Source organism: Copadichromis virginalis, linkage group LG10 (genome assembly GCF_057382275.1).
Source record: "Copadichromis virginalis isolate Kocher_CV1m ecotype Utaka linkage group LG10, C_Virginalis_male_GT1.1, whole genome shotgun sequence".
Lineage (NCBI taxonomy): Eukaryota > Metazoa > Chordata > Actinopteri > Cichliformes > Cichlidae > Copadichromis > Copadichromis virginalis.
Window position 1 is genome coordinate 15260804 of NC_140627.1, and position 139054 is coordinate 15399857.

At 40.4% G+C, this 139054-nt stretch overlaps 12 protein-coding genes across 24 annotated transcripts in view; 9 read left to right on the forward strand and 3 right to left on the reverse strand.

Annotated features, from left to right (window-relative positions):
- The first annotated feature begins 2031 nt into the window (after positions 1-2031).
- Positions 2032-14374, forward strand: map7d2a (MAP7 domain containing 2a). Of its 4 annotated transcripts, none has more exons than XM_085470127.1 (17): positions 2032-2520; positions 4829-4921; positions 5356-5451; positions 5538-5615; positions 6039-6202; positions 6294-6390; positions 7364-7453; positions 8625-8731; positions 8814-8932; positions 9049-9410; positions 9504-9645; positions 9734-9905; positions 10055-10159; positions 10278-10328; positions 10540-10579; positions 11658-12312; positions 12413-14374. In XM_085470127.1, the coding sequence occupies exons 1-17, from the start codon at positions 2484-2486 to the stop codon at positions 12669-12671; spliced, it is 2667 nt and encodes an 888-aa protein (XP_085326253.1). In that variant the 5' UTR covers positions 2032-2483; the 3' UTR covers positions 12672-14374. The 4 variants fall into 4 exon arrangements, with proteins under 4 accessions (XP_085326253.1, XP_085326254.1, XP_085326255.1 ...); XM_085470128.1 differs by having other exon boundaries at positions 5356-5442; positions 9501-9645; XM_085470126.1 differs by having other exon boundaries at positions 2033-2520; positions 9501-9645.
- A 303-nt stretch (positions 14375-14677) lies between these two features.
- On the forward strand, positions 14678-23285 carry LOC146700083 (uncharacterized). 2 transcript variants are annotated; one of them, XM_085470130.1, is made up of 10 exons: positions 14678-14776; positions 15986-16047; positions 16212-16928; positions 17219-17857; positions 20908-21020; positions 21143-21254; positions 21441-21516; positions 22399-22470; positions 22562-22711; positions 22811-23285. In XM_085470130.1, exons 2-9 carry the CDS (start codon positions 16007-16009, stop codon positions 22700-22702), a joined length of 1911 nt encoding a protein of 636 aa, XP_085326256.1. In that variant the 5' UTR covers positions 14678-14776; positions 15986-16006; the 3' UTR covers positions 22703-22711; positions 22811-23285. The 2 variants fall into 2 exon arrangements, with proteins under 2 accessions (XP_085326256.1, XP_085326257.1); XM_085470131.1 differs by having other exon boundaries at positions 16212-16898.
- A 1220-nt stretch (positions 23286-24505) lies between these two features.
- LOC146700084 (uncharacterized) lies at positions 24506-28717 on the forward strand. 3 transcript variants are annotated; one of them, XM_085470134.1, is made up of 6 exons: positions 24506-25032; positions 25366-25456; positions 26126-26230; positions 27426-27634; positions 27819-27882; positions 28004-28717. In XM_085470134.1, exons 1-6 carry the CDS (start codon positions 24890-24892, stop codon positions 28040-28042), a joined length of 651 nt encoding a protein of 216 aa, XP_085326260.1. In that variant the 5' UTR covers positions 24506-24889; the 3' UTR covers positions 28043-28717. The 3 variants fall into 3 exon arrangements, with proteins under 3 accessions (XP_085326260.1, XP_085326261.1, XP_085326262.1); XM_085470135.1 differs by having other exon boundaries at positions 27480-27634; XM_085470136.1 differs by lacking the exon at positions 24506-25032 and adding an exon at positions 25651-25703 and having other exon boundaries at positions 25212-25456.
- lipia (lipase, member Ia) lies at positions 28594-35094 on the reverse strand. Its single transcript, XM_085470132.1, has 11 exons — positions 34995-35094; positions 34611-34689; positions 33040-33410; positions 32857-32965; positions 32037-32138; positions 31843-31932; positions 31597-31761; positions 31354-31443; positions 30117-30225; positions 29841-30026; positions 28594-29721 (listed from the first exon to the last, which is right to left on the reverse strand). The coding sequence occupies exons 2-11, from the start codon at positions 34666-34668 to the stop codon at positions 29637-29639; spliced, it is 1365 nt and encodes a 454-aa protein (XP_085326258.1). The 5' UTR covers positions 34669-34689; positions 34995-35094; the 3' UTR covers positions 28594-29636.
- A 1777-nt stretch (positions 35095-36871) lies between these two features.
- LOC146700086 (choline-phosphate cytidylyltransferase B-like) lies at positions 36872-43149 on the forward strand. Its single transcript, XM_085470137.1, has 8 exons — positions 36872-37183; positions 38262-38361; positions 38712-38828; positions 41655-41806; positions 41913-41991; positions 42084-42226; positions 42318-42506; positions 42713-43149. Exons 1-8 carry the CDS (start codon positions 37097-37099, stop codon positions 42947-42949), a joined length of 1104 nt encoding a protein of 367 aa, XP_085326263.1. The 5' UTR covers positions 36872-37096; the 3' UTR covers positions 42950-43149.
- A 1215-nt stretch (positions 43150-44364) lies between these two features.
- On the forward strand, positions 44365-51393 carry LOC146700087 (palmitoyltransferase ZDHHC20-A-like). Its single transcript, XM_085470138.1, has 12 exons — positions 44365-44495; positions 45569-45595; positions 45726-45820; positions 45906-46026; positions 46432-46501; positions 46823-46855; positions 48485-48605; positions 48901-49033; positions 49142-49268; positions 49604-49690; positions 49779-49858; positions 49975-51393. Exons 1-12 carry the CDS (start codon positions 44378-44380, stop codon positions 50016-50018), a joined length of 1056 nt encoding a protein of 351 aa, XP_085326264.1. The 5' UTR covers positions 44365-44377; the 3' UTR covers positions 50019-51393.
- Positions 51394-58553: 7160 nt separating this feature from the next.
- Positions 58554-63127, forward strand: LOC146700088 (organic solute transporter subunit alpha-like). The gene is made up of 8 exons (XM_085471379.1): positions 58554-58632; positions 58731-58882; positions 59071-59144; positions 60411-60569; positions 60723-60834; positions 60950-61096; positions 62123-62228; positions 62335-63127. Exons 1-8 carry the CDS (start codon positions 58560-58562, stop codon positions 62487-62489), a joined length of 978 nt encoding a protein of 325 aa, XP_085327505.1. The 5' UTR covers positions 58554-58559; the 3' UTR covers positions 62490-63127.
- Positions 63128-64446: 1319 nt separating this feature from the next.
- Positions 64447-68841, forward strand: LOC146700089 (uncharacterized). 2 transcript variants are annotated; one of them, XM_085470140.1, is made up of 2 exons: positions 64447-67817; positions 68096-68841. In XM_085470140.1, exons 1-2 carry the CDS (start codon positions 64721-64723, stop codon positions 68149-68151), a joined length of 3153 nt encoding a protein of 1050 aa, XP_085326266.1. In that variant the 5' UTR covers positions 64447-64720; the 3' UTR covers positions 68152-68841. The 2 variants fall into 2 exon arrangements, with proteins under 2 accessions (XP_085326266.1, XP_085326265.1); XM_085470139.1 differs by having other exon boundaries at positions 64448-68841.
- Positions 68842-70791: 1950 nt separating this feature from the next.
- Positions 70792-86516, reverse strand: phldb2a (pleckstrin homology-like domain, family B, member 2a). Of its 2 annotated transcripts, none has more exons than XM_085470142.1 (17): positions 86403-86516; positions 83860-83934; positions 82067-83016; positions 81601-81933; positions 77836-77970; positions 77073-77210; positions 76705-76851; positions 75807-75917; positions 75638-75727; positions 75411-75548; positions 74626-74725; positions 73490-73685; positions 73297-73387; positions 73064-73210; positions 72724-72943; positions 72500-72585; positions 70792-72338 (listed from the first exon to the last, which is right to left on the reverse strand). In XM_085470142.1, exons 2-17 carry the CDS (start codon positions 83912-83914, stop codon positions 72198-72200), a joined length of 3078 nt encoding a protein of 1025 aa, XP_085326268.1. In that variant the 5' UTR covers positions 83915-83934; positions 86403-86516; the 3' UTR covers positions 70792-72197. The 2 variants fall into 2 exon arrangements, with proteins under 2 accessions (XP_085326268.1, XP_085326267.1); XM_085470141.1 differs by having other exon boundaries at positions 73490-73688.
- Positions 86517-96881: 10365 nt separating this feature from the next.
- LOC146700091 (gamma-aminobutyric acid receptor subunit rho-3-like) lies at positions 96882-113160 on the forward strand. Of its 3 annotated transcripts, XM_085470143.1 has the most exons (11): positions 96882-97624; positions 99911-99977; positions 100070-100396; positions 100972-101084; positions 107566-107633; positions 107732-107955; positions 109175-109257; positions 109899-110036; positions 110835-110987; positions 112159-112352; positions 112464-113160. In XM_085470143.1, exons 3-11 carry the CDS (start codon positions 100254-100256, stop codon positions 112758-112760), a joined length of 1413 nt encoding a protein of 470 aa, XP_085326269.1. In that variant the 5' UTR covers positions 96882-97624; positions 99911-99977; positions 100070-100253; the 3' UTR covers positions 112761-113160. The 3 variants fall into 3 exon arrangements, with proteins under 3 accessions (XP_085326269.1, XP_085326271.1, XP_085326270.1); XM_085470145.1 differs by lacking the exon at positions 109899-110036; XM_085470144.1 differs by lacking the exon at positions 99911-99977.
- A 2356-nt stretch (positions 113161-115516) lies between these two features.
- On the forward strand, positions 115517-129653 carry LOC146700092 (uncharacterized). 3 transcript variants are annotated; one of them, XM_085470147.1, is made up of 30 exons: positions 115517-115714; positions 116557-116636; positions 117209-117283; positions 119529-119599; positions 119687-120663; positions 121450-121489; positions 121572-121609; positions 121690-121820; positions 121907-121985; positions 122121-122179; positions 122812-122862; positions 122968-123035; positions 123140-123183; positions 123289-123328; positions 123814-123848; positions 123970-124097; positions 124224-124338; positions 124448-124869; positions 124957-125161; positions 125453-125609; positions 126294-126458; positions 126601-126723; positions 127043-127088; positions 127175-127278; positions 127376-127500; positions 127640-128011; positions 128115-128398; positions 128653-128754; positions 129119-129265; positions 129365-129653. In XM_085470147.1, exons 1-30 carry the CDS (start codon positions 115623-115625, stop codon positions 129466-129468), a joined length of 4479 nt encoding a protein of 1492 aa, XP_085326273.1. In that variant the 5' UTR covers positions 115517-115622; the 3' UTR covers positions 129469-129653. The 3 variants fall into 3 exon arrangements, with proteins under 3 accessions (XP_085326273.1, XP_085326274.1, XP_085326275.1); XM_085470148.1 differs by having other exon boundaries at positions 124960-125161; XM_085470149.1 differs by having other exon boundaries at positions 123979-124097.
- A 1732-nt stretch (positions 129654-131385) lies between these two features.
- Positions 131386-139054, reverse strand: part of sms (spermine synthase) — an 8179-nt gene continuing 510 nt past the window's right edge. The window contains exons 2-11 of the mRNA XM_085470150.1: positions 138174-138294; positions 134952-135039; positions 134554-134618; positions 134298-134473; positions 134012-134168; positions 133770-133857; positions 133441-133555; positions 133267-133346; positions 132960-133075; positions 131386-132430 (exon numbers count right to left, since the gene is read on the reverse strand). Coding sequence (XP_085326276.1) covers positions 132400-132430; positions 132960-133075; positions 133267-133346; positions 133441-133555; positions 133770-133857; positions 134012-134168; positions 134298-134473; positions 134554-134618; positions 134952-135039; positions 138174-138294 — 1037 coding nt within the window. The 3' untranslated portion in view covers positions 131386-132399. The remainder of the gene's footprint in view (positions 132431-132959; positions 133076-133266; positions 133347-133440; positions 133556-133769; positions 133858-134011; positions 134169-134297; positions 134474-134553; positions 134619-134951; positions 135040-138173; positions 138295-139054) is intronic.

The following is a 139054-nucleotide window of genomic DNA, read 5'->3' on the forward strand; positions in this document are numbered from 1 at the left end:
TACAGAATCCTACAGGAGGCAGTAATGCACCCACCCAGCTGCCATCAAGAACCAAAGAAGAAGACGAAGAAGGAGAAACTCAGGTTCCATCGAAGTAAATCTGATACCCTGATATCCTCAGTTGATCTGTGTGCCCTGATAGCTGGGGTGTGTTTTATTGAGTACAGTGTGTTAAATTATTACGAAAATTGCTACATGGGCTTAAATATATCTATCTACACAATGACACCATGTTTATTGCTCTCGTTGCAGTGATGGGGTCCTTGAGTAAAAAAATCTCAGTTTAAGTATCTTTTACAGATACTTAAGAATAAGAAAGAAAGAAAAAATATATTAGAACTTTTCTGATGAGGCATTGATGGACATGTGGGAATTTAAAGTGTTATAAATGAGTTTTTGGCCTATAATGTGTGAAAAATATCCCAAACATATGTCTCATGAAGTTACTTTGAACGAAAAAGGAATATCACTGTCACATGTTAGAAGCTCCAATCAGTTTTTGGTAAAGTGACTGTTACATTTCCTTTGTTTATTTGGGTGGAAAGTGTTAGTGAGAATAAAAAAATATGTTTTTCAAGATAAATCTGGCCAAGAGAGCAGCAGAAATATGTCACAAATATGACATCACAGTTCCATAAACATACTTTCATGGACCAAATGGATCTATCTATCATCTATCTATCTATCGATCGATCGATATAGATAGATAGATAGATAGATAGATAGATAGATAGATAGATAGATAGATAGATAGATAGATAGATAGATAGATAGATAGATAGATAGATAGATAGATAGATAGATAGAAAACCTCTTCATAAATCCTGTTCACTCCAGTGTATTTACCAATTGGGGCCTGATCTATGAGCTGGATCAGCTTCGCACAGGACAGGAAAGGCTTGTGAAGTCAACCCTTGTTGTCTTCCTCTTGATTCCTATGCATAGGAACCAATAACTGAAAGTAAATAGCAGACTGAATAGAAAAGAAAGGAATAGCCCTTTATTGAACAAAAGAACTCATCTGATGCTCCACTTTCCAGAGATAAGCCATTCAACACTTAATGTGAAAAAGCTATCTCTTGATTCAGAGGAAGTTAACAGTTTAATCACTAGGACAACATCTATAAAAGAACTGGTGAATGCATGGCGATTGTATTGATTTTTTTCACATTTTTTGACTGGTTGCAACTTGTGGTGACTAAATGGTTTCCCAAAACTTGGAGATGTTATGCCCTCATGGCCACTTTTGACACGACAACAATCTTCCTGATATGGGGGACCTCTCTGCACTCACTCCAGAGAATTGTCAAAGGTTTGCAAATACTATCTATCAGATTTATAAATACAGACAGGTTGCCAACATGTTGCCATCAGTCTGAATGAACCTGTCAGTGAGCACCAAGTGAGGAGATCCGACTCAACTGGCTGTTCTATTCCAATAGAGCAGGAAGGGTGCTGAGAAGAACTGTAATAGATAAATGTGAATTTCTGTATCCAGACAGAGACAGATGTGTGATTTTTAACAGTTTGACACAGTTTATTGCTGTATTATCAGAAACAGATTGCATGGAATTGCCAACTTCACCACATTCAGTCTCAGACTGGTAGCAGACTGGCTCTGTCTTATGACAACATTTATGGCAGGTTTTAGCGATGGTGCACTTGACAATGTAATTTTGCAACAAAAACAATACAAGTGAGATAGTTTTGTTATGGGATTAAACAGATGTTGATAGAATTTAACTAAAAAAGAAAGTTGATAAATTGCAATGCTCATCATATTGCATAATGCTGAAAAATAATATAAATTAAAGTTGTAGCATGAGTGACGTATTGTGTGTCTGGTCATTCCCACCTCTACTGCATACCCACCTGTTTTCGGCCACTGTATTTATCAGATTGATGATATTGTGTCCTGCATGTCTTTCGTACAAAACAAACTTCTGTATAAACATCACTGTCACAATAACGAGCCTTTTCTTGAGTTGTGTGACACGCAGTTTTAGCTTAATATAAATGATCTTTGCTGAAACGAGGCTATTACAATTAACAACAACAACAACACATTGCTTACACATAGTCTCCCCGCAATCTGTCGCTGCGTCAAAGTGTGCTCACTCTGGGCCCGCCTGCTGTTTGCACTGAGTGGAAATCTCCATCTGCCGGTAATGTGTGACGGCCCGTGTATGAGTGCGCGCTCACGCCGTGCAGACGCACTCTGTGGTTTGGCGAGCACACGGGGTTGTATATACGCTTTATCATTGCCGCTTCATGCCCAGCAGCATTTCTCTCTCCTCCATCCACGTTTCACCACAGCCGCATAGCGACCTTCAGGGCACCTCGCTGAATGCTGTGTGTTCGTGTTGATCCGCCGTGGCTGCGATTATCACTGCTGCTGGAGGGAAACGGATCGCCGTGCTGCATCACTGTAGCCCGCTTTGGATGACATTTGGGTGTAGGCTGTTCTGACTGTAATAGCTACCATGGCGAAAACAGTCGCCTTATCCGGCGCAGTCACAGGTAAGCCTGGTGTATGTGGGGTTTGTTTACACTCCTCGTCGTGGATTTAAAGCAGACTCATCCATGACGCAACTCATATTAGCGCTGCTGCTTTATCTGCCTGACGCTGTGCGGTGATGATCCAGCTCCAGCGTCTTTTTTCTCTCTCTCACTTAATAGCCACTGTGGGGATGGCGGTAATGTCTGTAAAGTGCATGCCCGACCTCACTTTCATTGAAAAAAAAAAAGCTAAATCACTAATCCAGAGTAAACGCGAGCAAGAGAAATGCGTTGTTTCTTTGTGTGTTTCTGTCGTTGTGTGAGCTGTGTGGGGGTAGATATCAATGCTAGGGCTTTGATAGGGGCTCCCATGCTGAGCCCATGTTGCTCTTTATTATTATTACCATTATTTTTGTTTTATTTGCTGTGACGACGCTCAAAAAAGGTCCAAATGGGTGGAGGTACAAGAGAGGCCCGTGGGTGATTTTACAAGAAGTCATTTCTGTTCAGACTTTGTGCAATAAAAATAGCAATAAGCTGAATAATAAGCTTTCACTTTGTTTAGCTTCCACCCTGTACACCGTGAAAGAGGAGAAATATCCCTGATGCACAATAATCAAATTAACTATCATGACGAAAGATTTGCCCGTGTCACTGCTTCATACAGGAGAAAGAGAAAAGGACTGAATATTTACACCTCTAAATGCTTTTAAAGCAACTTCATCTCCATGAGCTCTTCAGCTTCCACACACACACACACACACACACACACACACACACACACACACACACACACACACACACACACATACATATAGATAGATAGATAGATACACACAAATTTATTTTTAATGTTTAAGAGTAATCTGACAGGCTCCTCTATAAAACAGAGACAACCTGGTCTTTATTACCCTCAAAGCCATAAAAGCTACAGTCAATAATTGCAACCACCTTACTCAGAGGTAGACTTACCTGTGACCTATAAAAGAGCTCATGTCATCATGGAAATGTTACAAATCGATGAGTGAGCACAGGAATATGTTTAATGAAGTCAGCTGAGCATTAACGTTTAGCTCTCGTGTCTGATGTCAGTTGTCTGCCAGATTTCAGCAGGCAATAAAAGCCCTGACTGGAAAGGAAGTAATTCACTTGATGAAGTGAAGCGACTGGCTGTGTGAGGACAGTTCAGCCAGCGACGCACAGATCGATTGAGTGAATCTGTGGAATTAAAAATTTTCATGGCTGGGCTTTACACTGATGATGTGCTACTGACTTATTTCAGGATTCATTTCAGGACAATAGTCATCTCACAGTATAATATTTGATCATTAATCAAGGGGCAGGGATAGCTAGGTAGAGTGGTGGCCCCATGATCGGAAGGTCGGGGGTTCGATTCCCCTGAACAGCTACCCTGAGGTACCCCTGAGCAAGGTACCATCCCCACACACTGCTCCCCGGGCGCCCAATGGCTGCCCACTGCTTCACTGAGTGAATGGTTTAAATGCAGAGAGGAATTTCCCCACGGGGATCAATAAAGTACTCTTTCTTAATGTGTTTGTTTTGACTCTTGAGCATTTAGAAAATGTGTTTGTTCTAAATCTTAAAATCCAAAAGGGTTTATATTCTGACTTATTACTGTAATTTATGGGTGTCAATCTATTTATTAAGGGAAAAGACTTAAAATGAGAACACATCATGTGACTGTGGTTTATTTTGCTGTGCACAAGTGTTGTGCAAAAATAGAATGTGGGAATTTAAAGTGTTATAAATGAGTTTTTGGCCTATAATGTGTGAAAAATATCCCAAACATATGTCTCATGAAGTTACTTTGAACGAAAAAGGAATATCACTGTCACATGTTAGAAGCTCCAATCAGTTTTTGGTAAAGTGACTGTTACATTTCCTTTGTTTATTTGGGTGGAAAGTGTTAGTGAGAATAAAAAAATATGTTTTTCAAGATAAATCTGGCCAAGAGAGCAGCAGAAATATGTCACAAATATGACATCACAGTTCCATAAACATACTTTCATGGACCAAATGGCTCTATCTATCTATCTATCTATCTATCTATCTATCTATCTATCTATCGATCGATCGATCGATCGATCGATCGATCGATATAGATAGATAGATAGATAGATAGATAGATAGATAGATAGATAGATAGATAGAAAACCTCTTCATAAATCCTGTTCACTCCAGTGTATTTACCAATATAAGTACACAGGCAAGCTTTTCCGTTCACACAGTGATTTTGTGACATTGATGTAGTAAAATGACCGTATCGTTTAGATGAACACACCAAGTGTTGCTTTGTTTTGTGCTTTAGGTGAAAAGATGGCACCGCCATCCATCACTCTACTTCCTGACAAGAAATCTCCAACAAACAGTCACAGCTCTCCAGCCCGGACTGGAAAAAACAGTGAGTAATCCTTTCTGGCTTCTGTCACATAAATCACACTTTTCCTTCCATTAATCTGTTTAATCTGGATTAAATTCACTTACTCTCCAATCATTTGGACTTTTGCACAATTGCTTATAGACTGCAAGCCTGCGAATATTAGGGCAGCGTGCTTGAGGGCCTTGCTGTTATCGGTGAATGGAGGAGCGGCTTGTGAACGCTCAACAACAATAACAAAAAGCGACAGTCAGCATATGTGGACTGACTCCCACATGGAGGATAGTTTCCTCCCGTCTTGCTTGTATTGGCACTTCTTGACTGAGCATTTTGCCACACAGAAGCCCCTAATCAAGCTGAATGAATGTTTCCCTCTGCTGATGAGAAAGTAGCAGTGCACTGATGTCACCCCACTTTATGCAAAGCTGAGTGTCCTTTCCCTCCATCCCTCCAACCAGCCCCATCTAACACAGAGAAGAAGCTACACATGAATGGGCACGCTTCCCCTTCCCACCTACCTGCTAATGTCAGCAGCAACCATGGAGGTAAACCAAGTAAGTTTCAACTTTTGTTTTTGTTTTATTTTTCTCTTTTATTGCCACTGCCCTGTTTTTGCTCTCTAATATCTTTCCTCTTTCAGTTCTGGAGGGTTACTTGAGGACAGACGACAGGATGCGTTTAGCCAAGGAGCGGCGAGAGGAGAGGGAGAGAAGCCTGGGTAGGTGATGTCCTGGTTTTTGTTTTGTTTTCTATTGGCCTCTGGCTTTTTGTTCCTTTCCAGTTTCAGTCACTCGTTTTTTCCCCCCTTCTTCTGCAGTCTAATTGGTTATAGAAGGGCTAGAGGATGCACTTTGAGTTCACTGGGTTTTTGATACGATGTGCTGTGTCACTTTAGAGAGTTTAAGGTAGAAAAGTCCGCAAAAGTAGGTCTCCTACTCGCAGATAATCCCGCAGCGCCAGCGGTGACCTCATGATGACCGGGTTTTCTCACTTCATGATTTCATCTTAGGCGTGGATAGAGACACAAACTCAACTTAACCAAATTAAATTGAACCAAACCAATTTACTAAAGAGAAGAAAAGTCATGGTATGTGTGATGCATGAACAAGCAAAGAGCAAAAAGACACTCTGTCTCTCTCAGCGGCCCGGGAACAGCTAATCAGGGAGAAGGAGCGCAGAGCTCGGCTGCAGTATGAACGCACAGTGGAGGAACGCTGGAGGCGGCTGGAGGAGCAGAGGCAGAAAGAGGATCTCCGCAGAGCTGCAGTGGAGGAAAAGAGGAGGCAGCAGCTCGAGGAGGAGCGGGTCAGCATTTTGTTGTTGTGTGTTTGTGATCGGTGAGTATGGTGAAGTTGTAATGTTTGTGTAAAAGTCACCTCTGCTGTGCTGCATTCAGGAGCGTCTCGAGGCCCTGATGAAACGCTCTCTGGAGCGCAGCCTCCAGCTGGAGCAGAGGACAAAACGCTGCAGCAGAGGCTACCATCAAGGAGCAGGTAAGAATAGTCTGGGGTTTTTTTTCCTGAGAACAAAGAAGCATGGAAGCATATTGTGGGATGGTCTGAAATAGCAGAATACTGAAAAGACACTGCAGCTACATTTTGCTGTATTTCTGTTAGATAACATAACACAGACAAACACTATGTGTGTGTTAAAGAGGGTTGATCATGGCTGACAGCCTAGCTTCTGAAATGCGCGTGAACAGAGATGTTTTCCTGTTTTTCTGCAAAGACATGGTGGAATTACACAGCACGGGTGTATCGCTAATCAGCATCTTTTTGAAGGACAGTTCCTCTGCTCGGTAGTGACAAATGTCCCCCCATCCTCATTCGTATGCAACTTTGTCTCTTTCCAGGAAAAAATCCAAACCTTGTTTCATGTAGGAACTATTTTCTTTCTACTAAACTACACCTGCCAACCAAAAGAAGCATGCATACAGTATAGCTGATATTAGAGCTCAGCTGAGGGGGCTAATGTTTGCATCCTGTCACACTGACGCAAGTCTGTCGTCATAGGTAGATACACACACCCTTCTATACAGTAGGCAGGTGTGGGTTGATAGACAGAAAATAAATTGCTTGCAACAAAGTTTGTGGATTTCTACTGAGTATCAGGAACATGATTTCTGGAAAGACACACCTCACTTTTATGTGTGTGTCTTTTGGCACTACACAAGGGAAGACAATGGATAATATGGGCCAGAATAAAAACATGTCAGTTTGATTTTGGAGAGAACTGTCTGTTCAAACGTCTGCAAATGAATGAAGCAAAGTAGTTGATACACTAACTCCATGTTTATACACTCAAAAATATGCAAAAACTACAAATTGAAGCTTTAAATTAAAGAAAAAAATGTTTCTGTTACATGGCTTCACAGCATCCCTGCTGGTCTCTACAACTGGATGAGGAATTGCTCAGATAAACTGTTCACAAATGCTCTGTTTGCTCTGCTCCGCCCGCTGCCTATAGGTGACTGTGAGAATGCCCCACTCCCTCTCTCTGCTGCCTCCGCCTTTTCCCATGGCATTGCCTCCCCCATTCCTGCTGTCAGCGAATCTGGTAAAGTTTAGCCCCCCTTGCCTCCCAAATCCATTACCCCACCTATTCATCCAAGAGTTACCGTGTGCTTTGTGTCCGGCAACTTTTTCTTTCTGTAACGCACGCCTGTTAAGTTACTCTTTTGCTCAGTTTTATAGCTTCTTTGCTTTTGTATGTTTTGCAGGCCTCGTTGTGTATGTTTTTGCAGTGGCTTTTACATTTGAGTTATTTGCAAAGACAGCATAGAGGCACAGCACTGTGAACACAGTACTATGCCTTCAGGGATTGAAATCAAGACAAAGATGTTATCAGAAAAAGAGGTTTTGCTGTCATGTTTCTAAACTTTTATCCTAAAATACTTGTCTTAATCTGATGTAACGTAATTTTCACATAAAAGCACGCAGAAGTATTTCAGTTTGCTTTTCTTTGCCAACTCTGCAGCACATCTGCGAGTAGACCACCATGCAGGAGAAAGAGGAAAATAAAAGTGCACAGTGTCAGCTTTTTCACAGACTGAATCTTGTTAGTTTAAACTTGTTTCCTCCATAAATTCATCATCATCAAGCCTTTGTATATGATTTTTTTTTGCTGTGTTTCACTGTGGCAGGGACATTCCTGTAATCCAGAAAACAACTTCTGGATTAGTATTTAAATTCTGTAGTTAAACTCTGGATTCTGGGTCTGAAATGCTGGAGGGTGTTTCAGAGTTTGTAGATGGGTCGGGGTGTTTTATTGTGATAACCTGAAATTAGGTTTTCAGAGTAAGAGCAGCTAAGTGGTGCTGCCTTTGGGTCCCTGGAGCAGGCGGTTTCAGAGATTAATCGTAAGTGACCTAGAATAAAAATATGTGCACAAAAATAGACACAGATACAGCCACACTGAGATGACTGCACTCCTTAGAGACTGTTCAGCTTGATGACAAGGTGCAAAGATGGCAAAAAAAAAATATGACGTGGGTGTTGCAAGGTGGTCAGTGTTTAGGGCCTTTGCTTTTGTAATTTGAGTTTGCACAAAATCTGTCTGTTTTCATTTGCAGTCACAAACCAAATGTTGGGAGTGGGTTTCTGCACTGTTTTTCACAGCCACTGTATTGCCACATGTGTGGTTGCATCATGCTGCACTGTAGTGCACTGTAGTGCATGGGTTAATTGCTAAAATGAAAGTGTTAATACCTTATTCTGTCATCATGCAGCACCCTGCAGCCCTCACAGATCACCTTTCCACACCTCGGTGAACCGTGTAGATCACAACAGAGCTGGACTTCAGGGAGGCTCTCAGTCCACTCCCAACACCCCAAAGGTTAGACCTTGGACAACATCTTTAAGAACGAGACATTAGTGGATACAGGCTATGATTTAAATGAAGCTAACACTTCTTACAGAAAGAGCGGCTGCGCAGAGAGAGAAGAACTGCATCCCCAGGTTGTGGGTCCCCTGTGAGAAGATCTGAATCTCCTGCCAGTTTCACCAAACATTTGGCTTCCCCTCCCACCCCTTCCAAGTAAGCTAAACTGTTGGTAAAAGGTGGGCAAATGTATCTCTGAGCATGAGCAGTACTTTGTTCAGTTTGTTATAAAACTATATTCTTAAGCTGGACATCTCCTTCTGTGTGCCTAGGATTCGCGCCCAGTCTCCTAGCAATGCACATCAGTACCATTACTCACCGACAAGACAGCGCCCCAACCCGAGTAATAATAGAAAAGCAGAAAATGACAAGGTGGGAAAAAAGGGCGAGCGCACCAAAGCTGACACTGCAGTGAAAAAGAGCGCTGACATCAACAGCTTAATTTCATCTCCACCAGCTCAGAAGAATATGGCCAGTAGTGAAATCGCTAAAACCAAATCCTCCGATAAGTACCTCAAAGGAGACACTATTGAAAAATGTCAGTCGCCTGAAAGAGGAAACCAGCTGACTTCCAAAGGAGATCCCTTAGAGATGATGACACAGAGCAATTTTCTGGATGGAGACAAGAAAAAAGGTGGATTCTATAAGTTCCTTTTTTTCCCCCCTTTACATTCAGTTTTACTACATATGGAAGAGTCTTACTCCATGTTTGTTTATGTGATAGAAGCAGCACCATGCACAGGCAAGGTGGCTGCTGGCACATCAAATGCAGAGGAGGCTAGCAGGTTGCTGGCTGAGCGTAGGCGCCAGGCTCGGGCTCAGAAAGAACTGGAGGAGAAAAAACGGGAGCAGCAAGAAGAAGAAGGAAGGTGAGTTGATTGATCTGGAATGACCTTAAATAAGGTCTGGAATACACGTAAAACATGTTGATGACAAATTCATATGCATGTGGATCAGGTTACCAGAGGAACGGAAGCAACTTGCACAGGAGCAGCAACGGCAGGAGCCAGTGAATCAGCAAGTGAAAGAGAGAGGAAGGCGTGAGGCAGACGCTCATTTGAAACAAGAAGAAGAAAAACGGAAGAAGGAACAGCAGGAGAAGGAGCTACAGGCCCAGATGGACAGAGAGGTCAGTGGTCTTTATAAAGTGCTGGTCTGTTATTATTGCTAATTATTCTGCATTTAGATTTTTGTAGCTTTCTTGTCTTTAAAAATTTTGGATTACTGTATAAATCATTGCAGTCTTTGGCTATGTATGGATCTTCTTGCTCTCAACAGAGAGAAAAAGCCAAAGTCCTGGCTCAAGAGGATGTGGAGCGTCAACGGCAAGACAGAGAACTGCAGACACAGCAAGAGGAAGAGGAGCGGCAACAAAGAAAAAAGGTTACTGTAGACACAGACAAGTCAACTGCTGTATTCAGATTGCATTTCTTCTCTTGAAATATCTGTTTGAATATCTGGAAAGTTCCCAGAGTGATTGAATATTGATATTCTTTTCCAGAGAATTGAGGAGATTATGAAGAGAACTAGGAAGGGTGAAGCTGAGTCGAAGGTACTGTAAGAGACAGCTTCTGTCCTCATACAGTAGACCTGCTGCCTTTAAGCACCCGCTGACTGTTTGATATTTTTTTCTTTTGACTTTAATTTATTACAACTTTCTCATGTTGTTATCTTTATTAAATTCTATCATTGGTGATACTTTGGTTGAGTGTCCTGATTGCCTTAAATGTTTACTTGATCGTCTCTGTTCTGCGCTGAATCAGATGGAGGAACAGGTGGAGACAAAGCGCGTCTCGCCACCAGGTTAGTGTGTTATTCAGTCCCCCCCTGCTGATCTGCTAAGTTTTGCTTGCTGGTCCTGCTTACTGTGCTCTGCTGTAAAGAAGCAATCAGGGCATGCAAGGTTTATGATTTAATTCAAGGGTTCTCAAACTTTTGGGTGCCAGGGCAGCTGCTCCTTACAAGGGAGCACATTTTCTAAGGGTCCCCTCGTAGTCCCAGCACCAATAAGCCACAAGCTTCTAACAGTCCCATTCAGAGTGTCATTGCAACTGTGTGTTTCCACGCCTGTGTCCTGGTATTAAACACCAACGCATTTCAGTTGGTTTAGGTGCAAAACAGTTGTATATTTTCAGCATACCCTTAATGTGACTAGGATCCAAATACAAAATTGTCTTCCTGTCTGACTTCATTTACATCTGACGAGACGTAGTGCATACTGGCCATCCCGTTTCAGCTCTCAAGAAAACCAAACTCAGCATGTCAGCCAACTCAACCAAGCTATGCAGCAGTGAGAAGGGTTTGTTGCACCCTGAATGTCACCCCGATGGCTATGGATATTCCCCCGGACCCCACTTTGAGAACCACTGATTTAGCTTGAATGAATTTGCAGTAGCTAATTTTGAGCATGTGCCACAGCATCTACATTTTTATGATTTGGCTTGTTCTGGTGCTTTGGCTTTGATTATTCAGAAGAATGAGTGTGACCCTCAGCTGATGAAGCCACATTTCTAAGCATTTAAAATCTTTCATGGTGTTTCTGCAACGTTTGGTGGCGTATGAGGAGACACGGACTTCCTTCCTGGTGCTGAAAGGGCACCTTTCAGTGAAGTGCCAAGGGAGCTGACTGTAAAATTAGCCGCTCTTGAAAATGCCCTTGGAAGATTTATTCAGCTCTGTCTCTAGCGGGCTGCTCTGCACAATCTGAGCTTATGCTTTATTTGAGCTGTCCTTTTGTTTTTTTTACCTGCTAAGCCGATGCTGTGGGTAATGACATCTGTGATATCTTCTGTTAAAACTTAAATTAAATGTTAATGTTGAACTGGACAGTCGACACAAAGGAAAGCCCACTGTAAAAGATAAATCTTTTAATTCTTCACAGGTAATATAAAGACTATTCAAAGCAATGCTCACGTTAAAGAGCCAGCAACCAAAAAGGTTGACTTTCAGGTTAAAGAGCAGGTCATAGTTCAGGTCAAAATAAAGGACACTGCTCTCAGTAAGACAGACACAGTCACAGCAGCAGCACAGATGGACAATCATAAGCAAGTAAAAAACAACACTCATCTCGTGACGCACAGTGTTCCTGACAAGAAATCTGAGACAAGACAAACCAGGGAAGAGATTAGCAGCCACCTTAAAGTAGCCAAAGCCTGTGTACTCCAGCAAGAGAAGGGAGAGATGGAAATGAATGTAAACCAGCAGCACAGAGCAAGTGTTAATGTCACAGACCAAATCATGAAAGACCCCACAAAGCTGAGGGGAGAGGGTGTTATGATGAATAGTGGAGGAAAGGTTGGAGGAAGTGCCTTGAAGAGGAGTGCTCCAACAGCTGAAGCAAGCAAAGAGCAGAGCGTGGATGTGCCATCAGCTGACAAAGCTGGGGGAAAGGATAAAGGAGGGTCCCAGCTTGGGGTTGGTAAACCTCCCGTAAAACCCCTTCCAATGGGAAACCTATCACCACCAGTCATCAAGCTGGAGCCACTCGATGTGAAGCACACAGGGTCTTGCAATGAGGTGCAGTCAATGGAGGTCAGGTGAGTCATTAGGTAACACTTTATTACTAAAATGTGAGCGTGGGGGGGGGGGCTGTGTAAATATGTAATATATATGATTTCTCACATTGTCATATTTCAGCCCGGCCTCAAAGGAAGAACTCATTTCGATCCCAGAGTTCTCACCTGTCAATGAAATCCAGAGCAGCGGCATGAGTAACACCCGGGCCCTCGAAGAGCTGATGGACCTGACAGGGAGCATCACCTATGCTAAACTGTCCTCTGAAAGCAGCATCGGTGACTGCAACAAGAACCTCATTGAGGGTGTCGTCAGTCCCGTCTCAGACTCAAAGCTCATTGGGATGGCACCTCCGTCCTCGAATAAACTAAGCATCAAGTAGCCGATTAATTCCTTTCTCTTCCTCTCTTGCTTGCCTTGTCTCTGTCCTCTCCATCTCTGTCTCTCACACACAAGCACACATACGCTCACAAGGATGTCACATTTTGGATATGTGCTCTTGTGTCATTAAAATAATGGGAATAGAGCCATAGAGATTGACCTAAAAATGTACAATATGACCTTCAATATAAACAAAACATCTCCTATTTAGTAATAACATAGCAAATGACTGTATTACAGCTGTTGTGAATCTGCAGTACTTGTTCTGAGGACAAGTATCCACATATGACAGACAGTCAGTAGATGTGTGACCCGATGGAGGAAAAAAATATCAGGGATTTGAATACTAGAAAAATTTCAAAAACATACTATTACTTAAATACATTAGCTAGAGAAGAGCTTGCCCTGCACAGATTCCTTACTGGCTCCCAGTTCATTTTCATGTTGTATTAAAGCCTGCTCAGAGCACTGATGACTGTAGCCTTTCCAAACACCCTCCTAAGCCTTTAAACGATATTCAAAGTGTTGCTGGGAAGGCAAGACTATTTAATGTTCATGACAGGTTTATTTTTAATGCTAGCAATGTTACTGGTGTGTGTATTGATATTGGATTTATGTAACAAACTAAAATCCAGGCAGACTACTCCAACTATGTATTATTTACTTTCTGTCCCAGCAAACTATAATCTTGATATTTTCCCTTTATTCCCTTTTCAAATCTTTCTAACTGCATGCAAATGAGGAGGGAAATGACCTTAAAAAATTCCAAGTAAACTTGAATGTTGCAGCAAACTAAAAACAAGTCATGTCACCAATGCAAAGAAAGTACCAGTATGTTGCAGAGCAGAACCAGTCTTCTACAAATATACAGAAATCAAGAAAGCAAGGCAGCCTTAAACTTCTTGTTATTTAAAAAGATATCGGTAGGAGTGCCTTGCTGTGTTGGACCCAGTGCTAACTTATCTGTGAAACAGAAATTTCCCTCTATGTCTGGATACTGAACTGGACTGAAGGACTGAAGGGCGCAGGGACAGGAATCTTTGCTGAGCGACTTGCAAATGATCTGGCCTGTAGCTTCAAAGATACTGTTTACTGCTGACCCCCCCCCCCCCCCCCCCCCTTACATCTGAGATCATGAACACTTCTTCAACAATTCAGTGACATTCACTTTCTGTATTGCGTTAAAATGTATTTTCAGTAGAGATGCCTTATCTGGGACTGAGCAGCTGCTTTACTTCAGTGCTTATTTTGTGTTTATCTTAACTTGATCACTGGGATAGTTGTGTGTCTGTGACCTGTAATACTTGAAACTTGGTTTGAAATGCATCATGTCTGCCATGGTGTAGACAGTAATGTCGACATTCAGTGCAGTTAAGAAGTGACATTTAGTTTTTGTTGTCAAACAACCCAAATCAATGGCCATATAACATTCTTATGCAAAGTAGCCACATTGAAATATAAATCATATATCTGAGTTATGGTTTGATATACACATCTATATATATTTTGCATATTCAAACAGCTGGAGGACTGGAAATGGTTATGAATTAATAATACACAATGCCACATCAAAGAAGTATTCACGCTTGCTCATTGCCATACATGAAACCAGTGTCAGTCACCTAGCGTATGTAATTACTGTAGACATTGTGCATGATTAGCATGGATATCTGAAACAATAAAGCGCAAAACTGAGAATTTCGACTTTTTTGGCTCTGTGGTCATGTGTGCCTATTATATGAAGCACGGGTGCTGAGGATCATAAGCACTCAGCAGTCTGCAAAACCCTGAAATGAACAATGACTGTGATTATTTACTTGCACCATGTTGATAACAGTTTTTTTTTTTTTGCCTGTTTCGCGTTATTTATTTACTGACTTCTTGCGGTGGGTAGGATATCCTTCAGTTTATGCTATATTATTTAAACTAAAATGATTGCTACGATAGAGTCATGACACAGAAGGTGGCGCTAATGCGCCTTTACGCTTTTCGCTAACTGCCGAGTAAAATACAAGGAGAAGCAGTAGAAGAAGAAGAAGAAGGCCGTGAGACGACGAGTGCTGTGTCGTGCTCAACGTTCGTCTTTCACTCTTCCGTTGCGTTTAGGTAAGTACCTCTCGAAATGGCCGAATTGCACGCATTGGTGAACCTTTTGTTTTATTTTGTGTAACGTGTTGTTACTCCTATGAAAGGATTCGGGTGAATGTCATTTTGGAAGGTTAGCGTAGGGACGTTACCAACTAACGAAATATCCCAAGTAGCTAGCTATGCTCAGCTAACTTTGCAATTAGATGCGCTTTTAGTTTATTCTTTTTTTCAAAAAACAAACAAAAAAACCAAATGTTGACCTAGTCAAAACATTGAGGCGATGTACTCGGGCCTGGCGTGGGGTGGTTTTCACTCGTGCTTGTCTGGTGTTATTTTCACCAACAGCTGAAGCGAGCTGATGCCAAAAATGGAAGCACGGTCAGCTTTAGACGAAACTAAAACGGCGCCCACCATGGTAAACCCACCCACCCAGCCTATCTACGCGTACTGTTTTTAAGTTAGAATTTACGGTGATACAATCAAGCCTGTATCAATGGAGGTCACCTGGTTTTTGTCTTTTCGTAGCAAACTGTTTAGCCGTCGAGTTTAATTAGGGTCGCCACAATGAGCCAAGAGGCTCTGGTAAAAGGAGGTGTGGGAAATGTGGTCCTTTCATAGCGGTGTTATCGCAATTTCTTGCTCATTCTCACGACTGGGATGCTCTAAACATGAGGAATTGAGGCGAATATAAACATGTTCGTTAGAAACGACAAGCAGTCGGCGCTAAAAGAAAACCCTCTCCGTTTCCTGTCTCGCTCTTTTTTATTTTGCAGGGTTTTTATTTATTTTATATATCTTCGTAACATCCTATTTAGTGTTTATTCCTTTAGAAAGTGTGATTCTAAGTTTTTGTGAAAACCTCTTTAGAAGCAAGTATGGACACTGCGCAGCCATCTTGGGTAGTTGTTTTGAAGGAATATGTAAATTGCAATTGATTTCAATGAAAACCGGACTTCAAGCCTAAAAAGGCAACTTGTCCCATTATAATTAAACTACATTTTTAACTGGAAGTAAATGGAACTATATATCTGTCAATCTTAGATGTTGCACATGTCTGCTTGTCTTTGTATTGGGGGGGGGTAGTAGTAGTAGTAGTAAAGTTACCTATTAAATCCCATCAAGTGCATAACCAAGATGTGGATGGCTGAGAAGTCAGGATAGGCCTCTTTGAGAGTCTAGCATTACATCTCATTAGGATCAATGATTTCAATTTCTTTTTGTCCATAGATTATTCACTGTCTGCCAAAGATGGTCCGAACGCATTTTGGACCACCACGCTTAAAGCCCAGGTAATGTCTTTCAGTTGTATCTAGTTGCATTAGCATCACCTGGTGTTATGTTCATCATAAAGTTTATAAGTTAATGACTTAACGTGAACTCTGGACTTCATTTTTAAAAATGATTTAAAGTGTTTGGTGGAACTTACCAGTTTTTGTTTCTTGTGTCCTGTTAGACCTTATGGAGATAGTCATGCTACTGGACACAATGAAGGCAATTACAACCCCAGTTCTAGAAGTCGAAGAGATGCCCAGGCCTACCCAGCAAAGCCTCCACTTAACTGGAGGGAATCCAGAGGTAGAGGACGACCACCACCTGTCAGACGAGTTCCTCTGATGGGAGAGCAAAGGGAGCCACGTTTTAATAACTGGAGGTCCCAAAATCAGGATTCCTTTCAACCGTACCATCCTAAAATGGAACCACACCATAGCCAGAGACGGCTGCCTCCATCTAGGCCAACCCGCTCCCCTCAAGTCCAGCATCAGTCATCATCTCATGGTCCTGCGCAAGGACATCATAGTCAGAGAGGTCCATCTTTTCATGGTCACCCCTCTGGTCACAGATCATCTTCCCCAAGGCATTTTCGTGGCCACCCAGCTGATAGGAGGCCAGGCTCTGCACCAGGCTACCAGGGATCTTTCAAAGGCCCCAAAAGGCAGTCAGGCTTTCCTCATCAGGAGCAGCGGAGTCGAGACCCTCGAGGGAATTACAGTCCAAGAGAAAGGCCCACTCAGGAACACTCGGGTCACAACGTGAAGCGCTGGCACGAGGCTGGATCATTCTCACATAATGGGCAACATGGGCCCTCGGGGTCACAGAGGAACCCCAGAGAGATGCATGCGAGAGGCTCGTGTACAGAGAGGTACAGCCGTGAAGCAGCAAGCCCAGCTGGGTAAAATTATTAAAGCAGAGGCCTGAAGGTGGCCAGTCCTCCCAGTCAAAGGGGCTGTAATGATTACTTCTACTATGTCCCAGCTCATAGTTATTAGAGGGGGTTAATGGGGGGACCTGTGTAAATGTGGTTATACCTGCCATTGAGGAGTATCACACCTGTAAATACTCTTTGAAAACGTACTCCTACCTGTTTACTTCTGTCATTTAAGAGTTAAGTTCCGTCTCCAACTTAAAATGGCAATGGATCTGTCATTATAATGATTTCTCTATTGTTTGATGGATATGCAGGTGGTCATCTGAGCAAGACTCCAGGCGCCAGCGTGGTCCCATGGAGAGGCAGGGTAGCCGATCCCACAGTAGAGAGAGGGCACAAGATGTGCCTCACCCACCTCCTTACAGATCCCCTTCATGGAAAGGAGGCCCATCACCTTCATCCTCCTACCACAGGGGCCCTCAGGAGAGGCAAATGGCAGGACCCCGCAAGAGGAGGATATCAGACATCAGCATGTCCTCCTCGGACGCAGCACTGGAGCATGGCAATGCAAAACAGATCCGGAGAGTGAGACCCCAACTGCTCAGCATTCCCAGGCCATTTGGTGGAAAACCCTTGTCTCTTAGGGATAGAAGTTTCCTGGTTAAGAGCCGACAAGTCAAAGCAGAGTCACTCATGAGGCTCAGAATACCCCCATATGTGCGACCGAGGTTTCGCCTGGGTGATTCTGCTTTACAAGGAAATGCCAGCTCTGTTCTTGCTCTCAGGAAGAAACGTTTCCAATTAAATGCAGTACCCCTGAGAAAAGTGGAGACAAGAAGGGGAAAACCCCCACAGTCACTCCCCAGAGAAGAAAGCAGTGCCAACAAGTCTTCCAGAGACTCTGATACAGGAAAAGAGCAGGTGGAGTCTCGTCGGTCCATGAACGCGCACAGGTACGGTATTTTCCTTGTTGCACTGTTCGCAGGGGCTTGATGATGATTAGGAGGTCAAGAATGTCTCTATGTGAAAGGGGGTCCCAACTGTGGAAAAAGGAGATGTCATGATGAGCTAAATGTGCAGCAGTGGTTCGGTTGATGAAAATCCACAAATGTTTTCACATACCACCACATATGTATCAGAGTATCTACCTGTCAAGTGGGATGGAGAGAAGTTTTATGCGTCTGTTACACAGGATCTAATTTAAATCTTCACCAAAAGATTTAATAACCCCCTTGATGAAGAGTTTGAGCTTTGCTGTCAAAGGATTCTTCTGTCAGCACTTGCTGACTTGATCTCAAAAGAAGTGCTCGTCAGCATATTCTGAAGCCCTTTTCATCCGCAAATTGATGTTAACAGCTCTCATGTAAAACAATATGTCGCTGTATGCAAAACAAGATAAATGATGGGCGTGAAGAGGACCGCATTTGGCATCGCCTAAACTGTAATTACATGCTTCACCTTAGTGGAAACATGGTGTTCAGAAGTGTGTTCACGAGAGATCCCGGTGAACAATATATAATACTAATATATATATGAAGGAGAACAGGCGAATATACATACCACAGCAGTCGTGGTCATCGCGTTGTCAAGTTCTGATCTTGCACAGAGCTTCCTATCCAACCTCCCTGCTCCTAACTCGGCTCTCCAGATAAGGAAACACATTATGTCTATGCTCTATCAAGAAGCAGTTAAGCAGCCCACCATAACCTCAAAACAAATGGCGCAAATCAGAAGACGAGGTCACTGTGCTGCTGAAGGCTCCATTGGGCTGAAATTTTATCACAGCCTCCCGAAAATGGTGCGATTGTCACTAAGTACGGCGATTGTTGCCTTAAAATGCGTATTTCCTTGCAGAAAAAGAAATCTGAAAGCTTTACATTGTTTTATGACTAATTGCTGTTCAGGGTGTTAGGATATGAGACAGAAAAATCGTAAGACGAGGCAAGAAGAAAGCTGCACATACAGTCATAATTTCAAGACGGAGGATGATTGCAGAGACCAAAAAGCCAGTAAATCTCAAATAAACTGGGACACTGGTTAACATGGCTGCTGTTCATAGTAGCATTTATTTGCAGTGATTAATTAGCTAAGCCATAACCCTTAATTTGTTCCCTTCAAATAATCCAGTAAACAAACTAATGCTTGAATCTGGAAAACATAAAATATTTAAAACCAGAGACAAGGAATTGAGCAAAAATTTTAAAAACAACCAAAAAAGCCTCCGAAAATCTAGCACTTACCACAGTCGGGACTTTTTCTCCTTGAGCTTTCATCAGATGTGTACGTCCAGTATGCAGACACTGTGGAACTTCCAGGCATTTTAGCCACTCTGTGTCAGACAGAAGTGAAGCAAATTCATTTTCAGCAGAAGGACTGGATCAGCTTATCAGAATCAAATGGTTTGGACAAACGTAACCATGAAGCTCAGTGGTGCTACATCATTGCCAATCAGCACAATGAAGAGGAGCCAAACTGCTACTTGCACTTCATGCAGTGGATCTAAGCGCTGGAACTGTTGCTCTGCAGTCACCACAACTTCATAAGAAACGGTCTCATAGCACCCCATCTTTTCTGACATACCCCACATAACTATCATGTCAGTTCTGGAGAATTATTTGAAAATTTTCTAATGAAATGCATGAGGGATAATCACATCAACAAGTTAAATCGGCAACTGTAGAGCTACGCCATGGACAAATCACATCAGATCACCCTTCCTTATATGAAATGTCTTGATATGACACCTTAAATTTTTTTGGAAAAAGCACTGAGATCACAAAGGTACGCAATATCAGTGAGGCCCATAGATGTGACACCAATGGATGCAAAAGAATGGAAAGATATTACAAGACTCCTCAATCCTAATGGGATACTAAAAGAGAACAGATACAAGATCAGCTTTCTCTTTGCATCTGCGTCACATCTTGTTATTTATTTTTATTTAAATCAGCGTGAACGTGAGCTGGACTATCAGGTTACCTGTCCCGTCTGATGTCTGACCCAAATCAAATAATAAATGTGTGGATCACAAGCCTCATGGACAGTAAAACATTTGAGCCATTTTACGAGGCAACTGCAACGAAAGTCTCTAACCCAAACTTGTGAATGCCAACCTGTAAAGACACTACCTTGTCAGTTTCAGGAACCAACCCCCCCCCCCCCCCCCCCCCCCCCCCCCAAACCAACATTCTCCGTCGAATATCCCTGATCTACCCAAATGTAAGTTTAAACTACAATGGAAGAGGAAAACTGAGTGCCATTGTAGCCCATCGATGGCAGAACTGGCAAACTGATCCCAGCCTTTTCTTCCAATATACCTAACATCCCTACATTTAAGAAGAGTATGATTGGATTGAAGCCTCCTTTGTTGGCACTAAAAAGCCTCAAGTCCTCTCTAAACCTGGACTTGTTTGTGAACAGACAACCTTTAGATCATCTCTTGAAACTAAGAAAAAAACAAGCTGTGCCTCTACCTTCAGAACTATAGATCACTTGGTGACTCCAATCTCACCTTTAAAGCATGGGGAAGCCCTTTGGATGATGAAAACTGAAGATGACTAAAGGAACAACATGGTGTGGTCTGATTATAAAGCCTTCAGAAATTCATTCTGACATTGGGGGGGGGAAAAATGCATTGCCTTCCTGCACTTGTGAAAGAGGGATGATAGAAGACTTGATCTGATCTCTTAACGTCGTCCAACATTTGGCTCCTCTGTCAATCACTGAGTAAATGAAGAGAGCACTGATTGATTCAGGGTACAAAAATAGGAGTAAAGGAGCATGGACATTCCATGGGTTTTTTGTAAGTACCCAAGCGATGCGTGGCTTTTTGAATTGTCAGCATACAAAACAGTTTTGTTCATTACTGGTTTAAATTGCATTACTTAAGAGCCGCCAGGCTTTCTTTTAGTTTGTACTAGAGGTCTGTTTTTATTCAGAGATTTCAAGTTATTTATGTTCAGAACTGGTGTTCTCAACACCACCTCTGTGACTTTCTCCTCAGATCTTCTCCCATAGAGAAACGTGATCTTGTCGTTTTGTCGCACTGGCCACCAGGACCGAGCTCCTCCAAGGACTGCTCGCCTCCAAAGGGCCGTAGCCCAAAGTCAAAGAGTGGTAAGTCAGGTTTTTGTGTACTTGTCTTATTTCTAATTTTTTATTTTAATTTTCATCTGATAATCTGTTGAAGGTGTCAACTGTTTTAAGTAGTGTCTTCAAATGTTTTTTGTTTGTTTTAGATCACAGTTCAGATGCCGATACCACACCAAACAGACGCCTCTCTAAGTCAAGTGATACCAGATCTTCTCCTGAAGACAGAAAACAGGAATATTTGGACAAGAGGGTCTTTAGGTACATTGGAAAGAACTATGCCAGTGTTCGAGGCGGTGTTCTTGCTTTACTGGGAGGTTCAGTCTTTTTCAAAGACTGCTGTAACAGCCTCATGCTCTTTTAGTTGTATGGGAAAAATGTATGATTTCACAGAAGCATAAAAATAAGGTATTCTTCAGGTTTCTGATGGCTATTTGTTTTTTGTAGGCCTGTTAATATGATGCATGACAGCTACAGACCTGGGAGACCCTTAAGGAAAGGACCCGGACCCGGACCCATGCAAGTGAGTGAAAGAAACAGTGCTGAAGAAAAGATCATCCATAAAGACAGACTGCTCTAAATGTACAGTAATAATCAGAAACTTGTGTAAAACAATGTCAGTCTGCATTAATAACTTAAAGTAATTATAATTAAATATATTTACAAGATCAAATATGAAAGAAACTATATAGTCTGCATGTTAATGTAGATGTTTTCAGTGAAATCATAAAATTTAATGCTGGGCTATAAAACAGAGTACTTTATTAAAGGGAAAGAATGTCAGTGTTGAAAATTGTAGGCTTTTAAATTCAGACATGTCAGACATTACTTAAGGGTGTCGTTACGCCACCACAACAGCCAATCATAATGGACATGTTTCTGTTATCTGCAAAAGGACATGTGCTAAACCTGAAGCTAAGTATTCTTATCCAAATACTTGTATTGTAGAAAAAGTAAATGTGTGCGGTGACTTATAGAAAGCCTAAATGATGTTAGCTGCTGTTCTCAGATTTTCAAGACATGATTAATAATGCTAGATATTTAATTTGTTCTCAAATTTAAAACAAAAATCAGAAGTTTCCCAATTTTCAAGGACATTTTATTTTAACATTTATTTTTGATAAGTTTAAGAGTTGGTGAATAGACTGGTTATTGCAGCTAGTAATGCAGACCGATTTCTCTTTTGTGATAAAAGTTTTGTCCATATCAACCAACTCTGACTATATTGAGCTTGCAGAGGTATGAAGATAAACTATTATTAACACTTTATAGCATCCTGACATTGAAACTAGTTTAAAAAAACAGCAGTAATGTTTTGGAAAATGTAAAACTAATTTGTATTGTGATTACAGTACAATCACACAAATGTTGTATATACTCAGCTTTTACCATTGTGCTTTTACAGAGAACAAAGTTCACTGGTGGTCCACGGAGGATGGGCCCTGAACTGTCTGGGAATTTTAGAAGACCACTCATGGTAAGTAGAGAGATCATCTCTCTTGTTGGAAAAGAAGCATTCGTTCTTTAAAACGAATTCTTCATTACATGTTTGTTTGTTTTTGAAAAAGGAGAGCTTGGTGCCGCGTCCTTTCCCGAATCAGAGACCAGTGTTCAGAAAGAGTTACAGTATCGTGTCCAAATACCGTAACATGAGAGTGATGCGTCAGCGCGCACCGTACAACCGAGGACCCAACCAGCAACGGTGGTGATGACCACTAGTGAGTTGGGAAGCATCAGCGGCTTCAAGTTTGATACGTGCTTCAGATGCAACACGTAAGAAGATTCTAAAGATTTTTTTTTTTCTTTTTCTTGTATAGGTCCTACGTTCAGCTAACATGGATGGAGAAAAATTCTCATCAAGCTCTTTGCTGTCAGGGGGACTGCAGAAAGCTTCACTACAATCCCATCCTGCATCGTGAAAGCTTTTTATTCAATTTATTTTGGTGTTTTACTTTATTCTTTGTAAAAGTACTGCAGTATTTTGGTTGACATTGTCTGTAACATAGGCCATTGTATTATACAGCCCTGCTTTTTCCTCTCTTCAGATGATTTGGTAATTGCTGCTTGTGATTATGGGAGTCCTTGTTTGGGGTTTTTTGTTTGTTTTTTAATACCAACAGCGTCACATTTCAGATTTAAGTACAAAAACAAAATCTCTTTAGTATCTGACTTTTACTGTCCATAAAGACCCACGATAAGATGTCTTTGATTAGAAAACAGTCTCAGTGGACACTTGGGTACTACTTGTAAAATGTGTTTAAACACTTTCAATAAAATGAGATTAAGCACTCAGTCTCAGCCTTTTTCCCAAACAACATTAACAGTGTACAACATTTAAAAATAATACAATGATTTTCATACTGTGTAACCCTTTAATGAGTGCAAAGACCTCGGTGGATACAGGTTTTGGGAATCGATGCCACAAATGTTTAAATCAGATGCTGTAGATTTCCTGTTTTTGTTTGTTTTGTTTTTTTTCCTCCAGTTTCCTACAAAAATACAGACTATCCTGTAATTATACATTTAGAAAATAAGTGGGGTTTTTTCTTGTATTAGTCCTTTATTTATCTAGGTAAAAAATCTGATATTAAAAAACTGATTTCCAAGAGAGACCTGGCAACAAAAGTCAAAATACACGTACCACATAAGTATATAACATTTAAAACATACAATATCCCGTACAAACGTAAAGAATACACAATAACAGAACAAATTAAGAGCAACATTAAAAACAATCACACTGAGTAAAAGTTATTTTCTCTGAGGTTTATTTTAGTAATTCACAGAAAGTGTTCTTGTACCTTGGTGAAGTTTGAGTGGCAATGGGGGTTGGGGGTCTTTATTGATAGGAAAAGCTAATGAAAATACAGTAAAAAGTTCAAAATCTTCACATTTCCTAAAGCTGTACATTTGATAGGCTTTATTTTCACTTAAAATGTTAATGTAAATGGTTAAATATTACTGATATTAGCTGCTAAATATTGTACATCTTTTAAAGTTGGGGCACTGTGAAATTACAGTCATTAGGCATTATGACAAATGCCATGTCCTGAAGCAGTTTTTTCCACCTCAGAACAATTTTCATACTAATTTTTCCAGAGGTCCATCAGATCTAGAGAAAGCCATGTGTGCCTTTGTTAACCTTAGACTACAGCATTGTAAACAACTAGTGAATCATCTCTTACAACTATTCTAAAAATGCTGCAGCCAGACTACTAACTGCAACAAAAAAACCCGAGATCACATTACTCCAGTGTTAGCAGTCCTGGACCGGCTCCGTCCCTTACAAAGTAAAGTGATAGTACTTGTGTTTCAAGCTTTAAATGGTCTTGGTAGAAATGCATATGTACATATACTCCCTCAAGATTCTAACCTAATCATTCCTGACCCATCCTACAGCTGAAAGGTATACAAAAAGGGGGTCCTGGCTTTCACCTTGTGGCACTGACACTTTGGAATGACCTCCAAAGTGACCCCAGACAGCTCGATGCTTGCCTGAGGTCACTTTTTAAACCTAAGCTGAAGAAATATCTTTTTCTTCAAGCATTCGACAACAGCTGATCTCTGGAGCTGTGACAGGAGGACAGTCTGTTGTTGTGTTATGCGAGTTGTGTGAATGTGTGTAGAGGGAGTTTGGAAACTCTTCTGTTTCCTCTTTCTTTTTTTTTACTCACCGTTTTACTAACTCATTCACAAGAATGTCCTTTTATGAAGACATTATTGCAAACCTTACGTGGATATGCCTCTCTAGCGTTTTGAAACGACTGTTTTGAAACAGCTTGTGAGAATTAAACTGAAGTCGTCAACCTTCTAGATTTTTTGTTTTTTTGCATCGTTTGTGCGTTTAAACAACTGTCAGCCGTCAGTCTGTGACGCCGCTGATATTTGGGAGCAGAATGGGGGGGCTCTGCTCTAAACTTAGACCGGACAGCACCACTCTTCATCGCAGCATACTCTGCAGACCACTGTGGATTACAATGGGTGGTGTCGAGTTACCGCAGATGCTGCTTTATCTCAGCGGCGAAGCTGGAAAAACAAGGTGAGCGTGCGCTCCGGATCGTGGCTTTAACTGACAATAATCTGGTAATTGGTTTAGTACGTTTACTAATCTGTCACTGTGCTCCCTACTCTGCACTGGCTCCAGCATGTGTTGCCCATTAGTTCACTGCTGTGGCATGAGAGAAACAGCTGCCTCTGCTCTTACACATTTATTCTCTCACACTCACTGATAAAGAAATACTTCTGCTGCTGGGCTGATTCATGACAAAGAGCACAGATCTTTTAAAGAAGCAGCACGGTGTGAGACTGCACTGAGCTGACAGGTTTCTGTTGATTTGTGTCCCACTGACTTGCTCCCATTTGTCATTTGTAGATGTAGACTTAAGGGCACTGCAGGGTTTTTCTGTCTTTCACTGTATTCTTCTCTGTCACGATGGGCAGCTATAGTTCAGCCCTCATTCCCGGTAAGCCTTGCAACTATTGTTTGTTACATATATTGAAATGCTACTGTGCTCGGATGCTGCATGTCTGAGGCAGAATGTTAATCTAGACTTTGAAAATGTGCAAAAGAAGGAGCGAGATGTCTAAGAATGACCATTCAGTGACTTCCAAGCTCTGTGAGGTGTGTTTTAACATGTAATCTCCATTTCTCTCAAAGACACTGAGGAGTTTGTGTCAGTTGTGTCTATCACGGAGAAGCTGAATGCGCACGCAGCTCATGCTGTAGATGAGAGGTTACAGTCAGAGCTTCGGACTCTGGGAAGTATACATTTTTAATGAAAGCCATCTACAAGCCAAGCCATTCCATTTCTTAATCGTCCAGTTTGTTTATAGCTTGGTGCTGTGTTTGAAAAGAGTGTGTGGTGTGGTCTGCTTGTGTCACTCTGTCCTTGGGATAAATTTAACTTTTCTGAGCTGCCCCATACACACACAGAGAGACAAGTAGAGACGCAGAAGATATCTACTTTGACTCCTTACTTAAAACAAAGTTAAAAGGTACTTGCCCTGTAGTGAATCGGTCCCCTTTTTGAAAATCATCTTCTGGGACTAAGAAACACCAAAAGCTAGAACGACATGTCACCATTTAATGTATTTTACTCATCAGACGTCTCAAACTAGACTTTATTTTACAGGTAACACTCATGATGGAGGAGGAACGAAAGAAAACCCAGAGTGAAGTAAAGAATTCGCTGCCAGAAGGAACTCAACAAACAACTCAGAATGGATCCATCCCGCCTGTAAGTGCACTGCTCAAAAACTGAATGAAATTAACACTTTTTAATCAGAGCATAGCATCAAGATAATTAAACTTCTAGAATATTGACCAGAGGGAGGTTGTTAATCAGTTTCAGCTGTTTTGCTGTTAATAAAATTAACAACAGGTGCACTGAGGGCCAACAATGAGACACCAGGAATGGTTTTACATGGTGGAGGACACTGACATTTTTCCTGAGTGTTTTTTCACTAGTTTTGCATTTGCCTAGGGTCACTGTCACTACCAGTAGCATGAGACGACACCTGGACACTACATAGGTTGCACAGGTAGTCTAACTGCTCCAGGAAAGCACATCAAACAGGCAGTTACTCCTGGAAAGGAGCATAGAAGGTCCTTAACCTTCTGATCATCTGTGCAAAGAGGAACAGGATGAGCACTGCCAGCGCTACAACATGACCTCCAGCAGGCCACTGGTGTGAATGTCTCTGAGCAAACAATTAAACTGATTCATGAGGCTGGCCTGAGGGCCCAACGTCCTCCATGGAGCCAACTGGTATTTGCCTTAGAATACCACAATTGGCAGGTCCATCGCTGACCCCTTGTGCTTTTCACAGATGAGAGCAGGCTCACCCTGAGTGTGAGAAAGACGTGAAAGGGCCTGGAGAAGCTGTGGAGAATGCTATTCTGCCTGTAGTTCAACATGACTGGTTTGGTGGTGGGTCAAGGAGGCCTGGGGAGGCATATCCATGGAGGGGCACACAGACCTCTTCAGGCTAAAAGGCAGTACCCTGACAGCCGTTAGTTATCAAGTCCTTGGATTGTCAGACCCTATGTTGGTGCAGTGTTCCTGTGGGTTCCTCGTGGTGTTTCACAATGTGTTGAGAAAATGCAGACAGTTCCTCCTCCAGGGAAGATCCCACAGCACACCACACTTTGATGGGTGATGAGTGTCTTTGAATTCGGCCCTTTGTAGGTTGATCATTTTTATTTCTATTTCACAATGTGGCATCATCATTCATCATGCAGTCTTTATCAGTAGAAATATCAGCACAGTTTTTTCCCTCCCATTGAGATCTGATGTGTTTTCAAAGTGTTCCTTTCATTTTTATTTATTTTTTCGAGCAGTGTATAAAATAAAATGCTAAAGGTTGTACAATCCACAGCTGTTAAACTGCAGTAAATGACAACTTCTTATATTTCTTTTGTGTTTTCCACAGGCATTAGAAACCAAAACTATGCCCACAGAGTCTTTCTCCTCTCTCCTGCCAAAGGCTATCTCTGCTGTGCTGCACCCAGCTCCGCCTGCAGGCATCAACTCACAGCCCAGCAGAAATCCAGAAGGGCACGCCTCGCCAAACCTGGAACAACTGCAGACAGAGCTGAGAGACCTGAAGGGCCAGTTTGAACAGATGAAGACTCAGCACAAGTATGGCTGTCTTTCCCTAATTGCACATTAGCTATAAGTTGTAGACATCTGCACAGTTTTCTGTTTACCTGCTCATCCTCACTCTGGAGGGCATTTGACACTCCCAGCCCAGCATCAGTACCAACCAACTGTAGTTTCAGTCAGGTTTTTGCTGTGCTAATTTAACAACATTGTGTTATTCCAGCAAAGAAATCAAACTGCTGATGAATGAGCTGGATGAGGAGAAAAGGATTCGCTTAACGTTACAGGTAAAGTGGCCGAGGATAATAAAATTTAGTAACATCGTATTTCAATGGGCGTAAACACTTCAAGGTGGGAAGATTTATCATGATTTGATTTTTTTCAAAATCCAATTTTTTTCCGTTTTAGATGGAAATTCAGCGAATGAAGAAGCACATGTCTAAATGAGCAAAGACGACTATTCTTTCATCAGATTTCTGATTTACCGTTTCTTTTTGGACTGCTGAGTGGGCTGACCCAGAGGGCTTAATATTTTTACTGAGTCACTGGTGAAAGTGCAAAGATGGAAGCAGACATAAAGACGGAGGCTGCAGCAAACTGTCCTTTCCTTCTGGAGATGACCGGCGCAGTTACACATCAAACATCTTGTTTTTTTCTCGTCACGTCACCAAAGGCATTCATAAACATTCTTACCGGGGAACTGTAATCTCACATTTTGAGTTTTCCAGGAGATTTCACTCATCACCGTCCATTAAGACAATGATTGGTGGCAATATGTACTACGGCATAATTGAACTGCATTTTTATCCATTGTGACAGTGACTCAGAGAGAGAGAAGGATGAGAAATGACAAGCAGCAGTTCATTTACAGAGACTCAAGAGTTTGTTTATAATAATGTAATATGGATGAGCACACAGATTTTAGGCTTGTAAAAAGAAAAAAAAAATAGCACTTGTTTTCTTTCTGATTGCACAAAGAATGTAAATTTACTGGGTGCTGATGTGCATTGTGTGTTTATTAAAAATAAATATAGTTACTACTGATATATGTATGTTGAAAATTTATATTGGCATAAAAAAGTAAACAGAAATAAAAGCAAAGACAAGCAACAAAAAACAAAAGGCCTAAAGGGAATAAAATCTATCAGTCGTACATTATGTGTTCGACAGGGGCTGTCAACGTTAACGGGTTAACACAATTAACACAATTAAAAAAATTTGGTAAATGGCCTGCATTTGTATAGCGCTTTACGCAGTCCCTAAGGACCCCAAAGCACTTTACACTACATTCAGTCATTCACCCATTCACACACACATTCACACACTGGCAATGGCAAGCTACATTGTAGCCACAGCTGCCCTGGGGCGCACTGACAGAGGCGAGGCTGCCGGACACTGGCGCCACCGGGCCCTCTGACCACCACCAGTAGGCAAACATGGGGTTAGTATCTTGCCCAGCCAGGAGGCAGCCTGGGATCGAACCACCGGCCTCCTGATTAGTGGCTGACCTGCTCTGCCACCTGAGCTACACCCATTTTAACGCAATTCACCCATCTGGAGCGTTAATCGCGTTAATCGTGACGCCACGTTAACGTTGACAGCCCTACTTTTCTATCAAAAAAGGTAAATATGTTAGTATTTTTTCACTCATTTGTGACAGATAATCTGTCTAATTCACATTACTGGTCTAGTCATCCATCTTCCACTTATCCAGTTCAGAGGTGCAGGGGGCCAACCAGTCTATCGCATTAACAACAGGGACGGACAACAGTCCACACTCAAAGTTACACCGACAGCCAACTTAGACTCAATCACCAGTTAACCCAACCCCCAAATAACTGTGGGACAGTGCAAACTGCACATAAAAGTCCCAGCGAGCCAGTTGGCTCAAACATAGACCTTCTTACTGTGAGGCAACATTGTGTTATTTTGTTTTGTTTTAGCAGTGCTGGTCTTTTCATGAACAATTCTGGAAGAACTGTAGAATCAGCCGAATCTCTCTCCATACATGCAGTGAAATGTTATGCAATTTTTCTCCCCTTTAGAAGTTGGATTCTTCACAGGGAATTGGCCTGAAGGTGACCTCTTTGTTCTCCTCGAGAAGGACGTCATATCGACACAGAGGCCTGTGAGGGGAAAAACCAGACACGTCGGTAAATCTACAGCTGGGAGATATAAGAAGTGCTTCAACAAAGAAACCAGCTGATGCTGCGTGTCATTTCTTAAAGGTAAAATTTTAGCATACCCCTGTGCTTTATTCCCTTTAGGTTCCAGGTTTTTGAGACGGATTCGGAGAATTCTGAGCTTACGTTTGGGCTGCAATACATTCCCAGTGGAGAATTTAACAGACACCTTTTCCACCCACTGAATGTCTTTGTCAAACGCAGCCAACAGCTCGGTGTCTGTGAACTTCTTGAAATTTAAGGATTTACTAATATGAGGGGGAAAAATACATTAGTTAGAGAAGGTAGTAACATGGAGATAAAGACAAATCTTGGCTATATATGCAGAGGAGACTTACTGGTCAATGGTTGCCTGTGCTTGTTTACCATTACCATGAAGTTTAACAGTCAAGTATCCCCACTGCACATCCTTGTTCCATATCACCACATCTATCCTGTAGTTTGTCACTGAGCAAAGACATGACATTTTTTAATTCAAGTCTTTTGTTTTGAACTATAAAACACACTTAACCTGTCTTGCTTCTCTGGCTCATTCCCCATTTCAAGGGTTATAAACATAACTGTTCATTTAGATTTTTTATAAAAAAATAAATAAACAAATAAATTCCTCATGGAATAGAATCAACAAGGTGCTGGAAACATTCCTCTGAGATTTTGGTCCGCATTAACATCACAGCAAAACACAGTTACAGCAGATTTGTCAACTGCACATTAAGGATATAAAACTTTCGTTCCACCACATCCCAAAGGTGCTTTGTTGGATTGAGATCTGGTGACTGTGGAGGCCCTTTGAGAAGAGTGGACTAAATGTCATGCTCAAGAAACCAGTTTGTGATGATTTGAGCTTTTTGACACAGCGTGTTATCTTGCTGGAAGCAGTGGTCATAAAGGGATGGACATGGTCAGCAACAATAATCAGGTAGACTGTGACACTCAAACGATGCTTAGTTCATAATATGGGCTCCAAAGTGTGCCAAGAAGATATCCCACACACCATTACACCAGCACAATCTGGGATATCTCAAAAATAAGGCAGGAAAGATCAATATTATCATGTTGTTTATGCCAAATCTCACAGCAGACAACGACACTCCTGAGACCTGGTAATGTGTTTCCAATCTTCATTTGTCTAATTTTGGTGGACCTGTGCACACTTTAAACACAGTTCCCTTTTCTTAGCTGATAGGAGCAAGACTTCCTGATTCTGTTGCTGTGGCCCATTTGGTCTGACATGTTGCGAATTCAGAGATGCTTTTCTGCATACCTTTATTCGTAAAGAGTGGTTACTGTTGCTTTCCTAACAGCTCAAATCAGCCTGGTCATTCTACTCTGACCTCTGGCAAATGTAATAAATGCACCGAGATGCTGTCATGTGATTGACTAATTAAATATTTGCTTTAATAACAAGTTGAACAGGTGTACCTAATAAAGTGGCACATTAAAATGTGTTAAACCATTGAGAAAAGTATAGTTCTACCACTAGGTGGCAGTGCAGGCTGACAATCAGATTGTATGCTGTATTGAAATTAAGGATTTTTTTTATAGCTTACTGATCATTAGTAAACTGTTACTCACTGCAGTATGGAGATTTTTCGTTTGTTCTGAAGTAGGCCTTTGTTTGGTTCTGTTCCAGCAGGATGTCTTTCCATTTTATGACGTCATAACCTGGGTTAGGTTAAAACACCTGTGTCAGTGCTGAATAATACACTGTAAAATCTAAAGAAATAAAATACAAACTGGCAAAATGTGCATATTTGGATTTTCGTAACTGCCTGTTAGTTGACAGAAAATTTAATCTGTGTGTTTTTCATCACCAACCTAAAATAGGACATCCAGCATTACCAAACTGACTGCAGGTTAAGCATTTGCCATCCAGAAAGTCTTTATAGGACGAGCAGGGGTAGGTCCTGCTGGTACATGTGGCATTTATAGAGTCAATGAAGAGGAACACCGATCTCCGGTGGTCACATTTAAGATACTGTCCTTTTCAGGGATGAGAAAGTAAATTGTTAACATAAAGTTCAGTTCTTTATACCAAAAGTTTCTTAAACTTACTGATCTTACCTGAGAAAATAGTCTTTGGGCAGCCGGGTTGGTCTGCTCCTCCATTGGCGTAGAAATCAATGTGACCTAAAGGTTCCCTGAAACCCAGCACTGTAATATAACAATAACAAATTGACACATATACACAACGTGTATGCCTGTTTTGTGTAAAGAAAAGAAATTCTTCATAATAATAAATAAGGTGATTGACTGACAATCCATGTCTGTGTGCAAGGCATCCACAAACTGTGCATCTGAAGAGTCCAGTCGGTCCTCTGGGTTTTTGCCTTTGAACCCTGGCCCAGCAGGATCCAGTGCTGCAAACATCACAGTAGAAAACATCAGTCGAAAACAGAATGTTGACCTCACTTAAATATTCCGACAACACCTAGGACGAGCGCTTATCCCAGCTGACCTTCATAGCTGTCTCCTTTTCTCATTTTTTTCTACGTATCTTTTTTTTCATGTGACAGTTTTTCCCTGCTGTTTTAAACCAGATATTCTCAGTGAGCCTCCAGAGAATTAGCGTGATCTTTGAACGTCATCTCTCCTCAGGGAATTTTACCAAAACTGTGCCGCTTTTTTCATGGCGACTCCAACCCAGGCAAAACCCGAAGCACGGTATGTTCCTTTGAGTCCACAACTCAACCATGACAAATAACACATTGTTCATACACTCTGCAACTTTTATTAAACCCTTCAGCACCAGTGGCTTTATCTCCTTTTGCTATTAGTGACTTCTAAAGTTGGAAATCTAGGAATTAAAAGCTCAGTCAAGAGCCACTACAAAATGTCACCCTTAAGCACGTCAGCTTCCAAACGTCATGCAAACTTCTCAATGGGACAAGTTCTTAAGAAGTTTTCTTCTCCTTTAGATTGAGTCAAATAAGATTGTTCTTAAGACCTGAAACATAAATTAGGCTCGCTTTACTATTGGCCTGTTTTAGAGGGATTTAAAACAAGTAAAAATACCACTTCAGGTTTTAATTCTATATCAGGAAGTGGAAGTGACGTCAATGTAAGTGCCACTCTTACCTGTTATTCTTCCAATTTCTCCCTTCAAGTTAGCGCCCGTAAAGCCTGATATGTGAGCTCCTAGACTGACACCAATCATGTGGATGGAGCTCAGATCGGCTCCGTGCTCCTGAAAAAAATATCAGTTTTAGAATCGCTAGACACTACACACTCTGACATTTGAAATCAGACAACTTGCCATACCTGCAACATATTAATCAAAGCTGTGATGTTGGATGCTACTTTGCGTGTGTTCTTCACTGCTTCCCAATATTTCAGAGTCGCAGCACCGTAGTTCCAGTCTACCACTATAACGTTTATGTCTTTCCTGACCAGCAGACGCTCAGTGAGCTTATCGAGCCATTCCGGTGGAGATCCAGTGGGCCGATACCCATGAATGATGAAGGTGGTCGGTTTTGACGCATTAAATTGGGGGTAGGCAGACAGGTCGGTGTGGGACATAAGGGTACCACATGTCCCATTTAATCTAGTGTATAGCAACAACCGAACTTTGAGGCTGGTACCAATGATTGAGTGACCAAGATTCAGATCGGTAAATTCATCGCATTTCTCAGCTGGTGAGAGATAAAAAACAAAACAAGACAGATGCATTCAGGTAAATAAGATATTATGTAATTGATCTCTGCAGACATTGCATGGGAAAGATTGCACAACATCTAAATACTATACGTCTAAACTTTGCGCCATCTTGAGAGGCATGTGTCATATATATATATATATATATATATATATATATATATATATATATATATATATATATATATATACTGAGTCAATGAATTGGACATCTCCAATTCATTGACTCAGTGTTGGAGCCTTTTGGAGGAGTTACTTGTTAAATACTGCTGCTTGCTTCATTGTGAATTCTACAAATGATTTAAAACAGGGCAGAACCCCAAAATCAAGGCCTCAAACCTGACATCACAGTGACTACTTCCATTCCTCATATCCAGTGTGTGTCTCATGTAATTTGTGGGACCTTTATGGATCTGACCAGCATAGATATTGTTGCTGTTGTAGATCTTGTCTTTTAATACTGCATTTTTAACGGGTTTTGAATTTGTATCGCTGCTACCTTGGCCACATGTTTCTCATAAGAGATTTAACATCAGTGTGACTAAAGCATGCAAACCATTTTTTTGTGATCACTTAGTGCCGAAAGCGTGTTTGTATAATATCTCAAACCAACATTGTGCTGATGTCATCTTGTGACATCAGTACTACTGGTTTCAGTGTGTAGTTCATTGTTCCTCATTACAAGTTTTCATGTCGCACTGACTCACTGAAACTTACTGCACCCAAGCTCAGGACACACCTCTGTACATATAACTATCTACTGCTAAGCAAATGCATATTTTAGACACGGACTTTGTAAGAACTTGAAATGATATCTAGATTATTCGATTGTTTAAAGATTTTATCACTGACAAGATGGTTATTTACTAAGATGAAAAGAAAAGTACAGAAATGTGTTTTTCAGTAACAGTTGCACATCAGCAGTGACTCCACTTACAGTCAAATTAGAAGAGGACCCTTAACTAATTCCAAGAAACAGCATTTCCTCAAATGCTGCTTGACTGAAAACTTGTGATACATTTTTGTCATATGTTTTGTGACCACAGCTGTACGTGTGTGCAAACACTGTACACACACACACACACACACACACACACACACACACACACACACACACACACACACACACCGCTGATATGTAAAGAAAGCCATTTACATTTTCATGATTTGTTTCCTACCTTTGCATATTTGAACAGTAACCAGCAGAAAGGTTATCAGATACTGCCACAGGAGCATGCTTTACACGGGCACTTTAAACTGAAATAGATTAATCAGTCTAGATCAGACTATTACATAAAAAGACATTTCAAACATTATCCTGTTCATAATATAACCACACAAACAAAACAGACGGTTCTCTTTCTCGAATACTTTACACTGTATCCTTAATTGGTTACTCATCTACCAAACAGGAGTCAGAAAAGAGCAGAAAAATATGTGTTTGCTCCTTGAACACCCTGAGACTGGTGATTTATAGAGCACGCCTTTTGTATAGTACAGGTTCTGCCTTTCTCCAAAGAATGTAAGAATATGAAATGTTTTTATTGTAATCAGAGTCTTACCTTCAATGCAGGGTAACGTGGTGTGTCAAAGCTCCTGAATGTTAGGTTATCCTGCGTTTGTACCTCCACATATTTGGAGGCCTTCAGTTCAGGAAGTGAGAGGAACAGCACAGCAATGCTCCCGCCCAGCATGCTTTCGCATAGATAACCACACCCCCTTACCCCAGGTCATTGTGTTCACAGGTGAGAAATTCCCATGAAATCGCTCCCCCTTCCTGTGTGATCACACCGGTTATGCTTGTTGCTGACTGAGATTATTCTGATCTGGAACCAAAAATCTAGCATTTGTTTTTCAAAGTGCTGCGATTTATCAGGGAGGAATAACAATGAAAGTGAAACATGTTCAAGGGATTTTCCATAAGTCACTTCTGGAAAACCAAGGCCAGTTGTTCATTATGAGCTCACCTCCATAAAGCAGTTAAAGATTTCCCAACACTTTATTGCGGATTACAGTACAGTAATTCGTAAAAGCAGACATATGTATGAGCTGATCATCCAATCTGTGGTTTGGTGAAACATTTCTTAAATTTCCACTGTGTGACCGACTATCTGACTCAAAGTTTCCTCTTTAGAAAAATAGTTCTACAATAAATAATTTGGACCTTTTGATAAAGTCTTAAATACCTTACAAATATTACAAAGATATAGATCACTGCATATCTTTGGTATCTCCTGAACATGCCACACACCCAAAGAGACTTTCAGCCTTGTTATCTCAGCCTTGTCACCAGTGCTTAGCGCTAGGTGCATTACTTTTAAAATGTGTTTTGTACAAAATCATTGGATTTACTCAAAAACAGCTCAGCTCAAAGTTAAAGTGAAACTAAAGAGAGCAGAGTTAAAGAAAAAAGGCAGATGTCTGATGGGAATATTAGTCATAAAAGTAGCCTGCTAGACAAACTGAAACTTTGACCAGATGTTAGCACTAAATGAAAAGTTATGTAATCACACTAGTCAGTGTTTTTCATATACTTGAACTGAAACAGAGTAGACAGAGTCACTGACTGGCTAAAACATTTTTTAGCAGCTAGCCTCCCTGAAAAGTCTTAGTTTTATTTATTTTTGTGTAGAAAATAATGTTTCGTGTGCAGCTTTAATAATAATAATGGATTGGATTTATATAGCGCTTTTCAAGGCACCCAAAGCGCTTTACAATGCCACTATTCATTCACTCTCGCATTCACACACTGGTGGAGGCAAGCTACGGTTGTAGCCACAGCTGCCCTGGGGCAGACTGACAGAAGCAAGGCTGCCACATCGCGCCATCGGCCCCTCTGGCCAACACCAGTAGGGTAAAGTGTCTTGCCCAAGGACACAACGACCAGGACAGAGAGCCTGGGGATCAAACCGGCAACCTTCCGGTTACAGATACGCTTCCCAACCCCCTGAGCCACGGTCGTGTTTGTGTGTGTTACATAGGGAAACACTTCAGCACCAAAAAGCTGCATGAGTTGATGTCAAAACCAGGATGTGCATTGTGTGCTATAATGCACAAGAAAGACAGGATGTTATTGATTTTAAGATATACACAGATTTCTGCCACTGTGGCTAACTTTTAACAACTCTGAGAAATGCCGGGACTCACTGTCCCCTGTGTTTGGTTCCAAAGGCTGGTAGTGTCTGACCTCCCATTACAGCTTCATAGTTTATCTTGAATGGCTTTCTCAGAAAAAATTACAGTGTTACGTGCGCAGCCTCTATTCTTTATGTTAAAACGTAAGGAATAAAATTTTGAAAAATGGTAAAAAAAAAAAAAAAGCAAGCATATTTTTACAGATGTGTACTAAAATGTTAAAGAGCTGGACTTTCAGTGGATCAACACTCGCTGGATCATGCTGCTGCTGCCACCGCACAAATAAAGGGAAAGTCTTTCCAAGCTCAGCATTGATTGCAAATGCAATCTACATTTCTGAAAGCCTTTACCACTGTGGCCTGAACTTTGCCCGCTATGTTATCCTGTCATCAGGGTCAGGCAGGGTGATAGGATGTATACTTCAACAGACACACAGCTTTAGAGATCCTTCCCTTGCAGTAGTAGGGCTGACAGAGAGGAGCACCAGGCTTGTGCAGTGTTATTGTTGGCTGAAAAAAGAACATCCCAGATGGCTCGCAGGAGACGAGGCCGTGGCGGCAATGGACAGCACCATCAACAGGCTGCCGCGCACAATCAAAGAGGAGGCCCTCGCAGGGTAAGCCTGCTTCTGTCATTAGCAAAGAGAACCAACTGCACACTGTTTTTCAAATAATAAACAACAGGGAGCCCCACGAGATCCCCTCTTATTTTGTTTTTGTGAATATATTTAGAGGACACTATAATGAAGTGAGGTATATCTCTGCCTTATACTGCATTATTATTTAACATGCTTTGAATATTACTGAGGTAATCTTTTCCACTGTGGTTATATGACTGGGATAAGTTAACCGATTAACTCCGTGGAACAGCATGACTCATGTCTGCAGTAGCAATAATTAATGTCAAAAGGAATTAAAGACTTAACACGAAAACAATAATTATTTATTCGAATTTTAATTCTTACATTTATGTCCGATGTGGAAATATGCTGGCTTGTGCGTCAGTATGTGTATAAGCCATGAAGGCTGAGATCAGAATACAAGACAAAAATTAAGAAGCATAGGAGCATGTTGCTAATGTTTACAAGGTCAAATTAATATTTTGCACTGGTATACTAACCAATCATATATTTGAACACAACTCAGGGAGCAAAAGACACTTAAAAAGAGATCAAGAGTTTAAAGTATATCTTTCAGCACACCAAAGGATAAAGGTGGACATGCATGCAACACAAAGTCTATAGCATCTTTGAACATCCATGTGCTAAAATTGGTTAAAAAAAAACTACCTTTAAGTTATTATCATACAGAGAGGAGGCACAACCTGCAAACTTACCACATCTCATATATTTCTATTATAAGTAATTCACTTAAATGCTTTAATTTTCTAAAGTGTTCCTGTATACTGTCTTACAGTTTCTGTTTTTATGAACCCCGGTGTTTATCAAATGCAACATGACTATACCAATAACATCCACTTCTGGGCAGAAGTCTGAACACGTGCAAGAGATTGGATAAACTTGAAACACGAGCAGTTAGGAATGAAGCAAGAGGGAACATGTTTCGTCAGTAATTACACATAGTTTTGTGTCATATAATGTATTCTGGCGACCTGTAAAATTGAAATGATTTTGAGAACAGATGACTTTTTGCACCAACTGTATCTGAATGTCTCCATCTGGTCTTTGTGTTCAGACTCCACGGGAGCCAGCAGATTTTGCCAAGTCTACAGGTTTTGAATCTGATATCCCACATGACAAGCTCACCATTGCTCAAGCACGGAGGGGGACACCAGGTTGCACTTATCACCACCTTTTTAAAAAAAACTCTGAATACACAGGGAAGATAATTCGGAAAAGAAAAGTTAACCCAAGATGTTTTGCTGTGCTGTAATTGTCTGATATCAGTTATAAAAAAGTGATTTCATTATCAGCATTGTTACATAACTGCCAGTTATTTTGATGATTCAGGGTTTGATCACAGCTGTGAATCTGACTGAGTGACAAATCAGCAAAATAATGATTAACTAACAATTAAAAGCATCACTGTGTCATTAGAATTCCATATTTGTAACAGCAAAAATATAAACTGCTCCAGTTTTATGTCATGACATGACTGCATTTAAAGACCACCCTTCATGTTTAGCTAACCGCCCCGTGAGAGTCTACGCTGATGGAATCTTTGATCTTTTCCATTCGGGACATGCTCGAGCTCTGATGCAGGCAAAGAATGTGTTCCCAAACACTCATCTTATAGTAGGAGGTAAAGTATGCCTTTCATTCACTCGCCACAGTAACGCATGCACAAAGTAACACTCTTTAACCTTCAGGGTCATGAAAATAGACAGAGAAGGCCTCCAAAGAGTCACGTGTACACAGCAGTGAAAAAGCATTTGCCTCCTTCCCGATATCTTTTTTTTTTTTTTTTTTTTGCATATTTGTCACACTCACATGTTTCAGGTCATCAAAGTAATTTTAATATTAAACAAAGACAACTCGAATAAATATAAATGCAGTTATTAAATGATGATTTCATTCAGTAAGTGAAGAACATTCTCCAAACCTTCCTGATTGTGTGTGAAAATACTTCCATTGTTAAATCTTAAAGTAAGTGTGACTAACTAGTGAAAAACTGAAGTATCAGTATGGAAAGATTTACAAAGCCATTTCTAAAGCTTTGGGACTTCAGTGAACCACTGTGAGAGCCATTATACACAAATACAGAAAACTCGGAAAAGCAGTTGCCCTTCTTAGGAGTGTCCAGCATACCAAAATTACTCCAGAACAACATCTGGGGAAGTGCAGGGTCAAGGTTTTAATCAAACAAAGTTTCATCTCACATTGTGATGACCCCCCAAAACCTTTGGAGAAATATTCTGTGCACTGACAAAGGAAATCTTGAACTTTTTGGAAGGTTTGAGTCTTGTTACATCGGACATGAAACTAACAATTTCATAAAAAGAACATCAACACATGGTAGTGGTAGTGTGATGGTCTAGGGCTGCTTTGCTGCTTCAAGACCTACCTGGAAGACTTGAAGGAACCCTGAATTCTGCTCTCTGCTATCAGTTTCTTCTTCAGCTATCTGAAGGAGAATGTCCATCTATTACAGGGAGTGCAGAATTATTAGGCAAATGAGTATTTTGTCCACATCATCCTCTTCATGCATGTTGTCTTACTCCAAGCTGTATAGGCTCGAAAGCCTACTACCAATCAAGCATATTAGGTGATGTGCATCTCTGTAATGAGAAGGGGTGTGGTCTAATGACATCAACACCCTATATCAGGTGTGCATAATTATTAGGCAACGTCCTTTCCTTTGGCAAAATGGGTCAAAAGAAGGACTTGACGGGCTCAGAAAAGTCAAAAATAGTGAGATATCTTGCAGAGGGATGCAGCAGTCTCAAAATTGCAAAGCTTCTGAAGCGTGATCATCGAACAATCAAGTGTTTCATTCAAAATAGTCAACAGGGTCGCAAGAAGCGTGTGGAAAAACCAAGGTGCAAAATAACTGCCCATGAACTGAGAAGAGTCAAGCGTGCAGCTGCCAAGATGCCACTTGCCACCAGTTTGGCCATATTTCAGAGCTGCAACATCACTGGAGTGCCCAAAAGCACAAGGTGTGCAATACTCAGAGACATGGCCAAGGTAAGAAAGGCTGAAAGACGACCACCACTGAACAAGACACACAAGCTGAAACGTCAAGACTGGGCCAAGAAATATCTCAAGACTGGTTTTTCTAAGGTTTTATGGACTGATGAAATGAGAGTGAGTCTTGATGGGCCAGATGGATGGGCCCGTGGCTGGATTGGTAAAGGGCAGAGAGCTCCAGTCTGACTCAGACGCCAGCAAGGTGGAGGTGGAGTACTGGTTTGGGCTGGTATCATCAAAGATGAGCTTGTGGGGCCTTTTCGGGTTGAGGATGGAGTCAAGCTCAACTCCCAGTCCTACTGCCAGTTTCTGGAAGACACCTTCTTCAAGCAGTGTTACAGGAAGAAGTCTGCATCCTTCAAGAAAAACATGATTTTCATGCAGGACAATGCTCCATCACACGCGTCCAAGTACTCCACAGCGAGGCTGGCAAGAAAGGGTATAAAAGAAGAGAAACTAATGACATGGCCTCCTTGTTCACCTGATCTGAACCCCATTGAGAACCTGTGGTCCATCATCAAATGTGAGATTTACAAGGAGGGAAAACAGTACACCTCTCTGAACAGTGTCTGGGAGGCTGTGGTTGCTGCTGCACGCAATGTTGATGGTGAACAGATCAAAACACTGACAGAATCCATGGATGGCAGGCTTTTGAGTGTCCTTGCAAAGAAAGGTGGCTATATTGGTCGCTGATTTGTTTTTGTTTTGTTTTTGAATGTCAGAAATGTATATTTGTGAATGTGGAGATGTTATATTGGTGTCACTGGTAAAAATAAATAATTGAAATGGGTATATATTTGTTTTTTGTTAAGTTGCCTAATATTTATGCACAGTAATAGTCACCTGCACACACAGATATCCCCCTAAAATAGCTAAAACTAAAAACAAACTAAAAACTACGTCCAAAAACATTCAGCTTTGATATTAATGAGTTTTTTGGGTTCATTGAGAACATGGTTGTTGTTCAATAATAAAATTATTCCTCAAAAATACAACTTGCCTAATAATTCTGCACTCCCTGTAGTTTGTTTCCCAAAGCTCACTTAGGTTATGCAGTAGGACAGTGATCCGAAACAATCTGCCGTGGCGTAACGTTTAACGGGCCATTCATGGTAGAAAATCCTCCAGTGTGGCCAAATTCAAACAATTCTGCAAAGAAGAGTGGACCCAAATTCCTCCATAGCGAAAGACTGATCTTAATGCTTCATTGTTTATGGAAAAATTACTTCTTCACACAGGGCCAGATAAGTTCGGATAGCTTTTTACCATTAATAAACGAAAACATCATTTAAAAACTGCATTATGTATTTACTCAGGTTAACTTGTCCAGTATTAAAATTAGTTTGATGATCTGAAACATGTCAGTGTGGCAAATATGGAAAAAAAAGAAAAAAGAAATCAGGAAGGAGGCAAGCACTGAAAATCTCTGTGTTCCTAGTGTGCAGCGATGAACTCACTCACAAGTTTAAGGGCTATACGGTGATGACAGAGGACGAACGCTACGAAGCCCTCAGGCACTGCCGTTACGTTGACGAGGTAGTGCGGGATGCACCCTGGAGTCTTACACCAGAATTCCTCAAGAAACATAAGGTCAAAGGTCACACAGTAACTTTAAACACAGCTTCCTATAATGTCATAAAGTGTTAAAGCTATACGGTGTCCAAACTGTCTGTAGACCGTTCTGTTGCATTCATAGATTGACTTTGTGGCCCATGATGATATACCTTACACCTCCGCTGGATCAGAGGACGTCTACAAACACATCAAGGAAGCAGGTGAAGATTCATGCAACGTTAAAATAAATTCTAGTTGTCTTTTTTCTCATAATTAATTACACATATTTAAAGTATTTGTGTGTTCATGTCAGGAATGTTTGTGGCCACTCAGAGGACGGAGGGCATCTCCACATCCGATCTGATCACTCGTATCGTTCGTAATTACGACATGTATGTCAGACGCAACCTGCAAAGAGGCTACACAGCCCGTGAGCTAAATGTTGGCTTCATTAATGTAAGAAAATATTTCATTTTTAATCAAACTTAAAAGGAAAAAAAGGCTGTAAATACAAAATTAGACACAAATGCACCTTACTTTATTTCAGGAGAAAAAGTACCGGCTCCAGAACCAGGTGGACAAGATGAAAGAGACAGTCCGTACGGTGGAGGAAAAGTCGAAACATTTTGTCTACAGGGTGGAAGAGAAGAGCCAGGACCTCATCCACAAATGGGAAGAGAAGTCACGGGAATTCATTGGCAACTTTCTGGAGCTTTTCGGACCAGATGGAGCATGGGTATGTTCACTTTCACCATAAAAACGTCACACACTAACTGTAGCACAAGATTTAATTTCAGTCTTCTTAACTAGAAAAAAGTCTGTGTGTGAGCAAAAACAAGCACGTCTTCATAAACTGAATCACAAGAGGCATTCTTTAAATCACTGCAACAGAACATAGCATTACACACAGTGAAAATCTGATCTGTGTCTGCCCTTGTTTAGCATGCAATTCAGGAGAGAAGTGGCCGTATGCTCCAGGCCCTGTCACCCTACTCTTCGCCCCATGGCTCACCAAGCAGCAGTCCCACCAGAAGACGCTCAGTTTCTTCTGACTCCACCCCCTCTTCTGCAACTGCCTCCCCACCTTCCTCTCCATCTTCCCACTCTTCAACTAAAAAGGGGAGACGTTCACGCTCGTCACCGAAAGTTGCCTCTATAAACAGCAAGCATGCACAATGAGCTCCTCATTTGTCCTCTTGCAGTCTATTTGCCATTCATTTGGAAGAAAATGTTCTGAAAGGAGGCTATTAATTATAACTAGCAACTAAAAATGAAAATATTTAATTTATTAGGGGTGTATTTAAGTCCAACGTCATGTACATAATGTGTGTGTACAGAAAAGAAAAGAAAAACAACATTAAAATTTTGTTTGGATGTCATCTTGTATTATCATTTGTGTTTCTTTCATACAACACTAAATGTAATGGAGCACATGCTCATCTTCAAAACAATAAAAATCTTGAGTGTCGGTGAGGTTCTCCACCTAAAACTGTAATGTACTACACTGAAATTTTTGCTTTGTATTGGCAAACTAAGGCAATTTCATGATGGTGTAAGGAAGACTTAATAAATAAAGGTTTAAGCAGTTTTATAGAAATAAAAGAGGTCAGTCACAGAATGTATTTATTTAACAATTTCCTTCTTATCACTCTCCCAAAGTAAAAAGAAGTAAATAAGAAGTAAAAAACCTTAATAATCAAATAAGCCTCTATGAGCGAGCATTTGGCAACATTACGAAGGAAAAACCCTCTTAACAGGAAGAAACCTCCGGTAGAAAAACGATCAGGGAGGGGCACCCTGGGGGGGGAATAAGACAGGATAATTGCATTCACCAACATTCGCTTCTTCAGTTCTTTTGTGCACTGTCCATTGCTTTAAATGGCTAACCCCAGGTATTTAAACTCCCGCCTCCCTCTTATTCACACACCCGTCTTGCCCAGCTAGCACCAAGCGAAAAAAAGAATCAATAAAAAAGAGAAAGACAATTAAGGCATCTAGCAAATTAGGAGTGGAGACTAAAATGACTTAATTGCAAACAGGTGGACAGACACCGAGCTCCAAAACAATGGTTAACTGTGCTCCACAACTTCACACAGCATTGTGTTTCTCTGCCCCCAGCTGGACAAAATAATAAATGAACAAACAAATGAAACCTTTGACCTATTCTGTTTGACTTTTTTTCTGGTTTACTAAACCTAATGAGTGGCCTAAAATTGCTTGTTTTTTGTTTATTTTCAACATATTCTTACTCATAAATACAAAAGTCTGAGCATATCACGAGGAAACTAACTAGCCAAAGATTGTGAGAGTCATGATTTCAATGTTGTGGGTTAACAGGCTGACATGCTTCAATACGCCCTAAGAAGACCTCAACTTTAGCTGCCACTGTGTTTTATTATGACTGTTTCTCTGCTGAGAGGAATGATTACGAACGGTGCGTTAAAAATATACTTAAATTTCACTTTTTGAACAACTAAAACATCCACGTTCCGTTCCTCGTCGCCTGCACTGCGGTGAAGTATCTTGAGCCTAATGCATCTTTGGCTGGACCATTTAAAAGCCGTGGTTGTGACGTCACCGTCAGCTAATGTCAAACACGGATTAAAGATGGCGCCCTCTCACGCACTCAGGTGCTGTAAACGGGCTCTGAATTGGGTACCTGTCCTGTTTATTAACCTGGTCGTCGGCTGGTCCTATTACGCCTACGTTGTCGAGCTGTGTGTCTGTAAGTGCTCTCACCTTTATAAACCTTTAGCGGCCGCGTGCGTTGACAGTGACAGGGTTTGAAACTTTGATAAGCTAGTTGAAGATTTAAAATCTGGCTTCACACTCCGTAATGCGATGAAACGTTTGGCGAATATTAACACATATTTCTGTCTCTCCTTTTCATGGAAATATTTTACATAAATTGTTATTTTTCTTCATGACAGCTTCGTTTGTCTACTTTTTTCTTCCCCTCCAGTGAGAGGAACTACTTTTCTCCGTTAATAATTAATCACTCCATTAGGGCAGACGTAATGGGTCAAATAACGGATATCATAAAAATAGAAAAGTGGATTGACTGTGAAAGGGTTTGTCGTTTGTGTGTTGCTTAATCATGTTAAAACTTTCTGAGTTTACTAGATATATTTACTAGCTGCTGCTGTTGTTGTTGTTATTGTTATTTTATATAGTTTTGGGGTGTCAATAAATGAGGTGCTTCCGAGCCAGCTTTAAAATCTAGTCCGTGACTTTTTGATGCTATTAGTGTGTATTTATCTGTAATTAAACATATTTTGAGCAGTTTAAAAATGATTTTTCAATATTAAATTTTAACAACTTGTCGTTTCAGGAGAAAAAAAAAAAAGGGAATTTGATTTGTATTTGTTTGTACCCGTTTTACATATTTAACTTCCAGGAGTGGATTCTGTAATTGTAACTTGAATTCTAGTAAACATAATTTATTTGGCGCGTTCCTGAGTAAGTCCTGAGTGTTTATGCTATTTTTTTTCAGCAGTTTTTAATAAGTTGTGTGTCGTGTGATTTGTGCTGCTCCCACACACAGACGCTAAGTTAAATAGTTTGATTCAGGCGGGAGCTGATGAGACCAGTATCAGCATGTCTCTGTGTTGCGGCTGTGGTCAGGACAGGGACATCCCTGCTGATGCTTAAACAAAGCTCTCTGTTGTGGGTGGGTCACTGCTGGCCGTGCCAGGCTGCTGCAACATGGTGTGAGGAAGAGAAAGAGAAGTGGGGGATGTGTAGTCATGTATTACTCCTAACTAATATATACACATATACTTTACCTTCTTCCTATAGATACAATCCCAAATAATGCTGAACGAAGTAAGTATTGCCCTCTCACACACACACACACACACACACACACACACACACACACACACACACTCACTCATATTTGATGCTGTTATTTCTCTCCCGCTAAGGATCCCTCTTTTCTTTTTTTCTACAACAGTCAGCTACTTGGTTATCTTTCACATTTTCCTCGCCATGTTCATATGGGCTTACTGGAAAACTATCTGGTCCAAACCAGCCAATCCCTCAAAAGCAGTAAGTTTGCTTCTGTCACACTCCTCGCTTAGCGGAAGAGAGGAAATAAACAAAACACTGAACACTTTTCTTTTTCTGTTGTCAGTTCAGTCTACCCAGGGCAGAGAAGGAGCTGTATGAGAGAGAAGAGCGAGCTGAGGCCCAACAAGAGATTCTGAAGAAAGTGGCGAGGAATTTACCCGTGTACACACGCACAACTGGAGGAGGTATGGCTTTAGATACAGTGTAGTAAGTGACTGTGCTTTGTTTTGTTTTACACACCATCAGGGAAAACTCTGTTAGCAAAATGTTGCTCTGACAAAAGAGGAAGTGCACAAAAGTTTTCATCATCAGCCATCAACATTGCAAAAGCATTACAAATGACAATCACATGTCTTCTCTGGTTGTTTCTCAGTTTAATACATACTAGGCTTGTCTGTGCTGTGTTTACGGAAAAGCCTGTGTCAGGAGGGTTAATTAGACTCAGGTGCACCTTGCTTTCTCTTCTGGCTCCCCTGCTAATTAAAAGTCAGGATGTGACCCGCTTGGATTCACAGGGGGATTTAACGAATATGCTTTAAGAATATCCAGCACGTATACAGTTAATTTTTTTTTTCTCTCTCTCTCTCTAGCCATCAGATACTGCGACTTCTGTCAGGTAATCAAGCCTGATCGCTGCCATCACTGTTCAACCTGTGAAATGTGAGTCCTCTCTAAGTGTCCACACTTTATCAACACAATCCTGAATAAGATCTTTTTAAAACATCCACCCTAAAGTAGTTTCTTCTGGCAATAGAAATTCAGGAAACGTTACAGAATACTTTTAAATGTGTGTTTTTTTTTTTTTTTTTTTTTTTTTTGTTTTTTTTTTAGGAAAGTGATAATATGGAAAACTAATATCTTAATAAGGGTTTATCAAATGTGTTGTTTTTGTTTACTGGGTCAGTGAAAAGATCAATATGTTGGTATATACTGGATGGTACTGATAGGATGCACATTGTTCTTCTTGCTTTTTTTTTCAAGGTGTGTGCTGAAAATGGACCATCACTGCCCCTGGTATGATATTCTGTTTTTACTTTGCGATTAAACTTCTTTGTTTAAATTCTTGAACATTAATTGAACATTAGTCTTATTACTGTTGTTAATATTACTATCAAACCCCACTTTGCAGTGCATAGTGGGAGATTGGGAATATACACAGTGTTGGGAAGGTTACTTTTAAAATGTATTCCACTACAGAATACATGCCCCAAAATGTATTTTGTAACGTATTCCGTTACTCAGTGAGTGTAACGTATTCTGAACACTTTGGATTACTTAATATATTATCGTGCTTTTTACAACTACATGAATGTGCTATTGCTGTGTGATTTATTACTTTTACTGAAGGTTATTCGCCATACCAATTCCAATACCAACTAGATTTTTAAATCTTAATATAAAAAAATGAGTAACAGTAGGGTGGACATGTAAGGCTGCACTTTTTGCAGCGATCTCGTATAGAAACTATTCCGCGCGTATATAAAACGGGTCCGCGGCTCCGAACCGTAAAGGTGTAAAACCGTAACGGGACCTCTGGCTAATATGTCGGGCTCGTAGCCGAAAACTAGCTTTACTTTGTTGTCTGGGTCACCTTTGCTAGCAAGAGACAGAGAGGCGTTGAAAGGCTGCTCCAACTTATTGTTTGAGAGGAAAACACGAACACAGTGTACAGTCGAGTCTTAATGGCTTACTTACAACTGGGCTTGTCACCCACTCTTTTTGGCTGCAGTGGTTATTATTATATTTACACGCTTCCATCTCTCGTTTCTGGTCGGTGACAGCTCGTACTTTTCAACTCTTTTTCTCTCTCCTCGCGCTCCCAGACACATAACGGGTATGGCAGGCCATTCTTCCTGCAGCACGGACTACACTGTCCATGAGGCTACATTCTTTAGGGCTATGCCTGTAACACTCTGCCTATTGCCTTCATATTAAATAAATTTTGTGAATAATTAAAAAAAAAAAAAAAAATTCTTCACGTCATTATGCGGGCTGCAAGTAGGGGTGACATGGGCCGCGAGATTGAGACACAGACATTAGAGCCTCTTAATGTGTGTTTTATTTTGGGTTTCCACCAGCGTGGAAACCAAAAGTGGAGAGGGCATAGCCTTATGAAACAGGAAAATACCGCCGCGTAATCCATTCATTTCAACAAAGTAACTGTATTCTGAATATCACCTATTAAACGGTAACTGTAATGGAATACAGTTACTCATATTTTGTATTTTAAATGCGTAACAGTGGTACATGTATTCCGTTACTCCCCAACACTGAATATACATACTCTATGATCATTATGGTATGACACTATGATATGTTGTATTGTGATACAAACAGTCTAATTTGAGATTTGGTGCTCAATAAAACAGTCAAATTTGCAAATATATATGATTACTGGGTTTGTATAAAGTATTTGTATAACTCATATAGATGTTGGTACATCACAATGTTTATGCAAAGGTTGGGTCCACTAGGAGAAATTGGGGGAGGGGAAAAAAGATGGACATACATACATACATACATACATACATAATCTCAGCTATATTTTCCATGGCTATTGTCATAATGTTATTCAGCACCCCTTTCTTTTTTTTCTTTCCTTTTTTTTCTCCTTCCTGTTGTTGTGGTGTCATCTTCTTTCAGGGTGAATAACTGTGTTGGATTCTCAAACTACAAGTACTTTGTCCTGTTTTTGTCCTATGCGTCACTCTACTGTGTAGTGATTTGTGCAACAGTCATCCAGTATTTCATCAAATTCTGGACCGTAAGTACATGAACCTCCTCGTGGTGTTTGCATGACATTTAGTGGTGTGAACACCACGTGTATCAGTATCAACCTGTTGCTATTTTTAGGGGATTCTCTGCAGCACACTTTACACAAGACAGTGGGTCCTGTCACATAGTCCAGCAGTGAAACAGTATTTTATTTCCATGCAAGACTTTGTTGTACTGAGGAAACAAAGTAGTATCAATTTGTTTCATTTTCCACATAATTGGACTCAGGACTGTCACGATTAGTCAGCTAAAAGTGTGTTTTGTTTTTTCCCTTCATTCTAAAGAAACAGCTGCCTGACACCCACGCCAAATTCCATATCTTGTTTCTGTTCTTTGTGGCGGCCTTGTTCTTCATCAGCATCGTGTCACTTCTCGGATACCATCTGTGGCTCGTGGGAAAGAACAGGACCACTATAGGTAAATTAATACTATAAATACATACTTTGTTTAATTCCACTTCTACAAAAAACACCACTGGCTAACTCTTGTCGTTTTTTGTTTGTTTGTTTTTCCCTCCATTTTTAGAGGCTTTTAGGGCTCCTTTTTTCACAAATGGGCCGGATAAAAATGGGTTTTCTCTGGGATTTAGCAGAAATGTAGCTGAGGTGTTTGGAGACCAGGCAAAGTACTGGTTTTTCCCTGTTTTCTCAAGGTGAGTCTACTCTCATGTGATATGCTTTGTCACTAAAAATGGATCGTCCGATAAGTTCCATAAATGGTCACTAACAAAATGGATCACAGAGTCAAAGTGAGGGGGCAAAAGCTGATGCACGCCCAAACTTTCACCCACTTCATATCAGTCAGAATAAATGATGTACGCATGCAGATGGTGTTAGTGCATGCCTACTCAGTATGGGAGGTTAATTGGTTTTGTACTAACAGACCTATCCAGCTTTTTTAATTAAAGTTACTTTCATGGAGTGTCAGAAATATATTTAAAAACAAAAAAAACAATGAAGATATATTTTTTTTTCTCTGTATTTTCAGTCAGGGAGATGGGCATTCCTTTGTCACCAGATTGGTACAGATAGATCCTGAGCAAGCAAACAGTGTCCTCCAGCAGAATGGCAAAGGGTAAGTTTTCTATTTCTTTCAAATCTTTAATATCAGAGGCTTCAATTTTATTTACTTTGAATTAATTTCTGTTTGACTTTAATTGTAGTCCTGCTGATGGAGAAGCTAACCCGCATGTCCTTAGCAATAATGTTCAGCACACAGAAGATGGCAGCAAAGAGAAAATGAGTATGTTACTTATGCCCTTTCTCACAATTTCATGCTTTTGTGTCCTAATTGCTTTTGTTTGTGCTCAATAAACAACCCATCCTGAGACATCTTTTGTGTATACTGTTTCCTTTTAGATGGCGGACAGACTGTCTCTGTGACAATAGAGAAGGAGCAGTAGACAACATATCTCAACTACGATGCCTTAAACCAGGAGTATCATCACCTCAACGGGAGTCATCCTAGACCTTCATTTTAAGCTTTGATGCAGCCTCAAACCACATGTTTTGTATTTGTTTTTATTACATGGACCATTCCTCATCCAGCGTGCTTTGAAAGAGCACAGCAACAATATTGCTATCATGTAGAAAGAGCCTCTACAGCGACCTCATAGACTGCACCAGTCTGAAGCAGAAGAGATTCAGGGAAGGAGATGTCTTTAAGATAAACCAAAGACATTCAAATAATCCCCAAAATGCGGGAGCCAATGTTTGTCTTTGTCTGTTTTATGTTTAAGATTTCATCTAGAGAGTCATCCTTTATCAGTATTAATCAACCTCTTAATCACTAATTGCAGAGCAAAAGGTTTGTACGTTGATTTTCATCCGAAATAATGTGTGTGTGTGTGTGTGTGTGTGCGTGTGTCTTATAAGGTGAACTTCAAGCACAATGCAATTAGCAGCAGTCTGTTATCAGATGGTCTCAAATTTAGTTTACATATTTGTAAATATTTGAAGGTCTTTCTGTTTACACTTTAAAATATTTATTTTTCATTTCATAATATATTTGATAGGAAAAACATAAAGATGATAAATGCTAAAACTTAAATGACCAAATCCAGTTTAATGCTTGTTGAAATGGTTTAATCTCAATCCGGATACTTGAAAGCCAACAGGTCTCCCATAATTCCAAGATGATCAGGTAGATTTTTCATTGCACTATAATTATCTGTAATTTGTCCTGTTTTATAAATTAATTGCTTTGTCTTTCTATGTATTTATTTGTAAATCACATTTTATTTATTTTCAAAAAGACATTAATACAAGTGATTTCCTTCTTCATCTACAGAACTAACATCCTTTGTATTTCTATATTAACACGAATCTATTTGAAGTGTCTTCTGTTTGTGTCCACCACTTTCAAAGAAATTTAAGTTTCAAAAGCACAGAACATAAAAAAAACACCACAATAAAAAAAAAAGTCATAAAGAACAGGCAATTATGTCCTTGAGCCTAAAGCTCGATAGAAGTGGAGTTTATACCAGTGATCCAAAGGTGTCACAACCTTTCTTCACTCTTTACTGCCCGCCATTGTTTCCTTATATTACCTTCCTTTTGGAGTATGTGATGTGTAGCACAATAAAACATGATTGACTGATTTTACTTTTAGCCTACATGATTAGTGACTCACAGAAGTTCAATGACCGATGTCAGTTAACTTAACAACAGGCACCTGGAGTTGCTGCCTGTTTGAAAAAAAGATGCTTTTTATTTTATTACGAAATTGTTCATGCTGCTTAATGATTGCTATGTAACAATAAATGTAATACAACTATACATCCCTATTTAACAAATGTGTGATTTGTTTTTGTCAAAAATGTGATTTTAAAATGTTCCCTTGACTGAGGAACAACTCTGCAGATGACTGAACTTGTGGACCTTAAGTGCTTACAAGATGTTAGTCATGACCAGTTAAGCTTTAACTGGATTCCAGTGAAGTCTATGTGATGAAACTTAGAATTTAATAGCTTTGCATTGAAATCTATACCAGAGCAGTGCCTTTATATGGGGGGGCTGTCATATTTGTACCAGAAATATGAACAAAAAAAAAAAAAAAAGACTTAGTGATCATTTTGCTGTTAGCTTATCTGTCGATAAATATATGTATCTTGACAAAATCCTCCAAGTACTCACATGTGACACCGTTGTTATCTCAGTTACACTGGCTTCCTGTTGAATTTACAGTCAATTTTAAGATCCTGGTCTTGACTTACAGAGCTGTGCATGGACTGGCACCAGCCTACATCTTTGATCTGCTACAGCCCTATGTCCCCAGCAGGTCCCTGAGGTCATCTGATCAGGGCTTACTTGCTATAAAACAGACTAAGAGGAGAAATAAGGGTGACAGAGCTTTTGCCACTGTGGCCCTGAGACTGTGGAACTCTCTCGCCCAAACATTAGGAACTGTGGACTCGGTAGCTGTTTTTAAAAAACAACTCAAAACTCACCTTTTTAAAACTGCTTTTGGTTAATTTTTTGCCTGTTTTATTTTGTCTTTTTTAAATCTTCTTATGACTTGTAATCTTATGTGCAGCACTTTCTGATTCTGTCTTGAAAGGTGCTATATAAATAACAATTTTATTTTTTATTTATTTTACTTAAATTCTCGGATGAATTCTAATCTCAGTGACCTTGACCATTAAGGTCAGAGGTCAAGTTTTCTAAAAATCTTGTGAATGCGATAACTTGTGAACAAGGTAACGTAAGATTTCGAAACTCAAGCCATAGGTCAGGGGCGTCCAACTCCAGGCCTCAAGGGCCGGTGTCCAGCAGATTTTAGATGTGTTATTGATCCAACACAGCTGACTTAAATGGCTAAATGACCTCCTCAACATGTCCTGAATTTCTCCAGAGGCCTGGTAATTAACTAATCATTTGATTCAGGTGTGTTGACCCAGGGTGATATTTGCAGGGCACCAGCCCTTGAGGCCTGGAGTTGGACACCCCTGCCATAGGTACATCTACTAGGAGGCTGAGTGGTACTGCCCACTGCCACCAGTTTTTTAAGACTCTGCATTAGCATGTTGGCCAAGGCCGTGTTTTTTAAAGCCAGAAGTGAGCATACTTGGATGAAAGTTATCAATTAATGCTAGCAATCTACAAGCACAGAAACCAGCAATTCAATGCTTGATAGTACCCCTTACTACGAGTATAATGTAAAAAATACCTTTCTACCTGTTTTTTTTTTTCTTTGCTGGAAAACAGCTCGTAGACCACGAAGAGTTGAGAAACCAAATTTGGCAAACAGACACATCTTAGGCCTCTGAAGGTTTCATCAAAATCAGACATCATGACATTCACGATGACCTGAGGTTAACCTTTATGCATTTACAGGACCATATAAGAAAAGACTAAATGAAAAGTGTGACACATAATACGTATCTAAATCTCTACAAAGTCCTATAAATAATTTAATAACAAATGCGCTTTAAATAGTTACGCTCTGACATCAACTTGCCTCTGTGCTTGCCAAAAAGGGTTTCTCCACCATGTACTAAGACAAGTTACGCTTGCACAGCTCAGTGGCAAGCAAACCAATTTAAAACTTTCATGTAATGTGTTTTTTCTGAACATTTTATATTTGATATTCTGTTTCTCACCATAAAAATTACAGACTGTTCGGGTTTTTTTTTATAACTGAACAACCTTACAACTTCAGCAGGGAATGAAGTAATCATTTACCCCACTGTAAGCTGTGAACAGTTCTAAGGTTTTCTACACAGGTAGTGTGGCCAGTTCCCTTCTGCTTTCTCACCTTCCACAAACTATCACTTAATGCCCCTCCGGTGGTCCTCCTTGGGCTCTCGGACTCTGGGGCCTCTGGATGTCTGGAGCCTGGATCTCCTCCATGCCTGCTTCATGCCCTGGGGGACAGGGCTATGGCTCTCTACACCCTCTAGCAGACCATTACATGGGGAAACCTTTTGAATACAAGCGCGCTGATCCACACAGGTGTGCACACGGGTGTTCAGTGTTCATAGACATAAACTACACCTTTATTGGCTGCTATTTCCAAGCACATTGTGCGCTGTAGGTCCTGCTTGCTACACAACAACATTCAATATTTAGTATTTACTGCTGTTTACACTTAGCTAGATTAACGTGATGCTGTTGTGTTTAGTATGTTGCTCTGTTTTTTTTGCTTGTTTTCTCTTCTTTTTCTCTCAACAGGTGATCCAGGAGGTTTTTCTTTCTGGTCTTTCTCTTTTTAAGTGCCCTTTCTCACTGTCCCTCTTCCCTTCTGTTTTTCTTTTCCTTCATCTTTCTTTCTCCCTTTCCTATCCCTCAGTCATGTCTGTCCCGTCTGTAACAACTGAAAATAAAATAAAATAAATAATAACAACAAAGGTTGATCAAATGGACCAATACGGCAAGGTCGTGATGATCCATTTGGCAAAGTAAATCCATTGGGTATCCTTGTTGGTCTTCAGACAACAATTCTGACGGCTAAAGAACCAAATGGGACAGGCAAAAAAAAACAACTATCACTTAATGCTCCAAAATATCAACTAAACTCAATAAAGAGTCCAAAACAAATGTATGTAGATTCACAATTACAATACCAATCACAGACCAACAAACACAGCATAAGCTTGTCAAAAATCCACCAGTCTCAATCAGTATGGCACTTTTAAATGTCCGCTCTCTGTTGAACAAGTCTTTTATTATTAATGATTTAATTTTAAATAATAAACTTGACTGTTTATTTTTAACTGAAACATGGCTGGGTTTGGATGCACCAGTTGTTCCCACCAAATTTTAATTTCTCTTTTTCTATTAGAAGTGGTAAGAGAGGTGGTGGGACTGCATCTTTAGCCAACAACACACTCACCACCAAACAAATTTTATTTGATCATTTTACCACTTTTGAATTCCATGCTATTGTTTTCAGCAACCCTCCAGTTTTATCTGTCACAATTTATAGACCACCTAAAGACAGCGCTGCTTTTATCAAGGAATTCTCAGAATTTTTAACAAACATACATTCAAAATATAATATGATCATTTTAACCGGTGATTTTAACCTGCACATAGATAATCCTTCTGACCCTGCATCAAAAGAATTCTTAAACATTCTTCACTGTTTGGATTTTACCCAGCACGTCACGCAGCCGACTCACAACAGAGGACACACTCTGGACCTGGTCATCACCCATGGGCTGTCCACCAGCGTGTCCTCTGTTGTTGACTTGGCTGTCTCTGACCACTACTGTGTGTTTTTTAACATCACCGGTTTTATTCAGCGGGAGACCTCGGTGCAAACTGTGAGGAGGCGCTATCTAACCACTGAAGTGGCTGCAAATTTTACCAGGGTTTTAGACGAATGCCCCCCTGTGATTTTACCTGCACCCTGCAATTTGATTTTTAATCATTTTAACAGCAAACTGAAGAAAAGCCTTGACTCCGTTGCTCCACTCACCACCAAAAAGATTAACGTAAAACACGTATCACCCTGGAGAAACGAAGAAGTCAAAAAACTCAAAAGAAATTGCAGGGCAGCAGAAAGGAGATGGAGGAAAAATAAAAATACTATCAACCATCAAATATTTTGCGAGCAACTTAAAATGTACAATAATACATTAAGGAATTCAAGAAATTCATACTTCGCCAAAATAACCAACAATAACAAAAATAATCCCAAGGTCCTCTTTTCCACCATAGATCATTTATTTAACCCTGATTTTAACAGCAAAGAACCCCCACAGACTCACTCTGTGAGCAGTTTGCAGACCCCTTCAGGGGAAAAGTCAGCGCCATCAGATCTGATATTTTATCTAATCGCGATATGATTTTAAACACATCTGAGGGCTCGATTGTACCTGAGGAGACACTGGACAGCTTTGTCTTGGTTAATGCTGAGAACCTTAAGAAAGTTTTCTCCACAGTGAGACCCACCACATGTCTTGTAGATCCAATCCCTTCTTCACTCCTTAAAACACTTTATGGATTTTTTGAAGCTGAGCTTTTATACATGATGAATTGCTCTCTTCAGTCGAGCGTCTTCCCTGTTGCCTTTAAAACGGCGGTGGTGAGGCCCCTTCTGAAGAAGAGCAATTTGGATTGTAATGATTTTAATAACTACAGACCTGTATCCAACTTACCATTTTTAAGTAAAATCTTAGAAAAACTTGTTTTTACTCAGATTAATGATTTTTTTTTTTTTTTTTTTTTTTTTTTTTTTTTTTTTAAATGACATCAGAAACAGCAGTATGCGACATTACGTGATGGCAGAGCTTCAGTTCATCCTTTGTCATTTTTTTTTTTTTTTTTTTTTTTTTAATAAATAGGACAGGGGGAATGAATGAGAGAGAGAGGGGGAGAGAAAGAAAGAAAACCAAAGGGGAGAAGAGACGGTGAGAAGGGGGGGGGAAGAGAGACAAAAAAAAAAAAAAACTCCTGGGTCACCTGTATGGAGAAAAAAAACAAACAAACAAACAAACAAACAAAAACAAACAGAGGAGACAGCAAACAACAAAGAGCAACATAATAATAGAGAAAACAAAGCACCATCACAATAAACTAGCTAGTCATAGATATCAGTATTTACTAAGTAATAAACGATATTGTGCAGCACGCAAGATAGACAGCGCACAGTGTGCTTTGAGGCAGCAGCCAAGAAAGCTTTAGTCCGCGTCTGTGAATACCCATGTGTGCATACCTGTGTGGATCAGCATGCTTGCATTCCAAAGGTTTCTCCATGTAATGATCTGCTAGGGAGTGTGGGGGGGCCACAGCCCCGTCCTCCAGGGTGTGAAGATTAATGATTTTTTGAATGATAGACAGATCCTGGAGATATTCCAGTCTGGATTTAGGGTGAACCACAGCACAGAGACGGCTCTCCTAAAGGTTTTAAATGATCTTAGATGTAACTGGGACTCCCAAAAGCTCTCAGTCCTGGTGCTACTGGATCTAAGCGCAGCCTTTGATACAGTAGACCACGCTATTCTTTTAAACAGACTGAAACACATGGTGGGCCTCTCTGGTGCTGTACACAACTGGTTCACTTCATATCTCTCAGACAGAACTTTTATGGTGAGTATGGATACATGCTCCTCTAAGATCCATGAAATGACATGTGGTGTGCCTCAAGGGTCGGTTCTAGGCCCTGTACTTTTTAATTTGTATATGCTCCCTCTCGGCAGTGTCATCAAGAGGCATGGAGTGAACTTCCACAGTTACGCTGATGACACGCAGCTGTACATCTCCGTGTCTCCTGATGACACCAGACCAATGGATGCCCTTTTTAACTGTATTTTAGATATAAGATCTTGGATGTCAGAAAACTTTTTACAGCTTAACCAGGACAAAACTGAAGTTTTAATCGTCGGTCCTGAGGCTCAGAGAGAGAAACTCTTGTCTAAATTAGAGGCATTTTCACTATGTCCTTCGCTACAAGTGAAAAACCTGGGTGTTATTTTTGACTCTGAGCTTGGTTTTATCCCACATATTAAACATGTAACCAAAATTGGATTTTATCATCTAAAAAATATAGCCAGAGTCCGCCCTATTCTCTCTCGGGCAAACACGGAGATGCTGATGCATGCTTTTATTACCAGTCGCATTGATTACTGTAAGACCCACCTTTTTAATTTAGCTTTTACTTAACATTTATTTATTTTATGCTTATTTATTCTATCCTGTTATTCTATTATTAATTTAGGCTTTACCTAATATTTATTGATTTTATTCTTATTCATTTTTTAATCTTCTTACTCTATTTATATTTATATTGTATCCCGTTCTTATTTATTTTACCCTGTATATATCCTATTGTGTCATATCTTCAGTGTTTCCTCAGAGGGCGCTCTCTGCACCGGGGCTGTGATTGACCATGGCTGCTGGGGCTCTGGGGGTCCTCTCAGCCTGGCTGGGGGGCTTCTTTGCCTCCCTCCTGCTGTGTGCCCAGCCTGGAGGTCTGTGACCGGCTCCCGGTGCAGACGGCTCCCTGTTATAGTGTTTCCTCACTTGGCTCATGCGTACCCAGCCCAATTTTACTCTTTAAGTGTGCATGTGTGTATTCGAGATGAATCAAGATTGTGAGCATCATTTTTTTCCTTCTTGCAAAAGAAATATGATGACATGGTGAAAAAAAACTAGACAATTATTAGCCAGAGACAGTTGAGCGACCACAGTGCCATTCACCTCTCTGTAACAGAATAACAGATAAAGTTTAATAGTCTCACCACTCAACATTTGAACCCTCTGGAATTTTTCTAGGTAATAGATTTGAAAAGCCTATGTAGGATTTTCAACTTTAAACGTTTCTCATTAGTTTTTCTCTGCTCCCATTCATGCCGTACTGGCTTTCTTTAGTAGTATTATATATAGTACTGTGGAAAAGGTTAAAAAAGAATCACTTTGCATTTTGGAGCACTGGATAGAAGCTCAGATAAAATGTTCCTATGGCTTCATAGATTTCTGCGTAACATACCTGACCATAGCTGAGCCTAAACTTTCAAACCAGAAAGCCAAACTGAGACTGAAGTAATGAAAGCTAACCTTTAAAGCAATAGTTTAACGTCGAAATACTGTAAATTAGCCGAGAATCAAAAACTATAGCTCACAGCTCATGTTATGCACTGAGAAGGAAATAACACACCCTGCCAAAGTTCACTTTTCCTGACGCACAATGAATCTTAGCCTTTCACTAAAACTCTGACCTTTGTGTTTTTTAATTACAGTCACTTAAACCTGTGAATAAATGCATCACCAGTTGCTCATGCGTTCTCATAAAGTTGCCTGCCACTTCTTATCCCACCTTCACTTCTTCAGAATCCCTTAAGTGCTAGGTACTCAGCTCTGTGTTGAAGACTCTGGAATGTAAAGGGGAAGCAGGTTTTACTTTTATGACTGCAACACTATTTATATTTTTTTAATTTTACTCTTGTTAATATTTGTTAGTCTATTTTTAGTCTATTTTTTAAGACAAGCGTCTGCCTACCATGGAAGCTCTAAATGGAACCATTGATCCAGCTTGTCTGAAGGGTCGACCGCTGGCTATTGACATGCTCAACCGTAAGTTATACACACTACTATATTCATTTAGATTTTAACCTGAAGAAAGTCTGATTCATGCTGTTTCTATGTGTCTCCTATTGTTCTTTTTTAATCAGAGCTAGATACATTTGGCTATTGCCTGTACTTCATGCTCACCTTGATGTCCTGTGTCTCCCTGCTTGTGTACCTGGAACAGTGTGCCTATATTTACAAAAAACTACCCTACCCCAAGAAGACCTTGGTCATTTGGGTAAACGGTGCAGCACCAGTGAGTATTCAGGCCTGCTTAAGTTTTATAACATGCCACTGATTGTAAAACAAATATGATTGCAACCATTAACAAGTTTCAACAACTTGTTAATGGAGAAAGTAAGCCACAGTACATTAACAGACGTCTTCAAACGTTATAAGCGTTGCAGCTGCATGTTTTTAAACACAACAATTTTACCGTTTCAGGTCATTTCCACCATGTCATGCTTAGCTATGTGGATCCCGAGGGCATTTATGATTACAGACCTGACATCTAACAGGTGAGTTTTCCTTTAACTACACTTGCAAAACATTTCCCAGTGTAGTCAGTGTTTTTGTTTTTTTTTTTTTTTTTTTTTTTGTTACAGTTTAACAGTTTAATGAATTATTACACATGATGGGTCAAAACTCACACTTTGCACAAAATAACAGAGAAAAAGAAAACGCCATTGAGCCATTTGATCCACTCTGAAATGGCACCAACAGATAAATATGAAAAATTGAACATTTTAAAACACTTTTTTCAAGCATTAGTTCAACAAAAGTATCTGCTGATCTAATGTGATCCTTGGGAAAAGTAAGTAAACTCTTTACTGGAAACTTGTTGATAGTGTTTGGCATAATTAGTCTCCATCAGACTTTTTCTTCCATGGAAGTTAGATTGAAATCTGAGCAGCGACTTGGCTTTCCCACTTGCTTTCTTTTGGGGTTTTTAATCTGTTCCCTAGTCGATGTATTAGTGTGCAAAGATTTTTATCCTGTTGAAAGACCAGCTTTTAGTTTAAATTTCAGATTGCCTCACATTAGCTTGAAAGAATCTTTGATTTAATGCAGAATTTATAAATGCATTAAAAACAGCCAGCTGTCCTGTCCCTGAGGCAACAGGACAAATCCAGACCAGATGAACATGCAGCACCATACGTCACATTTCTGATGTGAGCCTGCTCTTGAGAAACAGCCATTAGCCTAATCCTTTTTTGTTTGTTTGTTTTACTGTGGCTGAGTTATTACTTATTTCAAAAGGGCTTGGTGGTTGCATTTATGCTAATTGAAAAAACGTAGCTAATGTTTGTTTGGGACATTAAAAGCTTGGCCTCCCATGCAGGTCAGATTTCTTCAATTTCTGGATTTGGATGCATGGAACTTTTGGATACTTTGCATTAACCTGGCATCAACATATATATCTATATCTATATTTACCATCATGCAAGTTGTTTCTAATGCTTACTTTGGTGAGGCATTCTGTACAAAAACAGTCAGCAGATGCCAACATCTGAACAGGGACTCAAACCACCAACTTGCAGCTTATAAGCTGGTGGCTCTAACAGCTGGTCTTTGTCTCAGTCAAGTTGTCCACTGTGAATTTTTAGCTGCCTGCACAAACATAGCAGGTTAGATCAGGCACACATTTCACACTACTATAAATACATTTTTGAATTTTTCTACCTGTGATGGTTACGTTCATTTGATATTTTATGAGATTTGCATAATTAACAATACATAACAGCACATCTTAGACGTGTGTTGAGTTACCTCTTTCCTTACAGTTATTTTGCAGTTGTGATTTACAAGATCTTGCTTCTGTTGATTGAGGAGTTGGGTGGCAGCAATGCCTTTTTGGAGAAGTTCTCTGGTAAACCCTTTTGGATCAGCACAGGACCCTGCTGCTGCTGTTGTCCATGTTTACCCGACGTCCCCATGTCAAGGTAAAGAGAGTCTGCATATCACTGCGCTGGCTCTAGCTCAAGCCTGTGTCAGATTTCCATATCATATATTCTGTCATTCTGCATTGACTGCACATTACCTTATCATGGTACACATGTGTAATGTTAGTCTGTCTCTGGACTGGGTTTGTTCAGGCGAATGTTATTCCTGCTGAAGTTAGGCTCTCTTCAGTATGCAATCCTGAAAACGGTGTTCACTGTCCTGTCTATAGTACTGTGGACCAATGGCAACTATGATCCTACTAATGTAAGTATTTGAAATGGTTCTCTACATATCTGAGTGGACTAAAATAGATGTGCGTTAAATTAAAACATATTTCTATAAGATTCATATAAATGTGTGTGTGTTTCTTTTTTTTCAGCTAGGAATCTATGGTATAACCCTTTGGATTAGCCTATTTGTTGGTGTTCTAACCATCATCTCCCTTTGGCCTGTTGCCATTGTCTTCATGAACATGAACCGCTATCTACGCCCACTCAGGATTATACCAAAGTATGCAATGTACCAAGTGAGTCAACAGCTGTAATACCAGATGCTAAGGTGCTTCACATGTGTTGGGGGTAACTCCTGAAGCTGACTTAACACAGCTAATTTTCTTGTGATGAGTTAATCCGCTCAATTTGTGAAGAGAAATCAAAAGGTAATTTCCTCTATCAGAGAACAGGGATACCATGCCAGCATGGATGCTTTTGACATTGTGAAAACTCAGATAGGCTGAAAATGTGAAAACATAGAAAACCCATAAGTGACCAACAAATTTGACTGAACTCCAGAGACCAGCACTACAAAGCGGGAGTTTGTCTTATTCGGATAACTTCAGAGTTAATCCTCGATTTTCCGTACTCCAAAGGTGGTTCACTTCTTACCTGTGTATATCACCTCAACCTCGTGAACCTAAAAGGCTTCAGAGCAGCTTAGGTCCTAGATTAGCTATCAACAGGTATGAAATCACTGCCTGATGACCAATCCATTCTCCAGAAAATGGTGTAACAGCTCCCTAAACGTCCCTTGAACTCATAACCAGCGTTGCGTGACTAATTATCCTGAATGCTGATGTAGGGTTCGGTGAACAGTTACACTGGGGATGCTGAACTTGCTTCATAGTACGGGGCTCTGGTGTTTTTTGGGTAGATCATACACCACTACTGCAGTTAATTAACTAGTAATAATTTCTCAAATCTGGCTCTCTCCCATGTGTGTCATTGGATCTATCGCCCTCTGCTTTCCACTCTTTCCCTTACAGTCGTGGCAGACGGCTGCCTCTCCCTGACTTTGGTTCAGACGTTTCTCCCTGTAAAACTGAACTGAACTTAGTATTTTGCAAATGCCAAAGCCAATAATGCAATACCAACAGCCATGACCTAAATCGTATATTTAAAGAAAATGACTGGAACATGCACCAAGATTTAATGGAGTTATCCTTTGCCTGTGCTTCACCAGCCTGTCCACCAACTTTCAGTGAAAATCAGCCTAGTAGACATGCTACACAATCAGCATGACCACTGTGTAAATGTTACATTGTTTTTATCCTTAGTTAACACTTGTGTTGAGCCAGCTGCAGACATCGATCGTTAACATCGTGGCCTTGTACGGAAACATCGCCTGTGCTCCTCCATTAAGTTCTCAAGCCCGTGGAACCAGTAAGAAACATTTCTAAACGCCTTTCAGATATGCACAATTGATGTGAAATGAAACTACCCAACACTGATTTATTGTTGTTTTTGTGTGTGTGTGTGTGTCCCGCAGTGCTTAATCAGCAGATACTGATCATGGAGATGTTCATCATCACCCTGGTCAATCGGTTTTTGTACCGCCGCACATATGAGGCAGTTGAGACACATGACAGTGAAGAGAACACCACAGCGCTGCCAGAGGCTACTCTCATGGAGCATGATGTCTAAAAAAGGACAGTGAATCACTGTGTATCACTGCTCTTTAACTATGTAAATGATTATGTAAGTTAAGAGATCATAAAGTAGTCTAACATTTTACGTCATTTAAGGAAAGGAGAGAGAAATGCCTCCGTTTTACTGGATTCATAAGCACCCTTTGCATTGCTTTCAGCCCTGTCTTTGACATATATCCATGGAAAAAGTACAATCTCTTTCTGAGTTCTGATGTTTATGCATGATAATAGATAGATAGATTCTGGGTACTGAAAGTTTTAAGTTATGCTGACAGAAATACCAACAAGGAAAATCTCTTAATTTGACTGACTTACATTACTTATAGTAGAATTGTTGTTTCTTGCAGATGATTAGATGTAAACAGTGCTGTGCAGGACATTTTCTTGGCCATTAGATGCACCTCATATCGCATTTATGATAAAGAAATGTCAGTAGTATCAATCTTCTCTTGTCATCAGTCTCTGCAAACATGTATGCAGTGTATCTTTGTATGCAGTTTCTTTTTTAAAGAAGTTTTACCATTTTTTTAGACAATACTGGAGCTTTTTGTCACACTGGGGCAAATGCACAGGGTGGGAGTTTTACATTGGCCTCGAGAGAAGTGAATAAAAACAACTTTTTCATTTTGTTAACTAATGTTTGCGTGTGTTTGATGTGTACAGTGACATATGTTTTTGTTTATTTTCCCCCTTTAGCTTAACAAAGGAGATAAATGCTGAAGCATTACTCAGTTCATTTCTGCATTTCTGTCTGCGTAGACCTAAACTGAGGACTTAAGGCAGAAAATAGAGACTTTAATGAAACTGTCTTTGAAAAGAGGTACTTGTGAGCAAAACAGATGTCACACCATCTCTATTTAAGTGACATTTTCACGACGATGACAATTTTTCAAACACTGCATTTAAGATACTTCCCTTTGAGTGAGTGAGCCTGAGTGAATATATCTTTAAGCGTCCCACTGAATCTTAACACAGCTCAGAATAGCCAGATTTTTTCAAAGAAGGCTGACCCACTTACACAGACTTATCCGGGCCAGAGAATGCATGTGGATGAGACAGCAGCTTTATTTTCAGACTTGCTGCTGTACGTTCTACTGCTGTTTCTCGAGCAGCCACAAGGAGCCGCCCTAGTTCTGCCCGCCCAAACTAAATTCATTAACCCGGTGATAATTAAAACATAACAAGTTCCCCCTCATAAATATACATCATTTGCAAATTAGAAAAGGCATGCAGGTCTATATAACTCAGGGCCATCACACAGATTTAAATGTTGAATTAGCAGTTGCTTCACAGAGTTTAATGCCCCCCTTTTTCTCGCTATCTCAAAAATCTGGTGGTGACTCTGTCAAGACGCTCAAAAGGTCATACCAACAAGCCCGAGTTTTCAGTGGGATTTTAAAAAACTTAAAAAATTAGCCACCACTAAAAAATATGAATAAAATAAAAAAGGATTACAGTTGGTTCAATGTTTTCTAAAAGGTGTTACAAATATGCTTTTTGAACACATATCCAACACATTAGATGAAAAGAAAAAGAAAGGCAAATAATATGCTAATTATATTCTAAGATTATTGCTCTTTATTATTATTAATAGACGTCAATTTCTATTCATAAATCACAGCTTCATGACACATTTAACAGACTGGTGAGAGTTGCGGTGATGCAGATGATTGAAATGAGGCCAGTTTATTTAGAATTAAGGCAAATCCACAGCACAAACCAATTATTAGGCTGCATGTAGAGGTAGCGCTGCCCTAATCTGGATGAGACGTTTTATATAAAGCCAGATCATTGAGAATTGAAAATGTGGCCCTATTAATGGAGCATTTGTCTTTGCTGTTTATATAAACAGAGTCATCAGACAGGAAGAGAGGAAGAGAAAGCTATGTTCAGGGTGGGTTGATGACAGCCCCTGGCTCTGCATTGCTGACGAAAGCTGCTTAGCCCCTCAGTTGCTATGGCAACCAGGGAGGGCAGCCAGACAAAAATGAGCCAAAGGGGAGGGGCTTTTGAGGGAGAAATAGAGGAGAGAGGGCTGGATGGGAAAGAAAGACGGAGGGAGGGATACGGACAAGTGATAAAGAAACACTGAGAGCAGAGGAGGTAGCGCAAGGCTACACACGGAGAAAAAGGTCTGGATATAAATGCTCCATCACTGGCTGGGGAATAAAATCTGCAGCAGCTGACAGGAGGATACAAAAACAAAAAGGGGGACGCAGAGAGAAGATGGACGTACAAACGGAGAACATGGACCCCCCACCTTGTGAATCGCAGCCAAGTGGAAAAATCAGAAAAGGATTCAAGCTGTTTGGCAAACGCAAGCCAGGTAACATCTTTTCTATTCGAAGCAAAGGAGATGGAAACAACAAGTCACCTGTTCACAGGAGCAAAACACTAGATGGATTATCAGAGAGTCCTGCGCCAGATTCTGAGCAGGAGCCGGACAAGGAAAAGGGACAGGAGGTGAGCGAGGCAGAGAAGGAGCAGGCAGAGGAGGAGCAACTCGGCGAAGATGGCGTTCTGGCTGCCGCCCCTGCTCGCAACTCAGTTTCTTCAGCCAGCTCAGCCAAGTCTCTCAGCTTCCTGTCACTGCTGAGGGGTGGCAGGAGGGGAGTGGGGGACCGCCGAGTCCACACCGTGTCCCAGCCAGTGGGTCGCCAGCGTCGTGGGCTGAAGGGTCTCTTTGGAAATGTTAAGTTCAAATCGAAAGATAAAGAGGAGAAGGAGGAACTCCCTCCTAGTCCGCTCCTCATGTCATCCCGTGCCAACAGTGTTGAAATCATCAAAGAGGACCTCACCCTCACACCCAAATCCCAGCCTCGCTCTCTGGACAGCCCTGGAACAGAGAGGCGTGAGCACGTCAAGAGTGCAACAACTCTGGACAGTGCAACCCCATCCCCACCAGAGACTGCAACTTCCCAGGTAACAACAAGCAATGTGAGTAAAACTCATGAAAATGTAGCGCCGTCGCCCACCCATGAGCCACCACTGGTGCCCGGGGACACCAGCCTGAGCTCGTTGCTTGCGGACATCTCGTCTCTCCTGACTTTTGACTCCATCACAGGGGGTGGGGACATCATGGCTGATGTGGAAGCAGAGTGGGGGAAAGCGAGCAGTGCTATCAGCGCTGTGGTGACTGAGGTCACGCCAACATCCACATCTCCCTTCTCCAAACCCACTATCTCCTCTCCGCTGAGTCCCACAAAAGTCAGCACTGCTTCCACAGCAAAACCTTCTCATGTAGCCGTCCCCACTGCCACTTCACCCCAACCCTTTACTGCACTGTCGAAGGCAACTACAACCTCTTCTCCCATTTCCAAGCCAAGCACCACCCCCACAACTTTCACCAAATCTTCCACTCTGACAACTCCCTCAGTCAAACTGAGCTCAGACTCTACTCCAGCCTCTGAGCCTTCTGTCAGCGCTAAAACCATCACAGCTCTGGCGCCAACTACAACAAAACCCTTAGCGTTTCCTGTAACTTCAACAAACCTTTCAGCTCCAACGTCTTCCTTTGTGATTACAAGTAAATCTACAGTGATGTCCATCTCTACAGCAACCACAGCTCCTCCAAACACCCCAGCCTCTGTAGTAAAGGCTCCCTCATTTAGTCCAGTTCTTACCTCTACAGCTAGCAAACTGGCTTCACAGACTGTACTGCCTCCTCAAACTACTACTTCTGTAAGTAAACCCAGTCTTGTAGCTACTTCACCCCCCGTCTCCACCAAACCCTCATCAATAACCCACAGCCCACCCATCCCTGTTGCTATCTCCCAGCCTCCCCCTGCTAAGTCAAATTCAATTAGCACTTCCTGCAAACCTTCTCTAATCTCAGTTACAGTAGACTCTAAAACCCCAGTGACAGCATCACCAGCCTGCACAGTTACAACAAAACCATCTTCTCCTGACCCGGGTACTCTCTCTAAAACAGCAGCTCCCACATCAGCTGCAACCTCAGCCTCTGCATCTGGGGCCCTTTTCAAGCCTACACTCACCTCCACCCTCACAGAACAAAATAAAAGCCCTCCCTCACATGTAACTGCTCCTGATATCTGTCCTCCCACAGCTAAAACCCAACCCAGCCCTGCATCTATAACAACTCCAGCTTCAGTTTCTTCAGCTAAGCTTCCTCCTGCGACTAAACCCACCTCTGCCTCGGTCTTGTTAGATAAAACGCCCCCTACTCTCGCACCAATTCCAGCACTTGCTACTCATGCAGCAGTTTCTACAGCATCTACTGCTCTGGGTCATATTCCAGTTTCTTTATCTAAAGATCAACCTGCTCCTGCTCAACCGCAAATTTCCCAATCTAAAACCCCTCCTGCCCCTGTTCAAGTCCCACTTTCTGTCTGTAAAGATCAGCCTGCTCCAGCTCAGATGGAGGGTCCTCAATCTAAAACCCCTCCTGCCCCAGCTCAGCCCCCAGTTACTGTATATAAAGATCTGGCCGCTCCAGCTCAAAAAGAAGTCCCTCAATCCAAACCCCCTCCCACCCCTGTTCAAATCCCAGCATCTGCATGTAAAGATCCATCTGCTCCAGCCCAACAGGAGGTTTTTCAATCAAAACCCCCACCTGCCCTGGCTAAAATCCCAGTTTCTGTATCTTCTGACTCTCCTGCCCCAATTTCTGTAGCCAAACCACTTTCTACTTCTGGTCAGATTCCAGTTTCTCAGCCAAAAGCCCACCCTGTACCTCCTGGTGCTCCTTGCCCTGTCACTTCTCTTCCTCCTACCCCTAAACCTCAGCCAAGTGAAGCTCCAGCCTCTGCTAAGTCTAGTGGAAGTGGACTAGCAACAGTGGATAGCCAATTGGCTAGTCCAAATGGCACAAATGGGGAGGGTGTGAAGACTGCACCGTGTAAAACCGAAGAACCACATAAGGAGTCGCGAACAAGCCTCCAAGAGCCCCCCAGAGAAAAGAGAACACAAGCCAAAGCATCAGGGCTGAGCAAAATCCCTGTCGTGGGAGGAAGCAGAGTGGGCAGGCTACCTGTCCGGGACAGCCAGCAACATGCTGATGAGGAATCAAACAGAAATCCGCCCACACCCGTGCTAGAAGAAGAAAGACCCCATTTTAACTCACATGATGCAGGAAACAAAGATAAAATCAGTGCTGCAGAAGCCACCTCAAAACACACCCAGGAGGACAGTCAGCACCCCCAACACCAGAAAGTTCTCACCAGTTCAGCGCGTGATTCAAAGATCCCCGTGAAGCACGGTGCACAGACTCACTCTGCCTCCCAAGTCCCTCAGACTAAAGAACCCCCTCGCACTAAGATACCCGTGTCCAAGGTTCCTGTCCGCAGAGCTGGTACTAAACCTGCAGCCACAGGTGGCAGCGCCCAGATAAGGAAATAAGACAGTGGATTGAATCAGTCGACTGCAGATTACTGCTCTGACTGCAACTTTTTTCCAACATCACGATTTTTTAAACTTTGCATTCTATACTGTAAATCCTGGCTGGTCTTTCTGTCATCTCTTGGCTTCACTACTTCATAAGCAACAAGAACAGAGTCAAGGAAACTGACAGCACTCAAGCACAAAACATCCCCGTGGGCAGCTGAAGCAACAAGCCCGGCTCTTTGGTGCTGAGCCACCCTAGACATGCACTCAGGAAAGGTTCGGGGTCACACCTGAACACAAAGCAGCATCGGTAACAAAGGATGAGCGAGATAAAAGGTCATAGGAACACAGTCTGTCTCTCTCTCTCTCACACACACACACACCCTTTCACACAACATGGGCGAGTGCCTTTTTGAGGGTGCTTTTCCTACAGACTGTCAGAATTTTTTCAGTCTTTTCTACAGTACTTTTAACTTTTGTTACTCCCACTTTTTGTAGGAACCTTCAAGTCTTTTTTGTCTTTCTTTTCAGCAAGTCTCTTTGATAATAACCAATCCCTTTACCTTTTATTTATGCCAGGAGATGAACCGCAGGAGCTCTATAGATAAATGCAACAACCAAATTTTACATTCCACACCTTTCTCTGGATGTATGTAGCAGAAAAAAAACATGCCATGAAGTTTTTGCACAATATGTTGAACTGTACAGCGCCCGTGTGTCCACCTGCTCATATGTAACATACTCAGATCTCACTGTGAACTATGGGAGGGGCTGTGGTTTGAAAGAGTGGAAATTACTCCTCGCAATGAAATTGACAGTGGAGAGCAGCCATTAAAAATGGCATTGTGGACAGAAAGGATGGTGGGATGAGATCTCCAGCTCATGAACTGGCACATCTTTATTCATGTCCCAGTTATACTCGGATGAGAACAGCATCTCTGTGTAGAGACTCATCTATGTTGTCCTGTTTCCTATTTAATCAATAAAACAATATGAGTACCTAACATGTGGGATCTGTCTAAGTTGTGAACTGCACACCGTTTTTCATACTGTTGTAGTTTTAACACGGGGAAATACGAACACATGCCTGCAAATAACTCGGATTATATGGAAGGAACATGTAAATCTGAAATATAAGTAAAGGCTAAGAATCAGAGCAAAGAGAAGGAGTAATATTATATATTTTCCCTGACTGATCTTCACCATCTTACATGCAGCCAAGTCTCAGCTTGTCCTCACAGACACATCATTCCAGCGTCATCCACACTCCAAGCTCACTGACCTGAATAGTGAGCACATGAATGCCAGCTGAGCCAGGCCAATCAGCTGCGAGGGAAAACGCTTAACATGCATAGCCTACCTTATTATCAAAGGGAAAAGGGTCTGGGAATGTGTGTCATTGCTATTCTTAGTGTAAAAACATACCTAATGGACATGCTGAATGATTCCACTCTGACTGAGTCGATGATTTGCTTTGGAGTTTAATATCACTGCTGATAATTTTATTACCAAACAAAAAGGAGGAATGAGCAACAAAGATCATTTATTAATGTTGCACGGAAACAGAAAATGCAAGAAAAATTTGACTGGTTAATAGCAGATGAAGTTAAAACCCCAGGTTAAGGATGGGAAACTGATCTGAGTCATGGGATGATGTTAAGAGGACTGTTGCGTTACGAAGAGGGAGCAAAGCCTGAATGTTCTTTTGATTTACAAAATGAGGATTGCAGAGGTGACACAAAAAGACCTCTGTTTGATTTTGAAAGCCAGAGGGCGCAGGCCGAGAAGAGAAAAACACGAGGATTGCACCACATCAGGTGTCGATGCAGGCTATCCAGGGCAACACGTCTCCCTGAGAAAGGAACAGTTGCTCCCTAAGGCCCTGAGCCAACACATGTTTGCTTCCTGGCATAACACCTGCACACTGAGATGTAAACACTCAAATAAATGTCTGTAGATTTATAATCACGTCTGTCTGAGGAGGTATTGAGTTGCAGGCTCGCACTGTGCCACAAGGTAATAACGACATTATGCTCTCCATCACTGGAAAACACTGGTGAGATCCTGTGTACGTGAATGCTGCTTTGTGTCAGCATCCATTCACATGATTATCCAGCAGTCTGGATTTCATACTGTAAGTGAGAAAGATAACAGCCGAGAGCACCGCGCAACAACGGTGTGCGTGTGTGTTAGTGGAAAATACTTTTATGCTATGTTGTATGATCTGTCTCCGCAGTGTTTATACAGATTGTTTTGTCTGTTTCCGTGCACACAGTCTCGCTATCTCTGAAGACAGGCCCCCCCGCCCCAATTATTTAACACAAACTACAGCAGCCATAATGCACCGAGGCCAACCTGGCTTTCTGTGGCGTGTCTGTGTTTGTGTGTCTGTTTCTGCCTCTGGAGAGGCTACGTGCCTCTTTAGAACCTAATTTAGCATGCTTCATTCTTTGTTTCCATGCCAACCCCACTAGGTCAACCAATAAAAGGCTGTGGTATTGGAAGGCGGGGTTTCAAACATGAGTGCGTTAATGAGCACATGAACAGCACATAAGACCAGTTATTAGATGCTATAAGGTTTAAAATTGAATTACACTAAGTTATTTAGTGGAATATAATATTTTATATCCTATATAATTATTTTTTTTAGCACCAAAAAAAATTTATGGCACAATTTCTGAACTTTAAGTGACATTCTGGAGGCATTAGCAGTATATCTGCAACAGCTGTGTTGTGTTCCAATATTATCTTCTCATATTTGTTCCTTTATGTATTTATTTACAGGTGCTAATTGCAATACACACGTTTCATTTGTTTGCCTTTTCTAAATCTCCTTTGTATTTGAAAACCATTCACTTTTTTGGTTTCTTATCAGTTTGGTTCACATGCTCATTACTGTGTAAGCTGCATGTACTGTAGCGACACAAGAAATGATATACCTTTAACAATACGACTGATGATCAGAATTATTTATTTATCACACACGTTGAGTATAAAAATCTGTAGCATAGAGTTACTGTTAATAAACAAAATATAAAATATGAAGTGTATTCAAAAATATATATGTATATATGTATATATAAATGCAGTAATTTCGGGGGTTTCAAGGCTTATGTTTCACACAGTGCACAACAGCACAAGGATGAGATGTTTACCTGGCAAACGCCTCTGGTCACAGAGAGACATCAACCAAAAAAGCAACAACTTCACCTGCAACACTGTCAGCTCTGCAGCCTGATCTGCACTCTACAGTGAGCCCTGCAGTCTGTAACCCGACAGCTCGTCACCTGGTGTGACAGTGATCTTTGATTATCAAACACAGCCAGAGAATACGTCAAATATTAAACACATTAAAAAAATCGTTTTGCTTTCTAGATGACAACCTCTGTCATTTGTTTTAGCACGATAAACTAGGCTTTACAAGTAAACAGATTAGATTGAACATGTAGATTATTAAAGCTTTCAATAATTACTCATATATACTAAGTGACTTTGGCCAGAGCAGATTACGTCATTCCAGTCTGAGGGCTCGCTGAGGACCTCTGCTGGTGAAAATGCAGATATGAAAGGTGTGAGGAACGTGGGTGATGCAGCACATACAGCATCACCGCTGCACGACATGGCTTCATTCACGTCAGGCCTGCAGCCACAGCTACAGACAGAGGAATCTAACTGCACTGTGGTCATTTTCTGCCTCTAGGAGTCAAATATTTGCCTAAAACTGCTAATAACTTAAAACAATAAAGTCACAAAGTGCGTACGATAATCCTTCACAAATTTAATTTGCATGTGTGAAGAAAAATGGTTTGTTCGTTTAAATGGAAGTGACCCACACGTAAGCATAAGTGAGCTTACGCTGGCAGCAGCATTCAAAGTGACTGGCTTTAAAATGCAGTATGCTAATAATTGAATATTAGTGACGATATCGAAGTAATACATCAGAGTCGACATTCAGAGGAAAAAAATTTCAGTCTGACTAAAGGCGAGTGCAACCAGACTGCAGGTGGAAGAAAGCAAGAGGTGGCCACAGTTTACAGGAAGCTGTTGGACAGCCATACATCTGTAGTGAAGCAGCATTAGGGTGTACCGCAGTTTAGAAGGGTAGCTGATTAAACAGGAAGAGCGTACTGCGGAAAGAAAAACTGGAAAATGCAACAGCTACAGTTTTAAGTGCTGAAAGAAGTAAACAGCTTGATTATGAAACTATCATGCCACTTCTTTTGATCTACTTATACAAGATTACATTACAAAGTCTGTATTTGAGCAGAAGTTATGCTCAAGCTCATTTGTAGACAACTTCAAGTGTAAACTGAAGCTTAAATTTTTTTAGGTAACCTAGCAAACAATAATTGTAGCTCTGTTAGACCATGAAGTGCATGTGTCCTTCAGCACCGGTTACAATAACATCCATCCAGATACGCATGGCTTCAGGGGACGGAGCCACCATGTAGTACACCCGATCGTGGGTCTTCACACTGAAGGTCAGCGAGGGGTTGGGGCTCTTGTGTGTGTAAGTGAATGTCATTTTTGAGAAAAAAGTCAAATAATATAGAGTAAAGGAGAGGGGGAGGAGAAAAAAAGGACAAACAGGTGTCAATACTATACAATGCCACGTGGTAAAATGCCACGGATACACAAACACACGCATGTAAACGGACTCACTTTGTGTGCATTCTTTAAATGGTCATAGTACACCTCCTCTATGGCTTGGAAGTAAATGACGCCTTTCATCTTGGTCTCGTGTTTGTCTGCAGCCGGGAGTATAAACAGAACTGCTGTGTCAAAGTATCCTAGCGTAGCTCAAAGTTAGCAGCCATTGCTGCAGCAACTTTGTCACACCAAAAAAGCTGCACATCAAAGTAGAGACCTAAAAGAAAGATACTCACCTGCATAGTAAGTGAGTGTCCTGCGATTGTGGTCAAAGACAAACCAGCGCTTCTTCCACGTCTTGATCTTTCCTCCCATTTTGACGAGGAACCCGCGACAGGTTTTGTCAGTGATGGCCAGATGGAAGCAGGCGTCTGGGTTGTGTCCGGCTGCTTCAATGTGGCCGTGAAGATCAAAGTCGTCTTTTCTTACTGGGTGGTATCTTGTCAACAGTCGGGACTGCGATAAAATTAGATGAAAGTAGACATTTTACTCGTCTTTATCTGAAATGTAGTTACACAAAGCTAATGTGAACTACAGATTGGATTTCAACATCTTCTCGTGAGTTTTTATGAATACCTGTGATCTCTGCTTCTCTCTGAGCTTCACCTCTCTCTCCACAAGCTTCTGTCTCCTGCTTGTTTCCTCTTGCAGCCGTTTCTCCAGTTCCTCTCTTCTTCTCCTCTCCTCCTCCAGAGCCTGCCTGCGTATCTCCATCTCCCGCTCCTGCACATGTAAGTAAATTACATTTATAATAAAATGCACACATCCGACATGCAAGGTTACAATTTAGGTTAGATTTGGCTCAGTACTCGATGCTCGAGGAGTCTCAGCTTCTCGGCCTGGGCCTCGCGGAGCAAACGCTCCATCTCTTCAATCTTTGCCATATTGGAGGTACTGGCACTGATAATAAATGGAAAATACAAGCTGTCAGTAACAAATAGACTATCAAAGAAAGAAGAAACTTCCTTTGATGTGTAGCTCATCGTGTTTCCTGTCTCTAACCTTGAGATGTTGTCTGGGGAGCAGGCAGAGAAGCTGGTTTCCAGGCTGTCAGAGCTGTCCACGCTGATGGTGTCTGACGTCTGGCTGTTGTCCGGGTAAGAGAAAGAGTCCAGGAAGACGTTGGGCTCAGAGACCAACCTGTTGCAAAAATCACTCTGTCTTTGCCTGTCTTCATTTACATGTGCGTGGCTGTTGCCTGCTGACAGAAGAAAATATTAAAATAACAAACTGAAAATACCATCAGGACACATGTTTGTTAACAGACAAAATCACATCCAAAGAGCTGCAATGCATTAACTACATGGCCAAACAGGATTAGGTCTTATAAAAACAGAGTAATCAGAGTAAAAATAGGCAATTGCACAGGTTACCTGGTGGTAACCTAACAAATGTGGTCTGACTCAGACTGCCTGTAATCATTCTCAGACAGTTTGGCAAAGGCTTGCAAATAATTGCTGTCTAATTTGTAAATGCAGACAGATTGCCAGCACGTTGCAATCAATCTAAGTCAGTCTGTGCTGATGAGTGCAGCTTGTCTGTGACGTATCGTTGCAGTATTGCACTTGGCTCAACTCGTTGTATTCTGGTTATATTCCTATATAAAAGCAAGCTTGCTGAGCTCCTGAGTCCTTTTATAGTTAACCTGTCCCCATCACTACTTGTAGATGAATTTCTTTTTCAAATCTATGAGGTTCTGGCAGAATGTAGGTAGTAAGTGTAACATATTTACAATTTTTGATGTGCCATAACTGCCAACTCGACCCCATTCAAAGGCAAACTGAGAGCAGACAGACTGCATCTTATGATTATTTTATCACTGTCTTGATGCAAAAAATTGCAAAAATGCTGTAATTTCGGTTTTTTCATTAAAGAGATTTGCATTTGTTTCTTGATTTGAAACAAGCAAAGCTAAAAATCCCAATTTTCTTTCTTGTATAATGTAGCGTTTCTGTTCTGTGTTTTTTTTAACATCAGTTTTAGACTAAATGTATCTTGCTTTGTGCAGTGACACAGATTTTCAAAGGACCACAGCATTTCCTGACCTCACAGTCATACAGCCCCAGGAGCAGAGCCGATCTACTACTACAACTACTACCAAGAGGTTGACACAGATGAGACGGGACAGTGTGACTCACTCTTGGGCAAGCGGCGAAGGTTCACCTCCCGAGGGGAGAAGCAGAAGCCTTGTGGGATGACACTGCCACAGCTTGAGCTTTGGGACAAAGGAAGGTGAGGCTGAGAGGGGAAACAAGAGCACACGTGCTGTTTAGGACTGCATTGTATAGCTGTATATCTCAGATTTCTGTAAAGTTATTTATTTCATATTCTGTATAGTTTTTCATATTTTTATTTCCTGTTCATATCCTGTACATAGCTTGTACTCACTACAGCCTGTACATACCTATAGTTATAGAATATTTACAACATACTTCATACCGTGTACATTATAACATACCATAATAGACCCATTTTTGTAATATACTTACATATCTATATTATTGCTAATATATATTGTAATATATCTATATCACTAAAGCACTTCTGGATGGATGCAAACTGCATTTCGTTGCCCTGTACCTGTGCATGTGCAATGACAATAAAGTTGAATTCTATTCTATTCATTCTTCAACATTTACAGAAATGCAAACTTCATGAGCTGGATGGATGTTGCAACCCAGACTGAAACTGAGAATTCCTGTTTGGGTGGATCATTCTCAAGGGATAAACAAATAACTAGGGCAAAGCATCTGCAGGCCAGAATCTCCATGAGCACAATCATTTTGAAAGTACCACTGCAAATGTTTTAAAAAGTCGACACGCTAAGTGCTCTTTAACATAGCAGACTGAGGGAGCAAGCATTAACTTCCAGTTTGAGCCAACCTTTTCCGTCTGCTCAGATTTTCTGAAAAAACCTAAAGACCTTTGGAGGAAGCGTGCGTCCGAGGGATCTGCCATAAGTGGTGAGCAGCTGCTGGCTCCTTTTATGAGGTTGACTGTCATTTGGATGTGATGAATTTTCCTTGCTGCTTCTCCGTCTTTCCTTCAGAGTGTGCAAGTGCTGCACAGAAATCAGAGCAATGAAAAGGAGAAATAGGATTTTTAATATTAAAAACCTAAAGCTGCACTGTTTGTGCCACTGACTCCTACCTCTTTGAAGGCCACAGGATTGTTAGCGAAGGTCTGCCCCTCAGACAGCTCTGCATACTTTCCTTCCAAAGACACCAATTTCTCTCTCTCCTGCAGACATGAGGCACTCTTTAAGTAAATAAAACCGAAGGCTGTGTTTACAATTGTAACATTCAGAGAATTTTCAAACCTTCTGAAGCATGACGAGCAAATTGTTCTTCTCTCTCTGGAAATTCTCCCGTTCCTGCTGAGCCTGTAAAGTAATCTGAGATGACTGTTTCTTGAGCGTCATGAGTCTTTCCTGTGAGAAATAAGGAGCGCAGCATTAGTACACATTACATATGTCAGCGTTCACAAAGCGCGAGGCAGAACAACGCGGTAAAAATAAAAAGCAATGCAGAGATATTGAGAAAGTAAGGCAGAAAATTCTAATAAAGGCAGTTCAGTTTCTGGGATATACTACACCCTCTTTATAAGCAAATATCTTTACCCAGTTCCTGTGCCCTTTCTGGGTTTTGATACTCAATAAAAAAAAGTGTTCAGTTGGCCTTAAGCATTGCATGCTTACCATTGATGGTTTCCTGCAATTAGTTCATGCTTTGTGCTGCAAATCTCATAATTTTGAAGCTTTATTTTCATGCAAAACCTGCAGTAAGATTAATGACAACAGACCACAGTGTAGTAAATTCAACAAAAATACAGAAAAAAAAGCAAATTTACAATCATCACTAAAAAACATGTTTGCTTTTTACCTTCCATTGTGTAAAAATGCACTTTTTAAAGTCACTATTCATTATGTGTATATAATATCTGTAACAGAGTCCCTCTAGAAAAATTATATAAAATGTTTTTTTTTTAAAGAAGCCGTGCTATTTGATAGTGTCCATATTCCTGTGTAGGCCAGACTTAAAAATTGCACACCCTAAAGATCTGAGTTAAGTTTAACATCTTGTTAGGATTAATTCTGCCACAGTGCTCCAGTTATTAAAGTTACTGAAGAAAAATACAGGTTAGGGTGTTACGATGTCGGGTGAGTTATACATGCACCACATGCAGCATGCACACTTCTATAACTTCACATGTTGTACCTTGCGGGTGACAGTAAGGCGCTGACAGTCTGCGATCTCTCGCAGCAGCTCTTGGCCCTGATTCTCTTTTTCCTCGTCCTGCTTAATTTCTCTCTCCAGCTTCTGAAACTCCAAGTCCTCCAAACTTTTTGACTGCTCCTCAGTCTCCTGAGGAGCAACCAGGAAACATAAAAATTCAAACCATGTGAAAGAGTAAAACTTTGGGTAAACTGCCTTAACAGAAATCTATGAATATACAAAGTATAGTTGTTGTTTTTTAGCTCAGTATACTGAAATCCTAATTAGTGGAATACTAGAAAAATACTTCTCAGATTTCATAACAAACCTAACCCTAGGAAATAATTCACTGCATTTCTTGTCATTTTTACCTGTGACTTCTCAGTGTGGTTCATTTTCTCAACATTGTGAATTTTTCCCTTGAGCTGCTCCAGAAGCTCCTTATCCCTCTGCAGCTGGGCCATCTCCGACTCTTGTTCTCCTTCCAGCAGAGCACACTCCACCTCCATCTGCAAGAAGTAGCAACGCAAGGGTGACAATATCCCTTTGGACTCATTTTTGGACTAGTGCACCGAATAGGACATTCGCAGGATTTCAGCATGATGCTCGCTTCATCAGTTTTTAATCTGTGGAGCCTGAGTTAACTTACAACTTTATTATTTCTAATCAGCAATGATTACTCTTCCATTGATACTTTCCAATGAGCTTTTCTTAATAACACCTAGTTTTAAATGTAGAAAAGCCCACAGCAGGGTGTTTTCCATCTCTATCTGTGACCCTGACCATCCAGCAGTTATAAAGTCACCAGTTTTTAATTCTCACTGAGTCTCACAAACACCTAACACTTTTATTTAAGATTCATTTACCTGCTTGTATAGAATTAAAACATGTGTCCTTCCAACTAAAAGTACCCTGCAGTCGACCTCCATGGATATATCCCGTATTGTCATGCTGCTCCATCAACACTCCAGCAATTAAATAGAGTATTATATGTGTATAGAGCAATCAAAAGGAGTATTATATGTGCACATGTCTTCGTCTGAAAGGTTCTTTCATCTCCAGAAAAGCGGATTAGCTAAATATTTTAAAATGAAGAACAAACTATTCGTGTTTGTGCTGCACTGTGCCGTCTACCTCTCGAAGAGACTCCTCCATCTGGTTGTCCAGGTCTTTGATCTTCTGCTCGAGCTCTTCTATGTTATTCAAAACTTGGATTCTTTCTTCCTCTATGTGCGTTACTTCCTGTTTCAGCTGCACGCTCTCCAAAGCCTGTAACGACATCAGGAACGCAGATAAATGCTCGGCTCTCCAGGAGGCTGCGCATTGTGTAAGTACAAATATACAAACAAAGGTCCCCGATCAAATGGAAAAAGAGACTTTATGCAATTACACAAAAAACAACAGCTCTCTTTTTGCTGTGTAAATTATGCTGATATACTTTGCCTCCGTGCAGAATCAGGTTTTATTGAATTAGACGACAGCAGCTGCTGTTTTAACTCATCCAAGCTGGATCAGTGACAGCAGGGATTCTTTTCCGCTGGCCGTAATGGAAATCTCTATCAGTGCACTTCACCACCACTCATGCTAAAGCACTCCCACATACTGCACCATCGACCACCACCCTGCAAACACTCATTCACAGTCATATGTAGGTGTATTCGAGACATCCTGTAATATCAGTAATATCAGGTATTCTTCCCTTAAGGACCTATGTTGATTTTTTTCTCTGGACAGATGCTCATGTGAACAACAGCTCTAGTTTTCCAGATGGGTTGTGAGTGCTCTCTTTTCACTGCACACAAAGCTCTGAGGAATGCAGGAGATGGCAGAGAGGGTATTTGGAGTCTGTAAACCTCTGTCACGACTGACACATAGCAGAAAATAATAGCATCAACTTGGAAACCTAATTTTATAACCGTGTGTTTACATGACAGCTGGATCTGCTACATTACCTGGGTTAATTATAATTACATTTTTTTGGAACATCTTCCATCCATTTATCCTCAGCAGAAAGTTCAAAACATCTGGAAAAACGCATGGCTCTGCCACACATATACACTAGCATTCTTCCAATCACACAACTGCACAGAGCTGCGCACACACACTCACACACACACATATGCGCATGCTAATGCTCTGTGGGATAAAGTCATTTCCTGTCTCTCCCCCCCAACAATTTGAATGACTGAAACAAAACTAGGACTTCTTCATTAAAACCAGACACAACCCTAGGTTGTTGCTGCTCGAGAGTGGAAAAGAAACTGGCCTAGTGGTCTGGCTGGGAGCCTAAACTCCAGTATTTGATATATTTGATTTCTTTTATATTTGTACCTTAAACATGTTCATCTGGTTATTAGTTTGCAACACATTTATAAAATAGTAGTGAGAGAAAACATCAAAGCTGTGAGAAGATTGTGCGTAACTGTGATTTCTCTGTTTATGTCTGAACAACCCACATAAACATAAACTGAAACTATCAGCACACACTTACAGTAGTTATAATAGAATGCCTAATAGTTGTTATAATTATCCTTCCTTAAAGTTTGGGGGACTGCACACATCATTTTTTAAAGCTCTGACACAATTTTGTCATGCAGTACTGTGCATGTTGGTCTTGATCCACTTACCTATTTCTATATACGTTGCTAGTAAAATGGGAAATAGGTGCAGAAATGTCTGCAAACATATGGCATATAGAAATATAGTACAGACATAAGGCAAAAACAGAGGAAAAGTTCTCCACGCTTCTTGAAGGACATTCAAAGCTCAGAGTTCAGTGTTCAAAGTTGAGAAACCCTGGAGAACTATTCAAAACAGCTCGAGACAACTTTAAATATTACAAGCGAGTCTGGCTCTGTGGAAGCAAAACATAAAGAAATGGGTGGCAGCTCAAAACTTTGACCCACCCCTCATTTCTTTATGTACTCTTTCAACAGAGTTCAAATACAAATATTTGGTCTCTCTAGAAAACTTTAAAACAAGGTTTTAACTGAAGTTTGGAGGAAATGTGGGATGGGAAAACTTGGATTGAAAAAAAAAGCACTCTGATATATAAACGGACAAAGATAAACAAGCAATCAGGAGTCAGATTAACTGCATTCCACAGAAGTGTGTGTTCGCTCCTCAGTCACTGTGAAAGTCATCTAGGAAGTAACCAGGGTAAAGATAAATAGCTTTAGGATCCTTGTCCAAATGTATCACTCATTATTACATCAACAACCTGCAAGAACTTGTTAGTTTATTCTGTTAGTATAAAGTAATACAATTTTTCTCTTTTCACCAAGTGACAAATTTTTAAAGCAAGTGATCAATTTTGATAACAGGTAAATATAGTGAATGGACTGGTTCTTATATAGCGCTTTTCTACTCTTCAGCACTTTACACAACTTGTGCATTCATCCAAGCACATTGTTCTAAGTAACATTCACACTCCGATGGATGCATCGGAGAGCAATTTGGGGTTAATATCTTGCCCAAGGATATTTGGCATGCAGACTAGGGGTAAGCCAGGAATCGAACCACCAACCTTCCGGTCAGTAGATGACCTGCTCTACCGCCTGAGCTACAGCCACCCAGTGTGCTTTAAAATTAAGCCGAAGGGAGATGAGGGAGGGAGAGCTCTCTCACCTTCCATTGTGTGGTTACAGTTACTGAGAAGATGAGCTTTTAAGTTCAAATGTACCAGGGGCATGAACGAGTCTTCCAACTGGTTAAAAAGGCCTTTTGCCAACCAACAGTGCTACTTTAGGTTCTGAAGCTATTTCTAATAAACCTTCAGTAAGCTATAGGCTTAGCAACAAAGTTAGCAAAGAAGTAGCGTTAGCAAGTAACAGATAAACATGTAGTTCAATATAAATATTCACATATTTAGGAGATGAGATGCCAAAAAAGATGCACTTTTAAACTTAAAAATTCAAGAGACCAGAAAAATACCCTAAATTTAGCTCCCTCTATGCTTGATAGATAACTGTTTGCTAACTTGTTAGCTAAAAGCCTTAACTCCAAAGGCTAGTTGTGGAGTAACACCAGGAAGCACGCTTAAAAGTAATGGAGATTCAAAGAAAAAAACTTACCAAATTTACCAAATTACAGCAGTAAATTTGCAAGAAACATCTCCCTGACATTCAAGTCCTAGATTTATGAGAAAAATAAATTACCTTACTGCCAAGGTGGGAAATTAATTTTCCCAAACTGGGATTGCTGTGGGGGGCTACATCAATAAACTTATAAAGAGATCAAATTAATACTTAGCAGAACTGAGTCCAGCTTATTGGTGCGGCAGCCACAAGACTCTCAGTTTCTCATGAGGCCCGATGGGAAAATACAAGTTCCCAGCCCTGCTTCACAACCTCATTAATATTTACCACTGGGAAACAGTGAAATCTGCTTACACTTAGTGTGTAAGTGTAGCAGAAGTAGACAAAAGCTATAACTACACCTGAATCAATATAGTTTTTCAGAATATTCATGCAGCGTCTCATTAAAGTGTGGATATGATGCTGACTGCAAATTAGACTTTGGATGTTCATCCACTGTAGGCAATGTGACATTAACTTTATATCATTGTGGGGTAACCCCCACAGTTTGTATGACTCCATACAACCAAAAAACAAAGGAAGTCTTTTCTTATTTATGTAAATTTCTCCTTAGAAAATTCCAGTAGTTTTTCTCTCAGACTCTTCCGACCTCCTGACTACTAGAAGGACAAAACTGTACCGCTGAACTCCATCATACATGTTACAAACTACAAGATACTTCAAGAATAATAATGAAAACTGCACAACAACAAGTAGATTTATTCTTTCTGAATACTTCAGTTGATACCATCATTTTCTAGATTATATTATTTCTTTTTCCTAAACTTGTGCTTATAAAAGAGAACGGGTTCTTTGGACTTACTTTGGCTCTGTGATGCATAGAAGGCGAGGGTGCACTGCTGTTGAGACTGATAGCAGGTGAGTGGGATCTGGCCTCTCTATAGCCGCTCTGCTGACGCTGGCTGGCCTGCTGCTCCTCAGAGAGTTGGAAGTCTCTGGCTTTGGCTCCAAAGCAGCTCTCTTGAGCTGTGCTGCTCGGAGAGTCGGAGAACACTGAGTCATCGTCCGACACCTGCAGCTTCTCCAGCTCCTTATTGATCTTCTGCAGGTCAGAAACAGCTGATCCCGCTGGCTCTCTCGCTACCTGTCCCAACTCAGTGCACAGGTTTAAGATGGTCTCTAGACGCTGGCATTCCTGCAGATAATTGATTGATATTTGGTTAAAATTATTCTAGGAAAATATTGAACTGATTACATTTTCAGACAGGTGTATGAATAAATTGTTAAAGTGAAATAAAAGTGCACAAATTTGGGTAAAAAGAACTCACTAATCTCTGCACTTTCTGCTCCCTGAGTCGCTCATCTCTCTGATGCTGGTGGTAGTCTTTGAGCTCCTCTTTGCCATTCAGAGAGGTGATGCTGCCCACCCGTTGTCCCGGACTCAAACCACTCTTCCCAAAGGACAACCTCCTCTCTCCGATGCCCAGATCTAACCCCGTCCCATCAATCTCTACTCCCATAGAGCTCAGAGAGGCCAGGCTAGCCCTCCTGGGTGTGCTGGGCATGCTGGCTGGTACTGTCACATCTGGAGGCTGCTCCAGAGAGGAGAGACTGCGCCGGTTTCCTGCAGAGACCACTCGGTGGGAACCTACTGAGTGGCGTAACGGCAGTGACAGCGCAGGTGGATCTGCTGCATTGTGAAGCCGTGGCAGAGAACGGCTGTGCATACCCAGGCTGTTGAGGGAGCCCGTGGAGTACTTCCTCTGACGGGAGTCTCCTGAAGCTTTGCCCTGTGAGTAGAGCCTGCGGGTCATTCTGGGGCTGGATGGCATACTGGCTGCTCCGCTTTTGACCCTGGGAGAACGTGGTATGGACTCCCCATAAGGGGAGACCATAGAGCTTCCATTTGAGAGAAGCAAGCTGTCTTGGGATTGGTGGCGAGCCTGGGAGTGACGGAGCAAGCCATTAGAGCTTAGCTGGCGATCACCTTGGCGAGGTGACGGCGGCACGCTGTTGCTGGTCATGTAAGAGATGTTTCTAGCGGCAGAAGGGGGACGATCTGTGTTACTGAGGATCGACAGCGGCCTGGTGGGCTGGGTTCCTACAGATGTACTCAAGTACTTGCGGCTGCACTCTGCTGCCCTCAGACTAGCCTCCAGAGCGCTCTTCCTGCGCTGCAGCGTCTCCATGAGTTCCTGTAGCTCGGCTTTCGAGCGGGAGCCCCTCAGCATCGTGCCAGCCACTGAGCCGCCACTGCTGTGCTCAATCTTCACACAGTCTGCAAAAAAGTGAAAATTGAGAGACCATGAAAGCCAGTCTATTTTTGGCCTACATAAGGCAGTCAAGTTAGTTTAAGTACTTCAATACAATAAACAGCAGCTCAGCTTAAAAGAAGGGCTATCACATATGTGCTGAGTAAGTGGGGGGTAGAGAAACCAGCAAAGAATGTACTCTCATACAGTTCTGAGCCCAATACAAACACTGGCTCAATCAGTGGTTAAGTTTCTTCTAAAAATGGAAGAATGCTGGTGGACCAAGACCAGCCAGAATACATCATAGTCTCGGCAGCAAGAGGACACCCAAAATATCTGTGCCAGGGGGGTGGTTCTTGAGTCATGGGTGACCGGACGTTGAATATACAAAATATTAGGGAGTTTGTTTGAGATGAAAGAATGTTCATAACTCCTGCAAAATGAAATAAATAGTGAAGTGCACTGCTTCTCGTGTGAGCTCTCCCTGCATGAATAGCTGCAGTATGACTGCGCTCTTTAGACTCAAATAAAATTCTCAGCATTTTTTCCAGTAGATCAGTGTCTAAATTATAGTCCAGACGTCTGCTCCACAATGCACATTTACTCAGATATCATTTTAAGTGAAACCCAGAAGCTTTGAGGATGGACTGGAAAGACACGGAGCTGCTCCAGGAAAGCTAACCAAATACTCATAGTCCACTTTATTGTGATTCAGCCGACTCTGTTCTCTCCGTAAAGGTGGAAACATATTCCATTCAAATGGCATGTAATAAATATTAAATGTAATTGTATGATGTCATTTCCTGTTAGTGTCGCTTCTGAATAATGTAATTGTAGTAATCAGTAATATGATACAGTTGTTGTTTTACCTGAGCTGTAGCCCAGTGTGGCGACAGCACTCCTTTGGGGAAGCATGCTCTTCATCACATTGATTTAGCTTTGTCCTGTGCATGAAAGGAGAGGCAATCAATATACATCAATGAAAAACCTAAAAAAATAAAAAACAGGAATTTACTATAAACCAGATTCTTCCTTGTGTTAGATACTTTGCATATTTTTCTATGGCTTTTACTGCTGTTTATTTATCTAAATTGTTTTTGAGTAAGTTTCCAGTTTTGGAGATGTTGGCTATAGAAATGTCTTTTGGTGTTCACATAAGAAATCAGGACCCAGCTACTCAAAAAGCTCAAGAAACTTTACTGTAAACAATATCATGTAAACAATATCAGATTGTTACTATCAGGCTTAAATGAGAGCGAGGTGTCCATCATCCATCGGTCAGTCCTCCTAGAAAATTGGTCAAACTTTAATGATGATTTATTTGTCCTGATATGAGGGTTTGGGTAACCAGTGACAACAAAACTTACCACTTTCTTTATGAACTTCTTAAATTACTTAACCTGTGACTTTCCACCGAGCATGAACCGGATGAGCTACTAAATCATGGAGACTTTCTTTTTTTTTTTCCTTTCTGCCACCCACATCTATCCATTAAAAGGAAAGCTTGGCTGAATGGCTAATGTGCAACACGACACCTTATCACTCTCAACGTGCTTTCTTCTGCTGAGTAATATGGACGGTGGCTGTATTTTGGTAAAAGAGAAAATAGTTCCTGCTTGCAAAATGTGTGTGAATTTTTTTATTTATTTAATTTTTTCCCCCCCTTGGCCTGATAGCAACTGATAACTCCAAAATTAACCAGCTAAAGCAATAACTGAGCTCCACAGGTTGAAATTATTTACATTTTTTAAGGTTGGAGGGACTGTATCTTTAATATTTCACGTAAAAAATACAAATTCCACAGAATAAGTCACCACTCTGCTAACTTATCCTTCAAAATGCCAGAAAATAAGGACGTATAAAAACTTTCCTAAAGACTTGAGTATTAAAACAGGTCTAGAGGAAAGTTTTTATGTCTGGCCCTCTGTCACCAATAAAAACCAAATCTGAAAAGCAGTGCCCTGCGTCTTAATCAGTGTTTCAGCCACAGACTCATGACCAGTCATTCACACACAGTTTGAAGTCCAGACTCACTTCATGCTGAATGCACAAAATCAAAAAAAAAAAAAAAAAAGAAGAAGTAAAAAATTTGATGGATTATAGGTTTTGACATGTCTTTGAAAAAACATTTAATTGGCTAATTAATGAGTAGATTGGATAATTATATAAACATAATCACACAGCCCTCAATCTCATGCTTTTCCAGTGGGGTGGAGTGGGGGATAAAGATGTGCGCTCTCCTCTGAGGAAAAGAAAAAGGAAGGCAAAAATAAAATATGTTAAATAAAAGAAAGAAATCCATCTTCAAATCCCTTAGCTCCAGGTCATAACTCACAAAGATCACAGAAAAGTAAGGATGTTATTGGTTCTGGTGATACTATCGAGGGATTTTAAAGAGTCAGACGTTTCCTGTATCCACACGCACAGACACAGAGTGAGACAGAGATGGCTGATCCAAGATTTTCTGCTCCTGCTGTCTGGAGGAAGAGGGAGAGTGAGCCTACAGGAAACAGGGTATCCTTTTACACAGTGACACAATCAATCAGTATGAGTTCATTCTCCAGACCTAAAAGAAAAACTGTCTCGTGTCAAGAGCATGAGTTTTTACTGCATTACTCGGGCTGCAGGCCAGCAGGGAGGTGCAGATCATAAACACACAAGGAGATGTAAACAGTTTGAGGAATGACCACTGATAAGCTGGCTTTCATCTAATGTGTGGCAACAAGGAAAGGAATACTTTCACACTGCTTTTTAAGGCCCTAACGTGCTGAAAGTGCCGTCGCCTTATGCCTCAGTCATTTTTATTCCCATGCAAGGGAAAAAAGTGAAGGGAAATCCCATGCAGTTAACAATTAGTTTAATTTTCATCTAATTAGAGGGTCTACAAAGAGCCAGAATATAACGTAGAATACGTGTTTTAACATATAGGAAATCTTCAAAGTTTTCTGACCAGCAAACCAAAGCATTAACTTTGAGGTTAAGGTAATATAAAAAGAAGATTTGATTGTATTTTTTATTTTTTGCTATGATAAAAAAAAATCATTAAAATGTCCTGATTTCACAGCGCACTGTACCTACAGGGATTGTGGTGAGTAGTCTGGAAACTTGCTGATAACCACTGCTGTTTTTGTCATCTACTTTCTTTGAATAGCGGCAGCATTTTCTGGCAACGTTAAGTTAATAAAGATAAACTTTTTTTTAGCCTACAAGAGTTATTTTTCTTTACACGTTTATTTATTCCAAGCATGTAAAAGCACAGACGCAGACAGATGTACAACAAACAGAAACAACGCGCAACCTTAAGTCTGACACAGCCGCCTGACTTTCCAGGAGCATCACTCTTTGTACCGACCAGCCAGTTTGGCATCTGCTGAAGCGAAATTTGAAGGAAAAGAAAAGAAAAGCGACTGACCTTTGCTTTCTGTCCCCGTTACATACTTATAGGATCTTTTAGTGATGAAGCTGAAGTCCACTCAATCCCTCTCTCTCTCTCTAAAACAGCACACTAAAGTCTTTCCATGACAAAGGACCAGGCTGGAGACCCTCTCCCCTCCCACCCTCAACTCTCCGCTGAGATCCTCCTCCACAGGAGAGAGGGAGAGGTGGGGGGGGGGGGGGGGGGGGGGGGGGTGTGTGTTTACTTTCGAGCATCAGACGCGGTTGCTGCCCCTCTCTGGTTAGATAGAGAATTGCTGATGAGCAAGGAGGGATGACAGAAGTGACTCTAGCTGTTTCTGACCTCTGACCTCACAGTGATTATTAATATCATGTTTTCATTATTCCATCGTGGACTCTGAGTGAATTACTGCAAGGCTGCGTTTGTCACGTGGTGGTGCTGATTCTCCACTTTCAAAGTAAAACTAATTAAATGTCCTGCCAGTGGTCTCTGGCCTTCTGCTTACAGAAAATTAGACATTAGGTTTTCAGACAGAGGAGGTTTTTCATAGTGTGCATTTTCCAAAAAAGAAAAGAGTTACAAAGAAAAAAAATGTTGACTCCTAGATTGTTGTTTCAGCAGTATGTGGAGGCGGGAGGAGGCCCCATTGCTATGCTTGAAACGGGGCCAACCTCACTCCCCCTCCCCAACTAACTGTGCAGGCAAAGGGTGAAAAACCCATTCTGCAACACAGAGCATACCTACTGATTTAATTGCTGTTTGTATAATCTCATTCCTGGTGGTGGGAAACACTTCCATACATTTTATCTTGGTATTCAATGAGAAAATGTGGGCTACAGAGTGAAGCAGCAGTTTCAGGGACCCGAATGAATGAAATGGTCGTTGTTTTTTTTCAAAAAGAAATCCCCTAAAACTCACTGAAAACCATCCCGAACCATCATGCATAAAAACTCCGGTTACATCATAGGGAGGGGGTTGTGAGTGTAGCGCAGCCGGGACGAGATGATTACTTCCAGATACTGTGGCGGGGTCTTTGTCTTAAAAGTGCACACGCACACTCGCAAGTCTGTCTGCCTCTTTCTCTCTCCCTCTCTCGTGCATTCTTTAAAGTTTCAGGAAAGTGCAATGACACATGTAAATCTTTAAAGGGGCCTCATTAAAAAAAAAAAAAAAAAACAACTTTCAAGTTTATTACTAGCAAAGAAATGTTATTGTCATAGAGCAGTGGAATGACAAGGCACTTCCTGTCCAAAAGAAAGGTATGATTTAAAGTAACCATACAAAGATTTCCATCAGGCTCTGTGTGTATACGTGTGTGTGCGTAAGCATTTTTTCTTTTTTACTATAGACTGAACTCATGCATGAAGGCATTCTGTGGAGTCTAAGCTGTGGAAAAAGTAGGGAAGAAGTTGGTGTCAGATTGTGGGAGTGGGTGTATGATCATCTCTGGTAATTTTTGGAAGGTCTGAGTCATAACGTGAAAAAGTCTCACATGTTTCGGCGAATAAGAAGCAGCGATTTGATTCACTTAAGCTTGGTTTCTTAGGAAATATCAATCAGCCCTATTGATCTTTTATTTTGTTCCAATTTCACAAATATATAAAGAAACCAACAACAAATGTTTATAGAAAAGTTCATTCTAGTTGCCTATTCTCTACAAACCCCATATCTTGGATATCTAATGCTGTAGTAAATAAATAAATCTGTCATTTGGCCTGCTGGCAAACCCCCAGCCTGCCATCTCAACCATCACACACTTTGACATGCTAAAACTGCACAATGTAGATTTACTCAGAGGAGTTTGTGTAACCGCTAATGAAAAAATGAAACCCTCCCACAACCACTCTGTGGAGTGACCCGAGTAAAGTTAATCTGAGCAGCAGGATGTGGGCCCTAAAGTGACCCACATCACAGCTATTTGGGTTGCTTATCTAGATGGAAAACGTCCATTTAATTCGAAAATTGGTTTAAGGTCCGATTGAAACCGCAAAACAAGACGCTTGTCTTTGTTGTGCCACCAAGCTTATAATTAAGTGGCTGGGGTGTAATGAAGGCGGGTTGTCCAGACGTCTTTAGGCAGTGTGACATTTGTACAATGCAAACAATTAAATCATGTCCATGTTTATATTGCAATACGACCATAACACAAATCAAGCTCAAGTCCACCGTCTGCACAGACACAGAATTCTGTTGGTCTCGTAAATAACCAGTATATTTAATACTTGTATACAACCCTGAGTCCCAACTTCAGGATGATTTTCAAAACTCACAAAACTGTATTTGAGTCCCAATCAAACATAGAAAACATTAAATGTTTAAACTTAGGAAATGCACCATTTTAAGAAACAATGTTATTTTGAAAAGCATCCACTCTTCTTTTATCAACAGCCTTGGGTCTTCTATGTTGTATTTTAGTCAATGCTAAATGTTTCCAGCTGGTGAAAGATTATGACTGCTTGTATGCCAGTTCAGCACCAGAAATCATCTGGACGGGAGCATATTTTCTAAAACCTGTACATACCTTTCGGCATTGATGATGGCTTTCCAGCAGCTGCCAGTTTCACAGGCATTAATCTGCCTCCATAGGTCACAGATGCAGGAACTGAATACTGATCGCAAGACAGATTGTCTCTCGTCTTAGCCCAGAGAACACTGCGTCCATGTTTGCAAGTGAATTTAAATTTTCGTTTTCAGCTGACCACCGACCAGCTCTCCACCTTAGTCTATTTTAGTTGAGCTTTGACCGAGTTCACATATTTGCATGCTAGAGCTTTTTCCTGCATTTGTGGATGGCATGGTAAACTGTTTTTACACAGCATCCCAACTTTTTTGGACATGGAGCTTGTATGTTTTGGTGATGATATGTAGAATAAATCAAAAGCCAGACAAAGGTGAGCCCAGTATAGGCACTTTGTTTTATTTTAAAGCCAAAGGGGAAAAAAGCACAAACTCAAAGTTCAATCATAGTTTAGACAGCATGATTCAGGTACTATATGAAGATGATAATATGACCAGACACATGCTGAATTTTACCAGTTTGATCTGGATCACCTTTCTGTGTGTGTGTGTGTGTGTGTGTGTGTGTGCGTGTGTGTGTGTGTGTTGCTCCACCACTTGATGCTCATTGATTTCCAAACACTAACATGGATCACAGTTGGTAAATGCACTTGATTTTTATGGTATAGAAAGTACAGGCTTAGTATTTTCAAATCCATCCCTCTGCAGGTTACTGGGTTGTAGCCCATCACTCCCGTCCAAAGGTGTTTCTTCTTCATCTTCTTCTTCTTTAGTGTCTGGCAGTGAAGTCACACTAGAGTCTTCATCTACATTTGGCACACTCCTTAAAAGTTCATCCTGCGCATCCGATTGCGCTGGTTCTCTGTTACGATCAGCGCCATCGTGTCGGATTATGCATGAAGCAGCAGTGTTCAGACCTTTGTGATGTGCAGCTTCAACAGGGTCTGTTCCATTACACCTATGTGAGTCTGTTCTGCTCTCCATTGCTGTATCAGGAACGGGAAATAATGCATCAGACACGCTTGACCGCTACCAATTTCTAATGTTAGTTGATAAGCTATATCAAACCTTTTTTGTGTTGTTTTGTGTAATATTGTGTAGAATTTAACCAACAGACATAAAGATCAGAGATCAGCGATCAAAGAGCAGTTTTTGAATACTTTTCTTTTCTCCCTGGAAGTCGTAATTCTACCACCATCTTTTCTCTTTATCTTCATTTGTTCGTTTTGTATCACTCTCATACTGTCAGTGGAATCATTCACATAAAAACTGAGATGAAAATCCAGTGAAGTTTTACTTGTAAACAGCTTTTACCGATAAAAAGCATTTAGCTTTTTTTCCTAATGTAAACAAACAACCATGAGAAATAAAAATAATTAACAGGCTTAACAGAATTATGGCAGTGTTGCACATACGAATTTTAATAATTGCATAACTCACGTACCTTTTTGCCTTACACACTGAGGGAGAGCTACAATAACAGTGATCAGGACAAAAGCTGCAGAAGCCACTGTGCACCACCAGGACCTCTGCACACTGTGTTCATCCAAACCTGCAATGCACATTTCTTTTAGAGAACAATTTTTTTTCTTTAATTGAGAAATAATATAAAAGAAAACTCACTTATTGATGCTACAGTGATGTTTACTCTGGTCTGAATGATGTGTCTGCTCTGCAGGCCTGAGAAGCTGCAGGTGTAAGTCCCAGAGTGTTCTTCACTTTGTGGTTTGAAAAGCACAAGAGATCCATCCCCAAGAAGAAGTAGGTCCTGGTCCAGCTCTGCTTCGCCTTCCCACAGGTTAAAGCTGTGTCTGGTTCTGTGGTCATATCTCAAGATAACTATGGGGTCGTTGGATGAGTCAAAGGTCCAGGTGAGGGAAAAATTCTGGAGACTGTGAGGAGCGATGCATGGGATGGACAAAGCGTAACCCTCTTCCTGTGTTATATCCTCTGAAAAATAGTTTGCACACATTTTTTTTAGCACATTTAAGTCATAAATAATCCTGTTCATGAAATCTGTATTAGTATGGAACCAAACTGCACCTTGGTTTTTCCGAGAGGCAGTCCAAATCTGGGTTTTGTCAGCTGATATGACTGAGCAAAAGTAAGTGTAATTGGAGACATTACCCAGAATCCTTAGCATGCTTTCCACAGTGAACAGACCCTTGTGGTCTGTGGTTTTGGTTGTGGAATTTTCGAGAGCTTCTTGTGCAGAAGGGGGATCTGTGGCCCACGCTACCTGAGGAATGGGGTAGATATTCTGAGAGGAGCAAGTGACCATCTCGTCGGTTATCTCCACGATCACAGACTGGATCAGTGCTGGAAGGAAAGCAGAAAAGATAAAAGTGTGGCTTTAATGGCAGCCTGATTCAGTTTGTGCAACAAGAAAGTTCCATTTTACAGTTCAGTATTGTCAACAGTAAAACTAGTGTTTTTCATGTTCACACTTAGTAATGTGCACTTTCTCCGCACCAGTGCTGGCATTTAGGAGAGATTCTCTTTCAAGCAAATCTTGAAAGTGGTGCTTTTCTGCTGCATTTCAATTCTGTGGTTCACTATTTCTCCTGTGGGCAGTCTATACTTGGTATACTTTGTATAAAGTCAATTTTATGTACAGCCTATGGAGCAGCTAGAATATGCTGTATTTAATGAACATGTTGGTACTCAAGAGATATAATAGCACACAAATTTTACATTATATTTTTGGCATCAGGGTGCTGTGAGGATTTGCTAGAAATGCTGTTAAAATGCAACAATCTTACAAATCTACTCATTGGGTGGAGACTGTTTTTCTTATCCTCATGCCAGAAAAATTCAATATTTCAGTGACAAAAAAAGACAATATGTCACTTCAGAGCACAGGTTTTTGAGCACAGGGTCTACCAGACGGTAAGCCAGTATCTCGATCTCTGAATCCTCCAGTTTGCATGCAGAAATATCCTTGTGCAAGATACTGAACCCCAGCTACCCTGGATGCATCCATCAAAATGTGTGTGAATGTTAGAAAAAGCACTTAGGCATAGATAAAAGTGCTGTGTGTGTGCGTGTGTGTGTGTGATTGGCTGAATTAGTCTTGAGTGCTCAGCTTACTAGAAAGGTGCAACACTGAGAATAGATGTGTTAAAAAATAACAACACATAATGAGTTAAATAAGATCGCATGTGCTGCATATGCTTGAAATTTGGTAACTAATTCTTATGTATTTTTATACAGGTTAAAATTAAAACGTAAAAACATTCATACAATATGTGTATTGTGTAAAAACACCTTTTCTAACTATTTTCTGAAATGATTAGTGAAATGATCACTATGACAACAGCTGAAGCGCAAGATATCAGCTTCTAACAGTTTAGGTGTTTGCTTTCTGAATGCTTTTCCATTAGGACATGTAAAAGCCAGTCTGCTGGACTGTAGTGGAAAAAAGTAGAACAAATGTTCCACCTTGTTGTCAGGAGCCTGAGGGCAATTCATGAATGGATGCACTCATTGCCACTTTACTGCTCAAAGCTTTATTAGTAAAAAAAAAAAAAAAAGCCACACACACAAAAAAATCATAAACAGTTGGGTTAAATGTCCGATATTCTGTATTATAAATGTTACAAATGCATCATACTGGACTGACCTTTCACCTCCAGGTTGACAAACAACTCCTGGTTGCCCTTTCGTGTGCTCGTGTAGCATTTGTATCTGCCTTTGTCTTGAACTTTGACCCTTCTGAGGAGCAGAGAGGCATTGCCGTGAGGGATGTGGGAGTTGAACAAGGCTGTCCTTCCACTGAAGTGCTTGTTCTGGAGTCCAAACTGGTCCTTGTTGTAGTAGTAACTGTGGACAGGGATTTGCTGCTTGTACCAGTGGATGACCACTGTGCCTGTGGGTCTGAAGCTACAGGGCAGGATGCAGTCATCGTGGAAGATGCAAGTGACATTGGCATCTGGTAGTAAGACTGTAAAAAAGCAAAGTTATTGTCACGAATGAATCAGCAATTAACACTAAACTTTATTTATAAATAATGGCCCACTGGATTAAACTTAGTTTTCTGTTCTTGATTCTCACTGATCTCCCCACCCCGCTTTGTTTGGATGAATCATTTGATGATGGACGTTAAAAAATGATTGTATGTCACAATTAGAAATCCTTCACTTTTACACCCATTGACTGATGCGATTCTATTTTTCACAACATGAATCTGGGTTAATAAAATCCAATTTTCTATCAGAACAACTGAAACGATTTCTAACCTTATCTCTTTTATTACTGATAACATGTAAGCTGTGTGTTTGACTGGAATCAAGATTTTTTTGCTAACATTTTCACATCCCCTCTGCCTAATGAGTAACCCTGAGATGTGTGCAGCTGTCACAGTAACACTTTCAGGGTATCAGGGACGCACACAGCTGTGTTTACAGCTGCTGTGGAAACTTAAAGGCAAAAATGATGCTATCTGCAAAAGCTGCCCATTGTTCAAAGCACTGTTGCTGCACAAACACAACACCAGTGACACATGACGTAGTGGTATAATTTTAACAAGTCGGCCGCTACAGTGCATTGCTTATTTCCTTCGCACTGATTGCCAACACACTGCAGAGTCACCTTTAAATTACATTAACCTCACGTTAAATTCACACACTGCTCTTCCTGTGGCTTTGACTTTCTTATTTTTCAATTATTAGAATAAATTACACATAAGCATATGTTGTATAAAGAGACGTCAAATATCACAGTACCTTTTGAGTTTGTCGATGGCAGCTTATCCAAAAACATGATCAGCATAAACACAAGTCCACTCGTGTCCGCCATGTCAGATGACCTGCGTCAGGATGGTGAACCTGTAACACTATTTGACTTGCGTGCGCATGAAAGCACATTGGTGTGCGGTGAGCTGTTTCTGTGTGACTCCACTTTACATCCTTCCTGACCTGACACAAATGAAACTCTGATTAGTTAACCGTGCAGGTAAAAGTTTAACCAGCCTCCCCGTGAATGCTCCACAACACAACACCTTAATCTGAACACCTCACATCAAACAGCTCTCTCTCTTTCCATCCTAACAAATAACTCCATGTAGTCTAAACACACACACACACACACACACACAAATACATATATCAACATGATTTTATGTAAGGATGTGTAGGTATAAAGGTAAAAAGGAAGGGGAAACATGTTTTGTGTGTGATGGAGTGTGAATAAATTGAGACAACACTTTTTTAACCTTAAAGCATGGCTGTCTTTTTCTTCAAACATAATGAGAATCATGAAATCACACATAATAATTATACTGTCAGCATGTTTTTCCACATACTTTTGTCAAGCAACTCAGCCGTGTCGCATGCAGAAGGTTTTTATGCACCTTATCCCAAACAGGATAAGTCTAAGGTTCAAAGTATATTAATGTTATTTTGTTGCTTTTCCATAAATGCAAAATATCCAACATAAACAGCTGCAGATAGCTCACTTGCTGGCTTTTCTCATATTTTGGAAGATGATGACCTCTAGAGGGCACAGGCGAGATGTTTCTGCCCAGCTGTCTAACAGCTGTGGGATCACATGTGAGTGAACCGAGCTGCACGTGCACGATTCTTTAAGATGTCATTGCTCATGTCTGCCCTAAATCAACTTTAATCCCAGATTAAAGGAAGCATGCTACTAGGGCCATGCTGTCCATGTTTTGATTATATTATTAATTTTGTCTTAGTTTCTACTTCTCAATCCCAGGCCTTAATTTCTTGATTAAAAGCACCTTCAGCAAATTTAATCTCATGTGGAGACACAAATACATATTTGAAACAGCAAAAATGTTGCCAATTGTTTTCAATTTATAAAACAGGGATGTCAAACTCATTTTACTGTGTGTGGGCCAAATACTGCCCACTTTGACCTTAGGTGGGCTGGACCAATGAACGGACATGATAAATATTCAATGTTCAGTCTGGTTGTTCAAAATACAAAGTTTCAATGTACAGTCTTGAGAGTGGTAAGGACTGAAATGCTAGTGATGTAGCTGAGTCTCAAAATCACAGGCTGAGGAAAAGTCGTCATATTTTGCAGGTTGAGGACCTAAACACAGACTCCACAGACTCCAATGTGCAGAAATAAAATATAGCAAAGCTTTATTGCAGGATGAAGAGGTATCCAAAAATACAACAAGTAAACAACAAAGTGGCATGGAGCGCACCAGGGTGATAAAAGGAACATAACCAGGAGCAAGGCACAAACGCAGACACCACAACAAAGGATAAAGAGAGACTGGGCTATTTAACACTAAGGCAAATCAGGGGGAAAGGGATAGAAGGGACAGGAACATTAAAAAGAAATCAAAACCCTGATGTATAATTAGAGTCACAAGTAGAAACAGAAGCTGTCCCAGTAAAGTGAAGACACAAAACACAAAAATAAAAAAGAAGCAAACCAAAAAATCTTTAATAAAGAAAGTCCCAACTTAAAAACCTAGGTGTACAGGAATAAGTTCAAGCTTGTCATCATCATAAAGTGATAAAACTGTCATAGTTAATATAACCAGTGACAAAAACATGAATCTTCACAAGCCCAGTTTTGGCAGACAACACATGGAAGCAATGCCTCCTTGGGCCAGCTGTTGGTGTATAGCCCAACACAAACCAGGCAAAAACACTCCTCATCATCAGAGGACTGTTCTCTCTCGTCTTCTTAGTCTTCCTTCCTTGTTCCTTCCTTGGGAAAAATCTGTGGTATCCTGAATTGTCTTTTTAGCATCAGCGACCCATTTTCTCCTTTTCTTATCCGGGACCAGTGAGACAAGCATCCAACTAACCACTTGACAAGCATTTTAAGCTAGCTACCACATGGCTTTAGCCTTCTAATAAAAAACTGACTTAAATCAAAGCTATTACTTTTATTTTATAAAAAGTATTCTGACCAATGAAAATGAGAGAAAAAAAACCCTCCTCACTTCAGTGTTTCGTGTGTGTTCCACATAATCACCACTGCAAAACAGACTGAGAAAGAAACACCCATACAACAGAAAGTCATTGTGTGGCTTCTCAGTGGTCTAATTTTCATATGTGTGCAGTAGTGATGTGTCGGTCGCGAACGAAATGGCTCTTAGAGCCGGGACTTTGACGTGAACGACGGGAGCCATTGGGTTTTCTTTACCTTTCTCTCGCCCTCTCTCTCGCACTTTTTTTCCGCTTCAATTTAAAATTAAAAAAAAAAAAATGAAATAGTTAAAAGTTGAAATGTGAATAGTTGGTTTTAGTATTATATGATTTATTTATTACATTTTATGTGGCGTGAATAAATAAAAGTATATTTACGGTGGCCCATAGAGACAAATCACGTACAAAAGACAACAGAAGTGCTCCAGGATGCTAGGCACAGTGTTGAGCTTTTGTTACCTAGTGGCTACCAGTGTTGGTCAAGTTACTTGAAAAAAGTAATCAGTAACTAATTACTGATTACTTCCCCCCAAAAGTAATCCCGTTACTTTACTGATTACTTATTTTCAAAAGTAATTGATTACTTAGTTACTTTTTAAAAACACGATTTACAACCTGAATAGGTGATAAAGCGATAGATCTTTCAGCCCAATTCTACTTTTTCTGCATAATCTATCATACAAAATGTAATCAAATGGAAAAGTCTCTTTTTTTAACTTGTTTTATCAGTTTTAATCTTTTAACTTTATGCATCAAGTAAAAATTTAATTATATGCAACATTCTCTGACTTGAAGAAATTAGTTTAACATTTAAACCTATTTTCTACACATTCCAGCACATAAAATAAAATATTCTTTGTGTTTACACTCAGTCTTTCAAATAGATGCAAGTAAAACACAGCAGAAAATAAAAAAGTCAAAGACTAGCAGTCCTTTTGCTCTATTTTCACCTGTAAAGCATAGGCGGAGGTTTACCCTGGTGCAGGTGTGCTGCAGCGGTCAGTGGAAGAATCCGCAAGTTTCTCTGTGAATTTCCCATTACATTGTTGCGCACTCAGAGCTTGTTTAGGGGTTGTTGTTTTTTTTCGCTGTAAAAAGAAGTTTTCTTCCCACGCACAACGGACACTAATGTTTTTGTCACTTTTTATGGAATCAAACTCAAAGTAAGGTCAGTACTTCCACGCTTTAAACGCTGCATGCTCATACTCTCTCCCATACTTGATATATTATCCATTGTTGATCTGCACACAGCTGTTGTCAGGAAAGTTGCGCTTGCTTACCTCACTGTCATGAGACATTCTTGCAAAAAAATCACGGTTTTAGTAAGGCAGTAAGGCAGTGTTCCTACAGGAAAGTAACGGTAATCTAATTACCGTTTTTGCGATAGTAATCCCTTACTTTACTCGTTACCCTAAAAAAGTAATCAGATTACAGTAACGCGTTACAAGTAACGCTACTGTATGGTGCCCAAGCATGTAAATCTAATTACCTAATTCTTGTAGTCCAAATGAGATATAGCTTGATGTTGTCATCTCGCTTGCTATCGAAGCATTTAAGCTTCTCAGTTTTTTATTGTGACTATGTGCTTATGTTTCATCTTTCTGATGTATTATTAATTCTCTTCTGCAAATGTATTTTCATGTCTTGCTGTGGCCTACTGAAAAAACCTGGCGAGCACACTGTGGTCAGAGATGTGGCTCACTCTAAGCAACAATCACAATCACAAGTAACGCGTTACTGCCCGTCTCTGGTGGCTACGCAAGCTAGCAAGTACCAACGACCGGATTTGGTGTGTGGTAGTAACAGGTAAATGAACTTTTTTTTTAAAATTATTTGAATATATATGAGTGCTTGTGTATAAATACACAAACAATACACATATGCTTTCAATTGTGTAATTTAAGTGATCTAGGTAGCTCTGTTAAGGAAGTTCAGTTAATGCTAGAAATGTGTTTTGGAGTTTGTATGTGTTTTGTCTCTAGGGGCCACTGCATATATTTATATATAAACATATATAAATAAAACCACTGTTTTTACATTAGTAATTCCTTTTGTGCTTAATTTTATATTATTGTTAATAATAAATTAATTAAAGCAACAAAACAACCTGAAGGGCCGGTTCGGAGCCGAAAGAGCTCTTTTTAGTGAGCCAAGCCGAAAGAGCCGGTTCTCTAAAAAGAGCCGGAAATCCCATCACTAGTGTGAAAATCCCTCGTCGACCACAAAACTATATTCATGGACTGGCTGACTTTTGTGATTGAGATATTGCTAATACTAACCCTCTTTTGAGAATCAACGTTGACCTGTGGCTCATTAAGATGATAAATCTGGGGCTTCTACAGTGAAACTTGGACCACTTCCATGTCCGTAATCACTACTCTCAGGTGACTTCAGGGAGTATAATGTATTTCTCAGTTTGGGACATAGTTTACACAAAAGGGTGTGTCATGCTTACTTGAACTATGATACACCTTTCGGTCTTCCTGGAATAAATAGGCACGGGTTGGGTTGATTTGAGTGCTACAGCACCTCCTGGTGGATCATAGGTGACTTGCATGTGAAAGTACAAATACTGTATAAAAATGACTAAATATAAATGATTTTTTTCACATTGTAATGACGCTTCCATTTAATTAAGCACTCGGTAGTGATTGTTGCTCAGGGTGAGCCACATCTCTGACCACAGTGTGCTCGCCAGGTTTTTTCAGTAGGCCACAGCAAGACATGAAAATACATTTGCAGAAGAGAATTAATAATACATCAGAAAGATGAAACATAAGCACATAGTCACAATAAACAACTGAGAAGCTCAAATGCTTGACAGCAAGCGAGATGACAACATCAAGCTATATCTCATTTGGACTACAAGAATTAGGTAATTAGATTTACATGCTTGGGCACCATACAGTAGGATTAAATGTGCATTATTAGGCCTTAACCTTTATAACTGATGTGTGATTAATTTAAGGCCTTTGACTGAAGTCTGTAGTGATCTTATTGTTACAAGACTACTGCAGGCTTTGGTCAAAGGTCGGTCTTATACTGAAGAGTGAGTCATTGCAGGTATGTTGTCTTTGGCTGCCAGCTGCGCCAGTAATAACAGTGCTGACGTCTTTAAGATATGATAAATATTCAAGACCTTCTATGTGATAAGAACTATTTTAAATTCTAGATTTAACAGGGAGAAAAAGAAGAGAAGCTAACATGGGTGAAATATAATCTCTTGTTTTTTTAGTCGCTTTTGTACTCTTGCTGCAGCATTCTGGATTAAATCAGGGCTTTTCGGGGGGAACTTTTACCACAGATTAATAATAATGAATTACAACAATCCAACCTAGAAATAATCAATGCATGAACTAGTTTTTCAGCATCCCTCTGAGACACGGATTTTTGTCATTTTATCTTCCATATTTGTTTAATGTGCATGTTAAAGGACATGTCCTGTTCAAAAATGCATCCACAGCACTGTGCTGGTCTACACTGTCTTTGTTTAGATGTCATGTTTAAGAAATTGAAAGCTGCAATTAATTTTATTCTTGCTCTATATTTTTTTCCTTTTTAGTGCATTGTCATGTTTTTTCACTTGCATTGGATTCCAAAGGTATGTTTGCTGGCAGGGAGGGTTCTGCTTTTGCCAGAAGCCTTTGTCTGTCAGTAGTAGTATTAACTGTACTCAATTTATTAAGTATTTGAGAGGATTAAAGGAGTCATCATGTGCCTTGAATGCGACACACTCAGAAGCCATAAGTAACACACGTCATGTTTGCAGACGTCACTCCTGACATATGTTTGAATCTGTCTGCTCTTGATGGGCTCACTTGCGTCCTCCCACCACCCAGGAGCGCTACTGGGTTGAGAATTGTGTGTGTGTGTGTGTGTGTGTGTGTGGGGGGGGGGGGAATCCTACAATGTATAAAAGTAGGCTGCAGCCTTTTTATTTTTATCTGGTCAGAAATGATGATGAAACTGTTGTTGGTATTATCCCCCCATCCCCGCCCTCTGCTTCCTCCAGTTTGTAGGTTACTGAAAGATTTCACCAACCACAGAAAAGAAGATTAGAGAGGAATTAATGGTATTCCTTTGTCATTATAGGAATAAATTGATATTTGACGGGGGTGGGGACAGTCTGGAGTTGGAGCAACATGATGTGTCAGGAGACGTAAGCAGAGGGATGGCACAGTGACAAACAAACTCAGAGCCAGGGGGATGCCAGTCTGCTGGATATCTCAACTGATGTTCACCATGTTACAGGAGATGAGAGAGCGGGATAACGCAGAAGCAGCCGGGCGCACACGTGACGGGACAGAATGAGAGCTGCTGGGACATGGACGGCGTCAGTAGAGGACGGGGACAACTGTGACATTGACTGGGAGAGACTCTGACGAAGTGGGAGGGACATCTGGGTTCCTCTTGTCTTTGAAGCCCCAGCTTAACCATGAGAGTGGCCTTCCTGGCCTTAAGACTGATGTGCTTGGCCTGGTTGTGGCCTGTCACTCAGCTCAACAGCAGCCACTTCCCGAACAAGAGAAGAAACAAGGAGCTGTACGTCGGAGAGAACGCTAGACAAAAGCACGGAGGGTGAGCAAAAGTGGCGTTTCTTAGATGAATCTTTGATTTACTATAATTGTAGAGCTTCTTCTTATGTGGAAACTAACCTTCATGGGTGATTTTATGGACATCATTTCCATGTCCTACTTTGTAGAGCTTTCACATGTAAATATGAATAACTACATCTTTTTGCGTTTACGTCCACTGATGGTAGATCAGTGTCAGAGAAAGGTCATAGATTATGTGCATTGCTCAGAAAATTAGTGTTGATTGTTGCTGAATCTAAAACATAAAACGATGTGAACTTTGGTTTGGTTTTAGGATAACTATGACATCCTCTCAGTGACTAAAGTCATTCAGGAGTCAGATATAAATGAAAGAGGCTCCACAATATCAAGCTGAGTTACACATGTGCTAGAATGCAGTGGAAAGCAAAAGTACTCATCTCCCTTTGGCTACGGCCTTTGCTTTTAATCAGAGTGCTAGAGTCCATTTAGCCATCACTAACACCATCTGTCAGTGCTGTTTTAAGTGTTTGTTAGAAAGAAATCTAGACAGAGAGAACGATTTTACTTAAGCTGTTATGTCTTCTCTTTGCGTTCCAGACGGGTGGATCTTAAGATGAAGAAGTTGGACAGCACCAAGTCTCTGCTAATTAAGTCTGAGCAGCTGCTTCGGATTGAAGACCATGACTTTGCAATGCGCCCTGGCTTTGGAGGTAACACACACACACACGCACACACTTGGTCATTGTATTTATTATGGATTTATTTATTTCCTCAGTATGGAAATCAGCTTTTGTTGTTCCTCTATTAAAAGGGGGCGACCCAGCAGTGTTAACTAATTACAGACCAATATCTAATCTATCTGTGCTGGCCAAAGTTCTTGAAGCTCTTGTGTGTGAGCAGTTAAAGGAGTTTTTGCACACCAATGCCATTTTATCTGAATATCAATCAGGCTTTAGGAAGAATCACAGTACTATCACAGCTGCAATTAGAGTGGTAAATGATATTACTATTGCACTTGATAAAAAACAACACTGTGCATCCCTTTTTATTGATTTGTCAAAAGCATTTGACACTGTTGATCATTGTATTTTAAAACTTAGACTCTTCCAGTCAGGACTCTCTGAGAGAGCAGTGGCATGGTTCTCAAACTACCTCAGTAACAGGACTCAGAGCATTAAATCTGACGGTCTATGTTCTGACTTTGTTACAGTGCACAACGGAGTGCCACAGGGTTCTGTATTAGGTTCCCTTCTATTTATCATTTACGTAAACAATCTTAGTCTACATGTGCCAGATTCAAACTTGCACTTCTATGCTGATGATACAGTTATTTACAGCTGTGGTTCAACTCTTGTCCAAGCCATCGACTCCTTGCAGAAAGCCTTTTCTGCTGTCCAGCACTCATTACGTCAGCTTAAACTTGTTCTCAGCGCAGACAAAACAAAGCTCATGTTGTTTTCTAAATCAAGGAGACGAGCCCAAACAATCCCATCAGTAACCACTCTTGAAGGTAATAAAATAGAGTTGGTTCACACCTATAAATATCTGGGAATCTTAATTGATGACTCGCTTACCTTCAAACCACATGTAGAGAATCTTGTGAAAAACCTGAAGTTAAAACTGAGATTTTATTTTCAAAATAAGTTGTGTTTCTCTTTTAATACAAAGAAGCGGCTTGTTGCTGCAACATTCTTGCCTGTGCTGGATTATGGTGATATTCTATACATGAATGCTTCTGCTCAATGTCTTCGAATGGTTGATTCTGTGTATCATGCTTCTCTGAGGTTCATCACTAACCGTAAATTTCAGACTCACCACTGTGAGTTATACTCTCAGGTAGGATGGCCTGCTTTGGTAAGTCGGAGGAACTGTCATTTATACAGTTTTATATATAAGGCGATACTTGGGTTGCTCCCTTCTTATATATGTTCCCTGCTTGTAATGAAACATGCTGGTCGGTATTCTCTTCGTCCGCATGGTTACTTGTTGCTTTCTGTTCCATTTGCCCGAACTGAACTTGGTAAAAGAGCTTTTGTCCATTTAGCACCCTTGGCCTGGAACAAACTGCAGAAGGAATGGAAAATGACTGAATTCATTTCATTAAGTGATTTTAAATCTAAACTACGAATCCTTGAGGTCAAGTCCATAACATGCAACTGTTTCAATTAGATTGATTATCATTTTAACTGACTTTTTTATTTTATTTGAATTTTATTGAATTTTATTTTTTATTTTATTTGTATTCTTTCACTTATTGTTGCATGTGGGTTGTTGCTGCCTGTGTTTGAGTAATTTCTGTAACTGTGAGACATCTGCTGCTGCCTATCTTGGCCAAGTCTCCCTTGAAAAAGAGGTTTTTAATCTCAATGGGATCTTCCTGGTTAAATAAAGGTTAATAAATTTGTATTTATTATACATTTATTTTAACTTTTTCTCACTCCAAATATTTTTCCTAGTATTTTTTTAAGTGTGCTTTAATGGTAACACAGCAGGTTGATTTAGGTTACTGTGCTGTTTTTGGTATTATGCTGCCCAAAAAGCCCTTTGTGACCTAGATTGTCTGCTTTGAGAGACAATGACTGCGGTAGCACGGATAAAATAATCTGAACTGTGTTCCTAATTCTCCCTGTGTGTGTGTGTGTGTGTGTGTGTGTGTGTGTGTGTGTGCGTGTGTGTGTGTGTGTGTGTGTGCTTCCAATCACAGGTCTGGATTTTTTTATCTTTTGCATCTTTTTTGTCATTACCTTAAAGAAACCCTGCACAGTAATCACTTTCTCTACTGCATGTTCACAGTGGTCATCCTCTTTTGTAATGTCTGAATTCATTTTCTTTCCAGTCAGAAGGCAAAACAAGTTGCTTAGTGTCTGTCTCAGTCTTTTCAGTGGATGATTACACAGATGTTTACGTCGGCCTAATAAGAGTTCTTGGAAGATTTTATCTGGTGATAGAGAGCCTCTGAACAGCAATGCCATTCCCTAAGGCATCTGCAGGCGTGCACCATGGGTTTGTTGAGTGTCAGAGTGATTAGATCACTACTGATGTTCCTCTGACAGGAAATCAGCTGCATATTTCAAGACTGTATCCAAGTCGCCTTGAAGAGCAGAATGGCTTTATAAAGGGACGGCAATTGTTTTTTAATACCCGTACACTCTTCAATGTTATTTACTCAAAGCGTCTATCTGAACTTCCTGAACTTGTGATCTCTTTAGATGCTGAAAAGGCTTTCGATAGGGTGGAGTGGGAGTACTTGTTTGCTGTTTTAGAGAAATTTGGTTTTGGCTATAAATTTATTTCCTGGATTCGGCTTCTTTATTCGTCCCCTAAAGCCAGTGTTCATACTAATGATGTTTACTCTGATTATTTTGCGCTGGGTCGTGGTTGTCGTCAAGGTTGCCCTTTGTCTCCCTTACTCTTTGCCATTGCCATCGAGCCTCTGTCTATTACATTGAGATCTTCTTCTGTATTCAGGGGAATCATCCATAATGGAATTACACATAAAGTATCATTGTATGCGGATGACTTGTTATTATATATGACTGACCCGGCATGCTCCATCCCTGCTGTTTTAAGTATTCTGGAGAACTTCAGTTCGTTTTCAGGTTATAAATTAAATTTGGGGAAAAGTGAGTGTTTTCCTGTTAATATGGCAGCACGTCAACTTCAACAGTCTGATCTGCCCTTTCGTCTCAGTCCATCTGGGTTTAAGTACTTAGGGATTAACGTGACTCGCTCTTTAGCTGGCCTTAAATCAGCAAATTTGTCTCCTCTTATATCAAGGATCACATCTGATATTCAAAGATGGGGTAATCTCCCCCTTTCTTTAATCGGTAAGATTAATGTTGTTAAAATGAACATCTTACCAAAACTTTTATTTTTATTTCAGTCAATTCCCTTATTTTTGCCGAAACACTTTTTTGTTTCACTGGACAAGATTATTGGTTCTTTCATTTGGGGAGGGAAGCCACCTAGGGTCTCTAAAACTTTGCTGCAGCGATGCAGATTTAGTGGAGGACTTGCATTACCTAATTTTTTAGTCTATTACTGGGCCGCTCACATCCATAAACTTTGCTACTGGCTAAAATCTTCTGGTTCTTCGTGGTGTAAATTGGAGCTATCATCATGTAAGGGCTCTTCTTTACCAGCTTTGCTCTATTCCTCTTTACCTGTGAGACCCTCTCTGTACACTGATAATCAGGTGGTTCTTAACACACTCAAAATCTGGTTTCAGTTTAGACGTCACTTTAATTTTGTAATGCCGTCTTCCTCGGGTCCTCTAAGCGACAACCATTTGTTTCCCCCTTCACTTTTGGACTCGACATTTTCAGTGTGGTGTGACAAGGGTATAAAACAGTTCAAACATTTATATGTGGATGGTGTTTTCGATAGTTTTCCCAACTTGTCTTCTCGTTATAATCTCCCTATTACCCATTTGTTTCGCTATTTTCAAATTCGAAATTTTGTTGCCAAGTGTTTCCCAAATTTCCCCTCTTTACCTCCAGAACAGCAGTGGGAAACTACGTTATCATTTATTCCTCATCACAGAGGAACCATTTCGAAACTCTATGATGCTATTCTGTCTTTTAGTAACCACTCTAATGTTAAGCTTAAGTGTACATGGGAAGAAGAATTGGGAATTCGAATACATGAGGAGTCTTGGGAACAGGCTATAGCGAGAGTACGATCTTCCACCTCCTGTGCTCGTCTTGGACTTATTCAATTTAAGGTCATACACAGGGTGCATTTTTCTAAATCTAGACTTTCTGAATTGTATCCAGAAGTGGAAAATAAATGTGATAATGCCATGGTTCTCCTTGTCACCTCGGCCACATGTTTTTTCTGTGTCCTGAGCTACAAGGTTTCTGGACAGGGTATTTTGCTATTATGTCAACTGTTCTTGGGGTAACTCTTCATCCTTGTCCTCTGATTGCTGTATTTGGGATTCCTGTTCGCTCACTTACACTTGATTCCACACAAAAGGACATTATAGCCTTCACATCCCTACTAGCGAGACGTCTAATATTGTTGCATTGGAAGTCTGTTAAGTGTCCTACTATTTCCCGGTGGCTTAAAGATGTCATGTTTTTTTTAAAACTTGAAAAAATTAAATATACGTTGAGAGGTTGCACAGCCAAATTTTTTCACAAGTGGCAACCCTTTATCTCTTATTTTGCTAGTCTAGAGGTATTGCCTGTTTAAATCTACTTTTGTTACTGTTATATTCCTCTAATATGTTTGATGGTTGTGTTGATCTGTGTGGGACTGGGGGGAGGGGGGGGCGTTGTGGTTTTTTTTTTTTTCATATATATGTGTGTTTATTTACTTAGGAAAATGAAGAAAGGTTGATTGTATTTTGGTAACTGCAAGTACTGTTCTTTTTTTCAATAAAAAATATTTTCAAAGACTGTATCCAAGTCAGTCAGGTCATAAAGCATTCAGGCAAAGAGGGCATTAAGTAGTTGTATCATTTGTTGTCAGGTGATAATGAATGTCTGCCACAACTAAAGCTGCCACTCTGTAGGAAACTAACAAGCCGATTGCTGGTGAGATGGTTGAGGGTATTCTGCCAGTGCTAACCTGCTGAGGTAAAATCAACTGACTATAGTAAACATATTAGGATGTAGAATTTCTGAATGTATAACCACAAAGCTAACTGCAGAGGGGATTTTGGTTGTCTGATGAGTTACTTTTCTCCCTGGGTAGTGTGACAGGTTATTTTTTTAATAGCAAGAATCTTGTTATGTAACAAATTAGTATTAAAAGTAAGATTACCCGTCACTTGATCAGTTTGCACGACTGGAACATTGTCATTAAATCATTGTTATTCAGCTACTGGGTCAAGCAAATCGGTGGTGGTTACGAATTGGAAAACACTTTATCTTTCTGTTTTCTGTTTCTTTGTTCTGTTTCGTTAATTCACTTTGTGACTATGATACTAATAAAACATATTTATTTAAAATAGAGTTGAGTTCGAGACCCATTTTTTTGTTTCTTATTTACTTCAAACCTTTTCTTCCTAAACTTGACATTATCACTGAGCTGATAGTGTGAGTTAACTCTGTTAGCTCCAAACACATTTGCTGGATTGTTACATTTGTCTGCTATGTGTGGTGTCCTGTGGCCCGCGAAGATTTTTTCTTCATTTTTTTCCTCCTTTCCTTATTTTTTTTTTGTTGGTAATAGAGAGTTTTGAAGCTCATTAACGAGTTTAAGTGAGCTAACTCTGTTTGACCCTATTCCAGGATGTCAGCATCCCAGTAAAATCCCTCCACCTTCATTACTCCATTGTGATTGCAAACACATGCTTTTGAGTGCTTACCTTCATTAAACAATGGCACAGAAAAAACCTCCAACAACATCAGTCGGTGTTTACAGTTCAAATCAAACATTAACCGTATTGTGCCGCTGGATAATGACAAGAACCATTCTTCTTACTATACACTACCCTGGATATTTATGTAATAATACAATGTGGCAGATTTTCAATTAATGGATCCTTTAAGATAACATAATGAATTAGTGAGTGTTGTTGAATGTCCACACATGCATGTTGACTGTGTAACCTCAGGGAAATTTATAGGCATGTAGGTAGTGAGCTACCTCTCCCATAGGCCAGATTAGATTAGAAAGGATTCGCTTATTTTCCCAGTACTAAATGTAACGTATGAGGTCACACGAGTTGATGTAGTTGATGTAATTTCTCAGAATCAGTAGAGAGCTAAGTATTACATATTTCTGTTACAGTATTAACAGCTTAACCAAGAAAGTAGTGAAGATATATAAATAATTAAACAATTTTTTTTTACATTTATCTTCTTAACTGAGCAGCAGCGTTCATTTGTCTAAATCAAATACTGTAAAGAAAGGTCACTGAAACATGCATTTCAAGTAAAGCGACATTTTGAGGAGTTGATTTTTACTGTGAACCAAAAAAATAAATAAATAAAAGGTGAGGTTGTGCATTTACAAAGATTTCCAGTGTAAGGTAATGGTTCCTTTGACATTCAAAAATGTAGAATGTGAACATAAGATTTTTTGCTTCAGTCACAGATGTTTATACTGTACTGTGTATCATGACTGTATAAACTAGGGTTGTCTCTGCATATAGCTCAGAAGTGGGATTTCCACATTGGTAATCTCTGACAGATGTGCAAACAGATGTTATCCAACTGATCCATTGCAACATCTGTCCAGGTTCAGCCCTGCCTGTTGGTATCGATGTCCAGGTGGAGAGCATTGACAGCATTTCTGAAGTAAACATGGTACGCACCTTTTAGATTTCAGTAGTTAATCTAATCAAAAGAAACTGACTTGCTTTCTCTGTTGAAAATGACTGGGTTTTTTTTGGGTTTTTTTGTAGGACTTCACTATGACTCTCTACCTGCGGCATTACTGGCAAGATGATCGCCTGGCCTTCCCCTCCAGCAGCAACAAGAGTCGGACCTTCGATGCACGTCTGGTGAAGAAAATCTGGGTTCCAGATGTGTTTTTTGTCCACTCTAAGCGTTCTTTTATCCATGATACAACCATGGAGAACATCATGCTGAGGGTTTATCCTGATGGAAATATTCTCTACAGTGTTAGGTAAAAAAAATAATGATATATGTCTCATTGTATTCATAGAGAGATCACTATAACTGCATTTTCTGTCATTAACCAGTAGCCAAAATAATGGCTAATACTGGCTGTCATTATCTTGTCTTTTTGAAATTAGAAGGGCCTAAATTTGATGAAATTGATTGGGATGCTAAAGTATTAGCTAACACTATATGGTAAGGTGGATCTACAGACTCCAGGCTCTGATAAATAGTGTCAACATTAAAATAAAAAATGTTAACATTAACACTGATTAACATTAACATTCATTTTTAAAGGATTTCATTCTTTTTTGGATAAGTGTTAGGACAATTACCTGCACATGAAGATGAGCCAATATAGATAATGCAGACATGCATTAATTCAGCTTTCTTACTAGTGGCCAGCAGGGGGCAACTCTTTAATGAATTCGTGTGAAGTCTATAGGAAAAGGAGCCTACTGCTTCCTCTAAATATTGCCTTTGTGAATTATGGTCTGAAGTCAAAAAGGAGGATGAACTTATGTTTTAGGGTGGGGTTGTGATTGGCATATTGTTACCTTGTGAGCACAGTGTATTGATTTCTCTGTCAAACTGAAGCATCAGGCTTCAAAACACGACACAAACACAGTTTCAAAATGAGACCACCAATCGGTGACGTCACAGTGGCTACATCTGTGTTTTACGCACAGCCTGTGTTATCGATTTACTTTCGGGGCCAGGCTCAAATGGCCATTAGAGAAACTGTATTGGTGTTTGCTCCAGCTGGTTTCAGTTTTCAGCCCTGAGGTGCGGTTTGCCAAAAATCAGACCAATGAAGGCATTTGCACCAAAACCCCTTGTACAGTATATACAAATTAGCAAGGGTTGTTAAACCATCAAATTTTAAGCTTACATGTCCTGATACAATGAGTTATGGCTTAAATTTTACTAAGACTGTTTGATGAGCATGAACATCACCACAGCCCAGTTTAGTGGGCAGGGTATGAAGTGAATATGAGAAGGTGGAACGTAAGCTCCCAGACGGCATTCAACATATCCATTTCAGTCACAGACGATGACAATATGGCACAAATTCCCAAATGGCCAACAGCAGCCACAAACTGTGTCAGGCACAGATGCTGTTACTGAATGAATCAATTCAGTCCAGTAGTTTTATTTTACACTGTTTCACTGAGATTACTGCAATATTTATGTAGGTATTTATTTAACTGAAAGCTGTGTTTCAGGATCACTGTGACGGCTCTTTGCTCAATGGACTTCAGCAGTTTCCCTCTGGACACACAGAACTGCTCTCTGGAGCTGGAGAGCTGTGAGTATTAAGCTGCAGTCGGGACATCGTGGTTGCTTGCAAATACCTAATAGGATATCCAGTGTTGTTTGCAGAGTAAATAATGTTAATTCCTACATTAAATGTACTTGTTCTTGTGCTGACATGTTTTGCTGGTAAACATGTTACACAACATTTGATGCACTATTATGTAATTTAAAAAATTTGGGCTAGAGAAAGCTTTGAGCTTGTTAAATTTTCAAACACTATCTATTTTCTGCACAAAAACGCAATTGGATATGCTTGAATGTTATACAGTTGGGACAGAGACAGCTCAGAGTGCATTACCTTACTTCATACTCACAGTAGTAAGCATCACCATCCCCCTTTTGCACAAATTATTTATAATCCTCGGGTCATTCAAGTCAGCCTCTGTGCATTATGCTTGTCTATCCTCATGATGCAGGATTTACTGCAATGTTTGTGAATTCTTTGGTCTTTACCGCTCTCTCTCACTCTGTGTGTCTCAATCATGGATCCTGATCTCAGGGGAGAGTTGGTAGTCCCATTTTTGGCAGCTCTCTCCTCTCCTCTGAGAGAAACATCCATGAAACTTCTAAGAGAGGCAATACGCGAAGGTGTCCAACCCCAAACGCCCACCCTCTTTCTCTCCTCTCTTGAAGATGCTTACAATGAGAACGACCTAATGCTCTACTGGAAGAACGGGAACGATTCATTAAGGACTGACGAGATTGTGCTCTCTCAGTTTTTTATTGAAGACTTCCAGCCTTCCTTTGGGCTAGCCTTCTACAGCAGCACTGGTATGTCCGGCAGGAGTCTGGGGACACTCTGAGATGTATTCATTTTGAAAACAGCCAGAGTGCTCCAGACCCCTACAGTTTTTCTAAATAGGAACAGTTTAACATTTTGGAAAATACGCATTACACAAAAAGATTTGACACCACTCTTACAATCGTTTTCTATGGAGATGCAGCCAGCAGTTGATTAACTTGTCCAAGCTTGTGAAAACAGCTTAACCGGCAAAGGCTACAAAATCCAATAACCAGCATCTGTACAGTTTACCAATGAACACATTATTCCCATTTCCAGTCATAATGCTTTGCTACAGTAACTGTGTATGGGCGAAAGCTTTTATATGTACACAGACATGACTGAGTGCTATTGATTGTTTAGGTTCTCTGTGAGAAAGAAAATAACCACATTTTCCAAAATGATGACATGGGAATCAATCCCTCTCTGCAAAGCAGAAAGGTATTGATTATGCAAGGTGTTTTAGAGTTGTATGGTCTACTTTTTCAAACCCAGTTTCCTTTTATTGTTGTCTGTGTAGAAAGAAACACTAGAATTGGAGAAAGAGAGATTTTCATCTCAGTTTTAAAATTTTTTGTGAGGGAACCTACAGTATCCAATCTACGAAGATGTTACGTAACTCCGGCATTAAAGAGATTTGCTCTCTCATTTGAGTTCTAGGTTCTCCCCGTAGGTTCATGTTAGACTTTTATTTTTAATAAGGACAACTTTATTTTCTCCTGTCAGTTACTGATATCACCCTGCTTTGCACCTGCCTGCACTCCACTGTGTCCATTTATCTGTTTCAGGTTGGTACAATCGGCTCTACATAAACTTCATTCTAAGGCGGCATATCTTCTTCTTCATGCTTCAGACGTACTTTCCCACCATGCTGATGGTGATGCTGTCCTGGGTGTCTTTCTGGATAGACAGGAGAGCCGTACCTGCCCGTGTCTCCCTGGGTACTAAGCCGTTGAGCCAATACGACCAACATAAATAATTACCGAAATTGTATTTTCATCTGGACCGATAAAAAAATATCACCATGCCTAGTTTTTACTTTAAATTCATCTTTCCATTGATTAACTTTTTGAGAGTGAAATGGTAAGATTGATTTCACTCCCTTGTTTGCCAAATACTGGAGAGATTAGGCGTAAATCAGTCAGGAAGCACATCGTCTCATCAAATAATTACACCTTGTTTTTGAGATCTAATTGCCCGTATTTAAACTGTGAGAAATTCCCCATAAGGAGGAAGGAGTGGAGGAAGTTTGTCAACCAGGAGACCCCAGTTTGCTTGGTATTTTGATAGCTTCGTGCTTTGCGCATTTTGTTATGATTTCACTTGTTATTTTCTTTCTCTTTCCAACTGCTATTTGGTTAAAGTTCAGGAAAGTAGTGGGGTTTGGATTAAAATATCCTGTTCACAAGATTCTTATGTTATAAGTTAGTGAAACTCACTAACTCACATCATTGTTTTACAATAGGTTCTCACTTAGGTGCAATGACCTGCAATGACAATGATAGTGAAGTTCCCAGCAGCCAAACAGTAGATATTTCCTGGCTTATGGACAGGAGAGATGAGTGTCACTGTTCTAATCTGCCGCTCAGCAAGAAAGCAAATAAGCATATCCAACGGTGTCTGCTGGTTCACCATCTATGTTTTCCCCCTCCTACACAGTTAGCTTACGCAAGGAGATGCCATCATTAAGGCTGGGCTATTTTTGGAATCAGACAGACTCCAAATTCCAATTCTAAAAGCTTTACGAGCAAAAGAGCACTAAATCAGAGTTAAGCTAGTTTGCATCCAGCAATGATGTAATAATGACTTTGCCTTCTGTAATTAATGAACATAAATACACTTGCATGGTTATATGCTTGTCAAAACCCTGAGGATGATGATAAAGGATATGCCCTTTCAAGCCCACTGCCCTTTACCACGACTAAAGTATTTCGATTAATTATCACATTTGCTGTGATTTTTATGGCACAATTGTTCATACACTGAATTCACATTGGTACATAAAAGGTCTTCAAAGGATAATTTCTTGTTATTACTTGTTTGTAGCTACAATAACATTATTCTCTGCAATGTTTCTGCAGCAACAGTCACAACTGGTTTTTCTGTATTCAGGCATCACCACCGTACTGACAATGTCCACCATCATCACCGGTGTGTCGGCCTCTATGCCACAGGTGTCTTACGTAAAAGCTGTAGACATCTATCTATGGGCGAGCTTCCTGTTTGTCTTTCTGTCAGTCATCGAGTACGCTGCGGTCAACTATTTCACCACAGTGGAGGAGATGAAGAAGCTGAAGAGAGCAAAGGTCAAGTTCTTTCTAAAATCTTCTCAAATCTCCTGTCCTATTTAGGCTACGGTATGCAGCCATAAGGCAATCTCCAGAAACTAACAGTGATCTGCTCTCCTCTCTCTGCAGATGCCCACCTCTTACAATGCTGCTGAGGCTATGGCCTTTGATGGGTGTTTCCACGACAATGAAATTGACCTGGCCTCCCTCCCTGCCAGCACCCCAAATACAGAGAGGAACATCCAGTCTCGAAACTCGACTGTCTCCGCACCCACAGAAGGCACCAGGCTACATCGCAAGCACCCTTTAAAACGAAACCTCAGCTTCATCATGAGCAACAGCTACATGATCGACTCATACTCCAGGGTATTATTCCCGCTGGCTTACCTGCTCTTCAACATCATTTACTGGAGCATGTATGCATAGCACATTGAGTAAGCAGCTGAAAAAAACAAAAGAACTGTTCCTTTTTTGACTCTTGTCACAACTGCACAAATGAACAAAAACAGACGGATAATAATAATAATAATTAATTGATGACATGAATTCAAGTCTGCTGAGTATAGATGTCCTTCTTGATGTCTAATGAAAAAGTGTTCGGCTGTAACTTGAAGAAAACCTGAGAGCGGCCGTGGAAGTGAACGGCTGATAGTTTAATGAATGTTTACGTGTGTTTCTGGCATGCTTGATTTTATAACAGAAAGAGTTTTTATCCAAAATGCATAAACATTTGTAGGATTTTGTTTTATTGCTGGATCAGATACATCCATACGTACATTAAATACAGTACATATAGAAAATAAATATGTGTATGCTCTTAAATGTCTGACTCGGGCTTCACATTCTCTTTGCCTTGAACTTTATTGATATTTAGTGCATCACACTTTCAACTGCACGATACCGCAGCTAGGAAATGATTACCTAGCTAAGCAAAGCCATTAAAAACAGGGGAAGTAGTGGTGCTTTTCTCAAATCACTATTAACATTTGCACAGCAGTTAGTGTATTTCTCAAAACATTTGGTGCAAACTGCAAAACCTAGTGGATAACCTGCAAAAGCAGGTCACTTGCTCAAAATCGATAATCCATTCCTCAAAAGCAAGTATTCATGTCAATGAAACTGCCGGTGTCATCAAAGTGAGAAGTCTTGACACCATCTTTATGAACAAGATAGTCAAATGGCTTTGTCATGTTTTCATTATGACAGTTCACAGTATTCTCTCAGTGTTTTCCAATCCAAAAAAGGTCAGAACTCGGTGACGCTACCTAAAAATGCTCAAGACAGCACTATACACTTTTTGTACAGCCATTTACAGGAAAATCTACAGAAAAGCCACCCTCTGCATGACTCTGCTGTGATGTCGTCACATGCTGCATCCACGGCTGCTAGCAGTGCCATTTGCGCATGTGAATGCCGGTCAAAAACCTTCCACCTCCAGACAGAGAAAAACTCCTCTATCGGATTAAGGAATGGGGAGTAGGGAGGGAGATATTCAACCAGCATTCTATCATGTGTCAGACACAGATCCAATGTGGCCAAATACACCGTTATCCTCTATGACAGCACTTTGAATTCTTTCAACTTTATTGCATTGTATGCAATCACCCTTGCACAAATGGCTTCCTCTTGCTGCTGGGTAAAAACAGGCCTTCTTCCACCTCTGCGAGGTTGTTCACAGTGGTTCTTCCAACATTTGGTTGCATCTTCCGACCGCCCTCATCCATTGTGAGACTGTGATTGACAACCCCCCCCCACACACACACACACACATCCTTACCCCTCTTCCACCATGCTGACCTCCCATTTCTGTGTCACAGAATTGTAAAAAATGGTACAAACGGAGTTTGCATGTTCTCCCCGTGTTTGCGTGGGTTCTCTCCGGGTAGTCCGGCTTCCTCCCACCGTCCAAAGACATGCACTTAGTGGGGATAGGTTAATTGGTTAATCCAAATTTCCCATAGGTGTGAATGTGCGAGCGAATGTGAGTGCAAATGGTTGTCTGTCCCTGTGTGTTGGCCCTGCGACAGACGGGCGACCTGTCCAGGGTGTACCCCGCCTCTCGCCCCATGACAGCTGGGATAGGCTCCAGCGCCTCCCGCGACCCTGAAAAGGATAAGCGGACGTGAATGGATGGTACAAACTATGTCCTGCTCGGTTCATATTTGCTTGCCAATTGAGGGTTCATGGGATTGATCCATGAGTGACTGTGAACAAGAGGCTTGTCAGTGGTTACAACTAATACTTCACACACCTCCTCATCAGTGAAAGCTGAAGTTCACCTGAGAGAAATTGTTCAATTTCGGGGACATTTCCAGGAAAAAATCATTTAAAAAAGGTATAAAATTTGCTTGACAGCATTTCACCAATTTTGTATGTAATGACTCAAGCAATGAAATGAAGACTATTAGTTTTATTGGGACCTAATAGTCTTTCAGCATCCAAAGGTATAGTTCATTTTGACTGACATGACATAAGAAAATGATAATGTTGTCGACCGCAGAGAATTGTATGAAAGCAACTGATACATGTCCAAGAGCATTTGCAATTTGTTCAGGGGAAGGAGAAATTGGTACCATAATGTGCAGAAATGACTAAATGTTATGGAGGTTGCACTAATGGTTTTGAGAATTATTATTCTGATCTGAGAAAAGCACCAAAGGGACTGAGAAAAACTGTAAACACAAGCATAAGAGGCAGAACAGAGAAGGAAATAAGAAAGCGTGCTCATGTGGTGGTGTGTGACAGACAGACTCTGACAGACTGCTCACAGTCCTGAAAAACAGGCACTTACAGAGTAATGGTGCGTGACTTCTTTTTTTTTTCGTAGCAGTCGGGCCACAATGTTAGAGCCCTGCAGTGTTGTCCTGGAAACACTTTCAGTTGTGTCTATTACTGAAAACACAGGTTTATGACACACCCTGAGGCACACCTGTACTGACAAACAAAAAAGAAAAAGAAACACACAAATCTCTTCCTTCCAAAAACCTACAGGGAACTTTAAAGGCAGACGATCGGACTGTGTTATTATTTTTGGGTCTAGTTTTACAATCAGACAGCTTCCTCTTTGGGTGGTGTTGAAATGTTAAACCAAAGGTGCCAGAGCTGAAGAGAATGTATGTGACGTCCACCCGCTCACCTTGACGTCTCATGGGCGTGCCACATGTGTCAGCTATTGATTGTGCATGAGAAAGTGGTGGAGAATTGACAAAGCACACAGCCGAGAGCACTGGCTAGATTTATGACTGTTAATGTTTGTTGTTGAACGTTTTACTTCGCCCATCGGAAGCTATGTTCCACAAAAATGAAGACAGAGTCATGAAGGATCCAAGGATTTCTTCAGGCAGACTTCCTTGCCAGCAAATATCTGCTCCTTTAGTCAGGTAAAGCGAGATGGTGGCGGTGGAGGTGGTGTTGGTGGCGGTGTCTCTCCTTTTCCTTAATGTGGAGGGAAACACATCTTAACTCAGAAACAGCAGCTGGATCGGTTTTCAGTCAGGATTATTAATCCAGATGGTTCATACAGATGCGCTCATATCTATAAATCACTTCCTTATGCGGCATCAAATAACATTAAAGTCATTTTTTAAGTCACAGAATCGAATTATTTACATTTTTTATTTGTTGTTATTTTGTATTTGCAAAGTAGTCACGCATTTTTTAAGGACTGATGTTACTGGTTATATAAGAATATAGGAGAGGATGCACCCTATGTGCCAATAACAATGACGCTTTCCATGGATGTGAAAGAAGACATTTAGTTATACAGTCAGTCCACTTACTCACTGTTATTCTGCTTATTATTTAAAAAAATAGGAGGCAAAGTTTGGAGAATTGTAAATGCAAATTAATTGCTGCCTAATAATAAGAGATTCAAATGAACATGAAAAAATAACTATTGATTCATGGTGTATGTACTCCATACATCATGTGCACTTTGAAGGTAATGAATTTGTTCTATTAGACCGCGCTCACTATCCTGAAATCGTTCAAGTGTTTCATTTGGCATTACTCATCTGTTAACAACCAGAACTGGAGATAAAACCTTTAAGACACATTTTAATTACAGCCTTTCAGCATTTGTTAGCATGGGTGTGATGGTAGGGCTTTTCTAGATTAGTATGACTCAGTCTGACTCTTTCTTCTGTCATATGTCAGAATAAATATAATAAAGCTTTAGCCCCCTGTGTTTATTTACTAAACTTAAACTTCTTCAACTTAACAGGGTGAAGAAGCCAGGCTCGCTTATCAGATGTTTCCACTTGCTGCAGACACACCTGGTGGTCATCGTTGTCCTCTTAGCAGGTATCTGACATCAGCTGTGACACAAAAGAGATGAAAAAACACGAAGACAATTGAGCGGAGGCGGCTGTTTAGTGGACCAACAGCTTTGAACCTCTAATTATAACCTGCAATGCATGGCATGCACACGCACACACATACAGTACGCACACAAATACCTTGAACTCTTTCATAATATACTGTAACCAGTTAGTCTAGTTTTGTTTATTAGTCGTACTGCTATTCTGAGAAAGGCACAAATGGAGAAGACTAAAAAAGACCACACAGAGAACAGGAAGTGAGGGAATGGAAATGCATTTCAATGACTTTGTGCAACTACCACAAAGTGCATTGATTTTTAAAGTGTTCTGTTTTTTTAAAAACAGAGTTTATGTGCTGAAAAAATTCAGAATTCCCATTTTCCAGCGTGTAGGATTTAAAAACCACATTAGGAACTTTGTACACTGAAACTGGATCATGTTAATGTCCATCAACGTGGTGTCTAGTGTTCAATACACACGATTGGCTTTTGGTCCCAAAACTCTCCATGAAGTTGCCAACAGTGGTAACTGAGAACTTTTTTCTTTTCCAATCAGGGCAAGCCTCCTGCAACCAGACCACTACAACTCCTTCCCCTTTTACTGTTTCTACTACAGCTCCACAAATATCAGGTAAATGAACCCTGATAAAATCTGCTCACCCCTTGGCTTTGTAGGAAAAACGTTTGTTTAATCTGTGTTACTGATTTGTATGTCACTCAGTGATATAAGTGTTTGATCTTCAAGCAAAACTTTAATACTTGGTTGACTTAGTATTTGGTTGAGAAACAAGCACAGAGATAACAAGTTTACTGATAGCTGGTCACAAGGTTTGCACACACCTCAGGAAGGATTTGGGGCGACTCCGCTCGATATGCGGAGGCAGATTGGGTGGATTCTTTTATGTGAGGACCCATATGCAGACCACAGTGAGACGAAAATGGGAATTAACTAAAAGTGTGCCATTTATTAAGGCAGATACACCAAACGGGGGGAAAGCAACTAAACAGAGGTATGCCTGAACTGGGGAAACAGAACACAGAAGAGCCACGGGGGTAAAGCAGACGCGACGACAAAGGTCAGGGGAAAACTCACACTGTCAAGAACCTCAGTGTACACTTACGATAAGGACCCTGGAAGCAGATTAATGTGCAGCCACTCAGAACTATGTACAGGTTTATTAATAAACAAAGCAACTTGATGAAAACAAGGGAACCAAAACTACAAACTCAAGCCAGGGAAAAACTGGGAACAGAAAACCCTGGAGCGCCCGTAATCTGGACTGAGGGAAAACTGCAACAGAGAGGAGAAACACAATTACTAGAGTACTGAGGAATGGCACGTAACAGCCAGAAAAAGTTAAACGTCAGGGCTTATGATTAGAGCCGGACCATGAAACTCAGAGGGGGAAGAGTCCATGGAGGGAGTCTGAGGAGGCAGGAACGAGGATGGGAGGTGAACAGGCATGGGGACAGGCAGGTGGCAGGATTCCAACGCCGAACGTCGTTCCCTAAGTACATAGACACAAGATGAAGATGAATTCCGAAGTTCTCCAGTAAATACAGAACTTACGAAGAGCCTAGTTACCACCGAGGGGTGACTAACGGACTGGCGAGGAGCAGCCATCTGCGCCGGGTGAAGTAGTCCCCCGGCGATTGTCTCGAATGGGATGCAGGTGTGTAGGAGATGGCGCAGCCCGAGGGTGTGGAGCCCATCTATGCCACTCCATGACCTTAATATGCTTCTTTAGCCACACCTTTGTTCCTCTGCAGCATATTTTAAGCCACTGTCATGTTGGAAGTTCCATCCATGACCCGTCTTCAGTATTCTGGCTCAGGGAAGAAGGTTCTCATCCTAGGTTTTATGGTACATGACCCTGTCAATAGCCGCTCAATGCAGCGAAGTCCCCTGTACCTAGCCCAAAGCATGATGTTTCCACCTCCGTGCTTGACTGTGGGGAGATTTTCTTTGGGTCATACTCAGCATTTCTCTTCCCTTTTGGCGTCATCTGACCACAGCACTTTCTCCCAAGGCTTCTCCTCCCCCAGGATGATCATGTAGGTCTACAATCTTGTCCCTGACATCCTTTGACCGTTCTTTGGTTGTGCTCATGATGGCGGAGAGGTTTAAATGAAAGAAACTGATTCTGTGTGCTTTATACACATAATGAATCAAGAGCAGGTGAATCTGCTCTTGATTGATCGATGTATTGAAATCTGTGTGTCACATGGGAACGCAGTCAGTCTGCAGGAGCCGGATTTCTGGTTGGGTAGAAATAATGTTTATTTCTCTAAATGACATACAAATGAATTCATAACTTTTATGTTATTTTTAAATGTATTTATTTATTTGAAAATTAGAGGCTGTTCATTTTTTTGCAAGTGAGCACTTCCACTTCCAGCAGGGGATCAAATAATTATTTCCCCCACTGTAGTTGACTTGTACAGGTAATAGTATTTAAGTAAATTAGGCTAAATAAAAATACAAAAAATTCTCAAAACTGGGGCACATTTTTGAATGGCCTGTTAACATTAACCACCATGAAAGCCATATAATTTGGAATGTAACAGAACAAAAGTGCTCCAAATGGCAAGAACAACACAAACAAGCTAACTATCTAAAACTCCACCCCTGTTAAAATTACCACAGAGCACAATATTTGCCATGGAAATTAAATATAGTTTGACATTTAAAATGAGCAGCCAGCTTCAGTTGCAACACATCAGGTGACTGTGAGTCACTTCATTTTTGGTATTTCTATTTTTGGCTCCCTTTCTCAGCCCTTAGATTGCCTCTTTGTTACAAGCAGCTGGTATGTTGTCCTCCGTTATAGAGTTTAGCAACTTTTGCCAATGATTCTCTTTGCTTTGTAATGCAGTATACTACTTTGTTGACATTACGGTGGATGTCACTGGACAGATCAAGAACGAATCTGAAATCATTGCCTGGGTATGTAACATGTACGACAGCAGGCTTATTAAAACACCAGATGTAATGCTTAAATCCTGTCAGCAAACCATATGCTCTTTTCCTCAGCTCAAGCAGGTTTTCAGCACCAAGCTGGAGAACTGCGTGCCTCCAAACCCTCCAGAAACTACTGCCACACCGACCTCCCCACAAACTACACCTGCAAGTACTGTCAGTGAGACAACACAAGTGGCCTCATCAACACTGAACACTTACAACAGCACAACAACTGCAGTAACCACATTACAGAGCAATAGTACAGGTGCAACATCCACGGCCTTAGAAGGCAACAGCACTACAGCAGCAACACCTACGGGAGGCAACAACTTCACAACCACTGCAACAACATTACAAGGCAACGGGACGACTACAACAGCAACACCAACAGGAGGCAACTTCACAACCACTGCAACAACATTACAAGGCAACGGGACAACTACAACAGCAACACCAACAGGAGGCAACTTCACAACCACTGCAACAACATTACAAGGCAACGGGACAACTACAACAGCAACACCAACAGGAGGCAACTTCACAACCACTGCAACAACATTACAACGCAACGGGACAACTACAACAGCAATACCAACAGGAGGCAACTTCACAACCACTGCAACAACATTACAAGGCAACGGGACAACTACAACAGCAACACCAACAGGAGTCAACTTCACAACCACTGCAACAACATTACAAGGCAACGGGACAACTACAACAGCAACACCAACAGGAGTCAACTTCACAACCACTGCAACAACATTACAAGGCAACGGGACAACTACAACAGCAACACCAACAGGAGGCAACTTCACAACCACTGCAACAACATTACAAGGCAACGGGACAACTACAACAGCAACACCAACAGGAGTCAACTTCACAACCACTGCAACAACATTACAAGGCAACGGGACAACTACAACAGCAACACCAACAGGAGGCAACTTCACAACCACTACAACAACATTAGCAAGAAAAAGAAAACGGAAAAGAAGCTTGATACGTGTAGCTCGGGACGTTAGTGGCAATGGGACACAAAGCAGGTATGAGTGCAACTATTTCTATCAAATAAATGAACAGATGGAAAATGAGATTATGAATTTTCATGGAGCACTTTCTGTAATATATTGTGGCAACTGTGTTGTCGAACCCACACTGTGAAGATTTGTTACGTTTATCATTTAAGGTGAGATTACATTCAGAGTTATTGTAGTTTTGTATTTTTAAAATGTGGTTTTTTTGTTATTTCATTTTCGACTTTTTGTTTTAAATCAGTTTAGTTTCACTTAGTTTCTTTGTTTTTTCATTTCAGTTTAGTTTTTGTAAAAATATTTTGTTTTAGTTTAGTTTTTATTAATTTCATTCTTAGTTTAACATTTTTACCAAACTAAAAAAAAGCTCAAACTAAGAATTTTTTTTTATTTTAGTTCGATTTCCAAGTTAACAAAATCTTTTCAGCTAGTTTTTCATTTTTTCACATTTTTTACTTTTATTCTAGTCATGTTATAGTTTATTATTGTTAACAAAAAGTTTTTTTTCACATCTGCTTTTACTTTAGTTTTAGTTTAGTTTTAACTTTGATTATTTCCTTTGCTGACAGCAGCCAAAAGTTGCAGCTAATGAGATGCCTGCACACTGAATTTCCAATATTTCCCCCCTCTTGAATCCCCTTGAATAAGCATTAAGCAAAATAAGCAACGCTTGTTTGACTTTTTCATAAAGCTGGAGATCATATGAGCAGTTGCACAATCAGTCCTAATTCCACTGAGATGACGAATCATATCAGTTAGTCCTGACACCCATTAACCTTATCTCCATTTACTTTTCAGTTCGAACACTAATGTCATAAATACAACGGGCCTATTTCAAGTGAGTGAGCACATAATTGTGTCTGTAGGTTTCTGTAAATGAAAAAGATCACTTGAATTTAGCCTGATTTGTGTTTTACCAGGGAATGGAAGTGTCATGCGTGACAAAAACTGAAATAAGGTAAGTGAAGTAAAGACATTCAAGTCATTGAAATAAGCTTATCTCATGATCCCTACATTAACACTGATCTTATGCTGCAGAAACACCACGTGCTCTGTGACGCTGAAGCTGAGTCAGGCGGTGTCTTCATGTTGTATCCTCCGCACTCTCTGCGCAGCCACTAACACTTCATCTGATTTTTACGTGCTGGGGAAAAAGGCAGATAGAGTGGGTGAGTGATGCATAGTTACCTACCTGATACGTTTGCAGGATGTTATAAAAGTAACAATGTAATAAATCCTCTGTGTCGCTTAACAGGTCAGCTTCAAAATGTGTGCAATAACAGCAGCACAGTAGAAAACAGCTGCATTTACACTGGTCAAGACAACGCAGCATGGTAAGATCCTCAGTACGGGCAGTCTGTGCTTTCCCAAGTGCTAAATGTTAACTGATTAATCAAAGATAAATTATACTTTTTAAATTCATACTTTAGTTTTGTGAAATTCCATGTTTGTTTGTTTGTTTTTTACAGTAATGAGTCTGCAGCTGCATATGTGGTTCCACCAAGTAATTCAACTAACTGCAGTGCAGGTGAGCTCCAAACTATTCATAGTTAAGCTCAGTTTAAATGGACCAACCATGAAAACAAACAAACAACATCATTGCATCAATACATGAATTAGACTGTTACTGCTACTGAAACCTGATGAAGCAACACACTTGTGTTAAAAGACACCAGGAAGTACTTCAGGGCATGTCAGGAAACACACATTTCAAAAGAATAATATTAATTAAGTCTCAGTTACAGTTAACATTATACCTGGATACCAAATCGTGTGGACACGCTACAGAGCATTTGCGGATTATATAGGATTAATTGTTCTGTGAGTGTTTTAGCAGATGCCTAAAAATAGAAAATGGTTAAAAACCCTGTTCTGTACAAAGCATCTGGTTAATTTAGCTTATCATAATAACTGGAAACATAAGGAAACTCATTAAGCTTTTGATTGCATGCCAGGTTAGCCAGCAGCTCGGGGTTGCTTCATACTTGCAACACAGACAATTAAAAACTGAACAAATAAGATTGTAAAAAAGCAAAATGCACAAGATTCTTCTAAATATTTTTTCTAAATGTATTTTTCCCTTAAAGTGTAAAAGTAGAGTCTTGAAGGTGCCTTGATTCGATCCACACTGTAAACCATCATGCTTTGACTTTGTTTCAGGCAACATCACCACAAGCAACTGCAACTGCTCTGACTACTGCAGTGGATCAGGTTAGTGTCACCTATCAAAACCATTTGCATTATGATGTAAATCACACAGTCTGAAAGCTTGGTGACTTGATTATCTTTCCTTTTTTTTGTTTCTTTGTTTTTTAGATGCATACTACACTTTTAATATTTCCATACAAGATCCCAATATAAACTATTTAAATGTCACCAACCTGGTAATCTTCCATTCACACAGAACACAAATACATATAAATAAACAAATCATTAATGTAAAATTCTTGGAGCATCAATGAATCATTAATATCTTCAACTGTAACAGATTTCTCAGCTGCGACAGCTTCCACCTTGCTCTCCAAGTGTAGAGTAAGTTTTGTTTTTTGTCACCAGTTTTTAAATAAATAAATAAATACCTTTTTATCACATGTAAAATACAAAAAATAATAACAATCTTGTAATATTCCCTTGCAGAGGTCTATGTCCAGTGTCCATTAATGCATCTGAGTACAAGGTATTCAACCACCAAATTATGATATTATTGCCTTCATGTTTTTCTATCTCTGTTATGATGATTTAGGGCCAAAGCAAGTTTTCAAAATGTAAGTAAGGCATTTAGGTTGCATTAGGGAAAAAGATAACCTTAAAAAAATCAATTAAACTGAATTGAATTTCTTTATTTGACTTAAAGGAGATTCAATCTATTCATCTAGATTAACATCTTTTGAGTTGTTCATTTTTGAAGATATCAGCTGTAGAGATGTCATTTTGTCAGTAATGTCTTTTTGAACATTACTGACTTTTACCCCAAAAATACTCCAGTTTCACATGACAAGAAACTCACCATGTAATGGAATCTCACAGGAAAAATATAGTTTATGTCCAAAGGAATTTGCATTTCATGTGTTATTATTATATTAACACGTTAAAAATGTTTTAGTAGTTTCCTTTATTACGTTCATTTAAAGTTATTTTTCTAAAACTGACATTTCTACACAGGACGCAAACGTGGCATGTGCAAGCACGTCAACAAAGTGAGTCCAGCTATGTTAGAACATTTGTCTAAAACTCACATTAAATCTCACTGCTGCATCTGTTGCATTTGAACACTAGGCTAAAATTGTTGTTGTTGTCTTTTTGTTTTTTCCGTTATAGCCTTCAAAGCTGTAGCGTGATTCTGGCCTTTGCCCGTGAGGTCCCCGTCTGTGATGTAGCAAATGCTGTGGTGTATCTGCTTCAGTCTAAGGAACAAATCAGTTTCAGCGGGCATGTGATCCGAGCGGGTGTGTATACTAACCAAAATAAAACAAGATGAGGACTGAAATATCAGCTCAAGCAGTCAAAAAATAAGTGACGACTTGTGCAAAGCTTGTGCAAAGCTTCTCATTGGTGCTTTTGTGTTTCCACAGCAATTTGTGGAAATTTACAAGCCAATGTCAGCCTGCAGTCTGAGTTCACATGGGTCAGCACGGACATAAAGCCTGCAGATTTCTGTGCTGCAGCAAAGTCTAGCAGCCTCACTTGGTTTGTATGACCTTAATATCCTGCACACTAACCACATTTATACAAAATGTGCTGCAACAGATCAAAAGGATCCAAAGTAAAATGTTACTTCTTTATTTCTTTTTAATAGTCAAAAACAAAACAATGTGGTTATGCAGCTGCAGGACAGTTGTGATCTTCAAAACGTGTCTACCACCACAACCAGCCCAAATGTGACAACCATGCAACCAAACAGCACTGCCACCAGCACCACCAACAACAGCACTGCCACTACCACCAGCTCTGCTAATAGCACTACAATTGCTGTAAATGCAACTTCAATGCCGCTGAATACAACACAAGGAGTGAATCTAACCACCACCACCAGTGCTGCTAATGTCTCAGTGCCAGCAACAGTCAACACTACTACAACTACAGCTATCACTACCGCTAATAACTCAAGTACGGGTAACACAACTACAACCAAGTCTCCTACACTCACCGTTACTACAGCCACCACAAATCCGAACACTTCTGTGACGACAACTGGAAGTACAACAACAAATTCGTCAGGTTTGTGATCACTTCAGTTGCGTGCACAACTCTGTGGCAATGCTTTCCTTATCATAGCGTCACTGTCTCGTCAAATTGTGTTGACAGCAGCTGAGGCCCAAGCCAACGCACTGCTTGACGAGACGAAAGACGTGTCCAAACTGAACTCCAGCCAGGTGAATCAGCTGGTGTCTAAGCTGGAGGCTCTGTTATCAGGCCCAAATGTCAGCATAGGGCTGGGGAACACATCAGTCAACATTGTCAGCAATCTCCTGGGTGCTTCTCCATCTGTGCTGTCACAGTCCTCCAACAGGTTACAGATTTATTTATTTATTTATTTATTGTGGTCTTTTTACATTAATATTTCATGGGGTGGACAATGCATTTGACCCATACTGTTTTTATTTTTATTTTACTCACAACAATAACCAGATATGGGCTCTAAAGAACACCAACAAAACCCCAGTTTTCCTCTTCCATCCATAGGAGGACAAAACACCTCAATTCCAACTCTTATTTTCATCTTTTTTTAACCAGTAATATTGCTTCTTGTTGTAATTAAAGAAATGACACGTACTATTATTTATTCATTTATTCTCACCAGGATAATAGGGATCGTTGATACAGTGGGGCTCAAGCTGGTTGTTGGAGGGACGGCTCAGACCATTTTGTCCCCGGCTGTTGCTCTGTCAGTGAAACCAGCAGATGGCGCCAACTTTCAGAAAACAACTTTTTCCATCTCAAGCCCCACCAATGTGGAGGTAGGGAAGAATAACTTTCACTTTTGTACAAGTGCTTTGTGTCTCATATAACACAGCATTTCCAGCTTTGTCTAGAGAAGCCTGTAGAAGATATTTAGTGCCTTTTTACTGTCGATTTAATTTTTTATGATTATTTTAACAGGGAGGTTGGAGTAATTGTTTTAGGTTGTAATTGGCATATTTAAAAGAAGAAGAAGAATATACTAACTCAGATTTTGTGTATTTTGTGTATTTGCATGTGTAGTTCAGATTAAACTAAATTTAAAACTACATTTATTTATTTCAGCTTTTCAGAGTAAAGTGGTTCAGTCAAAAACAGGATCAATTCATAAAATACAACAAATTGGTTTAATCGTGTGACTTGTTTTTGCTTTTAAAAACACAACCAGGTGATCTAGGTCAGAAATTCTGACGGTTTCTTTTCCTCACAATGACATGACATGATTTGTCAGTAAATCCCTGGATTACACTTGTGAATGTGGGTGTAATACTAAATGTTTTGACGAATAAGCAGCCATTTTGCCACTATTTGGAAGAACAAAGCTGCTCCTCCAAATAGTGATCTCTAGTAGAGAGACGCCAGTTGCCCCAAATAGAAAACAGGGTAAAAAAAAACAAACAAACAAAAAAAAACAACTCTCGGATGATCGAGTCTGTTAAGCTTGAGGCCCATATGTGTTACAGGTCCGTGGGAATCCCAGACTGAGAAGGAGCGTGACAACAAACTCCTCGATCCCTCAGGGCTCCGTCACGCTGCCTGCCTCTCTCACTCAGAATCTCACATCTCAGGAACAGCAGCAGGTCTCCAGAGTTCAGTTCAATTTCTACCAGAAGAGCACCGTATTCCAGGTCTGACAGTTCAACCAGCAGTCCCCTTCTTATTCACCACTAACAAAAACGCCAACTTACATTATTTTTAATGTAGTGTTTTAAATCTGATACTTACACACTCTTTACAAACTTGTTTTGTTGTCTCTAAATGGCTACACAGGACAAATCCCTGGGAGTACGCAGGCTTAACAGCGGGATCCTAGGAGCAAGTGTCGCCAACCTGTCAATCACAGGACTCCGAGACAATGTTATAATCACCCTAAAAAACCAAGAGCCTATTCCGGTAAGCCTGGTTTCACCAACTGTCATTTAAAGGCAAATTAAAAGGAAATGGTTGTGTCCTCATAGAGAAATTTACTTCTGGAGGAAGCATTGCCTAAGGGCTTCGGCTACAGGTATAACCAGACAAACCAAGCCAGTTTGTAGCAGCGCACACATGCCGGAGCTATACGACCGAGCTACACATGTGTGTGTGGTTAAATGTAGCAGCAATAGGCCACAAACATGCTGTAAAAGCAACACATCCTTAACAGAGAGAGGGAGATAGAGAGAAAACTATCATGTGCAATTAAAGATGATAAACTCTTTTTCTCAAATTACAGGCAAATTTTGTGGCAACGTGTGTTTTCTGGGACTTTGCATTAAATGGTAAGTTGTCCAGCCATGAGTTAAGAGCTTCAGTGAACACAAACAGACGTGTAAAAACACGAGTCGTGTTTGTTTTCTGCCCACAGATGGATCGGGTGGCTGGAGCTCAAATGGCTGTTCTGTCCAAAATAGCACAGACAGTGAGACAATTTGTGGCTGCAACCATTTAACCAGTTTTGCCATCCTGCTGGTAAGATCACCAAAATACATTTTGTCATGTATGTTGTCATGTTTGGTTATTATTCATTAGAATAATAACACTTTTGGGGGGCATCTCCTTCATAAAGGACCTCTCCAGGCAGCCTATAACCAGTCGTGTCCAGAGCACCATCCTTACCTTTATCACATACATTGGCTGTGGAATCTCTGCTATCTTCCTGGCTGTCACCATCCTCACCTACTTGGCCTTTGGGTACGTATAGAAATCCAGAAAATAGATGATCTAGATCTGTTATTCATTACTTATTGCTAAAGCTCTATGAATTTTTTTTCTTTTTTTTTGCTCGCTGAGGTATTTTTTACATGTTGTCTTCATAATTTCACCTCCACAGCAAGTTGCGCAAAGACATCCCATCCAAAATCCTGATCCAGCTGTGCTTTGCGCTGCTCCTGCTGAATCTGGTCTTCCTGGTGGACGCCTGGCTGGCGCTCTACCCAGACGCCGTGGGCCTTTGCATTTCCACTGCCTGGTTCCTTCACTACTTCTTGTTAGCTGCCTTCACATGGATGGGTCTCGAGGCCGTCCACATGTACGTGGCACTTGTGAAAGTCTTCAACGTCAATGTATCGCACTACATGCTGAAGTTCTCGCTGGCTGGATGGGGTATCCCGATGATCGTGGTCATTATTGTCATTGCAATTGACAAAAACAACTACGGTCTCGTTTCCTATGGAAGGTTTAGTGATGGCACTACTGATGAGTTGTGAGTACTTTATTTGTAATCTCATTATTGCACATTATCCTACATAAAATCCATGATATAAAACCTCAGAACAACCTTTAATTCTCCTCCGACTCTCCCACAGCTGCTGGCTGAAAAATGACATCGCCTTCTACGTGGCAGTGGTGGCCTATTTCTGCGTCATTTTTATATTTAACTTCATCATGTTTATTGTAGTTATGGTCCAGCTGTGCCGGATAAAAAAACAAAACCCTCAAAATCTCCAGCACCGCAGCACACTGCAGGATGTGCGCAGTGTGTTGGGGATAACCATCCTGCTAGGCCTCACGTGGGGCTTTGCCTTTTTTGCCTGGGGGCGCGTTAACCTGGCGTTCATGTACCTCTTTGCCATCTGTAACTCCCTGCAAGGTGAGCTGACATTTTCTGAGCTGGTTTGTGAAATAATGGTGATTTCACTCAAATCTGGTCAGTTTACATAGTAATTCTGCTGTTTTCCTTTCTTTTGTCCTCAATTTTAACCAGTTTTTATTGACGTCATCCTCTTCTCTTATTTTAACAACAAAAATACAATCGCATCTTTTTCTCTAATTGGTTTTTAAATGCTCCTCTAAGTAACTACTGCACTGTGAAACGTGGCATTAACAAACACGCTTGTTTTGTAGGTTTCTTTATATTCGTGTTCCACTGTGCAGTGAAGGAAACCGTGAGGAGGCAGTGGAGGATCTATCTGTGCTGCGGCAAAATGAGACTATCTGAGAACTCAGGTTAGCGGTGTTCGTTTTATACTGTGTGCCTCAAACTGGTGAAGGTTACTCCTTTATTTGGTTTCATTTAAGAAATAAGTTTATCGACTGTGGGATTGCGTGGGTTCTATCCGAGTACACGTAGACATGCAGTTAGTGGGGTTAGCTGAATTGGTAATTCTAACTTGTCCATAGGTGAATGTGAGTTCAAATGGTTGCCTGTCTCTATGTGTTAGTCATGCAACAGACTGGTGACCTGTCCGTACCCTGCCTCCTGCCCTAAGACAGCTGGGATAGGCTCCAGCGGAAGAGAATGGATGGACTGTGCGATAATTGCAATTCACAATCACGTTTACCTTCATCATGTGGGTCTTTTTTTTAACAGAATGGAGTCGCACTGCAACACAGAAGACGGCAAAGAAGTCATCGCTGACCAACAACACATCTCTTCATTCCAGTACCTCACGTGGCAATAACTCTTCCAGCTCCTCTTTCCTCAACAGTGACATTTCAGAACAGAGTGATGGGATCGGTACGAACTGACATTTTTGCGTTTCTTCTGTCATTGCTGCAACTCTTAGAATATATCAATTTCCCTTTTTGAAATAATGACAGTAGCACTGTTTTACAGGTAGCCCATATGCAGACAGAGTAATCACAGCAGATGAAGACTCAAATATGGATGTGGTCCTCAACGAGATCAACATGCGGCATAGACACTCACAAACTTCTTGATAGTGGAGGGACAAAGCCGCCTCTCTCAGCGCTCTTATATATATATATATATATATATATATATATATATATTTATTTGTACAATATAATGTAACTGAACAGAGTAATTTATGTACAAGCTATCTGCAGGCCATATGTATTAGCTAAATGACTTTATAAACGAAACTTACTGTTTTAACATCTTATTTCCCCTATTGTATTCTTACAGATATTCTGAACACTAAAGTATTATATATTATTAATATTCAAAGTAAATTAATTTCACTAATGTAACCCACTAAATCTTTCACACAGACCTACATTTCTAATAAAAAAAATTAAGTTAATAACAAAGATTTCACTTTTAAAACAGTGTTGAAATGTATGCATGCTTACATAATTGCTCTAATGGTCTAACAAACAAATTTAAAAGCACCTAAAGTAAAGTAAGATGTTTTGATGTGTCACAGCAGGGGAAGCATAGCTGTATTAATCATGCTGCATTTCCAGTTAGTGTCCAAGAGAGCCGTGACAATGTAAACAGCATGCACTTAAGCAGGATGTCTGGAAAAGCCATTGGAGCGTTTACCCTTGATACAAGACTTTCGATTCCTCCACTGATCGGACATTTGGTGGCACACATACTGTCTTTTACATTCAAGTGAAATTAAAGTTTTCACTGGTCTCTATTGCAGTGCTGTAAAAAGTCCAACCTTACTGCTTCCAAAGAAACTAATAGGGCAAATATCAGCCAAATGCACTTGATTAACTGGTCATCAGAAAGTTTGAGCACCTCCATTAAAGCAGAAGCTAGGTCTCTTTGCTGGTGGGGCAAAAACACTCGACTCTACAGGCGTTGGTATGTTCAGGTAATGACAGTACAGTCATACTGGTTCAGACTTTTTTCTGACTTGTTTGGAAGAGTTCCTGAGAGGAAGTGTGATCTCTAGAAAAAGAATACAGCAACACAGCTTGGGTTTGCAAAGTTGCATCTGGGGGAAAAAAACAACAACAAAAAAACCCCACAAGATATGTCCTTTGGTGCTAATACGCCGTGTTTGGTTTTCACCAGAGATGGCACCGTGTGTTATGGCCAAATACCTCATACCATTGTCAAGTACGGTGGTGGAAGGGTGATGATTTGGGCTTGTTTTGCAGCCACAGTACCGTTGAATCAACTAGGATATCCTCTGCATATGTTCAGGACAATAGAATACAGCAGAATAATGAATTGAAATCTAATCTAAGGAAGTATTCACCAACAGCAAAGATGATGGTAGAAGTAAAAGTTCCCTGGAGGGACCTCCCAGCAAATTCCTCCCAATGTCAGACCATGCAATACTCAAACTGTGAGAAACTTAAAAACAAAACGGACTCTAGCATTTAACAGGCTGAGGCCTGTAAAGACTGAACAAGTATGGCTTGTTTGGAAACATTGCTAGCAGAAAACTTTCTCCGTAAAAAGAATATAGCAGCACATGTTAGGTTTGCAAAGTTGCATTTGAATGAGTAATAAGAGTTCTGGAATAACAATTCTGTATACAGTACCAGAGTACTCTGGAGTCAAACTGATAAACGTCACTAGTTAACTACTGGGTTAAATGGTACACCAATTAAATTAAACCAGTTGGTAGTTTACCAGAGTTTTCATAACACACCACACAGCGTCACTAGTATGGCATCTGTGTAAACATGTCACAGAATGAGAAACCCAATACATTCTAAGCAAATGCAAAAGCTGCTGCAGCAGTTAGGCAGAGGTTAAAAATGTCATATTTTTTAGATTTGATTAGTTAAGCTTTAAGATTTTGGCTGACAAACTGGTACTTTAAGTTTTGGACAAATATTAGTTCTTACGAGGAAAACAGTCACGTTTCCCGTCTCTTGCATTTTTCTTAAGATAACAGTGATCAAGAGGAATGAGTCAAACACCACAGGTATGTTCCCCCCAAAAACAGTTTAATCATAGATGGTCAAAATCATCTCAAGCAGGAAAGGACAGCATTTAATGAAATAACGAATAAATAAATGTCCCACAGGGTAGATCAAATGTGCATTGTACTGTATATGCAAGCTACATTCACCGTCCTTTACGTGCACCTAATACAGTCTTAACAAAAACTTTATCAGGCAAAAACAAAAAGGTGCCGATAAAACATGACAAAACAGCACAAGCAGAGGTGGCAGTAACTTTGGAGAAATAGTTTCCCTTTTAAAACACTTTGATTTAAGCCCCTCAGTCCCGCTGGGCGTGACCACCTTAATACAACCTGAAAGAAATCACATTTGAAAGGCAGCAACAAAAATGAAGCATAAAAGTGACACTTTGGGTATGCTGCACCTGTGCACTGGCTCACGCAGAGGCACGTTCATTCAACTTCATAACTCAAGATTACAGAAAATGAGTACATATGTATGGGAAATGAGTTACTCCACATTATCAGTGTATAAAAATCAGTGTTCCAACAGCTCCTTCAGAGCACATGCAAGTGGACATTTATAAGGAGAAAAAAAAAAAACCTCAAGTAACAAACAATACAACTGACAAGTTGTAAAATTAAAAGAATGGGGATGATAAAACTGCAATTATGCCTCGAGGAGAACTGAGTCAGCTATAGAAAAAGAAAAAATATATACACATATACTCTCATAACTTAACCACACCAACTTGACTGGTTTAAGCTGGAGTGTTTTTCAGTCAGTGTTTGTTAACTGAAAACAGCAAATTAAATTACTTGTCTTAGTCAGCAGAAGCTCACCAATGTGCACAGAGGTGTGTGAACAATTCAGACTTTGGAAATATCTGAATAGTTCCTAACATTTAAAACTAAACTGAATTTTGTGTGGCCTCCAATTTTCAGGCTGCATTCGATTTGCGTACAAATGAGGGGGTACAGAAGAAATTAGGAGCCTTCACATTCCAGCTGCTGAGAATTTCAGGAGATAACTTGTTTACTTTTTCCAAGCGGTGTAAAAAACCCATCTGATAGTTGAGTTAAGGACTACACATGTACACAAAAACAAATAAATGTTAGACTGGATTGAAACTGAGCTAGATTGATGGGGAAGACCATCTTTATTCACCTGCATGTGGCTTTGGTGTGTTAGTAGACTGTTTTTCAATTAGATCAGTGGTGTTTAGAGTGCATAGTGCTGCAGTGCGTGCAAGCGGCACCTGCAGACAGACGCTTAGACTGGATTATTAAAATCAGATGGTCCTAATGTGCCTGCTAACTAAACTACACTGGCAGGATCAGGTGACCACAGCAAGCAAATATCCCAATTTTAATAATCAGTCCATATGCAAAGGTGACCTTTGACAGTGCCTGAATGTCTGGGGTTTTGTTTGGTTTTTGTTTTTTTAAAGCAGACACTTTGAATTTCTCCCTCACAGTATAAGAGCAAAACACCATTATTTAATTTCTCTAATGAAAGCAGAAATGATAACCTAGCCTTAATACTTCAATTCAGTAAACATTTTTATAAATTATGGGACTTGATAGAAAGGATACTGCTCCAGGTAGGATGGAACGCACACCACCTCTTTGCGGAAGTCCACTGGACACGAGAGCCTTCCCAGCCGTTCCTCAAACAGATTCAGTGCCTCGGTCAGATTTGCGCTGTTGCCCTGATGGCCAGCAGCAGAAAAGATTCATGAGACTCATACAGATAAATAATTAGGCCCTGACACACAGTAGAAATGATGCTTGGTCATCGCATGAAGTGTTTCAAATAAATTAATATTTAGTTCACCTGTAAAAACAGTATTGACAAAATCCCCCAATCATGAACGGTATGGTAAATTAGGAGCAGACTCACCTGTGTGAAATACTTTCCACTGGGATGCAGCACTTTTATAGATAGATCTAAAATGAGACGCAGGAACTCCCACGTAGAGTCTACAGAAACCAGACAGCATGTGACAAGTTAAACATTTCTTCACACTGCACCTGTGTGCCACCTTTCCTGATGTATGGCTATTGTTATCAATACCTTCTTCTGGCGAGGTGGATATTGGGATTGCAGTGAGGTCATTAATAACATAATCAAATGTCCTTCCTTCCTGGACATACTTCTTCAGCAAGGGAACACAGTCCTGAATTAATATCTGCAATCCATGAGACGAGGAGATTATTCAAAATGCATCTTCAATTTACCCCTGCTTCAAAACTTTTGTCCTGCCTATTGCCGCTTTAAAAAATAAATATTAACGCAAAACACATTTTGAGCAAATGTGCACACACACACAAAAAAAAAAAAAAAAAAAAAAAAAAAAAAAAAAAAAAAAAACACCCCACCACACCACACAATTCAGCACTCACTTGGTAACAGTCTCCCTTCAGGTTGTCCAGGATATCACCACAAGTCTTCCTCATGTATTTTTTGCACCCATCTATCACCTTCTGGTCAATGTAGAAGCTTTATTAAGGAACAGTCAGATGCACACACAGAATTACACTGATAATAATGCAAATCTAAGTGTGGAGATTTGGAGTGATCTAAAAAAAGTGAATGTTTGCTTTAATATGAACAAAGTCACTCAAATGAAAGCTCAGTAAAGGATATCTCCACCATGGTGATCATCTTTGGCTTTTGTTTGACCAACTCAGCAAGTATTCCTCCATCACCTCCTCCTAAAATCAGCACTTCTTTTCCAGCGTAGTTTTCTTTTCCACTGCCTGTGATGGCCTGGGTGTAGGCAGAGTCACTCTCTGCAAGGTCTGCAAGAAAAATTTGTTTTTAAAGGCAAAACAAATAATTCTTATTAGACTGACTCTACTAAGTTAAACAGTCATTTTGAAAAAACAAAATCTTGTGTGCAAGCAACATGCCATGATTTATATACTTACTAACGTCTCCATCCAGAACTAGAATATTCCCATACTGCTGTGAGTGCAAAATCTTTATGTTTTGGTATTCAGAATCCTCTTCATACACCACCTTGTCAATGTCATACTCAATTAGTCTGCCATCGGCTGTGGGCCAGTAGCGGTCAACTTTTGCTCCTCGCAAAAGAGCTGGAAGCCTTTTGGGAGGTGGGGGGGGATAAATAATACTGCACCATGAAGTACGATACATTTACAAGAACAATATAGTGATACTTACTTTTTAATCCTTGTAATATTGCCATTTAAGAGAACTTTCAGCTTATTTTCCAGTGCATTCAAAAGCTGTGGAGTAAGAATAGATGCAGCTTAAACTTTCACCAAATTTGTGAAAGGTTTCATATTGCTACACAGACAACCCTAATGCAAAACACATCGGGAGTAAACAACACCATAGTTGGTGTAATTTAACCCTCCGTGTATGCACTAGCATTTAGGGATGTGAAAGTGTTTGAATACAGGAAGCCAGTACACAGACAGTAACTGTAAGTATCTTTTGACAGGCACTAAAGATGCCTATGGTCAAAAAGGGTTGGGTTATCATTATATAGTCCCAGAGATGTTTAACCTTATTAGTTTCAATGTTGGTAAAAACAATAGCCCTGTGTATGCTCTTACATTGTCTAGCTGTGCAATGTCATCATCTTCGTAAAACTGCAAATCAACTGTGACCAGCCCCTGGGAGTGCACACGCAGGACAACAAACCTGAGAATTGATGTAGGAAAGAGAAAACGATGCAAAACAAAGTTAGAGGAACACTAAACTAAAAACAAAAAAAGCCACTCAACGTGTGCAATGCGACCTCTCAGAGGAAGCTGTGAAAAGTTCCTCTGTTGCAAAGAAGTTTGAAGGGTAATATTTTTAAACTTTGAAGAGTTAACTGAAACATTCCTGCAATGCTGTCCAACTAGAAGCATGCTCAGGATTTATCAGGAAGTCTATCAAGAAGCCATAGACATTGCTTAGAGAGTCAGACAACACACAAGTTTTAGAATTCTCCAAAGACCCACATTTGGTGAAAACACATCCTGGCTTTGGGATATTAGTACACTTATTTATTAGGAGTGCAATGATACACAAAATTCACGGTTCGATTCGATATTTTTTTGATACAAAAAAACAAAAACAAAAACTGTTTATGCCTTTTTAATTTGTCATGTATTAAAATTATAAATACATATTTTAACTCAAAAGTACAGTTTTTAAATTTAATGTCGCTGAAACAACAAAGTAATAAAAAAATAAATATATCTGATTGAGGAATCACTCATCTTTGGAAAGGAGTTTGTTACAGAGAAATGGCTCTTTCCAAAATAAAAGCTATACTGTACGCTTCTTCTGGGCTATATTCTCAGCAGCATATTAACCCTTGTATGGTGTTCTGGTCTGTGAGACCCGTTTTCAGTTTTTTCAAAAGAAATTAAACAATTAATTATTTTTTCAACCTGAAATTCATTGGCTTTGGCTTATTTTCTGTGAAGAACATAAATCCAAACTAATTTTCAATGACCTCATACTGTACCTCCCCCCACGCATTTACATTACATACAAGGTGTTTGGGTCCACTGGACCCAGGTCTAATAAAAGTGTTGAAAGTGTAGGTCCTGTGTTCCCACACTCTGTCTTCCTCCTTTCTGGTGCTGCTGATAGTGATTTCCTCCCCTCCTGCTCTCGCACAAAGTTGCAACATTGTTGAAAATTCAACTATCAACACCGTCTGCTCTGACATTCCCACACATTTTACCCTCTTTCTTGAGGGATCCAAATTTTATTTTCTCATACCCTGTCCCACCTGCAAATTAGGGGCATAATACTATAAATAAGACTTTGCCAGTGTGGTTCTTTATCCCAACTGATCAAGATGGCAAAAGATTATCTGCTGCGAGGGCCATCCAATTGATTTTGGAAGAGAGAGAGGCTTCGAACGATGATGTTGACAAAGAGGTTTCAGAATATTTAGCATTTCTGAAAATTCAGAGTCTGACAGTGACTTTGAAGAGGATGAGGTTGAGCACCATTTAGTAACAAAACGAAGACGAGTACCCCATCTGCAGCCAGCTCTAGGACCAGAACAAGCCCACCAGACAGCAAGTGAAGAAATATGGATGTCAATAACTGGTGAAATTGAATGGTCTTCTTGCCCAAGAAATGAGCCACCCTGCAGAGCTGTTACTGGGATAAGCCAGGGCCAACACGGCTGACAGTTACTCATGTGCAGGACATCAAGTCTTCATTTGAGCTTTTCATCCCAGATTCCATCCAGAAAATTATTCTGGATTGCAGTAATCTAGAAGGAAGGTGTTTTTTTGGAGAGAGGTGGAAGGAGATGGACCAAATTCATCTAAGAACCCCAAAGGCCTACTTTGGGGTTCTTATCCTTGCAGGAGTTTTCAGGTCCAAAGGGCAATCCACAGAATCCCTGTGGGATGCAGAAACCGGCAAGAACCTTTCCGTGCATCAATGACTCTGGAAAACTTCCACAAAATTTCCAGGATTATCCGTTTTGATAACCGAGACGACAGACCAGCTCGACGGCAGAGAGACAAGCTAGCTGCCATCAGGACAGTGTGGGATAAGTGGGTGCACCACCTCCCCCTGTTTTACAAACCTGGGCCTAATGTCACCATTGATGAGCAGCTGATCCCATTTAGTTGTGGAACATATTGCTTCACATGTAAATGTGTTGTGTCTTACCACTCACTCCACTTGATTATAACTGATTTATGTTTTTTATAACATTTTATAAAAAACAAACAAAAAAAAACGAGAAGCACATTAATTCATAAATGTGATCTAACAAAGGTAAAGGGAAAAAATTAACCATGTTTGCTGTTCATATGGCTTGTAATTGGGATGAAGTAAACATCTGTTTAGTAATTTAACATAAAATTGTTTGATAGTGTTAATTTGGAAAGCCAAAACTCTAGCGGGTCCACCAGACCCATGAACACTGGCTGAGTAACAAAAATATGAACACCACACAAGGGTTAAACATATCAGGTCCCCATAAGGAGAATCATGTGCTAACAAATGACTCGGGTCAAGTTTGTACCATGCGTGCTTGTTGTTTTTGTCTGCTTCCACTTGTCTTTGCATTAAGATGATGTCGGCGTAAATGTGCAGTCATATTCGTTGTGTTCCCACTAGTGCTGTCAGCGTTAATCTGAAATTACATTAACGCGGATCGCCCCGTGCATGGGGCTGGACGGCCAACACGTTAACGAGAAAACTGCGCTAACGCACTAGTTCCCACCAATGTAATTGAGCATTGGGTGGCACATCCAACATACTGTTTTACTTTTGTCCATGACGCGCTTACCTTCAGGGTCATACGTCACATGAAAACCAAAATGGTTCCAAACGCCAGGTCTGAATGAGGGTGGGGGAGGTTCAATTTGGCATGTTGCAAGGAGAGCTTAACTTCTGTCTCGCTAGCTTGCCCTGCGCTCAGTGAATCTGCGTTCGATTACTCCGCCTAGGCTGCACTGTCGAGCGCAGATCCACTGAGCGCTCAACACAGACAGCATCGTCAGAAGAAAAGTTGATAAAATAAATGTAAAAATTTTGTATTGTTCGATACATATGCGTACCGAAAGCACTGCATCGAACGGTTCAATATCGATATTAGTATTGTTGCACCTTTATTATTTATTTATACAGACACAAATCTGATTGAAGACGAGCCAACAAGTACCCTAGCCAGATTAGCTTTAAGCTATCACATCCTAATACACAAAATGTTTTGCCCAATTAGGATTTAGTAATCCAAGTTTTACTGCTAAAGAGTTATAATTAGACTGAAGGAGTCACTTTTGTTTGTGAAAAAATATTGACCTTACCTGCCATTCTTGCCCACAAAGGTAGCAAGATAACCATGCCCGTCTGTATCATGAATAGTCTCTGTCAGTTCCTGTTCATGAAATATAGACAGCAGACCAGACACTGTCGAGGCAGGGTCAACTGAAAGAAGGAGCAAATAAATCTGATGTGAACAAAATATATTAATCAAATACAGCTGCACTTCACTTTCATTATCATATACTCCATTTATTATCTGTGACAAACTTTGGTTCCTCTAAACAGACTTCTGAAACAAAGGGTTTTTAAAAAGAAGAAAAAAAAAAAAAAGCCTAATGACAGTTTGAATCGTCATAGCTTCATTCTCACACCACTATCAGTTAATAGCTATTTTACTTGTTAAGCACCTTGGCATACCCTTGGTTTTTAAGTGTGCTTTATAAATAAAGTTTATTATTATATTATTAATGGTAAAACCACAACAATGGCAGACATGCACGTCTTCCTGGATGATTTTAATTGGACTATAAATGTCTGGCAGAGCCCTCAAAGCGCACGGGTGCCAATTTACTACATGCGTTTACTGATTATCGAGTGTTAACGGGGTCACAGACTTAGGTCGACGAAAAGCGCGTGCTGCATGATTAAACAACGATTACTCACACTTGATGTTATAATTTATACTTATGAAACAGACACACCTGTATAAGTCCTATAAGTCATAAAACAAATCCGCATTATATTAATTCAAGCTGTACTTTTCGCAACTATTTGATGAGATCGCTCGGGCCCTCTGTTATTGATTACAGAGACTTGCTAACACGGCTAGGCTAATCATAGCCATGCTAGCCAAAGCTAACTGAGCTCTAATTAGAAGCTTATGCTGCACTGACAGTGATGTGACTTTGGTTTCAACCGTAGT

Excerpts from the sequence above, each read along its gene's own strand:
- LOC146700088 (XM_085471379.1), top strand. The coding sequence starts at position 58,560 with ATGGAAGCTCTAAATGGAACCATTGATCCAGCTTGTCTGAAGGGTCGA. Across the intron at positions 58,883-59,070 it reads GGGTAAACGGTGCAGCACCA|GTCATTTCCACCATGTCATG; the intron begins GTGAGTATTCAG and ends TTACCGTTTCAG. Across the intron at positions 60,570-60,722 it reads CCCGACGTCCCCATGTCAAG|GCGAATGTTATTCCTGCTGA; the intron begins GTAAAGAGAGTC and ends GGGTTTGTTCAG.
- phldb2a (XM_085470141.1), bottom strand. The coding sequence starts at position 83,914 with ATGAAGAGCATGCTTCCCCAAAGGAGTGCTGTCGCCACACTGGGCTAC. Across the intron at positions 81,934-82,066 it reads AGCAGAAAGTGCAGAGATTA|GAATGCCAGCGTCTAGAGAC; the intron begins GTGAGTTCTTTT and ends AATTATCTGCAG. Across the intron at positions 72,944-73,063 it reads GAGAGAAGCAGAGATCACAG|TCCCGACTGTTGACAAGATA; the intron begins GTATTCATAAAA and ends ATTTTATCGCAG.
- LOC146700083 (XM_085470130.1), top strand. The coding sequence starts at position 16,007 with ATGGTCCGAACGCATTTTGGACCACCACGCTTAAAGCCCAG. Across the intron at positions 21,021-21,142 it reads TAGCCCAAAGTCAAAGAGTG|ATCACAGTTCAGATGCCGAT; the intron begins GTAAGTCAGGTT and ends TGTTTGTTTTAG. Across the intron at positions 22,471-22,561 it reads ATTTTAGAAGACCACTCATG|GAGAGCTTGGTGCCGCGTCC; the intron begins GTAAGTAGAGAG and ends TTTTTGAAAAAG.
- LOC146700092 (XM_085470147.1), top strand. The coding sequence starts at position 115,623 with ATGTTCCACAAAAATGAAGACAGAGTCATGAAGGATCCAAGGATTTCT. Across the intron at positions 122,180-122,811 it reads TTCAACTAACTGCAGTGCAG|GCAACATCACCACAAGCAAC; the intron begins GTGAGCTCCAAA and ends ACTTTGTTTCAG. Across the intron at positions 123,184-123,288 it reads CCTTGCTCTCCAAGTGTAGA|AGGTCTATGTCCAGTGTCCA; the intron begins GTAAGTTTTGTT and ends ATTCCCTTGCAG.
- LOC146700089 (XM_085470140.1), top strand. The coding sequence starts at position 64,721 with ATGGACGTACAAACGGAGAACATGGACCCCCCACCTTGTGAATCGCAG. Across the intron at positions 67,818-68,095 it reads CAGAGCTGGTACTAAACCTG|GACATGCACTCAGGAAAGGT; the intron begins CAGCCACAGGTG and ends TGAGCCACCCTA.
- lipia (XM_085470132.1), bottom strand. The coding sequence starts at position 34,668 with ATGCTCCTGTGGCAGTATCTGATAACCTTTCTGCTGGTTACTGTTCAA. Across the intron at positions 30,226-31,353 it reads CGAAAAATCTCCATACTGCA|TGACAAACTACAGGATAGAT; the intron begins GTGAGTAACAGT and ends GTCTTTGCTCAG. Across the intron at positions 30,027-30,116 it reads GCACAGGCAACCATTGACCA|TAAATCCTTAAATTTCAAGA; the intron begins GTAAGTCTCCTC and ends CCCTCATATTAG.
- LOC146700091 (XM_085470143.1), top strand. The coding sequence starts at position 100,254 with ATGAGAGTGGCCTTCCTGGCCTTAAGACTGATGTGCTTGGCCTGGTTG. Across the intron at positions 100,397-100,971 it reads GCTAGACAAAAGCACGGAGG|ACGGGTGGATCTTAAGATGA; the intron begins GTGAGCAAAAGT and ends TTTGCGTTCCAG. Across the intron at positions 107,634-107,731 it reads GCATTTCTGAAGTAAACATG|GACTTCACTATGACTCTCTA; the intron begins GTACGCACCTTT and ends GTTTTTTTGTAG.
- LOC146700084 (XM_085470134.1), top strand. The coding sequence starts at position 24,890 with ATGGGGGGGCTCTGCTCTAAACTTAGACCGGACAGCACCACTCTTCAT. Across the intron at positions 26,231-27,425 it reads AGAATGGATCCATCCCGCCT|GCATTAGAAACCAAAACTAT; the intron begins GTAAGTGCACTG and ends TGTTTTCCACAG. Across the intron at positions 27,883-28,003 it reads GGATTCGCTTAACGTTACAG|ATGGAAATTCAGCGAATGAA; the intron begins GTAAAGTGGCCG and ends TTTCCGTTTTAG.
- LOC146700087 (XM_085470138.1), top strand. The coding sequence starts at position 44,378 with ATGGCGCCCTCTCACGCACTCAGGTGCTGTAAACGGGCTCTGAATTGG. Across the intron at positions 45,821-45,905 it reads CAGCCAATCCCTCAAAAGCA|TTCAGTCTACCCAGGGCAGA; the intron begins GTAAGTTTGCTT and ends TTCTGTTGTCAG. Across the intron at positions 49,859-49,974 it reads TGGCAGCAAAGAGAAAATGA|ATGGCGGACAGACTGTCTCT; the intron begins GTATGTTACTTA and ends GTTTCCTTTTAG.
- map7d2a (XM_085470126.1), top strand. The coding sequence starts at position 2,484 with ATGGCGAAAACAGTCGCCTTATCCGGCGCAGTCACAG. Across the intron at positions 5,452-5,537 it reads CAACCATGGAGGTAAACCAA|TTCTGGAGGGTTACTTGAGG; the intron begins GTAAGTTTCAAC and ends TTCCTCTTTCAG. Across the intron at positions 12,313-12,412 it reads GTGCAGTCAATGGAGGTCAG|CCCGGCCTCAAAGGAAGAAC; the intron begins GTGAGTCATTAG and ends GTCATATTTCAG.
- LOC146700086 (XM_085470137.1), top strand. The coding sequence starts at position 37,097 with ATGGCTCGCAGGAGACGAGGCCGTGGCGGCAATGGACAGCACCATCAA. Across the intron at positions 38,362-38,711 it reads AGCACGGAGGGGGACACCAG|CTAACCGCCCCGTGAGAGTC; the intron begins GTTGCACTTATC and ends CTTCATGTTTAG. Across the intron at positions 41,992-42,083 it reads CAAACACATCAAGGAAGCAG|GAATGTTTGTGGCCACTCAG; the intron begins GTGAAGATTCAT and ends TGTTCATGTCAG.